Source organism: Staurois parvus, unplaced genomic scaffold (genome assembly GCF_062004578.1).
Source record: "Staurois parvus isolate SC_StPar_1 unplaced genomic scaffold, SC_StPar_1.0 ptg000334l, whole genome shotgun sequence".
Classification (NCBI taxonomy): domain Eukaryota; kingdom Metazoa; phylum Chordata; class Amphibia; order Anura; family Ranidae; genus Staurois; species Staurois parvus.
In genome coordinates this window covers 5,622,674-5,744,569 of record NW_028318130.1, presented here as the reverse complement: position 1 = coordinate 5,744,569, position 121,896 = coordinate 5,622,674, and the positions used below count along the sequence as shown (strand labels likewise).

Below are 121,896 nucleotides of genomic sequence, written 5' to 3'. Positions count from 1 at the left end.
TTTTCCTATGAGGTTGTGTCTGTGCTATGCAGAGCCATACAAACCAGTGTGCTGGAGCTGACGGAGAGAACTGTATTGTTTACATACAGTTCTCTCCCCCGTCGGTAATACTCGGTGACCATTGGCCAGGACCCGGTGATTTGACAGCCGGGGCTGTGAACGGCAGCAGGGGTAGGGCGTGTGCACAAGGGCCCCCTACCCAGAAATGCAAAATCACGTATATTATATATGTGATTTTGCACACCCCTGCTGCCCTGTAACAGTATTTCTGCTGCAGGGCAGCGTGAAAGTGGATAAAACAGTTTATTTATATTATTTTTACTCTGTATGCCAAAGGCTTTTTTTTTTTTTTTTTTTTTAAACGTGAGCGTTAGCAGATGAATAGAAACTCCTCCTGCCACTTTGTCCCTGTAGGCAGGCTGGGAAAGAGCTGGTCATGTGACAGCTGTTGATTAATTAGAAAAAAAGGTTACATTTTTAAATGAAAATAATTAGAGAGCCATCATCGTCATACAGAAAGGGAAGGGACCATGTAGATGAAACCGTGTGTGTGTTTAGTATGAGGAATTGACCAGGCACACAGTTGTAGCACATTTTTCTCCAGTCTTTTTTATTCCTCCACATATATCGGGTGAGATTAGTAGACGATCCTTCATAAGCAGTACAGCCGCTTCCACAGCCTCCACCCATACCAATAAGTCAGGTCTCAGCGGCTACATCACATCCTCACAAAGTGAAGCCACTTCCTGTCCTGTCACACACAGCAGAGCTGGAGGAGTCTGCATAACACCGGAGCGGCTTCCTGTTGACGTCCCTCTGGGTCACCCTAGCAACAGCCTGTGTATTCCTGCAGTCCACATTCTAGAAGTAACCAATGGAAGGCTGCCTGGGAAAGGTGAACAGTTTTGACCCAACCACCTCCTCGTAGCTCGCTGACATCAAAGTCACATGACCTGGTGGAGAAGCAGCCAGTGGGCGCCCAGGAAGCTGACAGTGTGGGAGAGTCAGCGGGGAGCCGGAGAGGATCTCTTCCATGGCCTCGCTGTAAGTATCCGGGGTGATGTGTGTTGGGGGAGAAGGACGACTACCTTCACCATGTGTGCTAAACCGTTGTCGCTGCTAACCACATTCTCTACTACTAGGTATTGTATACTACTGGGGGGTGCTGTGTACTACAAGAAGTATTATACTTCTGGGGGGTGCTATGTACTACTAGAGGTATTGTATACTTCTGGGGGGTGCTATGTACTACTAGAGGTATTGTATACTTCTGGGGGGTGCTATGTACTACTAGAGGTATTGTATACTTCTGGGGGGTGCTATGTACTACTAGAGGTATTATACTTCTGGGGGGTGCTGTGTACTACTAGAGGTATTATACTTCTGGGGGGTGCTATGTACTACTAGAGGTATTATACTTCTGGGGGGTGCTGTGTACTACTAGAGGTATTATACTTCTGGGGGGTGCTATGTACTACTAGAGGTATTATACTTCTGGGGGGTGCTGTGTACTACTAGAGGTATTATACTTCTGGGGGGTGCTATGTACTACTAGAGGTATTGTATACTTCTGGGGGGTGCTGTGTACTACTAGAGGTATTGTATACTTCTGGGGGGTGCTATGTACTACTAGAGGTATTGTATACTTCTGGGGGGTGCTGTGTACTACTAGAAGTATTATACTTCTGGGGGGTGCTGTGTACTACTAGGTATTGTATACTTCTGGGGGGTGCTGTGTACTACTGGAGGTATTGTATACTACTTGGGGGTGCTGTGTACTACTAGAGGTATTGTATACTACTGGGGGGGTGCTGTTTACTACTGGAGGTATTGTATACTTCTGGGGGGTGCTGTGTACTACTAGAGGTATTGTATACTTCTGGGGGGTGCTGTGTACTACTAGAGGTATTATACTTCTGGGGGGTGCTATGTACTACTAGAGGTATTGTATACTACTGGGGGGTGCTGTGTACTACTAGAGGTATTATACTTCTGGGGGGTGCTATGTACTACTAGAGGTATTGTATACTTCTGGGGGGTGCTGTGTACTACTAGAGGTATTATACTTCTGGGGGGTGCTATGTACTACTAGAGGTATTGTATACTTCTGGGGGGTGCTGTGTACTACTAGAGGTATTGTATACTTCTGGGGGGTGCTGTGTACTACTAGAGGTATTATACTTCTGGGGGGTGCTATGTACTACTAGAGGTATTGTATACTTCTGGGGGGTGCTGTGTACTACTAGAGGTATTGTATACTTCTGGGGGGTGCTGTGTACTACTAGAGGTATTGTATACTTCTGGGGGGTGCTGTGTACTACTAGAGGTATTGTATACATCTGGGGGGTGCTGTGTACTACTAGAGGTATTATACTTCTGGGGGGTGCTGTGTACTACTAGAGGTATTATACTTCTGGGGGGTGCTGTGTACTACTAGAGGTATTGTATACTTCTGGGGGGTGCTGTGTACTACTAGAGGTATTATACTTCTGGGGGGTGCTTTGTACTACTAGAGGTATTGTGTACTTCTGGGGGGTGCTGTGTACTACTAGAGGTATTGTATACTACTGGGGGGTGCTGTGTACTACTAGAGGTATTGTATACTACTGGGGGGTGCTGTGTACTACTAGAGGTATTGTACACTACCGGGGGGTGCTGTGTGCTACTAGAGGTATTGTACACTACCGGGGGTGCTGTGTGCTACTAGAGGTATTGCACACTTCTGGGGGATGCTGTGTGCTACTAGAGGTATTGTACACTTCTGGGGGGTGCTGTGTGCTACTAGAGGTATTGTATACTTCTGGGGGGTGCTGTGTACTACTAGAGGTATTGTATACTTCTGGGGGGTGCTGTGTACTACTAGAGGTATTGTATACTTCTGGGGGGTGCTGTGTACTACTAGAGGTATTATACTTCTGGGGGGTGCTGTGTACTACTAGAGGTATTATACTTCTGGGGGGTGCTGTGTACTACTAGAGGTATTATACTTCTGGGGGGTGCTGTGTACTACTAGAGGTATTATACTTCTGGGGGGTGCTGTGTACTACTAGAGGTATTATACTTCTGGGGGGTGCTTTGTACTACTAGAGGTATTGTGTACTTCTGGGGGGTGCTGTGTACTACTAGAGGTATTGTATACTACTGGGGGGTGCTGTGTACTACTAGAGGTATTGTACACTACCGGGGGGTGCTGTGTACTACTAGAGGTATTGTACACTACCGGGGGGTGCTGTGTGCTACTAGAGGTATTGTACACTACCGGGGGTGCTGTGTGCTACTAGAGGTATTGCACACTTCTGGGGGGTGCTGTGTGCTACTAGAGGTATTGTACACTTCTGGGGGGGTGCTGTGTGCTACTAGAGGTATTGTATACTTCTGGGGGGGTGCTGTGTGCTACTAGAGGTATAGTATACTTCTGGGGGGTGCTGTGTACTCCAGGGGGGAGGGGGAGTTCTGTGTACTACTGGAGGTATTGTATGCTTCTGGGGGGTGCTGTGTACTACTGGAGGTATTGTATGCTTCTGGGGGGTGCTGTGTACTACTGGAGGTACTGTATGCTTCTGGGGGGTGCTGTGTAATACTAGAGGTATTGTTTACTACTTGGGGGTGCTGTTTACTACTCGAGGTATTGTTTACTATGGGGGGAGGTGCTGTGTACTACTGGAGGTTTTGTTTACTTCTGGGGGGTGCTGTGTACTACTAGAGCTTTACTACTGGGGGGTGCTGTGTACTACTAGAGGTATTGTTTACTACGGGGGAGGGGGTGCTGTGTACTACTAGAAGTATTGTATACTTCGGGGGTGTTCTGTGTATGACTAGAGGTATTGTTTACTTCTTGGGAGTGCTGTTAGTAGAGGTATTGTATACTTCTGGGTGGTGCTGTGTACTACTAGAGGTATTGTATACTTCTGGGGGGGGGGGGGGTGCTGTGTACTACTGGAGGTACTGTATGCTTCTGGGGGGTGCTGTGTACTACTGGAGGTACTGTATGCTTCTGGAGGGTGCTGTGTACTACAAGAGGTATTGTTTAGTTCTGGGGGGGGGGGGTGCTGTGTAATACTAGAGGTATTGTTTACTACTGGGGGGTGCTGTGTACTGCTAGAGGTATTTACTACTGGGGGGTGCTTTGTACTATGGGGGGGGTGCTGTGTGCTACTAGAGGTATTGTTTACTACTTGGGGGGTGCTGTGTACTACTAGAGGTATTGTTTACTACTTGGGGGGTGCCGTGTACTACTAGAGGTATTGTTTACTACTTGGGGGGTGCCGTGTACTACTAGAGGTATTGTTTACTTCAGGGTGCTGTGTACTACTGGAGGTATTGTATACTTCTTGGGGGTGCTGTGTACTACTGGAGGTGGAGGTATTGTTTACTACTGGGGGGTGCTGTGTACTACTGGAGGTATTGTTTACTACTGGGGGGTGCTGTGTATTACTGGAGGTATTGTATACTTCTGAGGGGTGCTGTGTACTACTGTGGGGGGGTGCTTTGTACTACTAGGGGTATTGTATACTTCTGGGGGGGGGGTGCTGTATTCTACTGGAGGTATTGTTTACTACTGGGGGGTGCTGTGTACTACTGGAGGTATTGTATGCTTCTGGGGGGTGCTGTGTACAATGGGGTGGGGTGAGTGCTGTGTACTACTGGAGGTATTGTATACTTCTGGGGGGTGCTGTGTACTACAAGAGGTATTGTTTACTACTTGGGGGGGGGGGTGCTGTTTACTACTAGAGGTATTACTATTGGGGGGTGCTGTGTACTACTAGAGGTATTGTTTACTACTGGGGGGTGCTGTGTACTACTAGAGGTATTGTATACTACTTGGGGGTGCTGTGTACTACTGGAGGTATTGTATACTACTTGGGGGTGCTGTGTACTACTGGAGGTATTGTATACTACTTGGGGGTGCTGTGTACTACTGGAGGTATTGTATACTACTGGGGGGGTGCTGTTTACTACTGGAGGTATTGTATACTACTGGGGGGTGCTGTGTACTACTGGAGGTATTGTATACTTCTGGGGGGTGCTGTGTACTACTGGAGGTATTGTTTACTACTGGGGGGTGCTGTGTTCTATTGGAGGTATTGTTTACTACTGGGAGGTGTTGTGTACTACGGGGGGGTGCTGTGTACTACTGGAGGTATTGCATACCTCTGGGGAGTGTTGTGTACTACTGGGGGGTTCTGTTTACTACGGGGGGGGGCGGGGTGCTGTGTACTACTAGAGGTATTGGTTACTTCTGGGGGGTGCTGTGTACTACTGGAGGTATTGATTAACACTAGGGGGTGCTGTGTAACAACACTAGAGGTATTGTTTACTACTTGGGGGTGCTGTTTACTACTGGAGGTATTGTTTACTATGGGGGGAGGTGCTGTGTACTACTGGAGGTTTTGTTTACTTCTGGGGGGTGCTGTGTACTACTAGAGCTTTACTACTGGGGGGTGCTGTGTACTACTAGAGGTATTGTTTACTACGGGGGAGGGGGTGCTGTGTACTACTAGAAGTATTGTATACTTCGGGGGTGTTCTGTGTATGACTAGAGGTATTGTTTACTTCTTGGGAGTGCTGTGTTAGTAGAGGTATTGTATACTTCTGGGTGGTGCTGTGTACTACTAGAGGTATTGTATACTTCTGGGGGGGGGGGTGCTGTGTACTACTGGAGGTACTGTATGCTTCTGGGGGGTGCTGTGTACTACTGGAGGTACTGTATGCTTCTGGAGGGTGCTGTGTACTACAAGAGGTATTGTTTAGTTCTGGGGGGGGGGGGTGCTGTGTAATACTAGAGGTATTGTTTACTACTGGGGGGTGCTGTGTACTGCTAGAGGTATTTACTACTGGGGGGTGCTTTGTACTATGGGGGGGGGGGGTGCTGTGTGCTACTAGAGGTATTGTTTACTACTTGGGGGGGGGGGGGTGCTGTGTACTACTAGAGGTATTGTTTACTACTTGGGGGGTGCCGTGTACTACTAGAGGTATTGTTTACTACTTGGGGGGTGCCGTGTACTACTAGAGGTATTGTTTACTTCAGGGTGCTGTGTACTACTGGAGGTATTGTATACTTCTTGGGGGTGCTGTGTACTACTGGAGGTGGAGGTATTGTTTACTACTGGGGGGTGCTGTGTACTACTGGAGGTATTGTTTACTACTGGGGGGTGCTGTGTATTACTGGAGGTATTGTATACTTCTGAGGGGTGCTGTGTACTACTGGGGGGGGTGCTTTGTACTACTAGGGGTATTGTATACTTCTGGGGGGTGCTGTGTACTACAAGAGGTATTGTTTACTACTGGGGGGGGGGGGTGTTGCTGTTTGCTACTAGAGGTATTGTTTACTACTGGGGGGTGCTGTGTACTGCTAGAGGTATTGTATACTTCTGGGGAGTGCTGTGTACTACTGGAGGTATTGTTTACTACCAGGGGGTGCTGTGCACTACTAGAGCTACTGGGGGGTGCTTTGTACTATGGGGGGGGGGTGTGCTGTGTGCTACTAGAGAGATTCTTTACTACTTGGGCGGTGCTGTGTACTACTAGAGGTATTGTTTACTACTTGGGGGGGGGGGGTGCTGTTTACTACTAGAGGTATTACTATTGGGGGGTGCTGTGTACTACTAGAGGTATTGTTTACTACTGGGGGGTGCTGTGTACTACTAGAGGTATTGTTTACTACTTGGGGGGGGGGGGGTGCTGTTTACTACTAGAGGTATTACTACTGGGGGGTGCTGTGTACTACTAGAGGTATTGTATACTACTGGGGGGTGCTGTGTACTACTGGAGGTATTGTATACTACTGGGGGGGGTGCTGTTTACTACTGGAGGTATTGTATACTACTGGGGGGTGCTGTGTACTACTGGAGGTATTGTATACTTCTGGGGGGTGCTGTGTACTACTGGAGGTATTGTTTACTACTGGGGGGTGCTGTGTTCTATTGGAGGTATTGTTTACTACTGGGAGGTGTTGTGTACTACGGGGGGGGGGGGGGGGGTGCGGTGTACTACTGGAGGTATTGCATACCTCTGGGGAGTGTTGTGTACTACTGGGGGGTTCTGTTTACTACGGGGGGGGGCGGGGCGGGGTGCTGTGTACTACTGGAGGTATTGATTAACACTAGGGGGTGCTGTGTAACAACACTAGAGGTATTGTTTACTACTTGGGGGTGCTGTTTACTACTGGAGGTATTGTTTACTATGGGGGGAGGTGCTGTGTACTACTGGAGGTTTTGTTTACTTCTGGGGGGTGCTGTGTACTACTAGAGCTTTACTACTGGGGGGTGCTGTGTACTACTAGAGGTATTGTTTACTACGGGGGAGGGGGTGCTGTGTACTACTAGAAGTATTGTATACTTCGGGGGTGTTCTGTGTATGACTAGAGGTATTGTTTACTTCTTGGGAGTGCTGTGTTAGTAGAGGTATTGTATACTTCTGGGTGGTGCTGTGTACTACTGGAGGTATTGTATACTTCTGGGGGGGTGCTGTGTACTACTGGAGGTATTGTATACTTCTGGGGGGGTGCTGTGTACTACTGGAGGTATTGTATACTTCTGGAGGTGCTGTGTACTATTGGAGGTATTGTTTACTACTGGGGGGTGCTGTATAGTACCGGGGGGGTGCTGTGTACTATGTGGGGTGGGGGTGCTTTGTACTACTAGAGGTATTGTTTACTGCTAGGGGGTGCTGTGTACTGCGGTGGTGGGGGGGTGCTGTGTACTACTGGAAGTATTGTTTACGTCTGGGGAATGCTGTGTACTTCTGGAGGTATTGTTTACTTCTTGGGAGTGCTGTGTTACTAGAGGTATTGTTTACTACTGGGAGGTGCTGTGTACTACTAGAGGTATTGCATTCTTCTGGGGGGTGCTGTGTACTACTGGAGGTATTGTTTTCTACAATGGGGTCCTAGGTACTGTATACTGCTGGGGGGTGCTGTGTACTACTAGAGGTATTGTTTACTACCTGGGGGTGCTGTGTACTACTAAAGGTATTGTTTACTACCTGGGGGTGCTGTGTACTATTAGAGGTATTGCTTACTACTGGGGGTTCTGTATACTACTAGAGGTATTGTTTACTACGGGGGGCTGCTGTGTACTACTCGAAGTATTGTATACTTCAGGGGGGGCGTTGTGTACTAATAGAGGTATTGTTTTCTACTGGAAGGGTGCTGTACTGTTAGAGGTATTTATTACAGGAGGGGTGGTGGTGGGTGTTATGTACTACTGGAGGTATTGTGTACTACTGTGGAGGCACTGTGTACTACTAGGGGGGTATTGTGTACTTCTGGGGAGCACTGTGTACTAATGGGGGCAATTTATATTGCTGAGGAATACTGTTTACTACTGGGGGTATTGTGTCCTACTGGGGAGTACTGTGTACTACTCTCTGTACCGCTGTGAGCATACTACTACTGAGGAGCAGCGTGTACTATGGCGAGCACCCTGTACTATGGCGAGCACCCTGTACTACACTCTCTACCACTGTAAGCATGCTACAAAGGTCACTATATACTACTGAGGGCACGCTGTACTAATAGGAGTGCCGTACTAATGTGAGCGCACTGTACTACACTGCAACATATACTACTGGGAGCACACTGTACTAGTGGGGGCACTGTGTCCTACCCAGCACTCTTTACTACTGGGAGCACCCTGTAATACACTGTATACCCCTGGAAGCACATTGGATTACTAGGGGCACTGTATACTACTAGCAGCACACTGTACTACACCGCAGTCCTGCCAGTCCCTCTGCTTTCCTGTTAAAAACTTATTACACCAGGCAGGACAGCACAGCATGGTCAGTTCTCTAGCTGTGCTGGGAACTCAGCCTGCTCTGCTGCTGTATACCCTCTCTTGAGGGTATGTGCTCACTTAAAACATAGATGGAAAAATCTCCTATTGTGACTTTTGAATTCTGACAGCTGTGACAGTCAGATGACATGTGCAGTGGCTGCATCTGATTGGATACAGGGGCTGTTTGGTTAACAATTTTCTGTCTGGCTTCTTTAATTTTTCAGTCTACAGATGGAGGGTAGTGACAGGGCCACTCATATAGTGAATTTAATTTTGCTTTTTGAGTTAACCAGTGGAAATGTTCTTAGTATATGGCCAGCGTAGGGCCCCTTCCACACAGGGTGGAATCTGCTCTGTTCAGCAGGTGATATGGCCACTGATCAGATCAGGCGGATGACAAGTCCATGACTGCTCAGTTTATGCAGAGCAGACACACACTGTTACAACCTGCTCTGCTCTATGGGCGGTTGGCTGTTAACAGACCTGCCATTCATTTATATCTGACTGCCATCTGATCTTATCTGCCGAGATGTAAGGGAATGGATTCCCTTCTGTTTCTTTTTAGCAGACCAGATCAGATTTGAGGTAGGCGGGTGTACACAGACACCCGTCCGTCTACACCCGCTGGTCCATAGTGATACGTGGACCATTTAATCAAGTCCACCTGAAAAACTGAAAGGCGAACCTGACCGGATCACCCATGTGAAAGGGGGCTATGCGCTCATTCACACTATACCAGTTCAGCTGCGCTTATCTGCTTATCTGCACAGCTCAACACAAGGGCGCCTAAAAAACAATTGTTTTGTTTGTAGAGTATCTGCCCTGTGCAACACTGCCGCGAGGTGGGTTGCAGTTCATTCACTTGTGTAAAAACAGACAGACTGCATTTTTATTTTGTACCATATATCCACTAATTGTAAGGGGTGACGGCACTTACCCAAAAATATAAAACATAAGGAATGCTGCGCTACATTCAAATCAACCAAATTGTGAATGTGGGATCCCAAAATATCAAATCAAAAAATGTGACAATGTTAACAATATTAACAATGCAAATCTATGCGTGCTTGCTGATAATAACAACAATCAAATAAATCACTCAAAAAATGTAAAAACACAAAAAAACACAAAAAACCATATCTATATGTATGTGCATGAACCAAAAATACACATACATATAATTAAATCACACGTGCCTATTGTGAAGTGAAAAAATAACCATAATAATGGTGACACAAACTAATATCTCAAAGTCCAAAAAATATAAAATATTGTTGGTGAACAAAACAGTGCTTCCAAATTATACTGTTAGTGACCACAGGTGAAAACTCGTGTAGGTTTCTGGGTGTATATAGATCTACGAATCCAACCACCTTCTGGATTAGCCTCTCACCTCATCCCTTCGACCCTTGCGGATCAAAGAGCAGTAGTGGATCCCTCAGGATGCCCTGATGAAGTCACATGACATTGTGACGCAACGCGTCAGCTTAACGCGGTGACGTATTTCCGGCGTGGCGGCCATCTTGGTACACCTGTGTATTCAGCTGTACACCCAACAGATATATCCTCATCTGAAAGCATGAGGCTTTAGTGTGGACTGGCTGCTACGTAAGTTTTTATTTAAATATGCTACATGTTCCTATGGTATAATTAAATATACTACACTATGGGAGGATTCCTTTGTCTTATTCTGAGAGATTGATATTACAACCTTTCCTGGAGAAGAGCCATAGTGGGAATATTATATCCTGAAAGCTGTCTTGGAGTGCTTTGGTACCTGGAGGATCTGTGAGAGGGATCCACTACTGCTCTTTGATCCGCAAGGGTCGAAGGGATGAGGTGAGAGGCTAATCCAGAAGGTGGTTGGATTCGTAGATCTATATACACCCAGAAACCTACACGAGTTTTCACCTGTGGTCACTAACAGTATAATTTGGAAGCACTGTTTTGTTCACCAACAATATTTTATATTTTTTGGACTTTGAGATATTAGTTTGTGTCACCATTATTATGGTTATTTTTTCACTTCACAATAGGCACGTGTGATTTAATTATATGTATGTGTATTTTTGGTTCATGCACATACATATAGATATGGTTTTTTGTGTTTTTTTGTGTTTTTTTTACATTTTTTGAGTGATTTATTTGATTGTTGTTATTATCAGCAAGCACGCATAGATTTGCATTGTTAATATTGTTAACATTGTCACATTTTTTGATTTGATATTTTGGGATCCCACATTCACAATTTGGTTGATTTGAATGTAGCGCAGCATTCCTTATGTTTTATATTTACTTGATCACTGGTATATGATTTAATGCTAGCAGCTCCCTTTGGGATTTATACACATATTTATTTGATTTATACACTTGGAGCGCAGGAGGGTCACACCACTATTGCTATACTTACCCAAAAATGTTATACGTAAACCTAAAAAACATTCAAATAACATAAATAATAGTTGATCATCTTTCAACTGTTCACACTTGGTGTTCACACCAATCCACATTCACTTCTGTGCAATAGAAGAAAGGGGCTTGTAGTGTGAAAACTTCAGGGTGGGATTGATCTGGACATAGACAAGAAGAGGATAATATACCGCCCCGGGCTCCGTTTTTGCCCCATTCTGTGTCCCCGAATTGGTTGGCTGCGGCGATGCACAATAACAGTGGGAGACTGACAAGACTATTCAAGGAGGAGCAGAGCTACACCCAACTAGGATTGGATAGAAAGAGCACTACGTTGTTGTTGTTGTTGTTATTCCGGATTTATATAGCTCCAACAGTTTGCTCAGCGCTTTACAATATAACTGGAGACAAAATACAGTTCAATACAAGTGGGATAGGAGGGCCCTGAGTGTGGTGTGTTCTCATCCTCATGGTCTTTTCTATGTCTGGTTCAACCCCCCCCAGTACAAGCTTTTTTTCTTCTTTTGCACATAAGTGATTGTCATCTCAGTGAACACTGAGCACATTCACAAGTGACCTTTTGAAGGACTGTTAACTATTATTTTGTTGAAAAATCACTTTGAAAAACACCCCCTAGCATTTTTCGCTGTGGTCATCTTGAGTAAGGGAAGGGGATTCATGTAGAGTTTACTTTCTAGAAACCATCTGCCCTTAACTCAGGCATGCAGACAGGAGGGGGTGCTTACCTGAGAAATACCTTCCTCCAGATGAAATGAAAAACAAATGCAAAGAAAGACTCCTGGGATGTGTGACATCATTTTATCTAGACCGGAAACCAAGAAGTATCTGTAAAAATGTAAAACAAAAGTTTAAAACCATTAAATATGATATACTTTCTAATATAGTATATAATTCTATTGCTACCATTTGGCTGTAGTAAGTGCCTTATAAAGGCTGAGTGCAACTTAACTAACTCCAATGCCAGCAAAGTTTCTTATTTCCCTTAAAAAAAAAAAAGACAGTGTCAAAAAAATCACCTTGGCGTGAAACATCTCTGATCAGCAGTGTTTGGGGCTGTAGGCTAGTGTGAATGGGCCCTAAATGTTTATCCATAGGACTACAAGACAGAACATTAACATAACAATACCGAGCCTTTAAAACCCAACTGCTTGCTTTCCTTAACTTGATGTTAGATATATTTATGTCTGGGTGTTTTTGTTTTGTTTTTGTTTGTTTTTTTTTTTAATTACATTCTTGGTGACATACCAATGAATACCGTAATCATACCTAATCTATAACTATGTAGGTGTGACTGCAGAGCCTTAGCTGAGCTGCCCTGGAATTTTAATAAACAGCAGTGATGTCAGGGTGTTCCATCATGATGTGCATGTTCTTTACAGATGCCTTGTGTTATTGTATTTACGCTCTCTTCAGTCCTCCCATGACCTCCTGCTCTCTAGTTCCTGTGTCACCTCTTCCCTTACTCGTCTCCAAGACTTCTCCCATCCTATGAAACTCCCTACCCCAGTCTTTTTGACTATCTCCTAATCTATCCACCTTTAGACGATCCCTGAAAACCCTTCTCTTTAACCAGTTGCAGCCCGGCCATTAGCCAGATGGCAACCGAACGAACAGCTCGTCCCTCCAGGTGGACGCCATATGGCGTACTTTCCGGAGCGCGCATTGCGCAGGGTCGCGCTACGGCGCGATCTGTCACTGGCCGTGTACCTCGGACACGGCCGATGACAGATCTGTGCACCGGCCCCGTTGCCAGTACCATGTGACCTGCTGTGACCAATCACAGCAGGTCACATGACCGTTGTATACAATGGATGGTTTCCTTTCATGCCATCCATTGTATACAAGTGTGTCTAGCTGTGAATGGTCACAGCGATCACATGCACAAGCTGGGCCAATCACAGCCCAGCTGTGTCATGTGATTAGCCTTGGCCAAACCACAGCTAATCACAAACAATAAAATCTGAATGAATCGATTTTCATTCAGGTAAATGCTTGCTTATAGCAAAGTAATTTTTTGCTATAAGCTCGAAAGAGCAGGGCCCTCGAGCCCCTCATGTGTTGTTTTGTTACTGTATTGTCTCATGTTCTGTCCCCCACCATAATGTACAGCGCTGAGCAAACTTTTCTGGCGCTATATAAATACTGTATAATAATAAGCAAATTGTGTATAAAAAAAAAAAAAATACTGATCACTTCCCCAAAGTAGTACAATGTTACTAAAATAAAATTAAAAATAATAAAAAAAATTATCTTTTTTTTTTTTTTTTTTTATACTCTCACCAGTCAGTGTCCCTGATCACCGCCATGCCAGTTATATGATGATGCTGTACTGCACTGTAAATTTTTTAATTTCTTCCTTTTCCGAAAAATTATGACAAAAAAATGACAACTTCAAAAAACTCGCCATGCCTGTTATGACATACATCAGACTGTCTACTTTGCAAAAAGGGGTCATCTAGGGGATATCTGTACTGTTCTGACATTCTTGGACCTCAACAAATTAGGTTGGCTGTCAGTACTTCAGGATTGATCAATTTTCAGATATATCCCATAGTTTTGTGAACTCTCACACAAACTAAATAATAAATACTTTCCTACAAACTAAATAATAAATACTAATTTGGGTTATTTTCACCAAAGAAATGTAGCAGAATACATCTTGGCCTAAATTTATTAAGAACAATTATTTGCAAACTTTTATAACAGAAACAAAGAAAACCGTGGGTTTTTTTTTTCAAAATTGTTGGTCTTTTTTTATTAACCACTTCCCGTCCGGCCGTTGTATATAAATGGTCGGAAGGTGGCAGTGCAGGGGCGGGTGGCCGTTTATAAACGACCTCCCCGCCCCCTGCTTGTGCGCACTCCCTGGGATCCTCTGGACACAGTGGAACACCGATCGTCGTACGGGACCTCTGTGCGAGGTTTGATCATGTGATCACTGATTGGCCAATCAGTGATCACATGCAGAGTAGTAAGCAAGATATCACTTCTGACATCATTGCTTACTACATGTGAAATCTGTGAATGATCACAGAGGTCACATGGTACAGTGTCACCATGGTGACACTGTACTGCTAGGGTGACAATATGTAAAAAAAAAAACATAAATAATATAAATTTTTTACTAAAAAGATAACTGAATACATTTTGGCCAAGATTTATGATGAAATTTTATTTATTTGCAAAATTGTATGAGACCCTTTTTTTAAAAAAAATTTTTGGACTTTTTCATTTATATAGCAAAGAAAAATAAAAATCCCAGTGGTGAATAAATACCACCAAAATCTGTCTCAAAAAAATGTTAAAATATTCATATGGGTACAGTGTTGCATGACCGCGCAATTATTATTCAAAGTGTGATAGCCCTGAAAGCTGAAAATTGGCCTGGACAAGAAGGGGGTAAAAGTGTCTGGACTCGAAGTGGTTAATTTAGCAAAAAATAAAAACCCCAGTGGTGATTAAGTACCACCGAAAGAAAGCTCTAGTTGTGTGAAGAAAATGATAAAATGTTAGTTTGCGTACAATGTTGTATGACCGCACAATTGTCATTCAAAGTGTGAGTGTTGAAACCTGAAAATTGGCCTGGGCAGGAAGGGGGTGAAAGTGCCCGGTGTGGAAATGGTTAAAGAAGCCTATCCTGCTTTTAACCAAGGCCCCATGTACACGGGACACTTCTGAACAATGGAAACTGACTGCTGGATGTTTGTGTTTTGGATGTGTTCCAGCTCGCTTCTGTGCAGAAATTATTGCAGCAGTGTCTAACATATTTTCTTTCATGCAAAACCTCAAAGTATGGTGTACCAGGTCCATTTGAGTACCAGTAAAATGCTTTGCATGCATTTTTCATGATGAAAAAAGGCTCTGGACAGCATCTGAAAATGGAAGAGTTAAAAAAAAAAAATTTGCAAACACGGTTAGCCGCGTTTACTAGCATTTGGTGTTTGAAACGCTGATAAAAGCTCCTGAACACAAGTTTTCTGCATTCAAAAAAACGACTGTAAATGACAATGTGTACATGGACACATAGGAGAACATTAGGGTGAGTTCAGGGGCTGCTGAAAAAAACGCTGAACAGCTCCTGAACGTCAGTTTATCAGCTGCAGTGTACATGAGCCCTAATGCACTGTGGATTTTACTTTTTCCATCAGCTCATCCCCTACCGGTTTTACCCTTTATATATCACTTGACTCTCTCTCTCTTAGATTGTAAGGGCCCTCTGATACCGCTTGTACCAAATTGTATTGTAACTGTTTTATCTGCCTTAATTTTGTGACGTCCTGCGCAAACTGTTGGCGCTATGTAAATCCTGTATAATAATGTTTAGATATATTTTTAGATACATTTTTTCTTTGTGTTGTGTGGTTACTGGCAAGTTAAATGTGTTTTTTAAAATTTTGCATTGGGGATGAAAATAGTAAGATATCCTGGCTGGAACCACAAGTTATGCCAAGCTACCAAGACTTTTTAGAAATCCAAAAGATAGTGTCCTAATGCCCATTTAGATTCTTCAATATATTCTGAAAACCAGTGCTCAGATCTTCATACAGCACAAGATCACGGAAACAGTCACTCTCTAAGGTGCAGCCCTCCAAAGATAGGGGAGTCTTGGTACTGGCAAAAAAGAATAAAAGAGGATGCACTTGCCTCGTGCATTACCATGATAGAAGAATTTTATTGTGATATAAACAAATGGATACTCACAAACCAATAGATCATAAAAACAGAGAGAGAGCCACAATTAATGGTCCCAGGTAGCGGGGATCCTGTAGTGGAAAGTGCTAATGCGTTTTGGGAGTCGTGCTCCCTTCCTCAGAACTATGCAGCCTTTCATAGTGGTGGGCCAGTAGGAATGTGTGGGAGCTGAGAGCAGACCAACTTTTTGGGAGTTGGAGTCTTGCCTGATGAAATTGGCATGGATATTCAAGCATATCAGGAAGAATTTCAAGCTGCTGAAGGGATATGCTGGGACCTTGGTTATCTTATCCTTTTTTTTTTTTTTTTTCCTGATGTCAAAAGATAATATAACATTTTAGTTAGGTAAGTAAACTCTGACCGTCTGTGATTTATGCTTCTCACACTGCAGTAAGTGTAGTATTATTATTATTATTATTATTATTATTACACAGCATTTATATAGCGCCAACAGTTTGCTCAGCGCTGTGCATTACAATGGGAGACAATACATGAGACAGTACAGTAACAATACAATAAAATACACGAGGGGTTCGAGGGCCCTGCTCCTTGGAGCTTACAATCCTAGGAGGGAGGGGAGCGTGGTACAGGAGGAAATAGCTGTGGGGGATGGAGTGGTGGGGAGAGCGGAGGAGATCAGTTAGGTGAGGGCGGGGTAGGCTTCTCTGAAGAGATGGGTTTTCAGGGTGCACCTAAATGTGAGGAGGGTAGGTGACAGTCTGATGGATTGGGGTAGTGAGTTCCAGAGGATGCGGGAAGCTCTGGAGAAGTCCTGGAGACAGGCATGGGAGGAGGAGACCAGGGAGCTGGAGAGTAGGAGGTCTTGTGAGGAGCGGAGAGTACGTTTTGGGTGGTAGATGGATATCAGGTCGGTGATGTAGTTTGGGGCAGTGTTATGAACAGCTTTGTACGTCAATGTTAGTATTTTGAGTTTTATGTGTTGGGTAATCGGAAGCCAGTGGAGGGATTGGCAGAGGGGGGTGGCGGATACGGAACAGTTGGTAAGGTGGATGAGTCTGGCCGCAGAATTCAGGATAGACTGAAGCGGGGATAGCCTGTTTTGGGGTAGGCCGGCGAGGAGGGAGTTACAGTAGTGTAAGTGCCATAAGCGTAAAACCTGCAATACTCTAAGCATTCTGTCACATAGGTCATTCTGTAAGAACACACCTTTAGCTGGAATGAGAAGCTCAATAGGTCTGTGAGCTTAGATATTTTCATAGCACATTGAAGATGAAAACATTAGGTGTACAGGGGTTAATGATTCATCCGTAGTAAGCAATACATAAAGGCAACTTTAGCAAAAGCCTGTAGGTAGCTTGTGTTGACAAGAGGGCCAAATAAAGGTAGTTTAGATGGTTTGGGGTACCAGGGCCATTTGTTGGTCCAACAAATATAAAAATTATATTTTTGGATGTTGATGCTTGATTGTTGTCTGCAAGTTATCCAATCCTTCGATCTTCCCCCTTCCTTCCTTCTTTTTTTTTTTTTTTTTTTTTTTTATAAATTGAAGGCACTTGTATATCTTTTCAAATGCATTTTCTGTCTGGTTTCTCACTGTCTTTCTAAAAAAAAGTTGCCATGTAATATACAGACCTTACTTGCAGACTCTATCAGTGACCCAGTGTACCCAGAGCCAAGTCATTTTTTCTGCTCTCTGATCAACTCTCTGGTTGTGTCTCCCTGCAAAATAGATGTATAGTCTCATGTCATAGCTGTGTAGAATGGCTGTTGTGACCACAAGCTAGACACCGGGACACCCTTATTTTCCTTCATCCTGTACTACATGCATATCTACTTTGCAGGATGCAAGGAACACCGCTATGGGCAGTCTCAGGGCAAGAGAAGCATTCAGTACCACGTCTAAATTGGCAAGTTTGATTTGAAGAGTGAGGTGTAGCTAGGTAAAAAATGTTTTCAAGGTTCTGTTATCTTTGATAGCCCAGATAACTATTTGCCTAAGGCTACCCTTAAAGCAGAACTTAATCCATAAAAATCCTGATAAAAAATAATGTTCTTTAGAAAGGAACATACATTCCACATCAAGGCCTCATACACACAAGGACGTTTAAAAAATGCTCCTCCTCTTGACAGCAGCATGTTGGCAGAAAAAACACCTGATGCTTGTCAAAGTGTCAAGTGCTTCAGTGTTAATTCATTTATTCTGGCCATTGAAATGAATTAATGCTCAAACCCTAAATGTGCCTAGTGTTAACACGCGCTTAGATGCTTTTATCATGCGTCAAGTGGTTTTTCTGTCTAAACACTGGATGCACTGGCCCTGGGTTTTTTTCCTGCTGGTAAAAGCTACTGCTTCTAAATGTCTGTGTGCATAGACACATAGGATAACATGGAGGGCTGTTTGAAAGCATTAAAAAATAAAACTGACGCCCCTGAGATTGGCTGCAAAAATGCAGTGTGTATGAGGTCTAATAATTATGCTACCAAAATGAGTGTGCTGTAAATTGCCTTAGCATTGCTCCTTTTGCTTTTTGCTGGAGACTGCCATTTTGCTGAAGCCCAGAGGCCCTGAACTGCAGTAAATCTTTAGGCTCTCAGCAGCTCGACCTCTAGTGGCTCTGATTTTCAGCGCACTGCTGAGCATAGGGAATGACTGATACTGTGCAGAGCAGGACGAGACAGTGGATTACTGGATTTCAAACTGTATAGGCACTTATTTTGATGTTTTCCATAGCTATACCTACAAAAGGTGCCAGCTTAAAAAAATTATCAGGACTTAAAGGATAAGTTCAGCTTTTGTAGATGTTTCATCCATATTTGGGATTGAACATGTAACAAGTTCCAGCTCTTACCTGCTGTCCCCCCGATCCCCCCTCCTTTTGACAGTGGGCGGGGGATCTTCTTCCCACACCAGCTGTCAGAAGTTAAAAACAGGGTGCCTGTGTGGGACTCCACCCAGACAGATGCACCATTCATGCACAGAGTTCTGTGAATTAATGAACTACATCTATCGTCCGCCTCCATGGCCGAAGGCTTGTAGTTCGCAATGAACTGCAGCAAGTCTGCTGGTGAGGTCTCTCGTAGTTCATTGATTCTTCCTGCCATTCAGTAAAAGAATCTGCTGATCGTGGGTGCAGTGCCTTACAGGCTGTAGATTAAAAAAAAAAAAAATGCACGTTTTTATTTATTTTTTTAACCTGCAAAAATGTTTGTTTTGTTTTTTTGTAAAAGGTGAAGTTAGCCTCTAATTTTCTTTACATAAGTTCCACTTCTTTAGCTTGGCCATAACCTAGTAAAATGTTCTTTCATTTTTAAGTGTTTAAGAAAAAATTTGTTGGGTCAAATTGACACTTTTTTTTTCGACCACAGTGATGAGAACAATCCGCAGGATGGATAATTTTTCACAAATAAATTTTACATTGTATGTGGTTTTTGTTCAGAAAAGTCTATTCATTCCAAAGTTGAATGATAAAAGCAAACAAAATTTTGAAGTACTTTCGAACAACATTTGTCAAGTCATCAAATATACTGAGAATTGTTGAATGAATGTTCACGCAAAAATCTACTAGTGTATAGACTGCTTTAGTGTGTTGTCTTACTACTGTAGCATCTTAACCACCTCCCGACTGTGCCATAGCCATAAGACGGTCTATAGATGCCCACACTTCCCCGGGGTGCGCTCTGTGATCGCTGTGTCCTTTGGACATAGGTGATCACAGATCGAAGCAAAGGGCCATCGCATGTAAGCAAATGCTAGTTATCAGCGTTCCTGGGAAAGGGATACATACTGTTTTGGGGCATATGGAAACCTTTTATTATAAAAAAAATCAAAGCTGAACTAACACAATTCCTCTTTTGTATTGGGAAGAAAACAGGTTAACCTTCGTTTTACAGAACTTTGTAAAAGATTGTGGTTGGTCCTGTTGCTTTTGAAGAGGAAAGCTGTCCTGCCGCCATTTATTGTTGGTGAAACATTTTACTATAATTTTGGATGGCTGCCCTATAAACTTCTGGACTCCCAAGTACAGTTCTAAACTGGGTTTCCCATGTCTTGTACATATAAACTATTTGGTTCCATAAGGGTCCTTTCATACCACATGCACATTAAAGCTCACCTCATTGAACATGCATGTGCATCGAAGTTCATTTGACATGCATATTTATACACATTGATATACAATACTTTTCAAGTCATCCGTATTGATATGCTTTTTCATGTCATCTGTTGTGAAGTGACAGGTCCCAGGAATGGTGAAATGTTATTGCCAATTTATGTTTTATATCTTTACTTTCAAATTGTGTTTTGTTGCACATGCAGTCATGTGCATCACATTAAAATACAGAGATTGCATTTTAGTGCAACGCGCATGTACTCAACATGGTGGTGTGAACGAGGCCCATAGAAAAGCATTGTTTTCTATGTGCCCTTGCCATGACCTGCATTAATCGAGTGCAGAAAAATGCAGACCACTGCACATGGTGTGACTGAGCCCTGAAACTGGATAAAACGTACACTAAAATCAAAAGACCAGGCTCCACCTAGAACTGACAATAATTGGGATTCCTTACAGCTGGGAAGATATGGTGAGTATCTGTCATTAAAGTGGAGCTTCACCCAAAAGGGGAAGCTCCGCTTTAAGGACTGGTTCCCCACTAAGGATTGACACCTTTTGTGGAGTGGGTACCCCACATTAACAGGTACTTGCTTCCACGTCCGCTGCGATCACCTAGGCAGTTGGAAGCAAAAGTTGTCCCGACCACTGCCCCCACCCCCCACCCGGTCACTCCTTGTAGTCTTCTGGGACACATGACCGGTCCCAAAAGACTATGGGACCATTCAGAAAGCTCAGCACTATTTGCATGCGTGCAGTGGGCTCCCAGCTGTGAAGCCGCAAGCTGTCACAGCCCGTTGCCCACACTTAAGAGGCTGGGAACACAGGACGACCAGTGAAACGGGCTGCGGTGAGGACACCACAGGATTGAGGGACAGGTGCGTGGCTGTTTTTTGTTTTTTTAAGTCGGCAGCTACAGTTTTTCTAGCTGCTGACTTTTTTTTGCACAGCTTGACTGGAACTCTTCCATGTTAATGGGACCTGTCACCCCTAGTGTGTAGTAAAAAAAAAAAACCTTAATCTAATCTACCTGAAAAATTAAAGCTGGAAATAACTAATGCTGTTTTACTTTTAAATATTCCATGTACACGCAGTAGTACACTTTGCCTTATTAAATAAAAGCCAATGTGAAGATATTTAGTTTTTTATATAAAAGCTTCTTTATTGAGTGTTTGGTTGAGAGAGATTTATGGAGAGCATACATGCATGTCTCTAGATTTGTCATTGGAGCAGAGGATTACGTACAGAAAATCCTGAAAAGATTAAAAAATAAGGTCACATAGCTTATCTGCATACAGTGACACCACATACTTTGGATTGGTGAATTCATAATGCGCATTTTAAACCTTTTATGGATCATCTGCCTGAAAAATGAATTCCCATATCTGTGTTTCCTAAAACGTGTGTACGTTCATCTTAAGTTTGTCATCTTTTAAAGTGTTACTAAACCCAGGACCCAGTATTCATTACATCCAGTCTTCCCCAGTGCACAGAACATGGAAATGCAATTATTTTAGTTACATGTTCCACCTGTTTTTAGGGTGGAACATGTAACATGTTCCCAATGCTGCTGCCTGATTCCCCCCCCCCCCCCATCTCCTTGTGACAGCAAGATGGGGAGAAGTTCCCCAAACTAGCTGTCAATTTTTTAAATCAGCACGGCCATGTGTGCCTCTAAGGCTGTTGGGACTTGTAGTTCTCAATGAACTATCACAACAGTGTGGTAGTTCATTGGGTGTTCCTATCAGTATATCTTCTTGCCCTTACATCCCGTCCAGGCAAGCAAATATACTGACAGATCTGCAGGTGACCTGCATGGCACCAGCGATCTGCTGATCGCAGGTGCAATGCTTACAGGCTCCTGCAACAAAAATAATTAAATGCACTTTTTTTTTTTTTTCTTTTTACCGTCAAAAGGTGAATTTATCCTTTACGTCTTTGCTTACTCTGGAGTTTAAAGGGAGTAATGGTTAATCCGTACTGAGAAATATGATAATCATGAGAAATAGCCCCATCAGGACTGTACTGTAGAATGTTTTAGAAATATATATGTACAATAGTGAATTATGTCAACAAGCTTCATTTGTTTGTGACTTATCTCTGCCCCAGTAAATCAGCATGTAATTGTATTGGCCTTTGGGAGTGAAGAGCTCATGAAAATCAGCTGATAAAATGCAAAGCAAGTGTACTTTTCCATGTTGTCCTTACAAATAAGTACTCAGACACTGCTTTTTCCTTAATCTGATATACGCCATAGTTCCTATTGTGAGACAAAAGAAAAAAAAAATTTGGGCAGGTCAGTGAAAGTGTCACATTGCCAGCCTAGCTGTTTACTACAGAGGACACCCTTTGACACCGTGACACGTGAGAAGAGTCCTACAAGACATGATACACATCAAGTGTTCCTGCATAGCTTTTGGCTGTAGTAATACAAGTACCAGGTTCAGTAAATGTGAAATGTTGTTACTTTCCATAAATGCAGCAACGTCTTCAAGATATCCCCATTTTTCTCTATATATAAGGTTAGTGTTACATACTCTTGTGACATACATACAGTGTGAGACATTATGGATGTTTTTTTGGTTGGTAAAAAGTCTGGAAGGATATTTTGCTGGGCACCGTAAATCTGCAGATGACAAGCTATAATAGTAGAACATATGCTTATTTACAAAACAAACCCACCAGCTGAGCTTTCATTTGTGCCTGAGGCCGCGTTCACAGGTTGTGTACTGCAGCTTAGTGTGTGTATGTGTATATATACTATATTGCCAAACGTGATTGGGATGCCTGCCTTTATACATAAACTTTTAATGGCATCCCAGTCTTAGTCCATGGGTTCAATATTGAGTTGGCCCACCCTTTACAGCTATAACAGCTTCAGCTCTTCTGGGAAGGCTGTCCACAAGGTTTAGGAGTGTGTCTATGGGAATGTTTTACCATTCTTCCAGAAGCACATTTGTGAGGTAAGGCACTGGTGTTGGACAAGAAGGCCTTGCTCATCCATGTCTTTATGGACCTTGCTTTGTGCACTAGTTTGCAGCCATGTTGGAACAGGAAGTGGCCATCCCCAAACTGTTCCCACAATGTTGGGAGCATGAAATTGTCCAAAATGTCTTGGTATGCTGACGCCTTGAGAGTTCCCTTTACTGGAACTAAAGGGCCAAGCCCAACCCCTGAAGAACAACTCCACACCATAATCCCCCCTCCACCAAACTTTACACTTGCCACTATGCAGTCAGGCAAGTACTGTTCTCCTGGCAACCACCAAACCCAAACACGTCCATCGGATTGCCAGACATAGAAGCGTGATTCAGAGTCTCTGTTGCAGCCTCTGGTGATGATTTCAAGGGCATTTTGGGATACACAAGCGCCATACTACACAACGCCTTCAACCAGCTACCGGTCTTCCGAGCGGGTGTGCACAGGCAGGTACTCTTTACCACTGTTGGCATTTTCCTGGGGTATCACTTGACCAAATATGAAAACTACAGGAATGCCAAGAAGGACCGGGAGTTGTTTAACTACATGAAGAAGCACTCAGAGCTTTTCTCCCATAAAGATCCTGTGGGAGCTGGTCATATTGATTAGAGCCATTTAAAGGGGAATATCGAGCTGATCTTGGTCTGGAAGGCATATGCTGTTACTTCTGTTGATGTGGGAGGATCCAGGAGTGATCCCAAAGGCTTGTAGGGCCCCTTTTGGGTCACGGTGAGGAACCAATCTAGCTGTGTGTGGAATCAACAGAGGCTGCAACGCACAAGAATCACCTGCATGTTTTTACATATTTTTGTGGACACTGGTGTCACGTATTGTCAGATTGGATTTGCGTTTATATATTTTGCAGAAGATTTATGTTTTCTATTCACAATATTGTTACTGATTCTTTACCGGATCAATCATATTTTTATAGGGGTTTATATATTCATTATATGATGTGAGTGTTTGGACACAGAGCACTTTTTTGTCACTTTTTTTTTTTTGCAGGATTTATCCCCCAGTGTTGGGATTACATGTGTGTTTCTCACTATATATCAATACTTTGTATTGAGCTTATTCACTTGTGTTAATTTATCCAGTACTGGAACACTTAAAGTTGGTTGTTTTTTCACTATTAGCCATATCATTATTCCCTATTGGGGATTTCAGTCACTGGTTAGAGAGCGCTACACCTATTTTTTGAATTTTTTGTTTCTTTCACTTTTAGGTAACAAGGTGCAGGTGTTAGCAGCCTTTTATATTAGGTTCTGAGCGCAGGAGGTCCACTTTATTATATATTAGTTCCTGGAGGATGAATCATTGAATGGCCCCCATGCTCACTTGACCTAAATCTAATCGATCACCTCTGGGATATTATGTTTCGGTCCATCTGACGTCACCAGGTTGCACCTCAGACTGTCCAGGAGCTCAGTTATGCCCTTGTCCAGATCTGGAAGAAAATTCCCCAGGACACCATCTGTCGTCTCATTAGGAGCATGCCCTGACATTGTCAGCCATGCATACAAGCATGTGGGGGCCATGCAAACTACTGAGTACAATTTTGAGTTTCTGCAATGAAATTTTAATAAAATGGACTAGTCTGCTGCATAATTTTTTCACTTTGAATTTCGGGATGTCTTTGAATTCAGTCTCTTGTAGGTTGATGATTTTCATTTCCATCAAACAATGGAGCATCCTTATGTTCCTAACACATTACCCAGTCCATATCCGTATAGAGATCCAGCATGATATTTTTGCCCTTTGGGATCTGATGTGTTTTTTCAAAGTGTTCCTTTAATTTTTTTGAGCAGTGTATTTTTCATTTCTCCGGTGGGAGGTTTCCTGCATTTGTGGTACACGTGTCATTCATGCAATAAAGGGGTTATGGTATGTTGGGAGTGGTGTAACATGCCACCCCTAATTGCTTATAACAGATGCTGTTTATAATACTTATGTCTGCACATAATTTGGTGTGGTTCTTTCTGTGTATATAGTTCTGGCTGCTGTACACTGATCACTGGGGTTGCTCATTTGGCACCCCCTACGTACTTTAAAAAGCCTTGCATTCTTTACAATGGATGCAAGGTGTTCTGTGATAGGAGGAGTGGAAATGGTTACGTTCATCCACACCTCCTCCAATCACAGAGTGTAGAACAGAACTGCAAGCCTCATCAGTGGACATTTAAAGCTGACAGAAGACTGTTGCCTGTAGTAAAAGTAAATCTGGGTACACACACATTATTTTCATTCATCCTGGGGGGCTAAACGAAAACCTATTCCTCCATGTTTTCCCCCTTCATCTTTTAGGACAGCACCTTGAGAGACCTCAGCTCCTCCCCACCTGAGGAAACCCCTCCACCCTAAACAAAAAGCACTATCACTCCCCTCCGACCTCTGTTTTGGTGTTTCCTCCGGTGGGGAGACATCTCAAGCAAGCCTCTCAGGTGCTGTCAGGGGACGGCAGAGCCTGACATCCAGAAATGGGGGAGTAGCAGGGAGTGAAGGCCGGAGATCCGGCTGCGATCCTCCCGACTAAAGCTGCGGTGGCAGAGCAGTGAGCCCTGGGTGACAGGGAGTGACACTGACCTGCCGGCCGCCCCGGCCCCCTCCAGAGAGTTGCAGGTGCCGGGGCGGCCTCGGTGGGATCAGGAGAAGATCGGGGAGGAGTCCCGCCCCTCCCATGCATGCTGGCTTAGGAGCACACCGGGCCGGATGATGGGAGACGTCATTTCCGGCGGAGGGAGCGGGGCCTCTTCCGGCCGCGGCCCTATACACCGGGGTCGGAGGCAATGGCGGTGCAACGTGGACCAGAGCCTGTAAGGACAGGCACACCGTGGGAGATTGGCGACTACGCTCCTGTCGGATGTCCGACACAGAAGCTCCGGGACCAGGCGAGGCCTGCACCAGCCAGACCCAGGTAAGGTGACTCTGGAGTCCTGTGGGCTCCAAGCTCCAGGGGTATTCTCCGGCCCTCTTGTGGTCAGAGGGACTAGGGTGGGGGGGGGGTCGGTCTTATGAGGGTCAGGCCCTTAATCCGTGCCAGGGAATGGAAGGGGGGGAAGGTAGCTGGGAGGGGGGGGGGGGTAATAGGTTTTCTGGCTCTCTCCCTCTTGTCTTTTCAGGGTAAGGCCCGGGAAAAACTTAAACACCAGGAACCTAGGCGGAAATGCCCGTCTTGCAGAGCAGCCCTCAAGGAGTCATAGAAGAAGGTTCTATGTGGGCCCTGTATTGAGAGATTACTGAGGGAAGAGGGTCCAGCTCAGGGGGAATTGGCCAACACCTTTTGACTCCTTCAAAAACCTGATGGAGAGTTTAGCCATGCCTCAGGCGACGCCCTGCCCCCCCAACAGGTAGCTCCTTCAACTAACCTGGGTAGGGAACTCCAGGAGACAGGGGAAGGTGAGCCTTCCCTGGATTCCCAGTCCGAGGAGTACTCAGCAGGGGAGGGCCCCTCGGAAGACCCCAGAGGTCCCTCCAGGTACAAATTGTCCCTGGAAGAAGTGGACGATTTGTTAGGGGCAATTTATGATACGCTGGACATCAAGGAAGATGTAAAGCCTCTATCTCTACACGATCAAATGTACCAGGGCATGGAGGAACAGAAGCGTAGAGTATTCCCCGTACATGAGGTTTTGGTAGACACTATAAGGAAAGAATGGCAGGATCCTGAGAGGAAGCCCTTTTTCTCCAAGTCACTCAAGCGTAGATTTCCGTTCAGTGATGACCCGTCAACCTTATGGAACAAAAATCCTAAGTTGAACGCGGCCTTTTCCCAGATTGCCAGGAAAATGGATCTGGCCTTTGAAGACATGGGTGTTTTACCAGACCTGATGGATAGGAGAGCTGAATCCCTCCTTAAAAAGTCATGGGACTCGACCCTATCTAATCTGAAGCCAGCCATGGCCACTACTGTAGTAGCCAGAAACATGGAGTACTGGCTTACGCAGTTACATGCACATATAGTGGCCGATTCCCCTAAAGATAAAATCCTTGCGTCATTTGAAATATTGTTGCAGGAGGTGGGGTACATTGTGGACGCATCCGCAGAGTCTGTAAGGCTGGCAGCTAGGTCGGTGGCCCTGACCAACTCGGCCCGCAGGGCCTTGTGGCTTAAGACGTGGCAGGGGGATGTCACGTCTAAGGTTAAGTTATGTGGCATCTCCTTTTCAGGAGATCTCCTGTTTATGCCGGGATTAGAGACGGTGTTGGACCGTACAGCGGACAGCAAAAAGTCCTTTCCCCTGAAGCGAAAAATGCAGGATCTAGGGGGTAGGAAATTTCGTCCCCCAAAGAGACAGAGCCCTAGGACAGAAGGGCAGAGGAGGATATGGGGGCAAAGAGGGAGGGGCAAGGGAGGTGCGATATTCTGTCCTCCTGACAAGCCCCAGAAACCACGGTGACTCGGTTCCCCCGGTCGGAGGAAGATTGGCGGCCTTCCTTCCACGGTGGGAAGCGGAGGTCTCCAGCCCCTTTATATTGGACATCATAAGAAGGGGATACCGACTGGAGTTTTCAAGACCACCGCCACAAAGGTTATTAATAACAAGCCTGCCCAGGTGTCCTCAGAGGGCCTCAGCCTTGCTAGCCTCGCTTCGGGATTTGGAAGCACAGAAAGTGGTAGTAAGAGTTCCCATGGCAGAAGTAGGGGAGGGTTTCTATTCCCACGTGTTTGTGGTTCAGAAACCATCAGGGGCCTACAGAATAATCCTAAATCTGAAACCCCTGAACGAGTCCATCCAATACAAAATTTTCCGAATGGACTTGATCTTCACAGTCAGAGCCCTCCTGCCACCAGGGGCCTTCCTGGCCTCCATCGACCTGAAGGACACCTATCTGCACATGCCCATCGCGGAGGCATTTCAGAAATTCCTCAGGTAGGCAGTACAGAGCACAGTAGGGACATATCACCTACAGTTCCCGCGGCCTTGCCTTTCGGACTCTCCTCCTCACCAAGAATCATTATCAAGGTTCATCCGAGGCATTGGTTCCTCTTCGGCTGAGGAGAATTTCAGTGGTAGCCTATCTGGATGACCTGCTTTTATTGGCGGGCTCGGCAGATCGGCTCGCATTGGACGTGGCAGTGGTGAGGAGACATCTGCAGAGTCTGAGATGGCTGCTGAACTTGGATAAGTCCTGCCTAGTCCCTTCCCAAAGAATGACCTATATAGGGTACATTCTGGACTCCACCTGTCAGAAGACCTTATTAACCCCCGGAGAAGCTCATCAAATTAGACTGGGGGGGGATCAGGCGGTTACTGGGAAGCCGCGAAGTAGCATTGGGGCAGGCTATGTCGGTATTAGGACTGTTAACTTTGTCCATCCTGGCAGTACAGTGGGCGGTGTTGCATCTTCGTCCCCTTCAACTTTTCATACTGAGCGTCTGGGACCGACAGCTGTGGTAATTGGATACCCAGGTGCATATTCCCTCAAGAGTGAAGAGATCCCTGTGGTGGTAGAGGAAGACAGCCAATGTGACTCAGGGGCTGTTAAGGAGTTCCCCGGTGGTCAGGGAGATTACAACAGACGCCAGTGCCCAGGGATGGGGGGCCCATCTAGGAGAATCGGTGGTACAGGGAGAGTGGTCTCCAGTAGAAAGGGGGGAATCCTCAAACTGGAGGGAGCTAAGGGAAGTATTGGAAGAACTTCGCTCCTTCCAGAGCTTGATTTTGGGCCAGCATGTTCGCGTCCTTTCGGACAATGCAACAGCGGTAGCCTACGTGAACAGACAGGGAGGGACACAGAGCAGGTCTCTCTGGGCCCTGGCGGCGGTGCTTCTGTCTTGGGCAGAAGGGAATCTTGCCTCCTTATCAGCCGTCCACCTAAAAGGGGAATTAAATCATGTAGCCGATTTTTTTTTTTTTTTTTTTTTTTTTTTTTTTAACAGATGGCAACTGAGAATCGGAGTGGGTTCTAAATGGGGAGGTTTATCAGGACATTGTAAAGAATTGGGGATCCCCAGACCTAGACCTTTTCGCGTCAGGTCAGAACAACAAAGTCCCGAGATCTTTTTAGTTAAACCGGTGTGACTGGTCACGGGCAGTGGATGCGTTGGGACAGAAGTGGTATTTTCCTCTGTGCTACGCCTTTCCCCCGGTTGCCCTACTCTCAGCAGTGTTGAGGAAGTTCGGGTCGGAGAGAACTTCTTTAATCCTGATAGCTCTGTATTGGCCCCGGCGAGCGTGGTTCGCAACATTGAGGGCCTTAGCCACGCGGCCACCCTGGGTCTTACTTCTGCGGAAGGACTTGCTGTCGCAGGGCCTGGTCCTATGTCCCAGGGTGGAAAGGCTGAGACTGACGACTTGGTTTCTGAGGAGCAACTCCTGTTAGCAAAGGGACTCTCAGCCAGGGTAGTGGCTACGCTCTTAGCTAGCAGGAAGAGAGAAACCCAAGCCATCTATAGGAAGGTTTGGCGGCGCTTTAAAAAATGGTGCTACAGGGCCTCAGTGTAAACTCATAGCCTAGTGTCAGTGCTGGAATTCCTGCAGGTGGGGGTTGATAAAGGGCTCGCGATCAGCTCACTCGAGCCAAATTTCGGCCCTTAGTGTGTTTCTGGAATCCCCTTTAGCTAAGGAGGTATTGGTAATTTAGGTTCTTTAGAGCTCTGGCAAGACAGAGAGCGCCTGGAAATAGACCTTTCCCAAAATGGGATTAGGCAAAGGTACTCAAGGTGTTGATGGAAACACCATTTGAACCCCTAGGATCCGGCTCCCTAAGGGCCCTCACATTTAAAATGGTATTTTTGGTGGCAGTCACCACAGCAAGGAGGGTGTGTGAACTGGGAGCCCTGTCGGTCATGGCGCCTTATTTACAAATTTTTCCGGATAGGGTGCTGTTCAAGGCGGACCCATCCTTTGTTCCTAAAGTGGTCCTAAATTTTCATAGGGAACAGGATATAGTTTTGCCTTCGTTCTACCCTAATCCATTGGGGGAAAGACAAGAGAAATTTAATTTGTTAGATGTAAGAAGGTGTGTGCTCCTTTACCTAGATAGGACTAAGGAATTTCGAAGCACAGATTCATTTTTTATTTCTTTTGTGGGGGCCAGAAGAGGGCAAAAAGCTTTCAGGCGCACAGTAGTTAGATGGTTAAAGCTAGCAATTGAGCAGGCACACCGGACCGAGGGTCTAGAAGTCCCAGAGGGAATCGGGGCTCATTCTTCACGGGCCATGGCGGCAACGCAAGCGGAACTGGCAGGAGCCTCCCCCGGGACGGATTTGTAGGGCCACAACCTGGTCCAGTTACGGGACGTTTGTGAGGCATTACAGACTTGACCTGGTCTCGGTGCAGGAGCAGGCCTTCGGACATAAGGTACTGCAAGCAGTGAGCCCGCCCGAGGGGTAAGTACTAGCTTATCCTCTCAAGGTGCTGTCCTGAAAGACGAAGGGGGAAAATCAAAGTTACACTTACGGTAACGCCTTTTCCAGTAGTCTTTCAGGACAGCACCGGTTACCTACCCTTTGTTGCAGAATTGTTATGTGAGATGTCTTATAGTATGCTCTGGTGTCTCATATTATGTCTTCCCAAGTGACCGGAGGTACGATTCCAGGAACTGAGGTCGGAGGGGAGTGATAGTGCTTTCTGTTTAGGGTGGAGGTGTTTCCTCAGGTGGGGAGGAGCTGAGTTCTCTCAAGGTGCTGTCCTGAAAGACTACTGGAAGAGTGTAACTTTGATTTTTCAGTGTAGATAGATGAACCACTTGTTACTGCTATTGTGTTCTGGCAGCCAGTGCTCCGATTAGCTGTAGCCATTGCTCCGTCAATTTTCTGTGCCTTAGCCTGCATTCACATCTGAGCAGAGTGCATGCCAGGTGGTTTTGAAGCTCTTTTCAGGCATTTTCCACATTGCTTGGCATGAGTATTAAGCTTTTCATGCACTGGGCAAGGGGTGAAGTGCAGTTCTATAGGAGGAGAGAAGTTCTTCAGGAGTAAAAACATGCATACCACGCATTTAAAGGTGCTCCTGGTTAAGTCTGTGGGGCCAAAAAATGCCCTACATACAGTTTAAACAAAAAACAACATATTTTAATCGGCATAGAGCTTAGGGCAGCTGAATGGGGGCTTAGGGATAGACGGATTAGAGCCATGCTGAGAAAGAGACGAGCACTGAGATGAGTGGGTGCTTGGCCACTGACCACTCATCATCCACCATGGAGGTGGGGGTGGGGTGAGGGACAGTGTTAGTTCACCTTTTCATTTTGTCTGAAAAGGTGAACTTACACTATAAGGGTTACCTGCACTTTCCTATAGACATCTATTAGATTGGATGTTTTGGTGCATTTTCCGAAAGCTCTCCAAAAGTCCTATTTGCTGCATCTTTGGTTTGCTTTCTGGAAACACACCAAAAATGCAGATTCTAGTAGTCTATGGGAAAGCATGAGTAACCTGCATGAAAATCCCAGGTAAACTTTGCTGCACCCACACTGCAGGGAAACCACACAGAAGCAGTGTGAAAGTGCCTTAAGTTTTATACAGTCACCTGTAAATATATATACAGAGACTGAATCTGTGTAGTTAATGTCCCCTCTATATTGCAGTGTATGTTTTAGAACCATGGTCTCCAAGCTCTGGTCTGGCAGCCAGATTCAGCCCTTGGCCTGCCTTTATCTGGCCCTTGGGGCGCTGTTCCAACCACTGACACCAACAATAGGGCATAATTCCTCTCACTGACACCACTGGCTTACTATTCTGTCCACTGACGCTAATGATAGAGCACAATTCCTCCCAGTGACACCAACACTGGGGCATAATTGCCTCCTTTGACACCAACAATGGAGCACTATTCTTTCCAATGACACCACAGATATGGGACCTTGTTTACTCCCACTAATGCCAGGGCATTATCTATTTCTGTTGGTCACAATCTGGCTCTCTTACAGACAGTAAACTGGCCCTTTGTTTAAAAAGTCTGGAGACCCTGTATTAGATGATAATGTGTCTGGAAGGTTTGGAGATTACCACAACAGAATAGGTCATGCAGTCTGTGTATGCCCCCAGCTCAGTTCTATGTGTAAATGCAGGATTGTCATCTGGGCAGTAAAATAAAAAATCTGATTGCATTTTTCATAGGATTAATATTATTCAGTAAAGCCATGGTTAAGATTACAGCAGTTGCACATTCAGCAGTTCTCATGCAGAATAAAAGTCGAGGAAAGTAGAATGTAGCAGAAGTCCACTTCATGAGCTTTTTGTCTTTCAAGTGTTTCATGCAGACTTTATAAACAGTGCTCAAGCTGAAATTCTCCAGACGGCTTCCTGTCTGAGGGATGCCACATAAAGCAGTCATGTCGGCCTTTTCTTTTTTTCACTTTATTGTACAAAATAGGACCTGACAACATGGACTGACTCCTACTCTGAACTATAAACCCAGCATTTTAGGAAATGTATGGAGACTGTGTGGTAGTAACACATAATCTCTGACTAGTGCTGACAGATGCTGGCTATATGACTTAGCAATAATGCCCAATGCCAGCCGAAAATGTGTTTTTTGGTATGTAGGTGTTAGAATTAATGGCAGACTGACCTAATTTGGGAAACTTCACCTCACTTTTCCATTCCTGTGACACCAGAACAAGAAATGAGGGGTAGTTTATCTCCACAACAGGAAGCCATGGGCACAGTTAACCATCTCCCGTCCGGCCCATGTATATAAACGGCCGGACGGTGGCAGTGCAGGGTCGTGTGGCCATTTATAAACTGCCTCCCCGCACCCTGCTTGTGCGCGCTTCCTGGGAGTGCACAGCACCGCAATCCGGTGCCCGCTGTGTCCTCCCGACACAGTGGAACACCGATCGTCGAACGGGACCTCTGTGCAAGGTCCCAATCGTGATCACATGCAGAGTAGTAAGCAAGATGGTTACGTGTGAAATCTGTGAATGATCACAGAGGTCACATGGTGCAAGGCTATTCACAACAGCCTTATACCATGTGACAAGCTGTGACCAATCACAGCTTACACAGTAGTTCTCAATGGCTGCAAGAATGAAGCCAGAGAGAAGGAGAAAGTATTGCTTTTACAGCCTTTATGGGTGTAAAAGCAATCCGTGTTAAAAAAAAAAAATCTTCATCACCCCCCACAAATAGTACAGTGTCACCATGGTGACACTGTACTGCTAGGGTGACCGTATGAAGAAAAAAAAAACATAATATAAAAAAAAAATAATTTTTGGTTATAAACTAATTTGGGTTATATATAATTTATTTATTTTTTTACTAAAAAGATAACGGAATAAATTTTGGCCAAGATTTATGATGAAATACTATTTATTTGCAAAATTTTATAAGAAAAACACTTTCTAAATTTTTGGACTTTTTAATTTACATAGCAAAAAAAAAATTAAAATGCCAGCGTTGAATAAATACCGCCAAAATAAAGCTTTCTGTCTCAAAAAAATGCTAAAACATTCATATGGGTACAGTGTTGCATGACTGTGCAATTGTCATTCAAAGTATGATATCGCTGAAAGCTGAAAATTGGCCTCGACAGGAAGGCGGTAAAAGTGTCCGGACTGGAAGTGGTTAAAAATCTTGACATATTCTAACCCTTTACCACTGTACTGAAATGCCCTTTATTACTGCTATGTTAGAGAGATTTCGCTTTCTTGACCGGAAATGAGGTGAAAGCTTCCAAATGGGGACAAAGACAGAAATAAAAACCTGATGGAGGTTTTATGTTTTCCCGAATCATCTTCCTTGCCTACCAAGGCCCACTATAGCAGGCCAGAAAAATGTTAACCAGTTTCTTTGGTATAAGAGAGAAAATTATCAGGACAATATTGAAGGTATTCTCCCTCCCCTCCAATGTGGTATCTGACAGCTTTAAAAAACTAACTTTCCTGTTTTCTCCAAGTTTTGTCTTTACAGCACACTCTATATTGGGCAAAATATAACTAGAAATCTAACAATAGTCTTCCTTCTTTTTGCATGATTTATATTCTAAATACTCAGCCCTGTTTTACAGTAAAGTTTTTTTTTTTTTTTTTTTTTTTTTTTATACTGTATGCGCTTTTTTGTTTAAATATACAGTTAAAATGATTTTGCTATATCTGTTCGATAAGTGTGAAAAAAAAACACCTGTTGATCCTACTACAAATCCAGTGAGGGTATAAATTTCTGTACTCTTTCTGCCAATGGTGCACTGAAATCCCAAGCAGTGTTATCTGTCCTTACCAGGTCATCTCTGTTGTAGCTGTTCTGTAGTCCAAATCAGGAATGAGAACCCTAGGGTGACGATGCTTCTCTTACATAGATACAATACAGTGAGTGAGTGTTGTTCCCTTAGGACAGTAAGTGTGTTACTCACAGGATCACCAGGTGAAAATGAAAGGGAAAAAGCCAATGCAGTCACCACATCCAAGAAATAGCAAGCTGAAAGATATTGTAGTTTTGTTCTTCGGTTAAGATCCAAAATGATTAATTTTATTTTATTTTTTTTTTTACAGAGCTTAGAATGAGGGGCATCGTAACCAGCAAGTGAGGGGAAACCACTAGAAGAGAGCATGAACACACACTAAGGAGCTGTGGTGCTACACTACTGATTGCGGTTTGAAGTAAGTATACACCATCTCTTTTGCAATACACACACAACCTGACTTTGTCCTGAATTCGGGATTGGCACATAGCTGGGGACACGCATCTATATAAGGTTTGAGGTGTAAAGACCTATGCTGGGCACACATCGCTCAGATTTCCTGCTGGTTTGGCCCAAATTTGAGTAGTGTGTGGCCAGCATAAGGGCTTGTTCACACCATGGTGCAGACGCATCAGTTTTTCTGTGCGCGTTCTACAAGGGTACAGCAAAATTAATTGTTCTCTATGTGCTCTGTTCACACCACAACACTGGTATCACGTGCAGATTTTTTCTGTGCAGGAATCTGCAACGTTTATAAAATTCATTGAAGCGCGAAAGAAAACTGATATAAACTGATGTCTCTGCAAGTGAGCTCTGCGTGTCCATTTCCATCAGTTTTTCTGCAGGTATGGTGTGAATGAGATTCACAGAAAAGCGGCTACATAATGAACAGAACGTGACACTAAGGGAATAATTTCCAAAAATTATGCTTTATTACACACAAATAAATATGACATATGGGCATTCGCCCTGGTTTACCATCACCTCAGTATGAGACAATACACACAGACCTAAAACCATTTAAAATGACACAAAGACCGGTCTAAATGTATGTGTAGCAGGGAAAATGGCTACATGAGTCTAGTGTCCCTGCAACACAAACACACAGGTGAACACTTCCCTAGGGAGGTGTATCCAAAAATTATGCCATGGGCATACCATAATAGAGGATATAAGGGATTAAACAGTAACCATAATGGCAAATCCCTATCAAGAAATCCACAAAATTATGCTATAGATATATATATATCACATGTATGCAATAGAGCAAGCACACTATGCGTCAAAAAGGAGAGTGGCAGGCCTCAGGCCTGTATGAAGGAAGACATAAATGTCAAAATATTGTACAGTACATTCCTGTGCCGGCACAAGTGGTTGGGGCCCATTCATCTGTAATATAGATAGCTGTTTCCTAGAGCTCTTGGATGGGAATATGCCCCATTTATTTCCAGGATGGAAGAAAAGATGCACACAGCAGCACTCTGCTTAAAATGGTTTCTTCACCACTACACGTGGACTACACACCACTTTTTGTAGGAAAAAACAAGACACATCCCAAAGACTCTTCTGCCTGTTGAAATATATATGGTATATCTTGTTTCCTATACAAAGCACCATGATGTCCCCATCCTGTAGTGAAACAAACAATATGTGGGAAGTCACTGACAGAGCTCACACTCTATAGAAGATATATAGGTCATATAGATCACAGAGGACCATATATCTAATGTCCTGCAACAATCCACTCACCACCTGTGCTATGGATAACGGGAATGAAAGAGAAATCCTTCATAGGTACTGCCATACAGGGCCAAGGCGGCCAAGGAACCACCGCTGACATCCGCCGATATACCGCGGGTTCCAGCCCCTTCTCGGCGCTTGTGCTGCTTAGGCTTGCCTCATGGCTTGTGAAGATGGCTTCCTCCTTATGGGTCAGCGTGCGTTCCACCTAGTGCGCATGACCGGAAGTGACGTATCTGACGTATGACGTCATAAATGGGGCATATTCCCATCCAAGAGCTCTAGGAAACAGCTATCTATATTACAGATGAATGGGCCCCAACCACTTGTGCCGGCACAGGAATGTACTGTACAATATTTTGACATTTATGTCTTCCTTCATACAGGCCTGAGGCCTGCCACTCTCCTTTTTGACGCATAGTGTGCTTGCTCTATTGCATACATGTGATATATATATATCTATAGCATAATTTTGTGGATTTCTTGATAGGGATTTGCCATTATGGTTACTGTTTAATCCCTTATATCCTCTATTATGGTATGCCCATGGCATAATTTTTGGATACACCTCCCTAGGGAAGTGTTCACCTGTGTGTTTGTGTTGCAGGGACACTAGACTCATGTAGCCATTTTCCCTGCTACACATACATTTAGACCGGTCTTTGTGTCATTTTAAATGGTTTTAGGTCTGTGTGTATTGTCTCATACTGAGGTGATGGTAAACCAGGGCGAATGCCCATATGTCATATTTATTTGTGTGTAATAAAGCATAATTTTTGGAAATTATTCCCTTAGTGTCACGTTCTGTTCATTATGTAGCCGCTTTTCTGTGAATCTCTTTTCACAACCCTCCTTTTTTGTATGCCTCTTTTGGCTACTGAATGGAGACCATACATTGGGTGACACGTTAATGTATTTAATAACCTCTTCAATAACTATCTTAGTATATGGTGTGAATGAGGCCTAAAGCTGCATTCACACTTGAGCGATTTGTAGCTTGAAGCTCGAAGCTCCAAAAATGTGCAATATTTAAATAATTGTTCTCTATGGTGCCTATTTGTGGAGTCAGGTGTGAACAAGCACCATAGAGAGCAATTGATTTTTTTAAGTTTAAGCATTTTGAAGCTTCAAGCTACAAATCGTTCAAGTGTGAATGCAGCCTAAGTCTTCAGATCACTGACTCTGTACCCCTGCATAAAGATCATGGCACTACAAGCTTCCATATGAAAAATGAAGGAGACAGGTGAAAAATTCTTGGGCAAACAATGACTGCAGCTAGTTGGATGCGGTCACTGTTCGGGTAGTCTGACAGCAATGCTGGAGAGATTTTACTGTCCACACTATTTGGCCTGGATGAGGGAAATCTGTTTCTTTTTCCTCAGTGAGCCCATGGAGCTGAATAAGGCAGGCCATACGTTATGCAATTTTCTACCTGTGGTTGAAGGAAATTAAATTGCTCAATTCCACTAGCAGCACAGTCAGTGTTGATAGGAGAATCTCTCTTGCTGTGCTATTTTATTCTGACAGCAGGAGGTTTCCCTGGTGTCAGGACACAATGATCGCTGCTGCTTGCTATAGCCGCTGGTAGCAATCGTACAAAATAAAAACAAAACAGGTTGGTTGTACTGAAGTTGATCAATGGATCAACTTCAGTACAACCAACCTGCCCATAGATGGATCGAAATTCAACAGGTTCCTGTTGAACCAGATGGATTTCGATCTGTCGTTTATGACTGACTTAAGAGAAATCTTAATGTGTATAGCTAGCCTAAGACTAGAGCTGTACTGGTGCTTAGACCTTTAAACATCTATGAGGTTTAACTGCTTGCTGAGTATTCTCTCATTAGCATTACATTGTTTTACAGTGAAAGTGTTGTGAATGAGGATAGGGCTAACAAGTAATTAACTCTTTCAGTAACAAAAGAGATTTAGTTGTGAGTGTACATCCACACTGAGCTGAGCGTTTTCAGGCTTTTTTTTTTTTTTTTTTAAAGCGTTTTTTTTTTTTTTTTAAGTATTTTTTTTTTTTTTTTTTTTTTTTTTTAGCGGATTTGCAAATATTTTAGGCTTTTTTATTTTTTCCAGGCATTTTTAATTTAGGCTGTTTTTTGCTGTGGCAATTAGATACATGTGTAGATGTGTCCTAGGCACATACAAGGGGAAAACCAGAATCAAACACATGGCTGTTGTATACAGAAGTTCTATACCTTTCTCTTTTATCTGGGGAGCAGGGTAGCAGCAAGTTTCGTCCCATTTCCAGGCTCAAATCTGCCTGCAAAATAGCTCATATACTTTTTTTGAGCATCAGACATTTTGCTACAAGCAACATAATGCTCAAATGTGAATAGGGGCCATTGAAGTTGATGATTTTCCTTGTTGAGCATTTCCGAGCATTGAGTTTTGAGCTGAATAACGCTCAAATGTGAATGGGGCTTTAAAGTCCTTTTGTGGACAATATGTGACGGCTGAATGTTTAAGGGCAATGTTCGTAATACTTTGAGGTTGTCTTTTACAGAATATTAGGGCTGACATGTTGTTAAGGAACCAAAGCAAAACAAAAGGGAATGCCAGACCAAAACCTGATAATGAGTACAAGATCATTTTGTATTGCTGTTTAAAAAAAGTAATATAAAAAAATCCAAAACACTTTGGGAGCATTGCCTCTTTTCCTTCTTTAGGGCTACAAGAGTAAAAGTAAACCTAGTCTTAAATATAAAAAATATGTCTAGATATGTGTATGAGTATATACCAAATTCTAGAGCATCACATAAACTTGCCACATGAACTTCAGTTGTATTGTTTGAATTAATAAATGATAAAAGATACATAATAAGACATCAGATATATAATTTAAATTTAATTTTTTATATATATAAATATATGAAAAAGAAATTGTGCAAAGTACTGAAAAATTAAATTGCTGGGATAGGACCAACTGGCTACTTGAACACACTAAAAGACTACTTAAGTGATTGAAAACAAAACAAAACATTAGGAAGCTGCTGAAATGGGAGTTGTTAAGGAACGCACTGCAGGGGGTTATATTTTGTGAGGGAGGGCTGAAGACGTGAAGGACATGGCAGTGAAGTGGAGGTTGGTTGGATAAACCAGGAGATGGATACTCTGACTTCAACCAGGGATTTCTCTGCATTTGGTAGACTGGAGAAGGTCAGTTATTAGTTTCTTTTTTTACAAGGAATACTTCTACGTAGACTTTAGGGTTGCTTCAGTTGAAATAGCTGTGTAAGGAGGACTATCATCTCAATGACCTTGCAGTTAAGTCTGCCTAGGGGGGAAAAGGTTCCTTTTTAGTATTTAAATTAAACTAGTTCACCTAAAGATGAAGTTGCAGGTTGATTAAGATTTCCGAGGTTTGATGGTACAGTAGGACCTGTATGTTGGAAGGATGTTACCCGCATATTGCTTCATTGTAACTGAATCATCTTTTAAAGATGGTCTACGATCCATCAAAACGTCATGCAGTGACTTTCAATGGATTTTATGTGATCTCTGGGGAAGGTAACAGAACTCCAACTAGAGTTTTCTGTACATTTGCTTTGGGTGACATTGTTTTCAGTATTTCACTCCACCTCCGCTGTGATGTGAAATATTTTTGGAAACCTCATTTTGTAGATTTGCTTTTAGTGTAGTTCGGTCATTATTCGCTTTGCCAATCTAATTTGTTTACTGTACCTTTTTCTTCTGCCATCTAAACAGCATTGTACTCTTGTTCAAATGTAAACAGCCACTACCTCATTTCACCTCCCTGGGCTGTCACAAATGTATAGGACAGCGAGGTCTGCACAATGTCTCACTTCTTCAGAACCCCAGTGTTAGTGGCCTTGGCTGGCTCTCTTTAGATCAGATTGCCTATGATCTATTTTTAGTAGGCCTTCAGTCAAACTGTGTCTACCCATGTAAACATTTCACGTGAATGAAAGGCTAATGCAGTGCCTTATTCTGTAGACCAGTTAGAAGGATTTTGACTTTTTGTTTAAATTTCATCTGCGTTTCACACATTTGTTAGGAGATGTACTAGAAGAATTAGACAAACAGAAGTATTGTCCTTGGTATTGCTGTGAACGTATGAATATGAGAAAAGAGCAAGTCTAGCCTGTGATCTGATATATTGGCTTTTGGTAAAGTATGAGAATAAAGGGTTAGCATCCTATGTCCAGCTTATCTACTACACTATTAGTGCTGTTAGCTGGCTTTAATTTTTTGTATCTGGCTGATCACCATTTAGATCAAAAGCTTAAAGTGGATCTACACTGTATCTGAGCACCACAAAACAAAAACACTATTTATTAAATTTTTTTAGTATTCAAAGCAAACTCCCCCACTTATCCATGTCTCCATGTTTTATTTTGCTGAGAAATCACTAGCATTTCTTGCCGTGGCCATCCTGAGTAAGATGATTCATGTAGCATTTACTTCCTGCAATCCATCTGCCCTTAGCTCAGGCATGCAGACAGGAGGGTGTGCTTGGCTGTAAAAAAAAAAAACATCCTTCCCTCTTGAAGACTCCTGAGATATGACATAATTTGCCTAGGCATAGAAACCAGGAAGCAACTGATGAAATGGATACAAAATTATAAACAAGTGCATTTGATATACTTTTCTATCTATTTACTATTGCTAGCAGCACAAAAATTAAAAATAGTCAAAGTTGATGGAAGAAGAGTGAAGTTTTGCTTTAAGGCTCCATTCACACCAGATGGGGTGGGACTGCTCTGCGTAATCCTTGTGCAGTGGTTCCAACATAGTCCTGACCTCCACTTCTATATCAATCCATGTAATTGCCGCTAACTGTAGCACAAGGATTACTCCACCTGTGCCCAAAAATCATCAAATTGTTCCAGCGGAGTAATCCTTGTGCTGCATCCCCCAGCGGATTGACATAGACGAGGAGACCGGGATTTTAATTGTCAGGACTGGGGAGCCACTGCACAAGGATTGCTCTGCTGTTGTGTGATAAACATTAACTAATTCTGTTCCTTCCTTGGCCCCTAGCTGCTGCCCAATTAAACCTTAGTCCTGTTTCTTCCCTCGGCCCCCAGATGCCATAGTCTGGTCTGAATAATATGTCGGGCAGACTGAAACCCGGACACGTTTCAGAATGATTAAAACCCAGACTGTCTGGGTGAATCCCGGACAGGTGGCAACCCTAACTTGATCTGGCTCAGGGGGCGCTCTGCTGCAGTAAATCTGCTGTATACGGTCCTGAAGCAATTTAAAAATCAAAAAGCCAGGAGGAGAACCTGGTCATCTGACCTAATAACATAGTATAACCAGGTCTCCTCCATGAACAGATCCCTCTACTCCATTCAGCAGAGACCTCTTTTGACAGTGTTGGTGCTATTTGGATAAATATAAAAGTATACTTGTTGAATCCAGAAAGGCTCTTGCTTTCCTGTGTTTTTAAAGATTCCCATTATTAGTACAAAAAAATCTAATTCGGTCATAAGTCAAGTGTTTCTTTTCTACTATATCTTCTTCATCTTTAGGAAAGTAAACTGTCCATACACTAGTATTGCTTGTTCAAAAATTTCATTTTCAGAACATTCATTCGATTTTTTTTTTCCCTAGCATATACCATACATATGAATTTAGTTTACCAGAGGATGCCATTCAATTTTTTTTTTTTTTTCATGTTTATTTTAAATTTTAGCTGGAGTGAAGGGGTATACTATTATGATGTAGTGATGGGGAATGTGTGTTGAAATGATCCTGAGAGCTTTACCAGCAGTAGCATAGCTATAGGTATAGCCACTCATGGCAGATCTGCTGTGATGACTCTGACAATTCGTACACTGGTCTTTCAGGCTAGGGATATGCCATAAAGCAACAGCCGTATTGAAATATACTGTATGTATTATTTTCATTCCAGTAACTTCAGAAATATGTGATAGACCTTTTCACTGGACACAAATATTGTAAATTTTAATTTTTACTATAGTGTTACGTTTCCAAATATTTTGCTGCAAAGTAATGTGAGGAAGTGTAACTCATAAACACCAGTTTGACATGCCAGGCCTAGAGTGTCCACTGCAAAGATGTGGCCAATGGGTTTTGGCTTGGAGAGGATGAAAACAAGGTGCTGCAATATGAGGGGATTGGTGTAGATTTGACTAACGTTTAGGAGGGTGGGCGGGTTTATGTAGTTTTTAGTGTGTTTTTTGGAGGGGGGGGTTGTTGTTGTGTGTGTGTGTTTTTTTTTTTTTTTTTTTGTTTTTTTTTTTTTGTTTTTTTGTTTTTTTTTTTTTAAACTGTTCTTTAAAAAGTGTAAAACACTATAACCAAGTAACTATAGACCAGTACATCTGATATCTGTTGCATGCAAGTTATTTGAAAGTATTCTGAGGCAAGACATACAGAATCTAATGACCGAGACCTTTCATGGGTTTATGAAAGAGAGTGTTTTTTGGGGGGGTTTTTTTGGGTTTGTTTTTTTTTCCTAATAACATGACCAATTTTATGAGGTAATAACTCAATAGAATAGTGACATAGAGTTGTGCTCAAAAGTTTGCATACCCTGTCAGAAATCATGAAATGATGAGATTGATATTGAAAATTCGACTGATCATGCCAAAAAATGGCTTTTGTTTAAAGTATTACTAAACCCACAACAGTAAAATCAGTTTGTATATGCAGTTAAAGCATGCTTGTTATACTCACTGTGGAACCTAAGGGGTTAATCCTCCGCATTGTGTAAAAAGGTTGTTTGATCCTGTCTTCTCTTATCCTCTCCTTCTTCCACACACAGTCCCCAATCCATCTGCTGATAGCACAGAGCCTTAGGAGGCACTCTACACATGCTCCGTTTGGTGTGTATTGCTAGAGAGATTTTTGGGCTTTTTTGGGAGGGTGCATGTGATCGTCACAGGGCCAATCCACGCTGTCCAGACAGAGGGTCATGCAGCCTCATAGGATAGTCAGAGGAGAATGAAAACTCCTACCAGCTTTAATCAGCACTCATCCAGACACGATAGAAGTGACACGACTGCTATAAACTGCTGATGAGAAGAGATATTTTTAACAATTTTGTATATACTAAAATAATTGCATTTCCATGTTCTGTGTACTATGGGAGACCAGATATAGTGAATACAGGGTCATGGATTTAGTAATACTTTAAGGATAGTGATCATACAAAGCCATTTATTATCATTGTTGTTTTGCTCCTTTTGAAATCATAATAACAGAAAACACCCAAATGGCTCTGATCAAAAGTTTACATACCCTGGAATGCTTGGTCTTTGTACAGACATACAAGGTGATGCACACTGGTTAAAATGACAATTAAAGGTTAATTTCCCACATCTGTGGCTTTTTAAATTGCAATTGGTGTCTGTGTATAAACAGTCAATGATTTTGTTAGCTCTCACATGGATGTACTGAGATGGCTAGATACTGAGCTATGGGGAGCAGAAAAGAACTGTCAAAAGACTTGCAGAACAAGGTAATAGAATGTTATAAAGATGGAAAAGGATATAAAAAGCTATCCAAAGCCTTGAATATGCCAGTCAGTACTGTTCAATCACTTAATAAGAAGTGAAAAATTTGAGGATCTCTTGATACCAAGCCAAGGTCAGGTGGACCAAGAGAATACCGCCACAACTGCCAGAAAAAGTGTTTGGGTTAGAAAGAAAAACCCACAGGTAACCTCAGGAGAAATACAGGCTGTTCTGGAAAGATGGTGTGGTTGTTTCAAGGAGCACAATACAACGATACTTGAACCAAAATGAGTTGCATGGTTGAGTTGCCAGAAGCTTTGACAACACCAATGCCACAAAAAAGCCTGGTTAGAATATGCCCGACAACACCTTGACAAGCCTCACAGCTTCTGACACACTGTAATCTGGAGTGACAAGACTAAGGTAGAGCTTTATGGTCGCAACCATAAGCTTTGTTTGGAGAGGGATCAACTTTCCTATAGCAACATGAATATCATCTCCACTATGAAGCATAGTGGTGGCTCACTGATGTTTTGAGGGTCTGTGAACTCTAAAAGCACAGATAATCTTGTGAAAATTGATGGCAAGATGAATGCAGCATGTTATCAGAAAATACTGACCGACAATTTGCATTCGTCTGCACGAAAGCTGCACATGGGTGCTCTTGGAATTTCCAGCATGACAATGACCCTTGGCACAAGGCCAAGTTGACCCTCCAGTAGTTACATCAGAAAAAAGGTGAAGGTTCTGGAGTGGCCATCACATTTTCTTGACCATCAAGCCACTCTGGTTATTTTGCATGAACCACACATTTGAGATCTCCCCAAAGACTTTGGATGACCTGCAGGCATTTTGCCAAGACAAATTCGGGGCCTCATAGACCACTTTTAAAAAAGACTACATGCTGTCATTGATGCTGAAGGGAGCAATACACAGTAATAAGAAGGGTAAGCAGACTTTTGGACAGGGGTCATTTAATTTGTTTACCATGTCATGCCTTGTTTTGTTTTATAATTATTCCATTCTGCTATGACCTTGAGTTGAATAGGAATCCCATAGGAAATAAAAGAAATGTGTTTTGCCTACTCATTCATGTTTTCTTTAAGCTCTTGGCGCTGGAGCCTCCCGAGCCTTTAAGAGTTTCAGAAGCCGGGAGGTGGGCGGGGTTTTAGGGTCATGTGACCGCCATGATTTGCCATCACGGCAGTCACATGATCGGAAAAGGTTCTGATTTCAAGGGGAGATCAGGACCTTTCCATGAGTCACGGACATGTGCTGGGAGCGCACTCTTAACACACACGTATTTTCTAATGGCACGCAAATATGCGGCTGCTCAGCATCAAAGCCCAGACACCGAGAGGCCGCATATTTGCATGCTTTTGGTGTCAAGGGGTTAAAAATGGTACATACTGTATGCTGTATTACCAATTCTTCAAGGGTATGCAAACTTTTGAGCACAACTGAAGACCGGTGTAGCATGAAAATCTGTCTCCTATGAGGATCTGTCCCCCTCGACGTATCTGCGCATGTGCCGGAGATCGCCGATCGGCTGCTAATGCCTGAAACTGGCACATGCGCAGATACGTCGAGGGGGACAGATCCTCATAGGAGACAGATTTTCATGCTACACCGGAACGGCGCGGGAACACGGCGAGAGGAACGCGCGGAACAAAGGTAAGTGAATTGACACAGGGGGGACTTAATATGCGGGATGAATTACTATGGGGGATGAATTACTATATGGGGGATGAATTACTATATGGCGGATGAATTACTATAGGGGGGATGAATTACTATGGGGGATGAATTACTATATGGGGGATTAATTACTATGCTTACTATGGGGGAATATTACTATACTTACTATGGATGACACATACACATCATTCATCTACTCTTGGTCCGGCCCCCGGGTCCAATATATGAACCCATTGTGGCCCTCAAGTCAAAAAGTTTGCCCACCCCTGAGCTAAATTGATAACAAAGGACATTTTTACAGCTGTGGATTAGAAAACGTTCACATCTCAAAGCTGGCTTAATCCGTTCAAATATATCTAAAGCCAGTGTAAAGATTTAGCAAAATAACTTTTTATGCCAAGGATGGTAGAAAGGACAATGACACATCAATTGCATTTGCAAGAAAAATGTTACCATCACTAGACCAGTATGTAAGAGATTTTGATTGGTTGCTATGGATTACTTCTCTTGAGAATTAGCACCCTTTAAGTCCAAATCGTACAAGTATATTCCAGGAATACATGTACAGTACTTGTTAAGGAAAATGTTATATACTGTAACAATGTTAAAGGCTAAGTTCATCATTACAGAAAAAATGCACATATTTTTGGAGGAAAAAATATGCATTTTTAAAATTTTTATCCTGCATGGGTCTGGAAAGCATTTTGCTAGTAATCCGTAGACCTGTGAACATCCTCTGGCTTTCAGCCAGTACCTCTGTACAGGCTTTCTGTGTGAAAGCCAGAGGACATGTCAGTGGACTACGATAGCACTTGCCAACCCTCTTGCATCCCACTGAAACTACAAATCCTTCTGCCGGGTTGGCAGACTGTACTTGCAGCTTATTCCTTCACAGGAATCTATGAATGAATGATGCGGCTGTCTGAGTTCTGGTTTTAAAATATGTCACTAGCTGCAGGGAGAAGGACCCCAGCCCACTGTCACAGGGAGGTGGGGGAGAGGGAGCAGGAGCTGTTACATGTTTTATCCTCCATACAGGTGGAACATGTTCTAAAGGTGAACTTCTCCTTTTTAGTATTTTTTGATGTGCTTTATGGCCTGTCATGAACCTTCCACAATATTAAAGCCCAAACAAACCTTTAGTTTTAAAGAAGATGAGGAGAATTAGGGCCAATGCTCTTTTGGCCTGATCCACCCCCTGCACAGCCCAGAACGCCAGTGATCACTGGAGGGGCAGAGCAAAGAGCCAGAGACTGATGGTCACTGGCTCTCTGCTCCCTGAAAACAGAGAACTGAGCAATCGGCGGCCTTGGATCACTTGGTTCTTGGTCTTAAAGGCGGATGGGGGTAGGTGCAGCATTGGAGTAATGCTGCATCTGCCTAGGTGAGTATAATTGTGTTTTTCAATCCTGAACTTTTGTTTTAGTCAGTCAGATATTTTAAAGGTGCTTCATTTTCTTTCCAAAGGTATTCAATGTCTTTCATTTAATTTTCTTTCTAAATCAACCACATCATCAGTAGAAGAGCCTGTGTCCTGCCAGCATGCTGTAGAGTAGGACCCTTGCTGTCTCTTGGGAAGTCCAACAAGCTCTCTGGTCAGCTTTTTAGTCATCGATCAGCTCAACTTATGTCCCCCGCTGACTGAAGTCAGCTGGCTCTAACTCATTAAGGGGTATTGTTGGACCTCTGCAAAGAGATCACTGCTTCCCCACAGAGAGTAAAGTTGGCTTGTCAATACACTAACCAGGAGATGCAGCTGCTGATCAATGGAGGATTTTCCATCATGTCCCCTGTTTAATTGATTTTTGTTGAGTAGGGAAGCCCACGCTCTGATTGAAATTCATCTAGTGCATGCTGAACTTGCAGAATTTCCATTAGTGCTAAGCTAAAATAAGGGTTCCACTCTATAGAGTGCTAAGAGAATACAGGCTTTTCTACTTGGGAATGTGGCTGCTTATTGAAGAAAATCTGTAAGTCTTTGCACACCTTTTTGGTTTGATGCACCTGGAATGAATTTAGCCAATTTAAACTAAAAGTTTAGTTGGGCTTTAATCTAAACCGCAGTCCTCACCTTTTCTGAAAAGTGCATTACTTGTAGCTTTTAAAAACTGGTGCAGCCGAAGTTCCCTGTATATTTCAAATGACCAGACTCATCCAGTGCTTTTGAACTTCAATCGCTCAACTTGAGAAAGGGAATACATATTGTCTGAGTTGACATTCAAGACGTTTAGGAAACTTTATCCAAGCAGTGTCTTTATATTTAAGATTACATATGTTATCCTGTAATCTCAATATACTGTAACATTCAACATGTCTGGTTTAGACCAGGGCTGAGACGGAAGCTCTTCAAAGACTTTGTCTTGCACAAAGACTGCTCTGCAAAGTTTATTTTCTGAAACACATTCTTAAAATATCCACTTGCCGACCCCAATACGTACAGTGGGGAAAATAATTATTTGATCCCCTGCAGATTTTGTAAGTTTGCTCACTTACAAAGGAATGAAGGGTCTGTAATTTTTATCATAGGTGTATTTTAAATGCTAGAGACAGAATATCAACCCAAAATCCAGAAAAAGCACATGATACAAATGTTTAAATTGAGTTGCAGTTTAGTGATAAAAGTATTTGATCCCTTACCAACCAACAATAATTCTGGCTCCTACAGACTGGCTATGTGTTCATGTAGTACACAGATTAGTCCTGTAAATATAAGAGGGTGCTCCTAATGGCAATTCGTTCTGTGTATAAAAAACACCTGTCCGCAGAACCTCTTTCTTCCATTCAAACTTCACCACCATGGGCCAAAGACCTGTCAAAGGACATCAGGGACAAGGTTGTAGACCTACACAAGGCTGGAATGGGCTACACGACCATCAGCAAGAAGTTTGGTGAGAAGGAGACCACTGTTGAAGTGATTATTCGCAAATGGAAGAAATACAAAATAACTATCTACTACACGGGAGGAGCTTGTGAATGATCTCAAGGCAGTTGAGACCACAGTCACCAAACAAACCATTGGTAAAACAATATGCCACCATGGATTGAAATCCTGCAGCACCCGCAAGGCCCCCCTCCTCAAGGGGGCAAATGTACAGGCCCATCTGAACTTTGCCAATGAACATCTAAATGATTCAGAGAAGGATTGGGAGAAAGTGCTGTGGTCAGATGAGACCAAATTTGAGCTATTTGGCATTATGGGCAGCACAGTGGCTAAATGGTTAGCACTTCCGCTTGGCAGTACTAGGGTTGTTGGTTCGAATCCCAGCCACGGCACCACCTGCCTAGAGTTTGCGTGTTCTTCCTGTGCCTGCACCGGTTTCCTCCAACACTCTAAAGACATGCTGGTAGGTTAATTGGATCCGGTCTAAATTGGCCCTAGTATGTGTATGTATAAATGTGAGTTAGGGACCTTAGATTGTGCACTCCTTAAGTGTTAAGGACTGATGTGGATGTAATAAATATATATAACGTGCAATGCGTGAAAACATATACATTAACAATAAAGTCCTTCCAATGTAAATCTGTATGTCGGTGGTGTGTTGATATCAATCACGGCAAATAGTGTTCAGTCCCACACAGTGCTCTGAAATCCAATGTATTGGATTTCAGACCACTGTGTGGGACTGAACACTATTTGCCGTGATTGATATCAACACACCACCGACATACAGATTTACATTGGAAGTACATTGGAAGGACTTTATTGTTAACCATTTTGTTGGTTACACTGAGATTTATTCAGATTTAAATTTATTATTATTTTATGTCACTGAATTGTTTCATTATTCACTGTATATGTTTTCATGCGCTCCACTTTTTATGTGTTTTGTTTGAGATTTTTGTCACTATCTCTTGTGCTAGCTGCTCCCGTCTCTATAGCGCTCGCCGTTTGCTTCTGTAAAAGCACTGCGTAAATTGATGGCCCAATATAAGTACCAGAAATAAATTAACTCAACGCGCCATGTTTGGAGGAAGAAAAATGCTGACTATAGCCCTAAAAACACCATCACTACACTCAAGTACGGAGGGGGAAACAGGCCGGTTTTGCCACATTGAGGGGCCAATGGATGGGGCCATGTATTGTAAAATCTTCTGTGAGAACCTTCTTCCCTCAGCCAGAACACTGAAGATGGATCGTGGATGGGTCTTCCAGCATGACAATGACCCAAAACATACTGCCAAGGCAACAAAGGAGTGATTCAAGAAGAAGCACATTAAAATCATGGAGTAGCCTAGCCAGTCTCCAGACCTTAATCCTATAGAAAATTTATGGACGGGGCTGAAACTTCGAGTTATCAACTACAGCCAAAAAACCTTAAGGATTTAGAGAAGATCTGTAAAGAAGAGTGGCCCAAAATGCCTCCTGAGATGTATGCAAACCTGGTCACCAGCTACAAGAAACGTCTTACCTCTGCTTGCCAACAAGGGTTTCACCACCAAGTACGAAGTTGTGTTTTGCTTGTGGATCAAATACTTTATTTTACTCACTGAACTGTAACTCCGTTTATAACCTTTGTATCATGTGCTTTTTCTGGATTTTTGGTTGATATTCTGTCGATTATCATTTAAAATATACCTATGATAAAAAATTATAGGCACTTCATTTCTTTGTAAGTGGGCAAACGAGGATGTAAACAATGTTTCTTTTGCTTTTAAAGTTAAAGGAGAGATTTTGGGTCTTTTTGTCCCAAGGTCTCTCCTTAAAGAGGACTTGTCATCCTTATTTCTATTACATGTACCATGTTGAACTTCCAGTGACCAGTATGAGAGAGTGAGAGCGATAACACCAAATCTAGCTGCTTCCCATTCACACCTGAGACCTTGTAACACCAAAGGAAAATGGCTAATTGGGCCCAATTTGGACATTTATACTTAGGGGTGTACTCACTTTTGTTGCCAGTGGTTTAGACATTAATAGCTGTGTGTTGTTATTTTGAAAGGACTGCAAATTTACACTGTAATACAAGCTGTACACTCACTACTTTACATTGTAGCAAAAGTACTGTATATATGAAAACATCTCAAAACTGATGTGTGTAACTTGAACGATACATTGGAGTTGATTTACTAAAACTGGAGAGTGCAAAATCTGGTGTAGCTCTGCATAGAAACCAATCAGTTTCTAGTTTTGTTTGTTTGTTTGTTTTTTTTTTTTTTGTCAAAGCTTAATTGAACAAGCTGAAGTTGGAAGCCGATTGGCTACCATTCCCAGATGCATCAGATTTTGCACTCTTCTGTTTTTGTAAATCAACCCCGTTCTACAATCTGTACAATCATAAAATGATAAAAAAAATACTAGTGATAATACATTTTGGTTAAAATATGGACCTAATTAGCATAAATGTATAGAAATGAGTAAAATATATCTGAAGCTACAAGGAAGTCAAGGTAACAATTAGGTCAGCTGTACAAGTTGAATACTGGAGTAGGTTTTACAGGTAGACGGTGGTGTTTTTGTCAGGTTATAAAAATCTGAATTAAGCCAAACGTGAAATATACACATGAATAACCATTCAATAAGCATTTGCAAATATACAGTATTTTTAATACTTTCTAAGATTTGTGCAAATTTTCAGTATGCATAAATATTCTGGCCAGTGAAATGAAATAACATGTTTGAAAAAACATGGCTTAGGAGCATATGTGCTGCTCCCTTTTTTTTTTTTTTTCCTTCCTGCCAGAAGAAAAGCACTTAATTTAGCTTTGGAGTGCATGTAGCCTTTCACACTGGTCCGTCTTTCTTCCGCTTTTGAGATTAAAAAGCAGAAGAAATACAAGTGACCATGTAATCCTATGTAATACTTCACATTGATCCATCACTGGTTTGCGGTATTTTTAAAAAAATTCTGCTTGCTGTATGTTTGGTGCGGTAAAAAAATTGCACCATAAGCACACCTCTCCATTAACATAAATGGAAAACGTGGCAAACACATCCATGGTGCGGTTTTTGAATCACATGTCTTGTAAAAAATGCACTGCAAACGTGTTTTTGCTACGGATCAGTGTGAAAGTAGCCTTAGGCTGCAAAAAGCCTTCATTGAGTAGAATTCAGAATCTCTGTCCTGCATAATCAAAGGCCCAGACATTCCCATAAAATGGAACAGAGACCGGCAGGGAATTGCGGTGTAGTAAGTTTGTTCTAATATTGCTTATGTTTGTGTCTACTAGGGTTCACAGATGGGTCAAGGGCTTTGGAGAGTCGCAAGAAACCACCAGTTTCAGCAAGGATATCTAGATCACAGCTACCTGTCCACAGATAATGACAACAATATAAGCAATCGAAGACATGCCCAGGGTGGCATAGACCTCTACCATCTGCTGAAAGCTAGAAAATCAAAAGATGAACAAGGATTTATTAATCTTGAAATGCTGCCACCAGAGCTAAGCCTTACTATTTTATCCTATCTTAATGCCACTGACCTGTGTTTGGCGTCGTGTGTATGGCAAGACCTGGCTAATGACGAATTGCTTTGGCAAGGGTGAGTAAAGCTATGCTGAATAAACAGTGGAGTGAAAAACCGTGATGGAATGGAGATGGCATATTGTAAATCTAAGCAGCTGTAATGTTTATGTATTTTATACATAGCCTTTAGTACATTTCGACTTGGGTCAGGGCACCATTTGTAATTTGTCCATCTTTTAAAACTGTTCACACTGAGCCAGTCAGGTGTGCAAAATCGTAAAAAAAATTTGAATGTCTTTGTTAATCTTGTGATGATAGGTTACTTCTTACATGCTAAATAGAATGTTGAACATGCTTGAAAATGTATTTTTTAATTTAACTATGTATTTAGGAACACCATTTACCTCAATTTCAGTAATGCAATAATGTCCAGTGGTGACATCAACAAAATTCTTGTCACTAGAGGAGTACTGGGGTAGTATTCTTTGATTTGCCTGCATTTTACAAAGAGAAGTGATGACATCACTGGGAGATGAGTGGAAAAAAAAAGGAACTGTTTTATTTACAAATGTCATTAGCATGTACAGTGGGTATAGAAAAGAATCACCCCCCTCTTTAAAACAATCACATGTTGTTGCTTTGAAGCCTGAAAAGAAGACACACCGTTTGTTTTATTCAGCTGTATTTTCTCAATGCAACTTATAACATTCAAGTGAAAGATACAACATGTCAGAAAAAAATAAAATTTAAAAAAGAGAATCACTGATTTGGAAAAGGGATCACCCCCTCCTAAACATTACTTGTCAACTCAGTCAGATGTAGCTGATCACCTTCTCAATGCTACAAAAAGCCATTTGACTTTCATCTGTAATCAGCTCTGGTCATTTGGCAAGGTACTGTCAAAAGATCTCCAGGATAACGTTGTGGACCGGCACAAGTCAGGAGATGGATACAAAAAGTCTATTAGTTAAGTCTATTATTAAGTATTTGGTATGTCTGGTGGAGATCCAATACAGCTCACCATCCAAATAACACCATTCCTACAGTAAAGCATGGAGGTGGTAATATCCTGTTATGGGGGGGTTTCTCTGCAGCAGGGACTGGAGCACTTGTCAGGATAGAAGGAAAAATGGATGGGGCAAAATACCATCAAATTCTTGAGGAAACTGCCGCCCTCTGCCAGAAAGTTGTCAATGGGAAGAAGGTTTTCCGTCCAACATGACAATGACCCAAAGCACACAGCAAATATTACCACAATGGTTGAAGGACAAAAAGGTGAACGTTCTTGCATGGCCTAGTCAGAGCCCAGACTTAAACCCCATTGAAAATCTGTGGAATGACTTGAAGACCGCAGTCCACAAACAGTCACTATCAAATTTATCTGAACTTGAGCAGTTCTGCAAAGAAGAGTGTGCAAATATTGCAAAGTCTAGATGTGCGACATTAGTAGAGACATAACCCAACAGACTAAAGGCTCTATTTAAAGCAAAAAAGTGGTTCACCAAAATACTGCCAAAGGGGGTGATCCTTTTTTCAACTCACTGATTCTGTTTTTTTAATTTTTTTATTTTTTTTCCTGACATGTTGGTGTTTTATCCTTCACTTGGATGTTATAAGTTGCAGTAAATAAATACAGATGGATAAAACAAAACTGTGTCTGTCTTCTTTTCAGGCTGCAAAGCAACAAAAATTGATTATAGTGGGTTGATTATTTTCAATGCCCACTATAGATAAAAAGGGAAGGGAGGAGCCAAGGAAAGCAAAATAAAAATTTCAATAAAAATTACCTGTGATGCTGTGGCAGTGATACTGCCCTACTTTAAAGTGGTTCTAAAGGCAGACGGTTTTCTACCTTAATGCATTCTCTGCATGAGTGCAGCCCTCCTCCCATACTTATCTGAGCCCAATCTTGATCCAGCACTGTGCACAAGAGCAGTGGCTCTCTACGCTTTTCTCTCCTTATTGGCTCAGAAACAGTCAGTCACAGTCAGTGCGGAAAGAAACAATAGACACGCAGCTCGGCTCAGTAGCAAGCCTTCTCAAGTGCCCCCCCCCCACCATGGTGGGCACTCGGCAGGGGGAGGAGCCAGGAGGTCCAGCAGGGGACCTGAGGAGAAGAAGAGTTTTTTTTTTTTTGTTTTCTTTTTTGAGGCTTGTGGATCACATGATGACATGTCAGGCACCTGCTTAGACTGTTATACAGGAGCCTTTAGATGTACTTTAATGCATAGAAAACGTAATAAAAAGGAAAATTCTTTTTATAATTCTTGCGTGCAGAATCACACTCTTTAATGACATGTCTAGATTGCTCTGACATCATCTCGTTTAATTATGAAATAAACTAATTACATCAATAAAACAACACTAACAATTTATAAACTATACTTCATCTATGTAAATTGTTCTTTTTCTGAAAGATGTATTATGTGTGGTGATTTACCTTTTAAACGCCTAAAGTTCAATGACATTTTCTTTTATGACATCATTAACCTTGCAGTTGGTATCATTTATCTATGTAAGCCTGTTTATGTGATAAGAAAAATAATCTCCTCAACTCACAGTGAATGATTTTGAAAGTTTATTTAGGAGAGAAGAGTTAAAAGTGAAAGTAAAGTGATTAAAGAGGAACATCCCCCCCTCCTTATAATAAAAAATAACAAATTCACCTTTAGAAATGATTAGCCATGGCAATCAAGAGATAATTGCAGGCTTTTTACATTCCATATTTTCTTTCCTTCCCTATTCTCACTGTGGCCATTTTTACTAAGGACTGATGAATTCCTCCTCCTTTACGTTCTGGAACTTTGCCTAGAATTCTGGGTCTTCTGCCTTGAACATGAGGCAAGAACTTCCCAGGATACATCTGTGAGGCCCTGCTTACAACACCAGTGCCTCAAAGAAACCAAATGAATGTAAGATGATCTTATGTACCAAGACCCTTTGTCTTCTGCAGAATGGGAGGCTTTTGAGCTCCCATTCTGAACATATGACACTTAGGACCTCCAAAAACAGCAACATTTTCATATTAACACATATTTGCTCAAGAATTTGTATAGGGAACACATTAGGAACAACAAGGGAAATTCCAGGTATGGGTATTTTATACAGTTATATTGGTCCAGCTTGGACCAATACAATTATGCATATACCATACTTGGCCGATGTCCCTGGAAGCTGGAAATCACTGAAGTGGACACCACTACTAAACCACTACTCCAGCGATCTCCACTTGCTTTTAGATCCCACGCCCAGCAGCTGTCATGTTTCATTCTGAATGCAGATCGGCTGCTCAGCACGGGCAATAATCAGAGAATGCTTTTTTTTTTAATAAATGAAAGTATTCTCTGAGTGTACAATGTGTAGAGCAGTGATGCTATAGTACAGCACTCATCAGGAAGCAAATCGCACACCTCCTAGCGCAGCTGGCAAATAATACTCCTCTATTCCACAATGCTACCCTACTTATCTGTAAACTGCAAAGAGATTTTTTTGCAAGTGCACGAGAGGTTGCATTTATCACTTGATCGATTAAGGTCAAATACGTGTCTTTCTCATTTTGTGAATTCCCCCACAGCTTGCTCTGAAACGCTGACCGATTAGTGTGAAGTGTGATTTTAAAAGCTAAAATTAAAGATAAATGAATCTTGTCATCCGCAAAGCACCCTGTAATCTGCAATGTAAGTTTCCCGATTAGAAAAATAAAAAAGATCTCTCGTAAAACCATTAAGAAAATGTGGGAAAAAAAGATGTAACCCTTTAGGAAGTACAAGCCTAATGTGCTCTTCTATGCAGCTTCACTACCACACTTCACTGAAAGACAATCAGCAGGATTGAGGACATCAGACCTTTTCTGAGTTATTTAAATTAAACTCCTCCTTTCTAGGAAAGCCACCCAGGAGCAGTAATTGACACATACACTCCACAATTAGATAAGTTTAAATCTCTTAAAGAGCGTTGTGTTGGATGCAGATGTATTTCAAGTTCAGTCAAAAGCTTCACAATCATGAGAAAGATGAGAATCATGAGCCAAAGTTCAGTTCTAGGAGTTTCTGTAGAGTATCCTGGAAGGAGGTAAGTTTAGAGGTTTGTGGGGTTTATAGCTGTTAATGAGTGTAGATGTTAATGCCCGTTTTAGCCCTATGCTCACAAACCTTTGCTTTTTATATTTTCAAAGTAAAGTTGTAACGGTAAACCTTACCACTCCCAGTTAGGGAGAAAAGCAGTGTAGAACTGCTGATGTGTTTCTAAATCTGCTGTTATTAGTTGTATTTCTGAATCTACAAACTATTTCTGACAGTTTCCTGGAAGTAGTCTTAACTCTCTTTTCTAATTGGCCATGCCTCTGTCCACTTAGAGAAAGCATCCACCCACATAAGTAGACTCCTTTCACACGGGTATCATCTATTCAAAGAAAAAAATGATTCAGTTTACATCAACTTTTACATCAGTTTTCAGTTCAGTTTATGTCCGTTTACTTAAAGTGATACTAAAGGTTCAGCTTTAAAAAAAAATAAATAAACTTGTTATACTTACCTGCTTTGTGCAATGGTATTTCACAGAGCTGCCCCGATCCTCCTCTTCTCAGGTCCCCAGTCGACACTCCTTGCTTCTCCTCCCATCTGGGTGCCCCCAGAGCAAGCTGATTGCTCCCAAGCTCCCTGAGCCGCCTCTGTGTGTCCATTAGAGTGGCTCCCTCTGCTGTGTCTCAGCTAGTGAGGAGGGAGAGACCAAGGAGAGCTGCTGCTCTCTTGCAGATCGCTGGATCAGTTTGGGTGAGTAAGGGGGTGGCTGAGGGGAGCTGCAGATTGAAGAGTTATTTTTAATGCATGAAGGCCTTTACAACCACTTTCAATTTTCACTTCAGTTCGGTTTAGTTTATATCAGTTTACTGTTTATCGGTTCAGTTCAGTTTATATCTGTCTACATCTGTTTTTACTTTAGTTGTTGCAGAAACCAATCAGAGGTGATAAAAGTATAAACCAAAAAGTTTCTTGCCTAAAAACGGACATAAACGGAACAGATGGGATCTGTTTACTTCCATTCCGCTTCAATGGATCTGGAAGTACACTTGTCTTTTTTAAAAAAAAAAACTTGGCGTAAACGGATCCGTTCATATCCTTTTGGCTATAGAAATACATTGCTGTCCGTTTTTCATATATATATATGTTAATCTCCTAATCAATTCATGTAAATAAATATCAGTATATCGCATAATAAAATCATGTGTTAAGAAACCAATTGATATATGCAAAAATTATTATCATCCAATCCACTGCTAGCAAAATAAAGTGTTCCATGCTCCAAAGTGCATCACTTAAAGTGCTTACAAAGCTATATTTCAAACCCAATGTGCTGTGCCTTCTGTTATCCAAAGCAATCTTCTATCTTCAACCACTGTGCACATCCTCTGTGGCCACCACTGTTTTCACCCTAAAAAACTCATCCGAAAACTATCGTCAGCTTTATAATCTTTTACCCTTGAACCGTCATGCTCCAGCCTTTCAGAGGATTTCTCCCCCTTGATACAGTTTTTTTTGCAGCTCTCATGCAAGGTTTCCACTGTGGGGGAAAAAAAACCTGTATAAAACATAAATACACACATCTATGAAGTGTCAGTCCTGACACTAGAGAATAAATAGCCTTGTATACACCTTTAAGCCCTGCCAGCCCCAGACACAAAAACATGGCTGTCAGCTTGGACTCGGCCAAACGGGATTACATCATGTCCAATAACCCCCACCCAATGTGTTTCATTTGACGCTTCCTGAAGATGTCAGATGGGGATGTCAAAACCATTCTCCCCAGCACATGCATAGCTATTGCATGTAAGCATAAAGTCCACTTGAGGCCATCACCTGGTACCCACTCCATGCCAGCAAAAGGCAAGATGGCCACTGCCTCTCAGACAGAACAAGACACAGGAGACTCGGCAGCAGCAGTGGGAGGTGAGGACTTGTCTCTATCCATACAGTGCCCTCTTTTCCTGGGGGCAGGACCTCATCTTTCAGAAAATCCCCTACTTCCATGGAATTACTTATTGAAAAGACACAGGAATGAGCTTTTAGCTTCTCTGCGCACGGCCACCTCTCATAGCCCAGCCTATGTCTTATTTACCTCCCAGCCCTGCATTACAAGATGATTGAGCAATCAGGCCCTCTTTATGAAAATCTCTGAATTACTGGCTAAAACAGCGGCTCAAATCAACTCTGATATTAAAGCTAACATAAGGGCTGGGGATCCGGATTGAAGCTATGGAGGCAAAATTACAATCCACTGTTGCACCCACTAATCAGAACACATGGGATCTGCAGGAGCAGTTGGATTTAGCCTTAGCGAAAGTTAATGATCCACTCTAGGAGGTACAGTTTCAGCATGCGGAGAAAGATGTTGGGGCAGCCCCACGCCTTTTTATTTATTTATTATTATTTTTTTTACATTTTGGCTTGGGGGTTCCCCCTCAAAATCCATACCAGACCCGAAGGGCTTGGTATGGACGGAGGGGGGAGGGGGCATGCCGCTTTTTTTGCAAAATTTTTAAATGCTGGCAATTCTTCCCTTTTTTTTTTTTTTTTTTTTTTTTTATTCAGCTGTCAATAGGGAACCCCGCTGACAGCTGATGACTCATAGGTTGTTGAGGACATGGCACCCACCCACTCCTTAGCAACCCATGACAGTTACTGACAAATACCAGTACATACCACAGGCCTTGACCACTACATAATTACTGCATACATTTAATTATTTATTTCCTTTTATGAATTGACTGTAAGGTATTTTCATGTGGTATTTACCCAGTGTTTTTTCTATTTTCGGTAAAAACCGCACACTGCAATAGTGAATTGGATGTGATGTGGTCTTGTGATCGACGTAACGCATGCGATAACCTTTAGTGAATTGTGCCTAGTGTTCTTTAGCAAGAAACATACATTCCACATTATTAATTATGCCTCTAGCACTGTTCCTGTATGTTCTTGCTGGAGGCTGACATTTTGTTGAAGCCCAAAGCAGCAGTAAAGCTTTAGGCTGTCAGTAGATCGGCCTCTGCATTTTCGGCAGTGCTAAAATATAGAAAGCAACTGAGCATGTACAGAACCAAGTGTGACAGTGTACCACTGGATTTTAAGCAGTGTAGTCGTTTTTTATTAATGTTTTACATAGCATTACCTGCAGGGGCCAAACTGAAGTGATCTAGCAGGACTTAATTTTCTGACTAAAGTTTCACTTTAAATTAGTCCATGGTTGTTCTGTTTGTTAATATTTTTGTGGTTATGTAATGCAGTAATTTTGACAATAGGTGCCTTTTAAAATCTGCCTACAGTGATATACTACGCCCCAGAATATATATAATCAACATACATCGCCAGTGTCTTAACATTTTTAAATGTCTCTTGTATTTCTCTTATAATTGTGGGTACCGATTTAGTGGAAACTAAGATGAGAAGGTACTCATGAGAGGTCTGTGGTTTGCAGCTATTCAGGATCAGAGCTATGATCATAGGTAAGAACAGTGGGAAACTGTATTCTAAAAATACACAGAAAAGCCCTACATAATATCTGAGAGGTGTACGTCAAAGGTCAATTATGTCAGGCTAAAAAGCACTAATACTGAAGTGCTCACCATGATTTTAACCCACTGCTCAGATTACCAAAGTGATTGATGTGAAACGTGAATGATTGGATTCAGATGTGGTTTAAATGTCACAATATATGTTAGATTTATTCATAAGAATTCAAGAAATGTCCCTGAGAAGAAGGCTACTAAATTTTGGGTAGAAGCTGGAAGCATTTATTGACAGCGACACAATCATTGGAATTGTAATCTTAGCATTACCGTTTTGTGACTTTATATTCACATAAATCCTTTTTTTTTTTCTTTGAAGATACTTCAAATCAGTAATTTGCTTCAAGTGTCAGCGGTTGCCATTTGCTTCACTGTGGGACAGATGTCTTTAATAAGAGGAAAAAAAGAAAGGGCAGTTACTATATAAGCTTATGTTAAATGTACCTGGCCACACTAAACTGATCAAGCTGAGTAAGATGGACTAATGTGAGTGTATGCTTAAGGTAGATAAAACGTGCTTTTCTCCCTTGACCCTGTCATATATATTGTACATGCATACTCGTGCAGTGATAATGGAAATCCCCTCAATTGCACCAGATTGATATCCATCAAATAGACAAGAAGAAAGAAGAATCCCTAATTGATCACAGAAAAATCGACTGTTCACGATTTTGTCCCCACTACTGTACTTTACAATATAGCCATTTAGTGCATCCAGTAGCTGCTATGTTTATAAATTTGTGACTATAAGACCGTAGAGAACTAAACCCAAAACACAGATTTTGGCATCTTACATTTATTATATCTGATCCGGATCTTCTGTTATGTTGGATCAGATCGTCCACTAAAATACTAATTCTCTTGTTTGCGTTTAGTAGTGTACAGCGTGTTTTATTTTGTACTGTTTGTTATTGGCAATTATATAACTTAATTTCCTTTTGCAGTAAGCTCACCATTTCACCATCTAGTACACTTTGATCTTTTGGGGGTTTGGAATAATTGCTAGCAATTCTGGAACGCTTCCACTCATTTTGAGATTGAATTCACAAACGTTTAGTTATTAGTGTAATCTGCAAGTCTACAAGGAAGGCTTTTAGAAAATTCTATTTCAGCACAACTGTCAGCAACTATAGAGGCAGTGAAGGTCACTATGTCACCAATATAAACATTACGTATAGTAATCAGTGTTCACAATTTAATTATTTGCCAAAAAAGTTCATGTTTAGCAACTAAGGCAGTATCAAACTAAAATTGAATATTTGCCCATTAATAGCATACATTTTTAATACTCTGGAAATTAATTAAACACATATGCGACTAAGTCAGTTATTCTGTACTTGATATTTAACAATTACACTATATTGCCAAAAGTATTGGGGCACCTGCCTTTACATGCACATGAATTTTAATGGCATCCCAGTCTTAGTCTGTAGGGTTCAATATTGAGTTGGCCCACCCTTTGCAGTTATAACAGCTTCAACTCACCTAGGAAGGCTATCCACAAGGTTTAGGAGTGTCTATGGGAATGTTTGACCATTCTTCCAGAAACGCATTTGTGAGGTCAGGCACTGATGTCGGATGAGAAGGCCTGGCTCACAGTCTCCGCTCTGATTCATCCCAAAGGTGTTCTTTTGGGTTGAGGTCAGGACTATGTGCAGGTCAGTCGAGTTTTTCCACCCCAAACTCGCTCATCCATGCCTTTTTATGGACCTTGCTTTGTGCACTGATGCGCAGTTATGTTGAAACGTTCTCCTGGCAACCTCCAAATCCAGACACATCCATCGGATTGCCAGACAGAGAAGCATGATTCGTCACTCCAGAGAACACGTCTCCACTGCTCTAGAGTCCAGTGGCGGTGTGCTTTACACCACTGCATCGGGCGCTTTGCATTGCACTTGGTGATGTAAGGCTTGGATGCAGCTGCTCGGACATGGAAACCCATTCCATGTAGCTTGCTACGCATTGTTGTGCTATTCTGAAGGCCACACAAAGTTTGGAGGTCTATAGCTATTGACTCTGCAGACAGTTGGAGACTTCTGCACACTGTGCACTTCAGCATGTGCTGACCCCGCTCTACCATTTTACATGGCCTACCACTTTGTGGCTGAGTTGCTGTTGTTACCAGTTGCTTCCACTTTGTTATAATACCACGAAGAGTTGACCGTAGCAATGAAATATCACGGATGGACTGATTGCACAGGTGGCAACCTATCATGGTATCACGCTTGAATTCACTGAGCTCTTGAGAGCGACCCATTCTTTCACAAGTGTTTGTAAAAGAAGCCTGCATGACTAGGTGCTTGATTTTATACACCTTTGGCCATGGAGGTAATTGGAACACCTGAATCCAATGATTTGGAGGGGTGTCCCAATACTTTTGGCAATATAGTGTATATTAATTGGTAGCCCTGTTGTGGGAGTTCTTTACTTTTTTATATTTTCATTTTTTTTGTTCATATATAAAAGTGTAATGCTTTGCAGTTTACCAATCCTTGGATGTGGTTGCTACATTAGTTTTCTTTTTTAGGCATAGGCACCTTTTAACATGGGCGATCAGACAGCCTATTTTTGACCCCTGATGGCACTGATCCCCAATAAGTTTTTCCATGTCCACTTACATCCTGACGCCCATAGGGGTTACATGAAATCAGAACATGGAGGAAATATCACAACAGTCACATATGTCATGTTTGTTACTATATTGATCCTACTTTGCAGAGGATCAGTCTAGGATCCCCTGCTGAGCTAGAATAGAGGGTGCCTGTGTGAAAATACAAAAAAGATCTGTTGATCCTGCCGGAATTCCAGTGTCCTTGTAACTTCTTGTGGACAATCTTATGTGTACTAAAAATGTACTATATAATGATGGGGAAGGGGGGAGGATTGTTTTTAGTCCAAATCAGGAGAACAGCCTAGTGTTACAACTCTGCTCCTCCATAGATACTGTACTATGAGTGAACTTTGTAACCGAAAATGTGTTAGTGGCAGGATCACTAGGTGAATATAAAGAGCCTGAAAAAGAAAAAACCATGGAGGTACCTACTGCTGACCTAAACTACAGATAGAGAAATTACATAGAAGTCAGTGTGGAAGTTTTATAATCCCTTTTTGGCTTAGTAAATTTAGTATACCGACAAGGTTGCTTTAAAAACAAACCGAATTGAGAAAGTGTCTTGCCATAAAAATAAATGAGTAAATGCAACTCTGTAGAAATAAATGGGTCTGGAAGGGTGCTTTGCATATTAGCAGTAGGTACAGCAGAAAGATTGGAGCGCCACCAAGTCTTTATAAGTCCAGCAAGCCTTTATTGATCACTGCAACTGTCCCATAAATAGCCCATACATTGTATTGGTTCATCAGTCCCTCTTCACCAGGGCTTATAATGATGAAAGGAGCTTGTATATAAAACTGGGTAAAAAGTAGATTTCTTGGAGAATTGCTAGAAAGTAGGGTAGGTAAGGAGATATCAAGTAGCCAGTAACCTGGGCAATGCAAATATTGCCAAAAGGAGGGATTACTTTTAAGGGTTCATGAACACAGACTTTATATGCATTTGTACGCCTAGCGTAATTTTCTTCCCCTGGATACACAGAATTCTGTTTTCTCTAAACGCAGCTAAACTGAATGCATCTAAACACTGGTAAATGCACAGTGTGAATTGTACAATTTAAAATCGTTTCTAGACACATTGAAATGTATGTAATGTCCTGTGAACACAGATGTCCTTGCCTTGTGAATGAGGCCTTAGGGTTTACATACACTTTTAATGTTAGTTGTGATATGGTTAGTTTTTATTAATTAAATTGAGAGATGATAAAAATTATCTTCACTCTCTGTTCTATTTAGACTATGCAAGTCCACTTGGGGACATTGTTCCATATACAATAAAAGACACCCGCCAGGATTTTCTTACCGAAACCTTTACATGCGACTGGATGAGGGAAGCCTAACCTTTAACGCTAATCCACAGGAGGTGAGGTGTCCTTTTTCTCATGAGATAAAATAAGGATCTAAATAATAGAAAATTATGATTTATACTAGATAAATGTAGTATTTTGGCCTCCTTTTGGAGAATACAGTACAACTAGCAGTGATATGCTGGGATGCTGAATCCTTTATGTACAAATGTGCGAATTACAGCAAAAAGTAATGTAAACATTACTGTAAAAATGAATTAAAATACACCATAGTTTCCTTTAAAAGAAACATAATGTACATTGTCAGCCATATTAAATCAATGACAAGACACACCTAATCTTGAAAAATGAGTCCGTTTTATGCAAACTTTTTTCCAATGAAATTTAGTGTTTCTGCTTGTCTACTGTCTAATTTACATTCCTTTTTGTCTACCAGAGATTGTAAAACAAAATTGTGTAGCTCCACTAGTAAAGGCAAATTTGATTTTATTAGATTTTGTATCAAATGAAACAATACATAGCAAGAAAATAATAAGAACATCGACAATGGTATGGGCAAAAAAACAACATAGGTATCAGTATGATCCATGGGGATGAAGGAAGATGAATCCAAACGTAGATACAAGGGTAGCATCCCTAGACAGGCGATATTCAACAATAATGAGATAATTCCATAAAACCAAGAGAATACACCCAGGCAGAGAGGAAAGAGAGAAAAGGAGAGAAGAAAGAGAAGAAAAAAAAAGGGGGTGGGGGAGGAAAAGGGGGAAGGGAGACACCAGATGTAAAGATATTGAAGGAGGAGAGGAAAGCAAAGGAAGAGGGTCGGGAGATGGACACGGTAACAAGTGGAGACATGGTGATCATCCATCATTATCCCATCAGAATGATCCCACCGGTCGCACCCCAAAACAGACCGCAGAGCTACACCGATGAACATGCTAGAATGAAAAAGACTCGGGAGTAGGGCACAACTCCATTAAGGCACCACAGGGGAACACAAATCTCGGCGAGACGAAGAGCAGGAGAAATGGAGCCAGACCGACCACAGCAACTTATGTTTATCGTAGTTATCATTGGCAAATGCCAGCATTTCCTCCATATGCATGGTATCATTAAGTACAAAGACCCACAGTGGAAGAGGCGGGGGCGTAGTCGACTTCCAAAAGAGAGGTATCAATTGGCAGGGTGTGGATAGAAAGAAGAGCAGTAAATTTTTCTTCTGCGCAACCAGCGAGCCCGGTAATTTAGAGAGGAGAGCAATTTCTGGCGAGGGGGCCAAGGACTCACCATAGATCTTGTCATATATAGCAAAGACCTGTCGCCAGAAGGGTTGTATTAGGTCGCAATCCCACCAAATATGGAGCTGTGTACCAACAGCTTTAGTACAGCTCCAGCATAGATTAGATGTAGAAGGAAATATTTTGTGTAGGGAGAGGGGGTCCCTGTACCATCGAGAAAGGAGTTTAAAGTTCTTTTCTTGTGAATAACAAGAAATAGACTATTTATGAGTTAAGTGGAACGACGTGGACCAGTCTTCAGCTGAGATATCTTTACCTATATCTCGAGCCCACGCCTTGGTGTAGGCAGGGAGATCGGAAAGAAGAGCATTGTGCAGTACTTTATATAGGGAGGCTAGGACATGTCTAGGCAGATTAGAGAGGGAGCACAGCCGCTCAAACTCAGTAAGTGGACAATGAATGTCGGAAGAAGAGTGTAGGTGTTTGCAAAATGTGCATAAATGTAAAGTGGTCAACCAATAACCTGGTCCGCCCAGAAGGAGCTGAAGACCTGATTGAGGGCAGATAGTCTCGAGCTACGGGCCATAAGGTGCGCGTAAAGGGACCGATGACAGAAGAGCCCAACCCCTGAGGAAGAGCAGGGTTGTCAAATAGGGGTAATAAGGGAGAGGGATCAGATGATAAAAGAGCAACAATGCCCCGTTGATACCACAATCGCAGTACAGCCACAGTCAACGGGGACAGGGCGAGAAAACGCTGGTTGTCTCGACTATAACCCTACGGCAAAGTCCGAAGATCCACCGGAGACAAATCTTGTTCAATCATACAAGAGGCTTTATGGAAGGGCCTGGGAAACCAGTCAAGCATTCCAGGCTAGCAATGGGCTCATGCAGCGGAATGATGTCAGCACCAAAAACTCACCTTTACCAGAGATTGGCTTGCTAAAATGGTCTGGCATTTGGCCATAGTTGCCGAGCTTAAAGGCTACTGCATTAATGCGTGAACACCCCTGTGAGTCCCTGAACTTTTTATCAGAGAGAAATTTTTGTTTCTTGTGATGGATTTCTTTAAAAAACCAATGAATGGTACATTCCTTTACAGGACTGCCATGTAGCACTAGCAATGGAAGTCATTAATCTATACATTGTTACATAAAAGGATTGGCAATCCTTATAACTCTGGTTCAGCTGACTTGAATGGAAGTTTTTCACTTTTATTATTTATGCATATATGCCTTCAGACCTATTCTTAGCTTTTTTTTTTTTGTTTGTTTTTCAGGGCATCGAGTATTTTTTATCAAGAGGTATCCTTGATGATTCACCAAAAGAAATGGCAAAATTTATATTTTATACCAGAACACTCAACTGGAAGAAACTGAGGATATATCTTGATGAAAGGTAAAGAACAAAATAAAATGATAAAGCAAATATATTCTGTGAATAAATAACAAGGTACAATTTTAAACATTGTTGGTTCCAGTTGAAGATTGCATTTGCTGTATCATAGTAAATAGAGATTTTATTTTTTTTCTGTTTGTTTTATAATGTTCTTTTTATTTAGTATTAAAAACCCTTCATAGGCCAAGTCCACACACAACTGATATTTCAGTTTTAGTATAAGCAGCAAGTTAATAACTCTCTAGCATCTATGTTGAAAGGGTGATTGAAATACCTTAGATTCACAGAAGATAGAAATATCTTGTATTTGGAAGGAGATTCGGTGCACAGACCACATATGTTTGCTTGTATTTCTGAACTGTAACTTGTACTTTTTATTATGCCTTTTTTATAATTTTCTTATTTTTTTCTTTTTCTATAGGCGAGATGTATTGGATGATTTGGTGACTCTGCACAACTTCAGCAATCAATTTCTACCAAATGCACTGAGAGACTTTTTTCGACATATACATGCTCCAGAGGAACGTGGGGAATACTTAGAAACACTTATCACTAAGTTTTCTCACAGATTTTGTGCTTGCAATCCTACTCTAGCACGAGACCTTGGCCTTAGCCCTGGTAAGGAGAAAAGAGACAGAAATGATAGCTTGAAAGTCTTTTTAGACGTTGTTCCCTGAGAGGGGTATCTGCTGTACACTAGGAGTGCTTATCCCAAAAGGAAAAAAAACTGTTGCTGTAACAGCTTAAAAAGTGTTAACTGGGGTTAAGCTTTAATTTTTAATCAATTCCATTTACTAGCACGTCTAAAGCTTGCCATATTCTTGTAGATTTTTGGATTTGTACAAACATTCAGTACAGTCTGTGATTTGACAAATGTCATCCGAGTGTACTTCAAACTTTTAAGTTGCTTTTTAACATTCGAATTTGGAACGAAAGGACTTTCCTGTACGAAAACCATATTCACTGTTAACAATTCGTTCATTCGGGAAAAAATTTCCATCCTGCTCCTTCAAAATTTCTTGGTTGCTGTGATCGAAAATGAATGTCAGTTTGACCTCACTAACAAAAAATTGAACAAAAGTTCTTAATTCAAAAAATATCAAAATTCCAATAGCAAGGCCAACAAAACACCTACCCCCTTCCCAGATTGACAGTGCTGCTGTCCAAAAGTCTCTATTGCTCATCTAGTGGAGTGGAGACACCCTAAGACAGGAAGTGTGTTACTGGTGGATCACCAGGTCAAAATAAGGGGGAAATATATGCAATATATCACATTTTTGTTATTGGTGTTAATACTGCTTTAAAGTGAAATTTGTGTGCCCAGAGTTGAAAACAAAAACCTTTCTATGTGACTACTACAGATGAAACTATAATATACTCCATGTATAATCAGAAGATACCTGAACTGATTGAAGGAAAGGCTGCAGTAAAATAAAATACAAAGTTGTATTTTTCCCAGAAAAGTATAAAAGGTTTAAAGGTATTTAAGAACCAGACATATCCCACTAAAAGTTCAGATGGTATTACTGCATTGTAAGCCAAATCTTTCATTTATGGGGCATAAACATCTAAGAGATCTGGGGTATTTGATTATTTGAAATTGATTTATAAACATGACATTCTGCCATGTGCAGTCCTTTCAACTCTGTTTCCTTTAAGGCACCAGATGAACTTAGGTTGTAACTTAGTCCATCCTTATAGGTATACAACATACTTTCAAAGAATTAGTGCTGAAGCAGATATCCATGGTTGTATAGAAATATTAAAATAATGGGTTCATTATAACAAAGGTTGACAAGTTCAGAAGAACATAAGCATTTTCCATGCAAAGGACATATCTATTCAAACATACTGTATATTCCACATTGCAAGTTCACTTTTTATTGCAGTTTAACTTCTTCAGGACTGCCTACTACAGATTTACTGTTTTTTTTGCGACCCTCTACGCTGGACCACATACATGTATGTGCTCTAGCATTTCTGGGTATTGGGTACATGTATGCGCCTGCCATCCGTCCTGTGCTGTTATTCGCTACAGCACAAGCCAATCAGCAGGTCTCGGCCAATGATTTATGGACGGGATCTGTTGATTAGCTTAGTGAATCAAAGTTCAGATACCTGTGTTTACGAACAGCACAGGGCTCTGAACAGGGAGCAAAGATGTGCTTGTTTTTTCTTCCCCGCAAAGCAGGGAGAAAAAAAATCACATTGTTTAGTAAAAACAGCACACATTACACGTTAGGCACATAGTTAATCCATTGATTGCACCTAGATGTTAACCCCTTCCAAGCCATTCTCATTAGTACAGTGATTGTGTATAGTGTTAGCATTGATCACTGTAATTGTGGCACTGGGGGTGTCAGTCATTTCCTGCCCAGTGTCCATGTCAGATTGCCTGCTGCACTATCACAGTCCTACTAGAAATTACTGATTACTGCCATTACTAGTATAAAAATAAATAAATAAAAAATCCAGTGTATATACCATCCTTTGTAGACACTATAACTTTCACACAAACCAATCAATATACACTTCCTAGGATTTTATTTTACCAAAGACATATAGCAGAATACATTTTGGCCTAAATTTGTGAATAATTTTTTTAAACATTTTTTACTGGATATATTTTATAGCAGAAAGTAAAAAAAAAAGTTTTCAAAATTTTCGGTCTATTCATTTATATAATAATAATATGAATTCATACGTGATCAAATGCCACTAAAAAAAACTCTATTTGTGTGAAAGAATGATATAAATTTCATTTGAGTACAATGTTGCATGACTGCATAATTGCTGGTTAAAGTGTTACTAAACCCAGGACCCTGCATTCATGCTATCTGGTGTCCCATAGTACAGAGAACATGGAAATTAAATTATTTTTGTAAATATAAACTAAATCCCTTTTTTTTCAACAGCAGTTACAGCAGTCTTGAGACTTATATCAGTGTCTAACAGAGCACATGTTAAGCTTGTAGGAGTTTTAATTCTGCTCTAGGAAGATGCAGACCCTTGACCTCTGTCTGGACAGTGTTGATTGGCCCTGTGCTGATCATATGCACTCTCTCAAGGAAAAAGAAAAACCTCTCTAGCAATACACACCAAACTGAGCATGTTGAGAGTGACTCCACACAATATGTCTTATCAGGAGATGCAGTGAAGGAAATAAGTATTTGATCCCCTGATGATTTTGAATGTTTTTCCACTCACAAAGAAATGATCAGTCTAAAAATCGAATGGCAGGTGTATTGTAACACTGAGAGACAAAATAGCAACAAAAAATTCAAAAGAAATCTATGTCTAACAAATAATGCACTGATTTGCATGTTCATGAGGGAAATAAATATTTTATCCGCTATCATTCTGCAGGATTTCTGGCTACCAGGTATCTTTCATACAGGTAACAAGCTGAGATTAGAAGCAGTCTCTAAAGGGAGTGCTGCTAATCTCATTTTGTTACCTGTATAAAAGACACCTGTCCACAGGCGCAATCAGATTCCAAACTCTCCACCATGGCAAAGACCAAAGAGCTGCCCAAGGTTGTCGGGGACAAGATTGTAGACCTACACAAGGCTGGACTGGGCTACTAAACTATCGCCAAGCAGCTTTGTGAGAAGGTGACAACAGTTGGTGAAATCATTTGCAAATAGAAGAAACACAAAACAACTGTCAGTCTCCCTAGGTCCGGTGCACCATGTAAAATCTCACCTCATGGAATATCAATGATCCTGAGAACAGTGAGGAATCATCCCAGAACTACATGTGAGGATCTTGTCAGGCAGCTAGGACCACAGTCACCAAGAAAACAATTGGTAGCACACTATGCCGAGAAGGATTGAAATCCTGCAATGCCTGCAAGGTCCCTCTGCTCAAGAAAAGGGGCGAAGTACGGGGTGATGTGCCGTCAAATCTTGAGTGAGAACCTTCTTCCCTTAGCCAAGGCATTGAAAATGGGTTGTGGGTGGGTGTTTTCAGCTTGACAATGACCCAAAACACATGGCCAAGGCAACATAGGAGTGGCTCAAGAAGGAGCACATTAAGGTCCTGAAGTGGCCTAGCCAGTCTCCAGACTTTAATCTAATTGAAAATCTGTGGAGGGAGCTGAAAGTTCGAATTGCCAAACATCAGCCAAAAAACCTTAATGACTTGGAGAGGATCTGTCAAGAGGAGTGGGCGAGAATCCCTCAGGTGTGTGCAAACCTGGTGGCCAACTACAGGAAACGTCTGACCTCTGCGATTGCCAACAAGGGATTTGCCACCAAGTACTAAGTCATGTTTTATGAAGGGGATCAAATAATTATTTCCCTCATGAACATGCAAATCGGTGCATAATTTGTTAGACATGCATTTCTTTTGAACTTTTTGTTGCTATTCTGTCTCTCAGTGTTATAATACACCTACCAGTCGATTTTTAGACTGATCATTTCTTTGTGAGTGGGCAAACATTCAAATCAGCAGGGGATCAAATACTTATTTACTTCACTGTAAGAGGGGGACACTGGAAGAAGGGGAGGATCAGAAAAGTCAGGGTCAAACAGCCTATTTACAGAATGCAGGAGATTAATCCTTTAGGTTCCACAGTGAGTATATCAAGCATGCTTTACTGCATATACAGATTGATTTTACTGGGTTTAGTAACATTTTAAAGTATCGCAGTGCAGAATAGCAAAAAAAAATGCCATGGTGATGCAGGGGGTAAAACCTTCAGGAGCTGAAGTGGTTAAAAAAAAAAAAAACCCTCAATGTAAGTGACAGATTTAAAATTGTTCCACACTTTGAGTTTGGAAGATATAAGACACCCTTAGGGCTGGTTCACACTATAGAAATGCAGTCTGGATGTGCTTCTGCATGCACATTTTGTACATGTTCTAGATGCTTTTTTTTTCCTCCTTTTTTTGGGTCATTTGGGGTCCCGTGTGTTTTTGATACATTTTTATTGCGTTTTACCACATTCTAGTGCATTTTGTTGCATTTTACTGCTTTCCGGTGCATTTTTGATGCGCTTTACCAGCTTCCAGTACAGTTCTGTGCAGGAAAAATGCAGTATGTTGTTTTTTTTTTTTTTTTTTTTTTAACTGGAACTGCAAGCACTGGTGTGAACCATAACATTGACAACCATGTAACCTACTTTATGACCATTTTGAAATCAGAAAAAAAACGCATGTGGTGTGAACATTCTGTAGCTGAAAACGATACAGCTGGTAAAAAGTATAGACATTTTAGTTGAGGTTAACTCATAAAATCTGGAAAAGTGTGATTAAAAATGTGGCACATAAAAGATACAGAGCTTTAATGGGTCAGTTTTTTTTTTGTCATGCCAAAAGCAATGAGAAAGAATAATGGAATACGTTAAAAATCAATTTGTGATAATTACAGACCCTGGTAGGGAAATAGTCCTATTTTTCAGATATACAATGTGTATTCTATTCTGAGACTGTAAACAGACTTCCTGATGCGCATATAGGGGTCATAACCAGCGGGTGCAGTAGTCCTGCTTTAAAGCCAATCAATGCGCTGAACAGTGTTTACAGAAGAGGCTGGTGAAAGGAAGCAATGCAGTAGAACATGTTTCTTCAACTAGTGCGCTATGGCTCACTGATTTTTGTTTATTTATTTAATTAAACTAATGCATGCATTAGACCATACTCATCAGTTCTCAGATAAGCAAAAGTAGAACTCTAGCCAAAACTGTGTTTTTGAATAGAAGGAGGAAGGATCATTACCTTTTATGAATAGAAGGAGGAAGGATCATTACCTTTTATGAATAGAAGGAGGAAGGATCATTACCTTTTATGAATAGGAGGAAGGATCATTACCTTTTTATCATGGTTTTATTACGATCTGTGTTTGCTATAGGCAGATCTTCCATAGCATTCTCTCTTCGAGAATTAAGCTGAAATCTCCCAAACGTGAGAGGAAATCTCACCTTGGGCAGCTTTTACTGGAGCTGATTTTGCATCTAGAAGAAAACTGTTATACTATTTAGAAGACAACCACAAAAAGTTTGATTGCCTTCTTTTTGTTCCTGGTGGTAATTGTAAACAAGATCTATACAAAAGGGAGGATTTCCACAGTGTGGACACAGACCACATAAAAACCTGACGCCAATTGTAGCTCTTTTTACCATATCCAAAATTAAAAAAAACAATTGACCAGTGTTCTAGCTAAAACCTGACACAGTGGCTAAATGGTTAGCACTTCTGCCTAGCAGTACTAGGGTCGTTAATTTAAATCCCAACCACAACACCACCTGCCTGAAGTTTGCATGTTCTCCCTGTGCCTGTGTGGGTTTCCTCCAGGTACTCCAGTTCCCTCCCACACTCCAAAGACATGCTGGTAGGTTAAATGGTTCCTGTCTAAATTGGCCCTAGTATGGATATTTGAGTGTGAGTTAGAGACCTTAGATTGTATACTCCTTGAGGGTCAGGGACTGATGTGAATATACAATAACTTGTGTATATATACAGTTGTGTTCAAAATAATAGTGTGTTGAAAAAAGCTCAAAATCCTTCGAATAGCTTTTATTTCCATACACACAAATGCATTGGGAACACTACACATTCTATTCCAGATCAAAACATGAAGAAAAATATATCAAATTTGTGTTGTTTCTCCAAAAAAATTGAAGAAAAGTGAATATTAGACAGTTCAAAAAATTAGCAGCGTTTGTATTCTTCTTTACAAACTCAAACATTCACTATATAAACTGAAAAATGTTTGAAGATTTTGCTTTCCTTTGAATCACTTAATATTTCGTTGTATAAGCACTGTTTCTGAGAACTGCTGTACATCTGTGTTGCATGGAGTCAACCAACTTCTGGCACCTGTGAACAGGTATTCCAGCCCAGGATGATTGGACTACATTCCACAGTTCTTCTCTATTTCTTGGTTTTGCCTCAGAAACTGCATTTTTTATGTCACCCCTCAAGTTTTTTATTGGATAAAGATCCGGGGATTGGGCTGGCCACTCCATAACATCAATCTTGTTGGTCTGGAACCAAGATGTTGCACGTTTACTGGTGTGTTTGGGGTCGTTGTCTTGTTGGAACACCCATTTCAAGGGCATTTCCTCTTCAGCATAAGGCAGCATGACCTCTTCAAGTATTCTGATGTATTCAAACTGATCCATGATCCCTGGTATGTGATAAATAGGCCCAACACCGTAGTATGAGAAACATCCCTATATCATGATGCTTGCGCAACCATGCTTCACTGTCTTCACAGTGTACTGTGGCTTGAATTCAGTGTTTGGGGGTTGTCTGACAAACTGTCTCCGGCCACTAGACCCAAAAAGAACAATCTTACTTTCATCAGTCCACAAAATGTCGTGCCATTTCTCTATAGGCCAGTCAATGTGCTCTTTGGCAAATTGTAACCTCTTCAGCACATGTCTTTTTTTTTCAACAGTGGGACTTTGCGGGGGCTTCTTGCAGATAGCTTGGCTTCACATAGGCATCTTCTAATTGTAACAGTACTCACAGGGAACTTTACACCTTCTTTGATCTTCCTGGAGCTGATTGTTGGCTGAGTCCTTGCCATTTTGGCTATTCTATCCATTCAAATGGTAGTTTTTAGCTTTCTTCCATGTCTTTCAGGTTTTGGTTGCGATTTTAAAGCATTTGCGATCATTTTAGCTGAGCAGCCTATCATTTTCTGCACTTCTTTATGTTTTCCCCTCTCCGATCAACTTTTTAATCAAGGTACGCTTTCTTCTGAACAATGTCTGGAACGACCCATTTTCCTCAGAATTTCAGAGAGAAATGCACTGTAACCAGCATGTACAACATTTGCTGCCTTCCTTCCTTAAATAAGGGCAATAATTGCCATCTGTTTTACAAAGAATGAATGACCTCACTAATAGAACACCACACTGAACATTGAACATGCCCCTTTCAATTAGTGATTCAATTACACAGAATCAGCAGCATGCATGTCATGACTGTTGGGTCTGTTGGATTTCTATTACTCTACTACACCTGCTAGTAAATTATTGTAGAAATATAATTAAAGAAATATAATTTCTACCAAAAACAGTGATTGATCAGGTTAGTGATGTCTGACTGCTATTATTTTGAACACAACTGTGTGTGTGTATATGTGTGTGTGTGTGTGTGTGTGTATATGTATGTGTGTGTATATATATATATATCGCACACATGTAAATCGCTGTGTAAAAATTGATGGCGCTGTATAAGTACTTGTAATAAGTAAATCTTAAAACGGAACCATACTTCCCTCAGTTCCAGCAATGCGGCGTCCCTCTGCTCCCTACCCGGCTGCTGTCCTCTTCCAGCAGCCAGCTTCTGGGTCTTCCAGTGTTGGACGCTGTCATTGGCCAGGCAGGGACAATATGTTTGTGCTTTTCACCATTCCTACCCAGGTAAAACCTAAATTTTTACTTCTTACCCATCAAATAAGCAACTTGGGTAAGCTGTCTTCTAACAAAAAAAAAAATCCCAATTGTTCCCCCAGGATATGTGTAGTGTGCTCGACAGTAAATTTTGGATGAGAACAGTTTGCCCTTTTTTTTTTTTTTAATTATGCCGTCAGGCAAAAGAGGAAACCTAATATAGTGTACTGCTTTTAAAGGGAATGCATAGAGGTTTACTACATATTTAGGACTAAAACCTATATATTTTAAAATCATATTAGTTTTGTTCTACTTGGGTATAGATACAGTGGGGATCGAAAGTTTGGGCACCCCAGCTAAAAATTTGTATTAATGTGCATAAAGAAGCCAAGGAAAGATGGAAAAATTTCCAAAAGGCATCAAATTACAGATTAGACATTCTTATAATATGTCAACAAAAGTTAGATTTTATTTCCATCATTTACACTTTCAAAATAACAGAAAACAAAAAAATGGCGTCTGCAAAAGTTTGGGCACCCTGCAGAATTTATAGCATGCACTGCCCCCTTGGCAAAGCTGAGACCTGCCAGTGTCATGGATTGTTCTCAATCATTGTCTGGGAAGACCAGGTGATGTCAATCTCAAAGGTTTTAAATGCCCAGACTCATCTGACCTTGCCCCAACAATCAGCACCATGGGTTCTTCTAAGCAGTTGTCTAGAAAACTGAAACTGAAAATAGTTGACGCTCACAAAGCTGGAGAAGGCTATAAGAAGATAGCAAAGCGTTTTCAGATGTCAATATCCTCTGTTCGGAATGTAATTAAGAAATGGCAGTCATCAGGAACAGTGGAAGTTAAAGCAAGATCTGGAAGACCAAGAAAAATATCAGACAGAACAGCTCGCAGGATTGTGAGAAAAACAATTCAAAACCCACGTTTGACTGCCCGATCCCTCCAGAAAGATCTGGCAGACACTGGAGTTGTGGTACACTCTTCCACTATAAAGAGATGCTTGTACAAATATGGTCTTCATGGAAGAGTCATCAGAAGAAAACCTCTTCTACGTCCTCACCACAAAAATCATCGTTTGAACTTTGCAAATGAACATATAGACAAGCCTGATGCATTTTGGAAACAAGTTCTGTGGACCGATGAGGTTAAAATTGAACTTTTTGGCCGGAATGAGCAAAGGTACGTTTGGAGAAGAAGGGGCACAGAATTTAATGAAAAGAACCTCTGTCCAACTGTTAAGCATGGGGTTGGATCAATCATGCTTTGGGGTTGTGTTGCAGCCAGTGGCACAGGGAACATCTCTCGAGTAGAAGGAAAAATGGATTCAATAAAATTTCAGTAAATTTTGGATGGTAACTTGATGCCATCTGTGAAAAAGCTGAAGTCAAAGAGAGGATGGCTTCTACAAATGGATAATGATCCTAAACACACCTCGAAATCCACGGGGGATTACATCAAGAGGCATAAACTGAAGGTTTTGCCATGGCCTTCACAATCTCCTGACCTCAACATAATTGAAAATTTATGGATAGACCTTAAAAGAGCAGTGCGTGACAGACAGCCCAGAAATCTCAAAGAACTGGAAGACTTTTGTAAGGAAGAATTGGCAAAGATACCTCAAACAAGAATTGAAAGACTCTTGGCTGGCTACAAAAAGCGTTTACAAGCTGTGATACTTGCCAAAGGGGGCAGTACAAGATATTAACTCTGCAGGGTGCCCAAACTTTTGCAGACGCCATTTTTTTCTGTTATTTTGAAAGTGTAAATGATGGAAATAAAATCTAACTTTTGTTGACATATTATAAGAATATCTAATCTGTAATTTGATGCCTTTTGGAGATTTTTCCATCTTTCCTTGGCTTCTTTATGCACATTTATACAAATTTTTAGCTGGGGTGCCCAAACTTTCGACCCCCACTGTATAGCATGTAAATAATTTCTGTTACCCATCTGAGCCAGCAGCTAGAAGAAATGGCCATTTGAAAAAAAAAAAAATGTTTGTTAAAAAAACATCATTTTAAAACTGACCCCAACACATTGGGGTTCACACAATTTAATGGATAAAATATGCACACACTTATATGGCTGCAGCTAATTAATCAGTACTGAAAAGGTTTTTGAGACTAAAGCTGAATTAAGTAGTATTACATATGCGTAGTGTTTGCTTACCAAGTATCTTTTAGTACCTTTTGTGCCTTTTGTTTTAGATCAGTAATGGAGGCAGATAGAAACTTAGCTGGATGAGAATAAAAGTGAAAACACATGGTGTAGGCAAAAGGTCATATTTAAAAAATATTAGTTGCAAAATAGTGCACTATACAGACAAGCACATACCACAGGTCATCGTCTGTCATTTTGCCAGATTTGGCAACCATTTATTCATCTAGTTTAAGCTCTCTTTTAGCCGTTATGTGAATGTGAGTATCATAAGTCTAAGATTTTTTATTTTATAAGCCGCAAAGTTCCTGGTACTGCCAGACTGTATGTATACCAGAAATAACTGCCTTCTGTTATCCTACAAGAATTACAGCAGCTCTCTTTAATGTTGCTCATTGTCTGTATGTTTTTGCATCCACTTGTCTTTATGTGCTCTTTCTTGTTCTTTGTAAAACTTCTTTTCCAATCTGTTTGTTGCTTAGGTAGCCCACAAAAAGAAGAATATTAAATTATGTTCTTATTTAGTTGTGGCATCAAAGTGAGGATGATGGTAAGATCTCACTATTGTGTAGGACTAATATATCTTACTTTTCAATATTTTTATTGAAAGTAGTAAATGCAGAAAAAAAGAAAAATTGTGATGTGGACAATAACAAAATTACAATCTCTGGTCATCACCAGTGTGGCATAAGAGTAAGTCCTAAGAAGGACAACAGTTATCCAGGCAATTACAGGTCAGACAAATAAAGATGTACCTACTGAACAATAACGACCTAGTAAAGCAGGTATCAAATAGTCATTTTATCAGTGATTCCATCCTATAGCCAAAATGGTAATGGAGTAAGAAGCCACAGAAACAAGTAGGATGAGTATTATACCTGTGAAGGGGGGTTCAATGATAGGGGATGGGGCAAGGAGCAAAGGGTATATTGAAATTTTGCCCCCTTATTCTAATAGGAACCCCAAAGGGTCCCGCTACCACCATCAAAAAAAGAAAAATAGAAAAGGGGTGGGACTGAGTAAGGAAAAGAGAGGGGCAAGACAAAGAAGGGGAAGAAAGAGAGGTAGTCCAGGAGCCGATTAAGGAGCTGACAAATACCAAATCCATAGATCCCACATCCTGTCAAATTTCTTAGTGTTATTGTGAAGGGTACAGGTGAGTTTGTCATTGACCATAATCCAATTGAGCTTTTGCGTCACATAATTGAATGGTACAACCGACCGCTGCCAATGTTTAGCTATAGTGATTTGTGCTGCCAGGAACATATAGGTAATAAGTTTCACAAATTTCTTTTGAACCTCATTGGATAACTTATGGAAGAGGGGCGCTTCCAGGGATCTGTGGATATTTATTCCTGTCACGGAGTAGATAGTTAAACATTCTGATCCAAAATCTAGTCACTATAGGGCATTGCCACCATATGTGGCACATAGTCCCGGTTTGCCCGCAACATCAAAAACAAACATGGTGCGCAGAGGAGTGCATTTTGATGATACGGGTAGGTGACCAAATACCAGCGTAATAAAGTTTTATTCTATCAAGGTAGAGTTGATATATATTTTGGATAAGCCACCTCCTGCCATTCAGGCAATTCCCAGGTGAAATTCAGGTCCCTCTCCCATTGGAGCATATATGAAAGTTTAGTTGTTGGATAACTGAGGGAAGCATATATCACAGAAATTCGTCCCCGTAAGAGGCCTCTTGCCTGACAAGACAATTCAAATAGGGTGAGAGTGAGGGGTCCATCTAATAGGATAAGTTTATAGTATCGGAATATTTCACTAGAGGGCATCTGAAATTTATCTACAAAATATTGCAAAGAGTATGGTTGGTCGAACTAATTTTACATAAAAACATGAAATATTCTTTTTTGACATAGGTGTCGAAGAACAATCGCCACAATGTTTATCATTTTTCCCACAAATTCCATAAGTGCCTACTTTAGATGGGGCACATAGCCCTATGGTAACTATTGAATTCATTAATGACTACCTGTACATGTTTGAAACATTGTATGAACAGGTCATAAAGCAAAGTTGTAATGTTTAAGTGGCTCTTGTCCTATGTTATGGATAATTTCAAAGCTGGTGTTTGAATACTCACATTTGGGAAGGGCAAACAACGTATTAAGTGCATCAGCTGACAAGTAAATCTAGCCATTATTATAAAGTGTCATATAATTACTGGTTTGTTATTGATTTGCGCTGTATAACCTAATATGGCATCACAGTTACCATTTGTCACAAACTTTGACAGTTCAAACTATCAATATATAGAAAAAACCTTAGTCTCTATCCTTGATTAGTGTAGATCACTATTAAAGGAATTAGTATTCACCTTTTTAAAGGTTTTTTTTTTTTTTCAAATTTTTGACATAATTACCCATTCATATTTTTATTATGAAGGAGGTTAGGAGTTTAAATGTTAATCTAATTTTATTATTTTAATATTATTGAATTTACAGATTTTTAGGTTAGGGGCTTAAGAGTACTCTGTCAGCTGGGCAACACAGTGGCTAAATGGTTAGCACTTCCACCTGGCAGTAAAAGGGTTGTTGGTCCGAATCCCAACCACGGCACCATGTTCTCCCTGTGGCTGCGTGGGTTTCCTCCGGGTACTCTGGTTTCCTCCTACACTCCAAAGTCATGCTGGTAGGTTAAATGGTTCCTGTCTAAATTGGCCCTAGTATGTATGAATGTGAGTTAGGGACCTTAGATTGTATGCTCCTTGAGGGTTAGGGACTGATGCGAAAGTACAATATATATAAAGTGTTGCGTAAATTGATGGCACTATAAGTACTTGTAATACATAAAATAAATACAGCTGCACCGTAAATACAATTATTTAAGTTAGCCAACTTTATAGACTTGTACTGTGAGAAGTAGTAGTAAAGCATTAATATTATAGTAGTATTTACCGACTTAACCCTCTTTGGAGGTATTATGTATGTCCAGATAGTGTAATGTTTGAACAAGCTTGTTACCATTTTTGTTCAGTTCACTGTCGGCTGTAATGTAAAAATGACCTGGACTCCCGATTACAGTGCAAGGAGCGCGGACCCCTATCCCCAACCAACCAACCCACCCAATCCTCATTCTATGCTTCCCACGCTCTCTCACTTTTCGTGGGAGTCTGGGACCTCCATAAACAGTCTCAGGATGGCAAGCAGAAGGATATCAAGGAGCATCTGTTCCCTGGTCTCCTCTGCTGTTTATGAAGTAGTATGAATGAAAGTACTCCGCTCTGAGCTTTTCCAGTTTCAGAGCTGTCATTTCCTGCCTGCTGTAACTGAGGAAGCAGCTATCAACCAAGATCTGTGCTTGATTATCTGCAGTGGAAGACAGAGAAGACATTGGGGGTTTAAAGAGTACCTGTCACCTGTCCAGTGCTATCTCATAGGGGCTTGTTATTCCCCTTATGATGGCATAAAGTTAAATAAAATTATAATTGTAATATAAAAAAGTAAATAAATAACTTAACCCTGTCTTCCTGTACATACCTGCAAATGCACACGGTGTGCACATGTAGACCTTGATTGCAGTATTACATTTGAGGTATGCTACAAACATTGTAGTGAAAGCAAAATATATCTAGGGTTTTAATTTATGGTTAACTCTAAATTGATGAGCTGTAAAGGCTTTTAAAGGGCTGCGCTTGGCGATCATTAGGTAACGTAGTTTTTCTTACGGTCATTGAAGGGCACAGCCTCCTCTTCTTTATCCATAACCAAATAGGGTTTTATAACTTCACCTACAGTAGTAGGACACTAGACAGAAAAAAAAACTTGGCACCTTCTATGGGCAGTCCTCTCTGGGCATGAAACCCCCTCTCTGCTATAGTTCTCCAATTTTTTTCTCCATTAGTTGGTTTGCCCACCCCTCTTTGTGGCACTGCTTGAGGACATCCCTGTTTGGTTATGGATAAAGAAGAGGAGGCTGTGTTAGTCAATGAAAGTAAGAGAAAACAGGATTTTTTGTTACCGTAAAATCCCTTTCTCTGAGTTCATTGACAGACACAGCACCCAGCCCTCTATGGAGTTTTCTCATTTGACACTGCTTATAACTGACTGGAGACACATAGCAGAGAGGGGGTTTTATACTATAAGTAGTTATTAAGAGGTTGTTAATTAAGTTATCGTGTCACCCAATGTTTGGTTTCCATTCAGTAGCCAAAAAAGGCATTCAAAAAAAGGGGGTTTGTGAAAAGAGATTCACAGAAAAGCGGCTACATTATGAACAGACCGTGACACTCAGAAAATTTTCCAAAAATTATGCTTTATTACACAGATATAAATATGACATATGGGCATTCGCCCTGGTTTACCATCACCTCAGTATGAGACAATAACACACAGACCTAAAACCATATAAAATGACATCAAGACCGGTCTAAATGTATGTGCAACAGAAAAAGTGACTGCAAGAGTCTAATATCTCTGTAGTACAAACACATAGGTAAACACTTCCCAAAAGAGGTGTATCCAAAAATTATACCATAGGTATACCATAATATTAAATAATGAATTTACACCAATATCATAATGGTGAATCCCGAACAGGGAATCCAAAAATTATACTATGGATATACGTATATCACATGTATGAAATGCAGTAAGCACAATAAGCGTGAAGAGGGGAACAGTAAGCCTCAGGCCTGTTTGGAAAAAGACATAAATGTCAAATATATGATGCAATACATTCCTGTGCCGGCATTCCTGTGCCTGTGCTGAGTTCATTGACAGACACAGCACCCAGCCCTCTATGGAGTTTTCTCATTTGACACTGCTTATAACTGACTGGAGACACATAGCAGAGCGGGGGTTTTATACCCTGAAAAGACTGCCCATAGGAGGTGCTGAGTTTTTTTTTTTTTCTGCCTAGTGTCCTTCTGTAGGTGGGGCTATTAAACCCTATTTGGTTATGGATAAAGAAGAGGAGGCTGTGTCCGACAATGAACTCAGGGAATGGTATTTATGGTGAGTAACAAAAAAATCCTGTTTTTTCATGATATCTTGGGTGCATGTAATTTTAAAACGTGACATGTTTGGTATCTAATTACTTGACGCAACCCCTTTTTCTATATTTCACCAAAAACATTGGGGGTTATATTTTGTTTGCACTAAAATTCTTTTTAATTATTTTTTTTTCACCTGTTGTGCAAGTATTGTTCAACATTAAAAAATATATATATATATATATATATATATATATATATATATATATTTTTTTTTTTTTTTTTTTTTCTAAAAGGCCTCTACTCTCAGAAAATACACTGTATTATGTTCTGGGGGCTTTAAGTAATTTCATAGTAAAAAAATTCATATGTGCAAAAAAATGGGAAAACAATGCTCTATAGATTGGACTGGTTAAAAAGTTAATAAGGCTGCCCCCAAGTACACTTATAAATATAAAATGATATATAGAAAGGGCTATTTAGAACATTAAACCGCATATTGGTAGTGTTTTTTTACATTAAGCTCATCTCTTGAACAGTCCTTTTTAAAACACCCCAGTCACCACAGAATCACTTATTAAAAATAAAATAAAATAAGAATAAAAACAGACCGACCCTGGAAAAGGAACTGCCCTGTACTTGTCTTTCCAGCGAACTGTGTCTTGAAACACCACTGCTTCACTGCTGTCCAGCCACTACAGGCATTACATTGTAAGCTCCAAGGAGCAGGGCCCTCAAATCCCTCTTGTATTGAACTGTATTGTTACTGTATTGTCTCCCGTTATACTGTAAAGCGCTGAGCAAACTGTTGGCGCTATAAATCCTGTATAATAATAATAATACCTCAGATGTATGAATACCTGCTTCTCTTGCCAGATGCAATGGTTTCTCCCATTGATAGGAACCATTGTGTGTGATGAAGGAACCAGGTATTTCACCCATTTGACCAGCTGAATAACTTGCAATAGCCAGAGAGCAGTAAAATGTCAATGTTTTAAGAGCCAAGCTGCTGGAAAGGTAAGTAAAGTGCCTCTGCTTTTTAAGGTCTAGTCTTTTTTGTAAGTGACCCTGTGGTGAAGTCCTTTTGAAGGATAAATTTGAGTAACAACTGAAGCAAGATCTCTCTCCAGGAAGCATTGTCTGGGAAAGCAAATTAACGTGTAACTGTGTGAACCATTTACTGGTTCATTATGAGTTTCACAGCTGAGGTAGCTAAGTAATTTTCATATGGTTTCTCTGGATATCTGCCTCATTGCAGCTACGGAGCCATTCTTTAAATTAGTTTCAAATTCTGCACTAGAATTTTTTTAAATATTTTAACAATCTCATCCTAAATTAAACCTTGTATACGGCTTTTTTTTAACACAAATATGCTAAGTGAGTCAGCACTTGGGGAGAATACAGCATAACATTTCTGCATTTAAAGAAAGTATGTGTTTTGTTAGTCAGAGTTTTCCCAAGCATGACATTGTTATATTTTTCTTTTTGCCAATTTTGTATTAATGTCATCCTGTTTATTTTTATTTTTTTGTGTTTTGTTTAGATGCAGTGTATGTCCTGTGCTATTCTTTGATTCTGCTTTCCATCGACCTCGCCAGTCCTCATGTGAAGAACAAAATGTCAAAGAGAGAATTTATCAGAAACACACGGCGTGCTGCTCAGAATATTAGTGAAGAATTTGTAGGGCATCTTTATGACAACATTTACCTTGTTGGCCATGTTGCTGTCTAGATGCACCATCCATAGAGTCTATAACCTAGGTATAGTCCTAGGACTGCTCCCCAGTGCTGCAACTGAGATGGCATATATTGGGGTTATGTTAGTGCTGGTCATTCTAACCTCTGGCTGCAATCTAATTATGTGTTCTCTCCTTTCTTAGCAATGAATATGATTGCAGAATTATTTTTTAATAGTTTTGCTTATCATGTCCTGCACATACCCGTGCCATTAGACTGACTTAGCCACTTATGACTGTTAAACTGACATTACAATGTAGGCCTTCTTCAGGGTGTTGGATCTAAAAACACTAGATTTTGTTTTTGAAAGCATTTACCAATGCATTGTTCTTTTTTAATATCTTGTAATTTGTACATAAACTAAAGAGATTTATAATCATAATATAAAATATTAAATATGTTTAAATATTTTAATTTAAGTTGTTTCTCATTTCTTGGCTTGGTTATTTTTTCCATCTTCTAATACAAAACAATTTTGTCAAAAAACAAGGTTTGATATATGTGAGCATGGTTTCCTGACTGAAGTTGCTGTTGTGATTTGGAAAGCTGTAACAGTTCAGGGAACAAAAATTGAATGTATAATATTCAATAACTTAGGGGTCTGTTTATAGTTGATAGCGGATACTGCTTATCCACTCTCCTCTGGAAACCGCAATATTAATCCATATTGAATTTTATGGTCATTCATAAAATGCAGTTTCCAGTGTGGAGCTTAATACTGTAGAGAAAATCCCCTAATTGTAGGAGAGGGCAGTCACATTACTGTGCTCCTCTCCCACATGTTTTTTTTTTTCATCCATATGTAAGGTGCTTCACTTGCTTCAGAGTCCCAAAGTAAGGGCGTGCAATGCTTGGGTATTTTTAGTATGTACAGACTTTATTATTGATATTGCCAACCACAACTGGATCTGTTATGTCTTCAACCATAAAAATATACTGTGGCTAAATGGTTAGCACTCCCGCCTGACAGTACTAGGGTCGTCGGTTCAAATCCCAACCACGGCACAACCTGCCTGGAGTTTGCATGTTCTCCCTGTGCCTGCGTGGGTTTCCTCCGAGTACTCCGGTTTCCTTCCACACTCCAAAGACCTGCTGGTAGGTTAATTGGCTCCTGTCTAAATTGGCCCTAGTATATGAATGTACGTTAGGGACTTTAGATTGTACGCCCCTTGAGGGTTAGGGACTGATGTGAATGTACAATATGTATGTAAAGCACTGCGTAAATTGACGGCGCTATAGAAGTACCTGAAATAAATAAATATACTGTATTTTAATAGCAAGTGGAAATTAACCAGTCATGTATTGACTTTGTAAACATATTTATAGTTTAAATGCATAGTTCATTTGAAGGGTGCCACAGTAATTACGAAATCAGGCTGTAGGCGGCTTAATACACCAATCTATCAAAACACTGAATCACAAATTCCTATGTAGTTCCAAAGGAAGGCAGTAAAACCCCCAGAAGATTGTATGTGGCTCTGCGTAACCATCCTTGGCATGAATATATTTTTGTCTGTAACCTAATTTTGGTAACATCACTTTTACTCTATACTGCCTAAGCCAGAAAAAATATTTTGGTACAAAACGTAACCGTATTTCTTGATATATTGACCCTTCATGTTACCTATGTCCTGGAATGAAAGGTTTTCAAGCCTTTCCTGAATTTGATAACTGCAATATCGTACTTAACTGTTTGGCTGGCCTGAGTTGCAGTTTTATGTATAGGGAATATAAAAAGTCTACACACCCCTGTTAAAATGTCAGGTTTCTGTGATGTAAAAAAAAATGCGACAAAGATAAATCATTTCAGAACTTTTTCCACCTTTAATGTAACCTATAAACTATACAACTCAGTTGAACAACAAACTGAAATCTTTTAGGCGGTGGGAAGTAAAAATAAAAAACTAAAATAATATGGTTGCATAAGTGTGAAGACCCTTAACCACTTATACCCCGTTCCTGCCCAGGCCAATTTTCATCTTTCAGCTTTTGACAATTGCGCGGTCATGCAACACTGTACCCATATGACATTTTTATCATTTTTTTTTTCACACACAGCTTTCTTTTGGTGGTATTTAATCGCCACTGGGTTTATTTTTTGCACTATATAAAAAAAAAAAAAAAAAGCAAAACATTTGAAAATAAGTTTTTCTTTGTTTTTCAGGTTATTTTTCTCCACTGATGTACGTTGATGAGGCTGCACTGATGGGCGGCACTGATAAGGTGGCATAGATAGGCAGCACGGATAGGCTGCACTGATGAGGTAGCACTGGCGGGCATTGATGAGGAGGCACCGATAATGCTGCACTGATATGCAGCAATGATAGTCACTGATGGGCGGCACTGACTGGTGGCACTAGTGGGTGGTACTGCTGGGCAGCACTGCAGGGCACTGATCTGCTCTGTGATAGCTGCTGGTTAACAGCAGTACTTTCCTCACGCTGTGCTGCTGATAACTGGCAACTATATTTACTCCGTGATCTGCTGTGTTATTTGACACAGCTGATCACGTGGTCAAAGGCCACTGTGATTGGCCTTTTACTCCGTCACGTGGTCAGCTGTGTCTATAGGACACAGTGATCACGGAGATCGCCGGGTGTGCGTCCCTGGGGGCGCGAGGGTGGGCGTGTTCTGGGAGGACGTCATATGGCACCCTCCCAGAACTGGGTAACTGCGCAGTAGCCGTCATTTGGCTACAGCGCAGTTACCCAGTTCTGAGAGGTCATCATATGATGTCCTCCAAGAACACGCCCTCCCGCGCACCCAAGTGGTTAAGCTAATACTTTGTTGAAGCACCTTTTTGAGTTTATTACAGCACTCAGTCTTTTTGGGTATGAGTCTATCAGCATAGCACATCTTGACTTGGCAATATTTGCCCACTCTTCCTTGCAAAAATACTCCAAATCTGTCAGATTGCGAGAGCTTCTCCTGTGTACAGCCCTCTAAAGATCACCTCACAGATTTTCGATCAGATTCAGGTCTGGGCTCTGGCTCTGGCTGCGCCATTCCAAAACTTTACTCTTCTTCTGGTGAAGCCATTCCTTTGTTGATTTGGATGTATGCTTTGGGTCATTGTCATGCTGAAAGATGAAGTTCCTCTTCATGTTCCGCTTTCTATCAGAAGCTTGAAGGTTTTGTGCCAATATTGACTGGTATATGGAACTGTTCATAATTCCCTCTGCCTTGACTAAGGCCCCAGTTCCAGCTGAAGAAAAACAGTGCCATGATTCACTGTGGATATGGTGTTCTTTTGGTGATGTGCAGTGTTGTTTTTGCGCCAAACATATCTTTTGGAATTATCACCAAAAAGTTCAACCTTCGTTTCATCAGACCATAACACATTTTCCCACATGCTTTTGGGAGACTGCATTTGTGTTTTTGCAAGTTTTACCCAGGCTTGATTTTTTTCTTCGTAAGAAAAGGCTTCCGTCTTGCCACTTTACCTCATAGCCCAGACATATGAAGAGTACAGGAGATTGTTGTCACATGTACCACACAGTCAGTACTTGCCAGGTATTCCTGCAGTTCATTTTACGTTGCTGTAGGCCTCTTGGCAGCTGTTAGGGATCCGGGTATGACCAGAAATGTGTGGACTGACACAGGGAAACACAGGCTCCAGGTAAAGTATAAACAATACAATTTATTACAGACTAAAAAATACATAAACGCAGTGCAAGACTAAACATAAACACAGTGCAACCAAACCTCCCAACAGATAACAATAAGAACAATACTAAACGTAGTCGGGCAGGCCGGGTCGGTAGCAAACGGGCAGGCAAGGTACAAGGAGCAGGCGGAAGCGTAGTCAGGAATAGCCAAGGTCAGGACAGGCAGAGTCTGGATTAAAGCAGAATCAGGATCAGGCAGGATGCAGGTACAGGGGCTCATGGGAAACATACACCAAGGCCCTGATCACAGGCCTGGCCATTCCTTAAATACACCTGCTGTAATCAGCCTCAGGTGATGGCTCATTGCAGGAGTGAGCCTCTGGTTGCTGAGAGCACCCGCTGACCAGCCCTGGTACTGCAGCCCACAAGGCAGGTGAGTCCTACCACCACTGGCAAGTCCCTTCCTGACAGCAGCCTCCAAGATCAGTTTTCATCAATTTTGGAGGGACGTCTAGTCCAGTTCTTGGTAATATCACTGTTGCGCCATATTTTCTCCACTTGATGATGACTGTCTTCACTGTGTTCAATGGTATATCTAATGCCTTGGAAATTATTTTGTACCCTTCTCCTGACTGATACCTTTTAATATTGAGATCCCTCTGATGCTTTGGAAGCTTTCTGCGGACCATGGCTTTTGCTGTAGGATGCAACTAAGAAAATGTCAGGAAAGACCTACTAGAACAGCTGAACTTTATTTGGGGTTAATCAGAGGCACTTTAAATGAGGCAGGTGTGTACTGACTCCTATTTAACATGATTTTGAATGTGATTGCTTAATTCTGAACACAGCTACATCCCTAGTTATAAGAGTGTACTTATGCAACCACATTATTTTAGTTTTTTATGTTTACTTCCCCCCCTCCCAAAAGATTTCAGTTTGGTTTTCAATTGAGTTGTACAGTTTATAGGTCACATTAAAGGTGGAAAAAGTTCTAAAATGATTTATCTTTGCCTCATTTTTTTACATTTTTTGACTGATACCTTTTAACAATGAGATCCCACTGATGCTTTGGAAGCTCTCTGTGGACCATGGCTTTTGCTGTAGGATGTGACTAAGAAAATGTCAAGAAAGACCTACTAGAACAGCTAAACTTTATTTGGGGTTAATCAGAGGTACTTCAAATGATGGCAGGTGTGTACTGACTTATTTAACATGATTTTTAATGTGATTTCTCAGTTCTGAACACCGCTACATCCCCAGTTATAAGAGGGTGTGCACACTTATGCAACCACATTATTTTAGTTTTTTATGTTTATTCCCCCACTCCTCCCTAAAGGATTTCAGTTTGCTTTTCAATTGCGTTGTACAGTTTATAGCTCACATTAAAGGTAGAAAAAGTTCTGAAATTATTTATCTTTGTCTAATTTTTTTACATCACAGAAACCTGACATTTTAACAGGGGTGTGTAGACTTTTTATATCCACTGTAAATGTCTCTACATACAAACATGGTAAATGACTACCAGTTTTCAGCAGCAGTGAAAAAAAATTGTTTTTGTGGTGAATTTTTTTGTTTGATCTTGCAAAAAATTGCAGACTGACTTGGAAAAAAAAACTTTCTGTAATTCAGACTTACCAACCCAAGCTGACCATTCAGATAAAGTAGGCTGTTATATTGAGGCAAGGCTCCCAAACCTTTCACCCCCAAAATATAGAGAACACACAGGGTTAATATATCAGGAAATACAGTTACGTTTTGTAGAGAAATGTTTTTTCTTTTTTTCTGCCTTAGGCTGTTGAAAGTAATGGCATAAAAGTGATGTTACCAAAATTAGGTGACTAGCAAAATGTATTCAAGCCAAGGTTGGTCACGTGGACCCACATAACACATGTAAGCACAAGCACATTTCTACAATCAAGCAGTATGTAAACTCAAGGAATATAGTTTACTGAATGAGAGACCGCCACATGACTAATGCCAATATGTCTTCCAGGAGATAAGTAGCAAAAAGAGGAGAGCCCAACCAATTAGAGCAACTTTATGGAATTTGAGTGGACAACCTTTACTCGGGCATATTGCTTTAAAGAGGTGTATGGTTGAGCTTAATAAGGATTTCCAGATAGATTAGGAGAGTTAGGTTTCTTCAAATTGAGTAAAATGGATTTTCTGACATAAAACAGGAGCAACCTTATTGCATATGACTAAACAAGGACCAAACAAGATAAAGCTATGATAAGCTCTTGGTAAGAAAAAGTAAGACGAGACAAATTTCCACAATTTCTCTCCAGCATATCTCAGTTGTTTGGCAAAGTCCAAAACAAACATGGATAAAATCCACAAGAGTATCTATGCAACACCAATTGTGGAATTCAGAAAGCATTTTAAATTGACCAGGGTTTTAGTTGTGGTTTGCAGATGTCATCCATAGATGGGGGCAAGACCAGATTTCTTCTACAGGTGAAACTCTAAAAATTAGAATATCATGCAAAAGTTAATTTATTTCAGTAATGCAACTTAGAAGGTAAAACTAATATATGAGATAGACTCATTACATGCAAAGCAAGATAGTGCAAGCCGTGATTTGTCATCATTGTGATGAATATGGCTTAGAGCTCATGAAAACCCCAAATCCACAATCTCAGAAAATTAGAATATTGTGAAAAGGTGCCATGTAATCAGCTAATTAAGCCATAACACCTGCAAAGGGTTCCTAAGCCTTTAAATTGTCTCTCAGTCTGGTTCAGTAGGAATCACAATCACGGGAAAGACTGCTGACCTGACAGTTGTCCAGAAAACCACCATTGACACCCTCCATAAGGAGGGAAAACCTCAAAAGGTAATTGCAAAAGAAGTTGGATGTTCCCAAAGCGCTGTATCAAAGCACATTAATAGAAAGTTATGTGGAAGGGAAAAGTGTGGAAGCAAAAGGTGCACAAGCAGCAGGGATGACCGCAGCCTGGAGAGGATTGTCAGGAAAAGGACATTCAACAGTGTTGGGGACTTTCTCAAGGAGTGGACTGAGGCTGGAGTCAGTGCATTAAGCGCCACCACACACAGACAGATCCTGGACATGGGCTTCAAATGTCGTATTCCTCTTGTCAAGCCGCTCCTGAACAACAAACAACGTCAGAAGCGGCTTACCTGGGCTAAAGAAAAACAGACCTGGTCTGTTGCTCAGTGGTCCAAAGTCCTTTTTTCTGATGAGAGCAACTTTTGCATCTCATTTGGAAATCAAGGACCCAGAGTATGGAGGAAGAATGGAGAGGCACACACTGCAAGATGCTTGAAGTCCAGTGTGAAGTTTCCACAGTCTGTGTTGATTTGGGGAGCCATGTCATCTGCTGGTGTTGGTCCACTGTGCTTCATTAAGTCCAGGGTCAACGCAGCCGTCTACCAGGAGATTTTGGAGCACTTCATGCTTCCTTCCGCAGACGAGCATAAAGGGGATGCTGACTTCATTTTCCAGCAGGACTTGGCACCTGCCCACACTGCCAAAAGCCCCAAAACCTGGTTCAATGACTGTGGGATTACTGTGCTTGATTGGCCAGCAAACTCGCCTGACCTGAACCCCATAGAGAATCTATGGGGCATTGCCAAGAGAAAGATGAGAGACATGAGACTGAACAATGCAGAAGATTTGAAGGCAGCTATTGAAGCATCCTGGTCTTCCATAACACCTCAGCAGTGCCACAGGCTGATAGCTTCCATGCCACATCGCATTGAGGCAGTAATTGCTGCAAAAGGGGCCCAAACCAAGTACTGAGTACATATGCATGTTTATACTTTTCAGAGGTCCGATATTGTTCTATGTACAATCCTTGTTTTATTGATTGCATGTAATATTCTAATTTTCTGAGATTGTGGATTTGGGGTTTTCATGAGCTGTAAGCCATAATCATCACACTTATGACAAATCACAGCTTGAACTATCTTGCCCTTGCATGTAATGAGTCTATCTCATATATTAGTTTCACCTTTTAAGTTGCATTACTGAAATAAATGAACTTTTGCACGTTATTCTAATTTTTTGAGTTTCACCTGTACATCAGAGTTTCCCTTTACACCAGAGTCTACAGCATTCCCGCTTATATCATGGTCTGCAGCATTCCCCTTTACATCAGAATTCCCCTTTACAAAAGTGTCTGCAGAGTTCTACCTTACACTGTAAGGGGGAACCCTGCAGACTCTGTTGTAAAGGAGAACTCTGTGGACTCTGATGTAAAGGGGAATGCAACGGACTCTGGTGTAAAGGGTAACTCTGATGTAAGGTGTACTCTGTTCACCAGAGCCCCTACCCCCCCTTACATCAAAGTCTACAGCATTTTCCTTTACATGATGGTGCGCAGTATTCCCCTTATATCAGAGTTCCCCTTTACAGTCCGCAGAGTTCTCTCTTACACTGTAAGGGGGAACCATGCAGACTCTGATTTAAAGGGGAACACTGTGGACTCTGATGTAAGGGAGAACTGTGTGGACTGTGATGTAATAGGAAACTCTGGAATCTAAGGTAAGGGGTAACTCTGTGGACTGTGATGTAAAGAGGAACTCTGATGAAAAGGGGAACTCCGCAGCTCCTGATGTAAAGGGGAACTCTGATATAAAGGAGACTGCGACAGACCATGATGTAAGGGAGATCTCTGATGGAAAGGGGAATGCTGCAGACCATGATGTAAAGGGGAAAGCTGTGTGCTGTGATGTAAGGGTTAGGGGGTCAGGGGGGCTCCTTCATAAGTTATTTGCATTGGGGCCATGAAGGTTTTAGTTATGCTTCTGTTCCAAACCAAGCCTTTGCACCTCCTTTAGTTGCAATCCCTGAACTTTCAAGTCCTCCAAGTCTGTCAAGAACCCTCCTAACACTGAAGGGGCTCCCCTACTCTTTGGAGTGGGGGTACAGCTGACAGCATTTGTGATAGTATTCCGATTGTGATGTCCTGCTTTTTGCCTTTAAATCTACTAGCTTCAGACCAAACGGAGGCATATTTAATTACATCCTTGCACCAATTTTAATCACAAGGAGTGGCTGTACCAGTTCCTTTGGAAGAATAGTTTCAAGGTTTCTATTCAACCCTATGCACACTTCCAAAACCAAATGGGGGCATCCGCCCAATACTGGGATTAAAATCCCTAAACAGATTTGTCTACCACAATTTTGCATGGAATCAACAAGATCTAGATGGACTTTTTTTCAACCCGATGTAACTAAGTCAGACCTGTCATTGTATCTCTCAGACGAGTTTCTGGCATCAGTATACATTCAAAGTGCCTATCTATACATCCCATCTTCCTCTCACATCAATTCTTTCTGTGTTTTGCCGTGAGAGACCAACACTTCCATTTTGCAGCACTAACATTTGGTCTCTCCTCTGCATCCCAAGTGTTCACAAAAGAACTTGCCCCACATCTGCCTCTTCAACATACCCAGGGCATTCATGTCACAGATTACCTGGACAACGTCCTACTGAAGCTGTTTTTTTTTTTGGGTCCTTTTAACCCTTGTTTTCTTGTGGGCCTGCTGGCAGTTCTGTTTGCTATGTTGTTGGCGACTCCTCAGTTTATCAATCAAGTTAGTATAAGAAAACTTTTGACTTACCTTATCTTAGAGTTCAGTAAAGGACACACACTCCTTCCTTCTGTGGCTTTCTAAAAAACAGTAGTCTCGTGGAGGGGGCGGGGTTGCATGGTGTCCCCTAGCAAGTTTTTTGCCAGTGTCCAATCACCTTAAGGTAGTCTGCATTTAACCCATTGTCTAATAATGCAAGTCCTGTGTTCTGTACTGTACTATAATATAAGAAATGAGCATTCATTGCAACAGATGCACTCCAAATTCTTGTGCTTTACTAGAAGAGTCAAAGGTGTTATAGCAACAAAGGGGTGGGGTTGCAACATTAATGTCTGTGGTATTGGAATGGGATGTCCAACAAGATCATATAGGTGTGATGATTTGGTGGCAACAAACTTTTGACCATATAGTGTATTTCAAGCTGTTTTATGGATTTTCCTTTGCATTAGGAGATGGTAGATGGTTCAGAAAAGGTATAATAATTTAAATTCTGCTGGTTGTTCTCTTCTGTCTTCATTACACTGGTCACACAAAGCCAGATTTTATTTAAGATTTAAAGTGTAATTGTACATTTTTCCTGTCCCCTATCCAATGAGATATCACCAACTAGATCACCCAGCTTCTTGTTAAAAATCTTCCTGCCCGAGCCCAGGCATGCTCTCTGCAAACTTGTTAATTCCTCTGGAGTACAAGCTTCTACTCTGAAGTCTATAGGAATAGGGGGAACAGGGTGCTCTTAAATAACTTTATTTGCATGTGTCATAGTATTACAGAAACATAACTGTCTTAAAAGCTGCATCTATCCAGGTGTAAATTCTGAAAGTGTGGCAGTAGGTAAGTCCTGTTGCTGTTTGTAGTCTTGGATTTACTGTGCTTTGAAATAGCATTTATACCCCTTTAAATTTTCCACATTTTGTCATGATACAACCAAAAACGTAAATGTATTTTATTGGTGTTTTATGTGATAAACCAGCACAAAATGGCACATAATTGTGAAGTGGAAGCAAAATGATTAATGGTTTTCAAATTTTTTTACAAATAAATATCTGAAAAGTGTCGCGTGGATTTGTATTTAGCCCCCTTTGCTCTGATAGCCCTAACTAAAATTTAGTGGAACCAATTGGCTTCAGAAGTCACCTAATTAGTAAATAGAGTCCACCTGTGTGTAATTGAATCTCAGTATAAATACAGCTGTTCTGTGAAGCCCTCAGAGGTTTGTTAGAGAACATTAGTGAATAAACAGCATCATGAAGGCCAAGGAACACAACAGACAGGTCAGGGATAAAGTTGTGGAGAAGTTTAAAGCACAGGGCTAGTTTATAAAAAAAATATCCCAAGCTTTGAACATCTCCCGTTCAATCCATCATCCGAAAATGGAAAGAGTATGGCACAACTGCAAACCTTCCAAGACATGGCCATCCACCTAAACTGACAGGCCAGTCAAGGAGAACATTGATCAGAGAAGCAGCCAAGAGGCCCATGGTAACCCTGGAGGAGCTGCAGAGATCCACAGCTCAGGTGGGAGAATCTGTCCACAGGACAACTATTAGTCATGCACTTTACAAATCTGGCCTTTATGGAAGAGTGGCAAGAAGAAAGCCATAAGAAGGTCCATTTGCAGTTTGCGAGAAGCCATGTGGGGGACAAGAAGGTGCTCTGGTCAGATGAGACCAAAATTGAACTTTTTGGCCTAAAAGCAAAACTATGTGTGGTGGAAAACTATCAGTACACATCACCCTGAACACACCATCCCCATTGTGAAACATGGTGGTGCTAGCATCATGTTGTGGGGATACTTTTCTTCAGCAGGGGCATGGAAGCTGGCCAGAGTTGATGGGAAGATGGATGGAGCCAAATACAGAGCAATTTAATTAGAAAACCTGTTCAAGTCTGCAAAAGACTTGAGACTGGGGCAGAGGTTCATCTTCCAGCAGGACAATGACCCTAAATATACAGCCAGAGCTACAATGGAATGGTTTAGATTACAGCATATTCATGTGTTAGAATGGCCCAGTCAAAGTCCAGACCTAAATCCAATTGAGAATCTGTGGCTAGACTTTGCTGTGGCAAGAAATTGCTGTTCACAGACGCTCCATCCAATCTGACAGAGCTTGCGCTATTTTACAAAGAAGAATGGGCAAAAATGTTCCTCTCTAGATGTGCAAAGCTGGTACCCAAAAAGACTTGCAGCTGTAATTGCAGTGAAAGGTGGTTCTACAAAATATTGACTCAGGAGGGCTGAATACAAATGCACGCCACACTTTTCACATATTTATTTGTAAAAAATAGTGAAAACCAGTTGTCATTTTTCTTCCACTTCACAATTATGTGCCACTTTGTGTTGGTCTATCACATAAAATCCCAATAAAATACATTTACGTTTTTGGTTGTAACATGACAAAATATGGAAAATTTCAAGGGGTATGAATACTTTTTCAGGGCACTGTAGACATTTTCCAGGTGACAAAAGATGAACCCTGGTAGAGCTGTGTACAAACACTGAATACAACCAAAGTTTTAAGTACTTTTCTGACAACCAAATAAAATAGCAAGACAGAGAATGTAGTTTAGAAGTGCTTCCCTTAATATTTTGTTTGCTCATTCCCTCCATTTAGACTTTCAGGCATGGTATCTCCCATCCCTTAATATATTTTTTTTTTAAACTTAATTTTACTGTAAATTAATTTCACGAATACCCTTTACTTTGGGTTTCATCCAGATGGGAGATGATGATATACCAAAACTATGAGAAACGCCATAATGCGGGAAACATGAGCATGGGCACCTGACATCATCATACATTATAGGAAGGGGATACCCCACCCAAGGAGCTGAAATAACTTAAGGGAGTTGTGTTCTGTAAAGGCATATGCTTGCCAGTCTGTATTCCAGGTCAAAATACGGCCACTGGCTCTTTAGTTACAGGCCTATAAAGCATTTCAATAGCAACACTTCTGAGCTACCTACAGTAACAAAAAAAGAGACTTTTATTTTGTATACTTGCTCTAGTTTCAGTGCTGGCTCACTGTTGTCACTAATTGTGCAAGATACATTTAAACTTTAATAGCTTTAATGATTTTATTTATTTTATCAAATACAGTAAATATGGCAAAAAATAATGTAATCTGTAATCCCTAACTGTTTTAACCTAGGGTACAGGACAGAAATCCTAGTTTATTTATTCAAAACTCCATGAAAAGCTTCTAAAGGTGGTTGTACACTTACTGACCTTGGTGATATTTAAAGTATACGTAGACACTAACTCTAAAGAACTTTATTAGTTTCTCCCTTTTGATCTGTTAGATATACCATGTAATATTTTTTTTGTTAATCTGTGTATGCTGAATATCTTGTGAGATAATACATTCCTGTACTTTCTGCCTCAGCTGCACTCCTGTTAGTTACACTATTGCCAGTTCTCACTATGCTCTACAAAACACATCCCCTCTATGTTAAGGAAAAGAGAAAGGGAGGTGTTCTGTAGTCCAGGCACACTACCTATCCCAATGTCACAACGTTGCGCCTCCATAGATAAAATAAACTGAGTGAGTGTAGTCACAGTAGGACAGGAACTGTGTTACTGGAAGGATCACTAGGTGAACCTAAAGGAAAAAAAGAAAGAAAATAGAAAACTAACAGTCACTTCTAAGGACTAGAGAGCTGCAATATATTAAATTTTTTCTTGGGATTAGATATGCTTTTCGTATAATCTTTGATGATTGTGTAAAGGCTAGTCCAGGTAAAGCTTTTCTAACTGTTTTACAATAGATGTGACTAAATATTGATCTTCAGCTCACAAACAGCTATGATGTGACTGTCCCAAGCTCACTTGCTTTGACCTTGGCCTGTTTTCTCAGGAAGTGATTCTTTTCTCGGCATGTTCAGAATGATAGGCGCCAGTCACTTTAGTTAACCGCTTAAGAACCGCCCACAATACATTTACTGCTACAGGGCGGCCCCTGTGCGCAGGATCATATATACGTGATTCTGCATTTCCTGATAGGGGGCACGCGCCCTACCCGTGCTGCCGATTGCGGCTGCAGGTGTCAATCACCGGGTCCTGGCCGGTGATTATAGGCGATCACCGACAGGGAGGAGGGCTGAATTGTTTACCAACAGCCCTCCTCCCTGTCATTTTGGGCACACAGCTCTGGATAGCTGAGCAGAGCCATCTAGAGCAGTGTGCTTACAATGAAGCACACACCCCCCACCCCCTAGTAAAACACTCCCATCACAAAATTAACCTTTTGATTGTACCTTGTGTTAACCCATTCCTGCCCAGTGCTATTAGTAAAATGTCAGTGATTTTTTTTTTATTTTAGCACTAATCACTGTATTGATGTCACTGGGGATGTCAGTGACATCAAGTCAGTTTCCCCCAGTGTCAGAATGCCCGCCGCAGTCCCGCTATAAGTCGCTGATCGCCCCCATAAGTCACTGATCGCTGCCATAAATCGCTGATTGCCGCCAATATTCGTATAAAAAATAGTATAAAAAAAAAACTCCAGTATCTATACGGCCATTGTAAACGCTATAACTTTCACGTAAACCAATTAATTTACACATATTGGGATTTTTTTTTTTTAGCAAAGACATGTCGTAATACATTTTGGCCTATATTTATGACGAAATTTGGTTTTTTCATTTTTTTACTGGACATGTTTAATAGCAAAAAGTCCAAAATATTTTTTACTCAAAATTGTCGGTCTTCTTTTTATAGCGCAAAAAAAATAAAAACCGCACAGGCAATCAAACATCACTGAAAGAAAGCTCAATTTGTGGGAAAAAAAGGACGTACATTTCATTTGGGTGCAGAGTTGCATGACTGCAAAATTGTCAGTTAAAATAACACAGCGCCGTAAAGCAAACCACTTCTTTAACTGCTTCCTGACCGCCCTATAGTAGAAATACTGCTACACAGTGGCACAGGTACGCAAAATCACATACAGTCAGGTCCATAAATATTGGGACATCGACACAATTCTAACATTTTTGGCTCTATACACCACCACAATGGATCTGAAATTAAACGAACAATATGTGCTTTAACTGCAGACTGTCAGCTTTAATTTGAGGGTATTTACATCCAAATCAGATGAACGGTGTAGAAATTACAACAGTTTTCATATGTGCGTCCCACTTGGTAAGGGACCAAAAGTAATGGGACAATTGGCTTCTCAGCTGTTCCATGGCCAGGTGTGTGTTATTTCCTCATTATCCCAATTACAATGAGCAGATAAAAGGTCCAGAGTTCATTTAACGTGTGCTATTTGCATTTGGAATCTGTTGCTGTCAACTCTCAAGATGAGATCCAAAGAGCTGTCACTATCAGTGAAGCAAGCCATCATTAGGCTGAAAAAACAAAATAAACCCATCAGAGAGATAGCAAAAACATTTGGCGTGGCCAAAACAACAGTTTGGAACATTCTTAAAAAGAAGGAACGCACTGGTGAGCTCAGCAACACCAAAAGACCCGGAAGACCACAGAAAACAACTGTGGTGGATGACCGAAGAATTCTTTCCCTGGTGAAGAAAACACCCTTCACAACAGTTGGCCAGATCAAGAACACTCTCCAGGAGGTAGGTGTATGTGTGTCCAAGTCAACAATCAAGAGAAGACTTCACCAGAGTGAATACAGAGGGTTCACCACAAGATGTAAACCAGTGGTGAGCCTCAAAAACAGGAAGGCCAGATTAGAGTTTGCCAAACGACATCTAAAAAAGCCTTCACAGTTCTGGAACAACATCCTATGGACAGATGAGACCAAGATCAACTTGTACCAGAGTGATGGGAAGAGAAGAGTATGGAGAAGGAAAGGAACTGCTCATGATCCTAAGCATACCACCTCATCAGTGAAGCATGGTGGTGGTAGTGTCATGGCGTGGGCATGTATGGCTGCCAATGGAACTGGTTCTCTTGTATTTATTGATGATGTGACTGCTGACAAAAGCAGCAGGATGAATTCTGAAGTGTTTCGGGCAACATTATCTGCTCATATTCAGCCAAATGCTTCAGAACTCATTGGACGCCGCTTCACAGTGCAGATGGACAATGACCCAAAGCATACTGCAAAAGCAACCAAAGAGTTTTTTAAGGGAAAGAAGTGGAATGTTATGCAATGACCAAATCAATCACCTGACCTGAATCCGATTGAGCATGCATTTCACTTGCTGAAGACAAAACTGAAGGGAAAATGCCCCAAGAACAAGCAGGAACTGAAGACAGTTGCAGTAGAGGCCTGGCAGAGCATCACCAGGGATGAAACCCAGCGTCTGGTGATGTCTATGCGTTCCAGACTTCAGACTGTAATTGACTGCAAAGGATTTGCAACCAAGTATTAAAAAGTGAAAGTTTGATTTATGATTATTATTCTGTCCCATTACTTTTGGTCTCTTAACAAGTGGGAGGCACATATGTAAACTGTTGTAATTCCTACACCGTTCACCTGAATTGGATGTCAATACCCTCAAATTAAAGCTGACAGTCTGCAGTTAAAGCACATCTTGTTCGTTTCATTTCAAATCCATTGTGGTGGTGTATAGAGCCAAAAATGTTAGAATTGTGTCGATGTCCCAATATTTATGGACCTGACTGTATATATACGTGACTCACACTCCCGTGGTTTTAACGCCCTTCCCAGATAGCGTGAGATTGCCCATCAGTACACCAGTAGCCACATTTAACCCCTTGATTGCGAGGAACACGCTCATACACAGTAAACCTCCATTGCTAGTATAGTGTCTGAATGGATCAATATCTTTGATCAGATCAGCACTATACCAGCGTTCACATTAGTTTAGTGTCCCCTAAAACACAGCGTTAGTAGGATCATCCCACACAAACACAAACCTGCCAGCACCTGCGTTTAACCTTTACGCTTACCCCCCCTCCCTTCTCCCTCAGCAAGTGCAGCGTCAGTAGGTCACTGTCACTTGATACATTGCACACAAAACTGCAGTATTTGCAGAATCAGGCCTGATCTCTGCTAGCACTTGCCGGTAAATTTTGATGACTCTCATATGCAGAGTTTATCATGAACCTTGAACCCCTTGCTCCTCCCATGAACTTGCTGATATAAGTCATGTCTCTGCACTTCCTGTTTGCCAGATTATTGTGCTCTCCAGCCAGTATCATGCTCCTAATCGTCTCTGCTGTTATCCATATTTTGCTATCACTCGTTATTGACCCTTGGCTTGTTCTCGACTACGCTTCTGCCTGATCCCAACCTGCAACTGCTCCTCACCGACCTTGGCTTCTTTACTGACCATGCTTCCGTTTGATCCTTACCTGCCTATACACTGCTGGACCTCCCCTTGCTCTCCTCCTGGTGGGGTGATCCTGAGGACCGCGACCTGATGCTAACATGCAGCCAAATCCATCTCCACCATCAGGAGCTCTGGTGAACACCTGTTGGTACTTAGACTCCGCACCTCGGGTGATAACACTCCTCTGTCACGGAGACCTGCCTGTGTACCTATCTTGCTGGTTTCAGGTAAGCCTTTCCACTGCTATAGCAACTGGTCTTTGAGCCGACCCCTGATAGTGACAGTGTGCCCACCACTAGAAGTGGGTGGATAGAGGGCGGTATATTCTAATGGTGGGCATACCACACACTTTTTCTGGCAGAGATTTCTTCTCTTTTTTTCATTCAGCCCACAGGCTGCATACAAAAAAAAGAGCATAGCATATATACCCAACAAGGACCAGCGACGTACGGGTACATCACTGGACTTTTTATGGTTATAGCAGGATGATACCTACAGCTATCATTTTTTTCAGCCGGCGATCAACTTTCATATAAATGCAATCCTAGTGGCTAATTCACTGCAGGATTGCTTTTACAAGCAGCGGGGTACGCTCCCCTGCTGCCTTCCACAGCCTTCTCGGGCATTGCCATGTCATCGGGGGAACCTGAGAATGCAGCCGGTGTTTCTGCCAGCTGACCACAGAGCTGATTGGAGACTGGAATGGTGCCAATCATCTCTATAATCTAAGAAATATGAAACTACGAGCATTTTATCACTTCAGTTTCACAGGATATAAACAGCACCATTTGTAAATTGGGATAGCATCTGATCACACCAATCTTGGTGAGATTAGATAATATAAGGGCAGAGGAGATATCTGGAGTCTGATAGACCCCAGATTTCTCAAAAAAGAATATACGACAATGCCCATTGAAGGTATAGGGGATATTTACATTCCCTGTGATAGCATTAAAAGTGATTTAAAAAATGAAAGGGACAGTGTAAAAATAATTTTAAAAAATCTAAATAACTTAAAAAAAAAAGAAGCCCCCTTGTCCCCCACGCGCTCACCTGTGCGTGCGCGAGCAATGACCCTGTGCCAGTATGTAAACAACGGTTGCACCAGGCATGTGAGGTATCACGAACGTCCGATCAAGGGCAGTAATTCTAGCACTAGACCTCCTCTTTAAATCTAAAATGGTAGCTTGTAAAGGTTTTAAAGCGTTGCCTATGGATATTAAAAATATATGCAGTTTGTCACCACTGCACTGGGAATGCACAATTTTAAAGCATGTCATGTTTGGTATCTATTTACTCGGCATATCATCATCTTTTATATTTTACCAAATAATTGGCCAATATATTGTGTTTGTGTGCATTAAAAGTAAAAAAAAAGTGTATTTTTGTCAAAAAATTTGCGTTTGAAAAATCGCTGCACGAGTACTATGTGTCATAAAAATTGCAGAACCCACCATTTTATTCACTAGGGTGTCTGCTTTAAAAATATATAATGTTTTGGGGTTCAACGTAATTTTCTAGCAAAAAATACAGATTTTTTTCATGTGAACAAAAAGTGTCAGAAAAGGCTTGGTCTTCAGGTGGTTAGAAGAGTGCATGATATGTGGCATAAACTTCTAATGCTGGGCATAAAATGCCCCCACCCCCCAAAACGACCCCTTTTTGGAAAGCAGACACTCCAAACTATTTGCTGAAAGGCATGTTTAGTCAATAGAAAAATTTATTTTTTTCCACAAGTTTTTGGAAAATTACAAAAAAAAAATATTTTTTTTACACAGAATTGTCACTTAAATTATTTATTGCTCACACATGCCATGGGTATATGTGGAATTACTCCCCAAAATACATTCTGCTACTTTTCCCGAGTATGGAGGTACAACATGTGAGAGACATTTTGGCAGTCTAGCCAAGTACAGGACCCCAAAATCCAATAAGCACCTTCAGACATTTAAAGGGCTTTATTTCCTCATTACACTTCCTGGCTGCCTATCACAGTTCTGCTACTTCTACCGTGTATAGGGATGCCACACGTGTGAGAATTTTCAGGAGCCTAGCCACATACAGAAGCCTGAAATCCAATGACCACTTTGAAAGCCTGAAAGTGCGTAACTTCTTCATTTCACTTCCTCACTACCTATCACAGATTGGGAGGCCCTGAAATGCCAGGATAGCACCCCCAAATGACCCCTTTTTGGAAAGTATACACCCCAGGGAATTTGATAAGAAGCATGGTGAGTATTTTGCAGACCTCTTTTGTTGCCACAAGTTTTTGGAAAATGAAGAAGGAAAATAAAAACATATATATTTTTTTATATTTCAAAACCTTCTGAGAAAAAAATAGATCTGCAAAATACTCACCATGCCTCTTTTTAAATTCCTTGGGGTGTCATTTGGGGGAGGGGGTTGGTGCTATCCTGGCATTTCATGGCCTCCAAAACTGTGATAGGTAGTGGGGAAGTGAAATTAGGAAGTTACACATCTTCAGGCTTTCAAAGTGGTCATTGGATTTCAGGTTCCTGTATGTGGCTAAGCTCCCAAAAATTTTCACACATGTTGCATCCCCATACTCAGCAGAAATAGCAGAATGTATTTTGAGGTGTAATTCTACATATACCTATGGCTTGTGTGAGAAATATATAATTTAAATGACGACTATGTGTAAAAAGAAATTTAGTTTTTTGTCATTTTCCAAAAACTTGTGGAAAAAATAAATCTTCCATGGACTCAATATGCCTCTCAGCAGATAGAGTAAGATGTCTATTTTCCGAAAAGGGGTCATTTGGAGGTGTTTGTACTGTCCTGGTAATTTACCACCTCAAGAAATGTGATAGGCAGCCAGAAAGTAAAAGCTGTGTAAATTCCATTATCTATACCAACCTTTCTCAACCAGGGTGCCTTGAGGTTTCTTCAGGGGTGACTTGACAAAATTTCAAACAAACAAGCCCAAAACCTGTATACAAGCCAGCAGGTGGAACAAGCCTGCCTTTTAGTTACACAAAGCCACAGGTTTTCATTGTGCACCATTATGACCTGCTAGCTGCTGGCGTTCTGACAACCAATGACATCATCAGTTGATAAGGAGGATGTCAGCTGCCTGTACAGAATCCTAGTTTGACCCTGCCCTGCCCCTCTCCATCAACACTGGGGTCACATTAGCTAAGTGATGGAGAAAAGCTGAGGGAGAAGAGAAACAATGGAATACTAGTCAGTACCAGTGTGCAAAAGTGTATTTGCTTTGAAAGAATAAATCACCTCTAATGGTGGGTGTCCTACATGTGTGGATTTTGCTGCATTATATGAAACTAATAGAATAGTTTTTCAAATTTTAGAATGGAGTGCCCTTTTGAAATTATGGAAATTATATACCACCAAAAGAAAGCTCTATTTGTGTGAAAAAAAATGACGTAAATTTAATGTATGTACCGCTCAGTTGTCAGTTAAACTAGTGCAATGCTGTATAGCAAACAAATGGCGTAAATTGCAGTATCTATTCCATAGTTTGTAGATGCTATAACTTTCACACAAAGCAATCAATATACACTTATTGGGATTTTTTTTACCAAAAACATGTAGCAGAATACATTTTGAACTACATTTATGACTAACTGAGTTCACTATATATTTTTTATAGCCGAAAGTAAAATATATAGTTTTTCTTAATGTTCAGTCTTTTTTTGTTTATAGCGCAAAAAATAAAAAGCGCACAGGTGATCAAATACCACCAAAAGAAAGCTCTATTTGTGTGAAAAAAGGACGTAAATTTTGTTTGGGTACAGCATTGCATGACCGCGCAATTATCAGTTGAAATAGTGCAGTGCCAAATAGCAAAAAGAGGCCTGGTCATTAAGGGGGGTAAATCCTCAGGATGGCAAGTGGTTAAAGTATAACTAAAGGCAAAACATTTTTTTTCTAGTTTTGGATAGGAATACTTGTCAGTTGTCAGCTTGTCACCCTCTTTATTTGTCCCTTTTACCATTACCATTGAAAGTGAACGTAAAAAAAAATCCCAAATTTTGGGTTGTCTCCAAAAAAATAATGAAAAGGGGAAATCTTCCTATGGGGACACTAGTTCTAGTGACCTGGGGTCCCCAAGAAATTCCCCTAAATGTTAGGGATTTGTTTTCACTTCCTGTTTGACCATGGGACAGGAAGTGAAGGGAAATTTCCACAATGGGACACAGATGGTGAAAATAATCTAACTGTGGTTATAACTTTCCCTTATTCTATGAAAATGAAAAAATAAAAGTTTTGCCCAGTGTTCTATTTTCAGGTATTTAGATATTATATATGAAAGTAGGGTGTGGTGAGCTCAGGGCACCTGTAGGTTTTTTATTAAAAACACTGTCCTTGGTCTTTTAAATATCTTTCTAACTTTTTGGGTCCCTCTCTCACAAGGCTATACTGGCTGGGTTCTTAAACTTCAATACAGGACAGCTTGGAATGGTTCCTGTATTACTTTTCTACTCAGTCAGTCACTGCCTCCATTGTGGAGGACAACTACAGTCTCTTTTCTCTAGGCCTAAGTAGAACTCTGTGACAACCAGTATCTTTAAGAGTTGCTCCCAATAGGGAAGATACTTGCAGCAGTTCAAATTCTTAGGCCCAAAGACCTAGGAACAAAACAGGTGTTACACTTGCATCCTCGCAGAACAAAGTCCCAGACAGAAAGTCTGTGTGTCAGGAAGTGTCTCAGATAATAATATCTCACCAAGCATACACCAGAAGGCCCCCCCAAGTCTGCTGACTGTCCAATTATTAATTAACTATAACACAGAATGATAGCCAGCGTACACAGCAATTGACTGAAATAATACACTTAATACTTAGAGAACACTAACAGACAGCTAAACTAACCAAAGCTCTGTGATTCCTGCAGAATCATCAAAACTACAAAAAGAGAATTTGGAAAAATTCTACATCCCTACATTCACATTTGGTAATTTAAATACTAAATCTAAGTCTGGGTTGTGTTAATAGGCGATGGGCTGTGCTGGGTTAGGATGCCCTTTATTCAACCCAAAAGAGGAGTGCCATGTAATGGTGGAGAGGACTTTATTGTATGGTACATTGATCATACATGTGTTGACATTTAGACAAGTTGCTTCTCTGGGCTTCGTTTTAATTGGCTTGAATAGCAAAATGCAGTTTGGTACACCTAAAATGCAGCAAGTAGGAATTTTTCCCGACATACACTGGTGTGAACAGATCCTGTTTAAAAAGTACATTTTGTTCAATTAATTTGTGAATTAAAAAGCACAGCAAAATGCATTTATTACTCAGCCATTCAATCACATATGAAGAAAAAAATGTATGATATAGATTAAATATTTTAATTATTATTTTGTTAAAAGCCAGTGAAAAAAATCTGTGAGTGTGCTTGTTGATTCTAATAAAGGTTCTTTGGCTTACTTTGTAATTGTCCTTTCCAATCTCACAAGTACAATTACAGAGACAAAGGACAGGCACAGAGGATTTCCTGCTTCTCCCATGGGTATATTATACTTTCAGTTTGAAGAGAGATGGAATTTTAGAATTCTTGGTCAAGAAAAAAAGTGCAGTTTAGGCATGGCCGTTTGAACACTGATTCTTTATTTCTCCACATTTTAAACAATTTCAAACAAAATTAACTTCTGGGTTGAAAAACGAAGGGAAATGCTTTCCTGGAAGAAAACACTCAGCATAGTTACCGTACATTTATGCAAACAGTGCAAACCGCACTTTGGTAAAATGGTTTGATAACTGGAAAAATAGAAATGTGATACCCAACCATTCCTTTTACATTGAGAGAGGAGGAAGTGTTCGTCTTGGAGCTAAGGTTTTCTCCTCTGAAGAACGTGATCATCTTATTCATTTTTCTCTGTAATTTGTACCCTGACAATTGTTTGTTTTTGGAATCTGAGATTTTTTTTCTTCTCCCTTTTTTCCAATTAAACTGAAGAGCCAAAATAAAAAAAGGGCACACAGCTCTCTCAGAGGGAAGTTGTAATTGCAAATGTTGGCTTTTTTTGCCACTGCGAGACAGGATGGTTGGATTTAATTTAAAATGATTAATGAGATTTTCTCAGACTCCCTGCCTTCAGCATCACTGCAGTATGTCAGAACAACAACTTGAAATAACCGGACGCCACTCTGTCGCCCAAAACAGTGCTCACAGAGAAAAATAAACTGCCTAACTGATGCCAGGTACATCTCAGTAGCATTGTCTCAGTGCTGTTGACAGTTTATGTCAATAGGCCTTACTGTGTCCAACCTATGATTGGCATTTAATGCAGTGTACTTATTGTTTGGAATTAAGTGCTCTCTGTTGATATTTAAAAGGACCTGTAGCCTTATAATAGGAGTTATTTTATGTGAAAGATCTTTTTATAGTATATATAGGTTTGTTTGGTTGTGTGACTGTGTTGTTAATTTATAAAAATGCAAATGAGCTTCTTAAAGAAGGTACATTTGATGTACATAATTTCATGTTATCTGGATTTTGAACTCCGCATCAAACATAATGCTGACATTATGAACACTAATATGGGTGTTGTCGATGTTTTTATTTTTTTTTAGCATAGGGAGTAACTTTTATCTCTTTATTTCTGTTTGTGTCCCCACCAAGAAAATGCACCCCTCTATTTGTCCTGGTGACATAGTTACATACTGTAGTCCATCCAGTTCAACCCTCAGAAAAAAACACGTAACAGACATGTAGCATTACCCTCGTGAGGGCCACTGTGTTGTGGATAGCCCTAAGCTTCTCCCTGCACAGCCAAGCAGCAGGTATTTCTCACACAGACTTTTATCCAGAGAATGACCAGTCCATGGGCTTGGTTTTGTTGTTTTATTAGAGGAATTCAACTTGGATAGGGAAATAGGAATTATGGGATGCCCAATTTGGCTTGAACCAATGGAAGGGGGCACTTCCTTCCTATATACGAAAGCAGATCCTGGACTGTTCTTTACCTGAAAGCTGTCAGTGATTGTGGTTCAGTAACAGCTGCCCTTTATGGGCGAGGAACTAGCAGCCCCTCAAAAATCATTTTACTTCTTGTAGCTACATGCAGAGATGTCTTCTTTCCCCTTATAGAGTTGTCCCCAGCTCCACAGCCTGCAGACACTACCAGTTATCCTGGCTTCTTGGAAAATCTCACGGGATAAGAATTAAGGATTGAGCACAGTGCTGTCCTTAGAAAGTTTGCTACATGTGGCAGTCTTTCCCCTTGTAGATCCCAAATGTGCTGCTGTACTCACTCTGTCCTCTTTGCTCCCTGCTGCTCCAGGCCTTGATACCGGCCACGCCTCTCTGGTTGAATGTATCCTCCTGAGCCAGCCCAAGCACAGCCTGGAGGCTGCTCCCCCAGACCTAGGGGACCCCTCCCAGGAACCGACAATCTCCTCAGCACTCCATCTTCCACCCAACTTTCCTGTCAACCTGACTCTCCCATATTTATAGGCCAGTACACCACTCTACCAGGGCTTCCAAACCTGGGATTGGCCGGACCTCCCATGAATATGCAGATTAAGCCTCCACCCCTTCCTTCTTACCAACTTCTGGAAGGCTCCATGGTCCTTCAGAGTCAGGAGGAGACGATAAAGCCACAACCTGCTGAGTCATCCAGCTGACCTACAGTAACCCAACTTTAATCACATGACTCACACAACTATTATGAGTCGCACACAATGATTTTGCCTATACTACACTACACTATTCTAGTAGCACACTAGAGGGTGCTACACACACAGAAATTAAAAACCTCCATATACACTATCCCATACCCCAGTTGATCCAGATGAACGCAAAAAAAACAATAAATATAGGCACCACATTGATCTTACACCAATCCAGTGGTACTATGCCAGTCATTAAAGAGTCCCTAAAAATTAGAAACAATGGCTTTGAAACAACAGAGCTCAGTTATTCTAGGACACGTAGGTCACCATGACCCTAACACACAAGATGAAATCCAAGTTGTTACAAGAGCAAGATGTGAGGAAAAATCCTCCAATAGAGACATTTGTTTCTGTGACAGCTCTTTAAGATGGAAATTATGTTCACTTTGGGGAGATTTGCTCTCAGTTCCTGTTGTATCTCCAGATTAGGAAATAAAGGGACAGATACACAAAACGTTTGGCTTTACATACACTTGAAATTTACCAGTTGTGCTAAAAAATGTGCATTTCTGAAATGAGTGTAAAGCTGTGTTTAGTAAATAAACATTTGTTTTCATTAAAATTGGAGGAAATTGAAAATAAACAACCAGCTCTGATGGCAAATCCAGCTGAGACTAAAAATAATGTCTTTCTTTTTTTGGGTAAACAATTATTTTTTTAAGTAAAATATCTTTTGAAACCCTGAAATCTAGGACCAGTAGTTTTTTATATCATTACATGTATAACTAGCATTAAGGCTACGTTCACATCTGTGTGGGTGGTTCCCACTATGGGTTCGCATCTGTTCCTTCAGCTGTAATCACCCGCACATATAAATATGCTGGATGCGTACGGGTACAGGTTCTTTCTTGTAATTCTCTTCTCACAGCTCTCATAACTAGTGAAGATGGAGAAGGATTCTACAGTAAAGTCAACAACATATAGTCATTTGTTGTGTTATACTGTTGAGCTATTTTTTAGCTTGAATAGATGTATTTTTAAACAAATAAAGTACTTTTATTTGCAGATTGTTGTATCATAGGTTGGTATTTTATTGTATCTAATACACATAGAATTATACTCATAAATTGCAGACTCCTTTATAGTACAGAGAGCTCTCATAGTAAATGTTCACCAAGTAAATAATATGGACCTGTATTGAGGTCAATCACCTATTGTTCTTTTTTTTATTACCATTACTCATGGTATTCAAAGTGAACACAGCTTCACCATATACACTATTGAATTAATTCAACCTTATTGAGTAGTAAAGCAAGGATAAGGGTGACCGCTCTTGAGCCTACAAGTCAGCAACAGAAGCTGCCATGTTTGCATCCGGATTACTTTATAGCTCACAGATGATATGAGTAATCATGACAAAATAAAAGTAGAAAGTAGAAAAGCCATCTTTACAAGGTCTGTTTATCTTTACAATTAGGGTCTTTTAAATACAATTTCTTGATTTTGTAATGACTTGGAATTTTGGTTTTAAGTGGAGAAACATCTGCTGTACTTACCCCTGAAAAGGTCATCTTTCACGTTTGAGCAAAGGGTGGATTTTTTTCCTTGGTGTCACTTCTGTTTGAGGGTTATTGAAATACAAAGTGATCAGTATAGATGAGTAAATGTTATGCTTCACTTTTCTCTTCACTTAGATATGCCTGATCTGCCAAAGATGTAGTGAACAAGTAAAGAAGTTTTTGGGGAACCCTTACCAATTCACTATGGAAGCCTCCAATTCCTATGACATTTCACTCACTCACTTACTTACAGGTCATTGGTCACTGACACTGTCCCTGGATTAAACATGGGCTTGCCAAGGGCTCAGGTAAGGTCTCATAGGGCCACTTTACCAGTTCTTTGAGAGGATCGGTTAGTCAAATGAATCAGCTGTCTGTATTGAACATTCACTTGCTGCAAATCATCCCTACCTTCTGGGTAGGATCTTAGTTTAAGTGAATAAATCTGCCCATCACAGTGGAGTTAGCTAAGTGTCAAAGTTAAAAAACATTTTATAAGGCAGAAGCAGTATTACATTTGACACACCATTAGGGAAAGGTGCATTTGCCTAGGTTTAGTTTTCAAACAGTTGCACAAAGCATGCTTGAAGTTCACATGCTGTGATGGAGCTCTTTGAAATCAAATTCTTGAGGAAAATCTGCTGCCCTATACCAGAAAGTTGTCAATGGTAAGACTGTTTACCTTCCAACATGAAAATGACCAAAAACACATTGCAAAAAATGACCATACAGTGGTTGAAGGAGAAAAAGGTGATTTTTCCTTGCATGGCTTAGTCAAGGCCCAGACTTAAACCCCGTTGAAAATCTGTGCAATTACTTGAAGACTGCAGTCCACAAACGGTCACAATCAAATTAAACTGAACTTGGGCAGTTCTGCAAAGAAGATTGGGCAAATACTGAAAAGTCTAGGTGTGCAAAGTTAGTAGAGACATATCCCAACAGACTAAAGGCTGGAATTAAAGCAAATGGTGGTTCAACAGAATACTGACACAAAGGGGTGGTCCTTTTTCCAACTCAGGGATTCTGTTTTTGATTTTTTTTCTGACGTGTTGGTGTTATAGCTTTCACTTGGATGTTATAAGTTGCATACAGCTGGATAAAACAAAACTGTGTCTGTCTTTCAGGCTGCAAAGCAACAAAATGTGATTATTTTAAAAGGGTGAGTCTTTTCTATACCCACTGTATATTACTTGGACTAGGATTTTGTATGTTAAACATTCAGTTAAGAACAGTGCTAATCATGTTAATATAATAATTAATGTTTACATGAAAATTAATATAAGCAGTGTATCAGACACCTAGTTTATTGTCTGATACCAAATCCAAACTAGACTTAACAGTGAAGTCTCCTCGCTGCCAGAATACAAAAGCTCAGCGGGAGTGATTCCGTCATCCATTTCGAATGTATAGCTTGGGGAATAGGGAGAGTTTTCCATTCAAGCTGTTGGTTGAACAAAAAAATGACTAATGTATGGGCTTTCTAATACAGATTAATGAGGGCATAACCACTATACAAAAGTTATCTTATTCTTTATTGATGGTTTGTGATAGGAAACCTTGACTCAATACGTTTCCTGAAAGATAGATGTCCACTTCATCAGGAGTAGGTTGAACTGGATGGACTTGTGCCTTTTTTCAACCAGACTAACTGTAATTCAGGGTCAATCCTATAAAAGCATTGGAACATGTATTTAAGCATTTACGTGGTATACAATCACTCAGTGGTTACATGATCATAGTATGCACTTCAGATAAAATGTACTTTGTCTACTGAATGACTAACAACAGTTAACCTTGTATTTTGTATGTTCTCTATGTGGGAAATATTCATGTCACACAAACTGCAGTCTGCCAAAAAACAAGGGATTACAGGTCTATGGTCATGGCCATCGAGGTGTAATTACAAATATTGGTACTTGATGCCTAGTTTAGCCCTTGTTCTGGATCATTTAGAATAGTCTCCTAATCTCAGTAATAACCAAAATATGGGAGGGCATAAACACAAGAACAAATGGGGTGTGCTGAAGTTGGATTTTCTAAGGGTTACTAACATTGTCACTGGGCACACTGGCTCTGGTTCTGCAGCACTCCAGAATACAGGGACCACTCTCAAGAACAATGGGACAGGACCCAGAGTTGATAATCCACCAACATATAATCCAATGAGAGTGTCTCACAAACGTCCAAAAGTCCAATGTAATCTAATGATACAATTGCTTCTGTTATGAATTACTTTTATCATAACCACTTCAATTTTTAGCTTTCAGCGCTGTCACACTTTGACTGACAATTACTCAGGCATGCAACATTGTACCCATATGCAATTTTTATAATTTTTTGAGACAGAATTAGCTTTCTTTTGGTGGTATTTAATCACCATTGAATTTTTATTTTTTGCTATATAACTGAAAAAAAACTGAAAATTTTGCTGAAAATTTTTTTTCTTGGTTTTTGTTATAAAATTTTGCAAATAAATAATCTTTCTTTATAAATTTAATCCAAAATGTATTCTGCTACTTAAAAAAAACTGAAAACAGTGTATATTATTTAGTCTGTGTGAAAGCTATAGTCTATAAACTATGGATAAATGTTTGAAAATTAATCAGTTGAGACCCTAATATTCCGGATGCTGGTATGGCCCATGGCAGTGATCACTACGCTGTTATGGGGTATGGCAGTGATCAGGACGTTAGCATGAGGTATGGCGGTGATCAGGATGCTGGTATGGCAGTAGTCAGGATGCTGGTATGGGGCATGGGGGGTGATCAGAGTGCTGGTATGGAGTATGGTGGTGATCAGGATGCTGGTACAGGGTGTTGCGGTGATCAGAATGATGGTATGGTTACAATTATTTTTTGCTATATAAATTAAAAAATACCGAAAACTTCTAAAAAAAAAAAGCATTTTTTGCTTAATTTTTGTTATACAATTTTGCATATAAATAATTTATCTTCATAAATTTAGGCCAAAATAATTTCTGCTACATTTTTGGGGGAAAAATAACTCAAAACAGCGTATATTATTTAGTCTGTGTGAATGCTATAGAGTCTACAAACTGGGATGTATATTTGAAAATGTATCAGTTGAGACCCTAAAATGCCAGATGCTGGTATGAGGTATGGCAGTGATTAGGACGCTAGTATGGTGTATGGCAGTGATCAGGACATTGGTAAGAGGTATGGCAGTGATCAGGACGCTGGTATGGCGGTGATCAGAATGCTGGTATGGCATATGGGGTGATCAGAACATTGGTATGGGGTATGGTGGTGATCAGGACACTGATATTGGGGTATGGTAGTGACCAGGATGTTGGGTGATCAGAACACCAGTATGGGGTATGGTAGTGACCAGGATGCTGGTATGGGGTATGGCGGTGATCAGGATGCAAGTATGGTGCTTATCAGGATGCTGGTATGAAGTGGCAGTGATTAGGGTGCTAGTTTGGTATATGGCAGTGATCAGGGCATTGCTATGACATATGGCAGTAATCAGGGAGCTGGTATGGTGTATGGCAGTGACCAGAGTGCTGGTATGGCAAATGGCAGTAATCATGGCACTGGTATGGGGTATAGTGGTAATCAGGAGTCTGCTATGGTGGTGATCAGGACATTGGTATGGTACATGGTGGTGAGCAATTGTGACACTGAAAGGTGACAGGGGCTGGCTGAACTGTTTATTTGTACTACACTTGAGAAAGTGATCAGGGTCACTGAGGCTGGCTGGCACTGCAATCTGTGAGTGTACATGCAGTGTGACAGGCTGTGTACACTCACAGACTGCAGAAACGGTTCTTTCTGCTCTCACAGCTGACCTGTGTAAGATCAGAGAGAACAGATATTTATTTTCAGTTTTTATTGTTCACCATTTGATTGCTGTGATTGGACACATAAGACCATGTGGTCACCTGGACACAGAGGTAATGTGATCTGCTGGAGACACGCCAATCATGGGCTTCCGGGTGCGCACTCTGTGAGCCGCTCACCATCCTCTGATGCAGTACGACATTCAGGAATGTCTATCCACATTGCCATACCTCCCGCCCAGCCATTTATATACATGGGCCAGAAGGGAAGCATTTTAATCACCTTGCATGTTTGATGCTCTTATTGGATTGTATGTATATGGGAGGGCATGGTAGGTGAGTACCTGGAAGAAATATATAAGAAGCATTGTAGACAGGATGGAAGACGCGTATTATAAGTTTAATTTGTAGCCTTGAATTGCTCTTGAACAAAACCAAGTATCTCACTCAGTATAAAATTACGTAATTGATATGAAGGGATTTCATTTAAATATAAATATTGGAAATAAATATATTTCTGCAATATTAATTTAACGGACAAAAGGTGAGTAATTTCCAAAAAAGGGACTACTTCAATAAACAAGGTGAAATGAAAATGAGAGTAATAGTGGAACTGTTGTTCAAGAGCATTCAGTTTGGTTTCACCCTAAAACAAAAGATAAGAGTTCTTACCGGCTAAAGCTCTACTTTTCTGTACATTTCCTCTATTCCAGTTTTATTGAATCAGCCCCAAAATGTTCAACCATTAAAATGTTTGATTTCATTACACTAAACTTTTGGTAAATTAGCTAAAAAAGAAGGAAACTAACTATAACTAGTTCACAAACTATAAAAAATACATTGGACTAAAGTGTGTTATTTCCTTATGCAGGCTCCTCTGGGTTTTCCAGGTTGTACATTATTTAGCGTATTTCTTATCTGCCTGTTGAACACTGACACTTGGTTTGCCCTTGATGAACTAAGCCTCCAGCCTTTGTTCTCCTGGGTCATAACCTTTCTGATAAGAGCATGTACAGAATGCTGCTTGAATCTTCCACAGACCTTTGATGTAGACATGTTACTTCTACAAGGCCTGTATTCATTCTTGTGAACATGACAAACATTACATGGAATAAATAGCAGAAGCTTTGAACCTTCAGGAACTGTGTGTATGATGATCAGTAGAATCCAAATAACACTGTTTACTTGAAAAGAATGGGATCATTTGGATTCAATCAAATGAAAAAGTGTATTGGAAAAATATGTACTGCCACATTCCTCTATCATGCTTAACTGTTGCCTAGTTGTTCTGGTCATAAATAATAGAGGGCAGTCTAAGATCCAGGTAAGATCTGAGAACCTCATGATTCTGTGCCGGTCAGTGCCTACCTAAATAATAGGGACTGCTGTAGCAATAGTTCATGTTAGCCCTGTGTGGAGGACAGCGGACCCTGATAATTACTATGGCCCTGGCTTATTCGAAGAGAAACAATAGAGATCTAATAAGGTTTTACTGGTGTATGTGTGATTGCTATTTACACCCACAGAAATTTTTGATCAGCAAACAGGCATTAGATTGTCACAGAAAATTACAAGATGTACATACACTCACTGGCCACTTTATTAGGTACATCTTGCTACTATTGGGTTGAACCCCCCTTTTGCCTTCAGAACTGCTTTAAATTTTCATGGCATAGATTCAACAAGGTGTTGGAAACATTCCTCAGAGATTTTGGTCCATATTGACATGAGTTATTGTTGCCATTCTATCCTCTCTGCCCATTTGTTTTCATCCACACAACTGCCGCTCACTGGATATTTTCACTTTTTCGGACCATTCTCTGTAAACCCTAGCGATGGTTGTGCATGAAAATCCTAGTAGATCAGAAGTCTTTGAAATACTCAGACCAGCCCGTCTGGCACCAATAACCATGCCACGTTCAAAGTCACTTAAATCCCCTTTCTTCCCCATTCTGATGCTCGGATTGGCCCTCAGAAATTCATCCACACCACGAATAGATGCCTAAATGCTGGTTGCTGCCATGTGATTGGCTGATTAGTAATTTGTGTTAACAAGCAATTGAACAGGTGTACCTAATAAAGTGGCAGTGATTGTAGATATCATTACATAAGACAACTAAATGTCTATGCTATGAAAAACATACGTGGCTCATTCTGGTTTTGTTTTTCTAAGGACCTATTTATCTTTATATCAACATGATGCAAGAGAAATTCATTCTGAATATGATGAAAAAAATATTTAGAAAAAGATCTGGATATACTGTGTATACACTGAAGTCATGTGGAAATCTTGATATATTGTAAACTTGAGAATGTCCCGAGCTCTCTGACAATGGAGCCTGCACTTTCCTGTGCTATGCCCAAATCCTGAGCTGTTCTGATCAATCAAACGTCCTGGTAATATTAATGCTGGGCTGCTCCCTCTCACCTCCCACACATTCTTATTGGCTGATCACTGTATCAGGCTGCTTCACTGGCCAATAGGAATGTGCATGAGGAAGTATGGGGTGGTCAAGTTTTAAAGGGTTAGTTCACCTTTTCATTTTGTCTGAAAAGGTGAACTAACACTTTCACAATATCAGGAAGTGCCAGAGCTTTGCAGATCAGAACAGTCTAGTATGTGGGCAGTTTCTCTGAACTACATGTTTTTAGGTAGCCTTTGCTTATTACATTTCTTATATGCTCAAATTGTTTTACCTAGAATCTCAATCAGGCAGAAAACAGAACCTGCCTTGATTGGTATTGTTCCCCCTTAGGATGAGCTGCACCATCCACACCTGCAAGCACCACTCATCTCCTACTACTGGCCATACACCAGTAGATATAAAAAATGTATTTATTTCAGGTACTTATAAAGCGCCGTCAATTTATGCAGTGCTTTAAATATATATTGTACATTCACATCAGTCCCTAACCCTCAAGGGGTGTACAATCTAAGGTCCCTAACTCGCATTCATACATACACATTCTAGGACCAATTTAGACAGCAGCCAATTCACCTACCAGCATGTCTTTGGTGTGGGAGGAAACCGGAGTACCCACAGAAAACCCATGCATGCACAGGGACAACATGCAAACTCCAGGCAGGAGGTTCCCTTGCTGGGATTCGAACCAACAACCCTAGTACTGCCAGGCGGAAGTGCTAACCATTTAGCCACTGTGCTGCCGTACACAAAATACAGCTCAGAAGGGTATGCTGAGTTTTTTTTATTCATACACCAGATATAAATTACACAAAATACAGCTCGGAAGGATATATTAAGTTTTTTTTATTCATACACCAGTAGAATTTCCTTCAAATGTTTGTATGGAAATTAAGAAAAATCATTTGCCAGAGCCTTCAATGGTACCATCGTGAACTCAACAAATTTGTATGAAAACCCTAAAAAATGTAACTGCCATGCGAATGTTTGGAATTCAATGCTCAATTTCAATATGCGCTACAAAACTATGTCTAAGAAGAATTTTCCACCCCACCCTTCTTTGATTTTTCTTGTCATTACGGTTGAAAACAGTCGTATACCTATGTGCACTCTTAGCTTGTAAATGCTAATTTAAAAACTTCAAACTCAGTAAGCATTTACAAAGATCTTCAAAAGGTTTAAGAGAGTTTTTTAACGTAAATGTAAAACATGATCACTAAAACCACATATAATCTTAAATACGCTGATGTCATATCGAACTTCTATTTTAATCTTCCAAAATCTACTGCTTTGATTAAAATAATACCTGGTGATCCTGCCAAGAAAGTCCTTAAGGAACTTTTTTTTTTACTGTGTGAATGCTCTGGCCCTGTCTCTGTGGATTTTTTTCTGCCTCATTTTTCTATCACATGCACTTCCAATGAAGACAGTGGGGTTTATTTACTAAAGCTCACTTCTGCATAGAAACCAATCTGCTTCTAACCTCAGCTTGTTCAATTAAAGCTTTGACAATAAAACCTGGAAGCTGATTGGTTTCTATGCAGAAGTGAGCCTGATTTTGCACTCTTCAGCTTTAGTAAAGAAACCCTTATGAGTAACTGTGCTGACATTCACAATGTGCAGGCATGGTCCACAGTTGACACCTTTGGGAAGCCCAACTCGAGCAATGACATGCAGCTGCCACTGGTGTGTATGAATTTAGACAAAGAGGCCACAGGACTGATATACAAAACAAAAGGTGAAAAACAGTATTTTCACCTTAAAGGAAAAAAATGAAATTATTTATGATGCACAGTGCTTTTGGAAACAAATTGCTACCCAGTTATGGTTTCAATCTACTTCAAGCCATTAAAGCAGCCTTTAGCTCCAATCTGGGAATACAGATTACAGGTTTTAGGGAAGTTCTGTCTGTAGCTATAAATATGTCTTCAGTTGGCTTTAACAGATATTTAGCAAGCTCCCAAAATGTTGATTCTGCATGTCTGTTAAAAGTTGGTTTAGGGATACAACCATTATCATCTGCCATCTTTTTGTAATTGATGAATGGGATGTTCTTCAGGATAACATTTACAAGCTAAGAATAAAAGCTTGCTCGCGATGCGTTATTTAGGCATTTTGTTGAAGATTGGAGGCAGTTCTAGTCCTTCCAATGAACTTGGAAAATACCAATCATAATATGTGTATTGAATCAAATTTCTCTAAAAACAAATTAACTTGTGAGCCACTGAGGTATATTTAAAAAATGTGAGAATTAGATCGCTGGTAAAAATGGCCACTCTCATATGATGTGCGTTTATCAACAAAATTTTTTTTAGATAACACTGTTCAACAAATTTTTATTTTTTGCCAGTTTTGGAAACAAAAGGATCCATTTCTTAATGAATTTCACATTCTGAGTTCAAATATAACAATGAAATTTGTCAATTGGCTCTAGTTTTTCTGTAAACGGAAAGTTTTCTACTATAGGCGTAATGACTACATAATGCACAATAATTATATAGATAGATGTCTTTCCACAAATATAAAGCAAGTGATATTGACTACATAACAAAGCCTAAATGGCATAATATATTGCATAGGATTACCAAAAAAAATTATAGCCATAAGCTAAATTGAATCATTTTAATACTTAGGATTCTCACTAGTTTTGTCTTCAGTTTGTGTCGGTTTTGCTTCTCTTGGCTTTTCTCTTGTATTCGAAGAAAGGGCTATCTCTTACAACTGCACGTGACTACACGCTTCAGGTTCTTCCTCACTTGACTCAACCACGAAGGATTCTGGTGCGTTAGGATTTGGTAGCCCCTCTCCATGAGGAACTGGACGTATTGCCGATGGAATATTTGGATAGTGCACAGATAACTTTTTCTTCTTATTTAGCCCTTTTACAATTGGAGGCACCATACAAAAGTAACAATTACTAACATGATCTGTTGGCTCTCTCCAAATCATTAGCACAGCGAAAAGCATAGATGCCTTTTTTCCATTCAACCATTGCTCCAGTGCCGTCCCACAAGAATTGCAGCATATATGTGGTGCCCAGCTCTTGTCCTGGTCTCCTATCTTGCAGCCAAAATACAAGTTGTAGGCTTTCTTAATCATTCCTGTTATCCTCCTTTTTTGTGAGATAAAAGTTATTTCACCGCAGATATAGCAGAAATTATCTGCTTTATTCACACAAGTTCGAGGCATTACTGAGTAGCCTATATAAGCATAAAACGAAATGTAAAGACGCTGTCGAACTACAATCAGCTACAGATACTGCAGCTTTTATGCAGTGAAGTGATGCACTTAAAGGTTAATATTGCATCATCTCAGTATACATGCAATTTTCTATTGGTCACCAGTATCAATTGCGCAATATGCAGCTGAAGTTGCATCATAATTTTGAATGGCTTACGTCATTAGATGGGTGAATATATCATGGAAACTAGAGCCAATCAACATTTTTTAGGGTCATTTTCGTTTTCAGCACCCCAAAATTATGTAAGATTAGCTAATTTTATGCCCAAAACTTTTTACCTGTTGAACAGTGTAATTACCGCGCTCGAATACCCTCAAGGAATTCAATCTAAAAGTGCACAGTGCTTATAAAGTGAGTAAATACAATCAAAAAGTGCACAGTGCTTAAAAAATAAAAAATCTATATTAAAGTGATGGATATAAATAAATAAATAAAGAATATATAAAAAATTATCAAATATATCATCCTATCAAATTTCTCTGTTCACACACAACTGCAGTTCACTGGATATTTTCTCTTTTTAGGACCATTCTCTGTAAACCCTAGAGATGGTTGTGTGTGAAAATCCCAGTAGATCAGCAGTTTTGAAATACCAACAACCATGCCACATTCAAAGTCACTTCAATTCCCTTTCTTCCCCATTCTGATGCTCGGTTTGACCCTCAGCAAGTTGTCTTCACCACATCTAAATGCCTAAATGCAATGAGTTGCTGCCATGTGATTGGCTGATTAGCAATTTGTGTTACCAAGCAATTGAACAGGTGTACCTAATAAAGTGGCCAGTGAGTGTATAATTCTGGTAGTTTCTTATTCCACAGCTTCAACTATCACCTCTACGCCGATGACATGCAAATGTACCTCTCCACCCCTCCCCTCACCCCTTCTGTCTCTGCCTGTATCACCCACCTACTGAACCACATATCAGACTGGATGTCGCTCCATTTCCTCAAATTGAACCTTTCCAAAACCGAGCTCCTGATTTTCCCCCCAGCCCGCGCCCCCCCCACCCTCTCCATCATGATCAACAACGCCACCATCAGTCCCACCCCGCAAGCCAAAGTCCTAGGTGTCACTCTAGACTCAAACCTGTCCTTCCAACCCCATGTCCAATCGTTGGCAAACTCATGCGGGCTCCACCTCCGCAACATCTCCGAAATACGTACGTTCCTAACCCCAGACACTACTAAACAACTCGTTCACTCCCTTATTATCTCACATCTGGACTACTGCAACTCCCTTCTCACCGGCCTACCTCACCAAAGACTATCCCCGCTTCAGTCTATCCTGAACTCAGCGGCCAGACTCATCCACCTTACCAACCGCTCCGCTTCTGCCACCCCCCCTCTGTCATTCCCTCCACTGGCTCCCGTTTGCCCAACGCATTAAATTCAAATTACTAACACAGACATACAAAGCCATTCACAATGCTGCCCCAAACTACCTCACTGACCTGATACCCAAATACCACCCTACCCGTAATCTTCGTTCCTCACAAGACCTCCTACTTTCTAGCTCCCTGGTCTCCACCTCCCACGCCCGACTGCAGGACTTCTCCAGGACTTCCCCCATCCTCCAGAACTCACTACCACAATCCATCAGACTGTCACCTACCCTCCTCACCTTTAGACGCACCCTAAAAACCCATCTGTTCAGGGAATTCTACCCCACTCTCACCTAACAGCCGATCTCCTCCACTCCTCCTACCACTCCATCCCCCACAACCACTTCCTCCTGTACCACTATCCCCTCCCTCCTAGATTGTAAACTCGAAAGAGCAGGGCCCTTGAACCCCTCATGTTTTGTTTTGTTACTGTATTGTCTCATGTTCTGTCCCCCACTATAATGTACAGCGCTGAGCAAACCTTTTAGCGCTATATAAATACTGTATAATAATAATTCTTCTCTGGTATTATATTTGTGTGATCTCTGTTCTTGGGTGCCTTGGTCTGCACACTTTCCTTGATTATTGTGATGGGTTCCTATTCTTTCTTTTGGTGGTTTAACTTTGTTTTTTATTAGGAAGAAAACAACAATGAAGGTGAAAATGGAATTTGCTTTTCCCATTTTTGGATAATGGAATTTGAATCTTCCCACAATTTATAGTGTGAAGATTCTTAACTCCTTTAATAAATTAGCCCAATGGCGTGCTAAAAATATGATGGTCAACATTTTGATAGTAAAAAAAAATACAAAGAAAACTAATATACAAATGATTGCTTGCTAGGCAAGTAAATGCACATGTACCAAGGAGAGTATTAGGTCCAAAAGACTCCGACGCCATGGTGTCAGAGCAACAAAGGAAGCTCTGTACACACTTCATGTGGTTATTGTTCCTGTATAAAATGTGCATGCAAAATCCTTAGCAGGGATTAGATACGAGAATTCATTTAAGGGATGCCACTAACACTGTTCAACAAATTTTTATTTTTTGCCAGTTTTGGAAACAAAAGGATCCATTTCTTAATGAATTTCACATTCTGAGTTCAAATATAACAATGAAATTTGTCAATTGGCTCTAGTTTTTCTGTAAACGGAAAGTTTTCTACTATAGCCGTAATGACTACATAATGCACAATAATTATATAGATAGATGTCTTTCCACAAATATAAAGCAAGTGATATTGACTACATAACAAAGCCTAAATGGCATAATATATTACAAAAGTAACAATTACTAACATGATCTGTTGGCTCTCTCCAAATCATTGGCACAGCGAAAGGCATAGATGCCTTTTTTCCATTCAACCATTGCTCCAGTGCCATCCCACAAGAATTGCAGCATATATGTGGTGCCCAGCTCTTGTCCTGGTCTCCTATCTTGCAGCCAAAATACAAGTTGTAGGCTTTCTTAATCATTCCTGTTATCCTCCTTTTTTGTGAGATAAAAGTTATTTCACCGCAGATATAGCAGAAATTATCTGCTTTATTCACACAAGTTCGAGGCATTACTGAGTAGCCTATATAAGCATAAAACGAAATGTAAAGACGCTGTTGAACTACAATCAGCTACAGATACTGCAGCTTTTATGCAGTGAAGTGATGCAATTAAAGGCTAATATTGCATCATCTCAGTATACATGCAATTTTCTATTGGTCACCAGTATCAATTGCGCAATATGCAGCTGAAGTTGCATCATAATTTTGAATGGCTTACGTCATTAGATGGGTGAATATATCATGGAAACTAGAGCCAATCAACATTTTTTAGGGTCATTTTCGCTTTCAGCACCCCAAAATTATGTAAGATTAGCTAATTTTATGCCCAAAACTTTTTACCTGTTGAACAGTGTAATTAGCTGGCATATATTCACATGCTGGAAAATGCACTTTAGTACATGCACACATATTTGCTTGCATTGCAGGCACATATTAGGTACTGTGAGAATATAATTTAGTTGTTTGTACATGATTGATGCACATGTGTGTGTGTGTGTGTATATACTGTAAGCTTTAGTAAATCAGGATCGTAATATGACAAGTAGACTATGATCTCTGCTGTAAAGAGGCTGTCCTAAAGAGAATGTATAGTGTTTTCAATAACATTTTTCATACATACAGTCCATTAAGACATCCAGTGTCTTAAAAAAAATTTTCATATATATAATGTGTAATTGTGTATGCACTTGGGTACAGCCATATTTTTTTCCATAATACATTTTTATTGAAAAAGTTGAAAAACAGACATATTTTTCCAAAGACATACAAAAAGCAAGCCCAATGCAGTACAAGAGATATGCTTACATGGGTTAGTATCATTATGCTATCACAAGAACTTCTGTGGATTTAAGATCCTGAGGGGTCCAGGAAACTACAGCAGTATTGGTAAAGAAAAAAAATAAAGACAATAAAAAGAATAAAGAAAACGCCACCATGCCTACAAAAAACGTCTACAAGGGAAAGTGGGGCCCAAGAGAATAGGCATTACACCTAATGTAGGGCAGATCTGCTGTCTACATCACAAAACCCAACAAATAAAAGTTAGACTAATAGTCCTTTAATAATCCACTGGAGAAGATGCCAGGCAAACCCTCACTGCCTAGACAACTGGTCTTCCGGTTCGGGTACAGCCATATTATTCATTTGCAAAGTGAATGTTCAATGAGCTTAGAAAATAAGTTGAATTCCCACTGATGTACAAAGGAAATATAAA

The 121,896-nt window shown here is 40.8% G+C and overlaps 1 protein-coding gene across 1 annotated transcript; it reads left to right on the top strand.

Annotated features, from left to right (window-relative positions):
* Positions 1 to 786: 786 nt before the first annotated feature.
* Positions 787 to 83,105, top strand: FBXO8 (F-box protein 8). The gene is made up of 7 exons (XM_089684041.1): positions 787 to 1,044; positions 34,382 to 34,489; positions 51,135 to 51,445; positions 62,777 to 62,903; positions 65,367 to 65,485; positions 65,907 to 66,103; positions 82,499 to 83,105. The coding sequence occupies exons 3-7, from the start codon at positions 51,144 to 51,146 to the stop codon at positions 82,684 to 82,686; spliced, it is 933 nt and encodes a 310-aa protein (XP_089540167.1). The 5' UTR covers positions 787 to 1,044; positions 34,382 to 34,489; positions 51,135 to 51,143; the 3' UTR covers positions 82,687 to 83,105.
* The last annotated feature ends 38,791 nt before the right edge of the window (positions 83,106 to 121,896 follow it).

What these genes read in the sequence shown, in the direction of transcription:
- FBXO8 (XM_089684041.1), top strand. Translation starts at nt 51,144, where the DNA reads ATGGGTCAAGGGCTTTGGAGAGTCGCAAGAAACCACCAGTTTCAGCAA. An exon ending in GACGAATTGCTTTGGCAAGG is followed by an intron (nt 51,446 to 62,776) that starts GTGAGTAAAGCT and finishes TGTTCTATTTAG; the next exon opens with ACTATGCAAGTCCACTTGGG. An exon ending in AGGATATATCTTGATGAAAG is followed by an intron (nt 65,486 to 65,906) that starts GTAAAGAACAAA and finishes CTTTTTCTATAG; the next exon opens with GCGAGATGTATTGGATGATT.